Raw genomic sequence first — 131,883 nt, 5'->3', positions numbered from 1 at the left:
AGATCGGTCTAATCTCGGGATCCGCCTCAGCCGGTACCAATCCGATCCGAGATTACAACCATGGTTGGGATCGACCATAATCTGCCCTAACCCTAGATTACGTAAATAGATTGGGTGATTTGAATGGCCCAAAATTGCAATAAATCTCAACTGATTTTGATCTGAATCAACCACTTCGACGGATCATGATCCTCTATGATGCCCTACCCGTAGCGGCCTGTGCAGCCTAGATAGAGCGCCGCATGCAATGTCCTCCTTAGCCCTGCCCGAGTGCCTTGCCCGAACAGGGGTAAGGCTATCATTGCGCACAGCGCTCTACCTGGGCAACACAGGCCGCTACGGGCAAGGCGTCGTAGAAGCTCTGTCTGATTTGACTCGAATTTCTTTTTCTTTTTTTTTTGGTAATAATTTGATTCGAATTTATGGATCTATAGTATTTCAACTTTTCCTGACACTCTCTCTCTTCCGGACCTATCAACGAAGGATTGAGCTCCTCTCCCGCGACTGGGGAGGCCTCAATCCACACGCCACTGAATCGGGATGCGTGCGACAGTGTGGATCGGAGTCCTCCAGCGCACATCTCCATCAACGAATCATTACCCACCACCAAAAACAAAAACAAAAAAACCATTACCCACCACCACTGGTTAATGGTTCTTGGTTCTGATCTATACCACTAGCTCAGAGAACAACTTTCACTTTATATTTGTCTTTTCGTTGTCCCTTCAATCACTATCCAGAAGGGGCAGAGCGCCGCATGAAGGGGTTAGATCTGTCCCCACCCATCTCCATGTGGATAGCTGATCCAGATTCGAAGGGGCAAACTGTAGCCGTCAGCTCATCCTCATCTAGAAGACTAGAACGTGACTCTTACATATGTGGATGGCTTCAACCTCCTATCCCGCAATTTTGTCCTTGTCTCTCTATCACAAAGTCCATGGATGACTTCATGGAGGCTTACCAGATGAAACGCATGCCCTCAGGAGGTCAAAGGATCCCCTGTAGTGGTAGGTAACTCTTGTAGTTGGTACTAAAGTCCCATTAGGTAAACAGATAGATTAAATCGATCAAAAACAAAATAGAATGGGTAAAGATTGGTTGAAATCGGGTAGATCAGTCAGAGCCGATTCCAATCCAAATCGATCAATTCACTCGTTTTTTTAACCGTGGGACAATTGAAAGGTTCCAATTAATTTTCGCAAAGTGATCATAACGAGGATAAGTAAGGCAACTTGCAGTTTTCATTTTAATCTTTGAGCGAGGGATCATTGGTCGGCACAATCACGGTGATTGTCTAGCTTTTGGGGGCATATTGGACTCAAGATTGCGAGTTTGAAATAAGTAATAATGGTGGGTCATTGTCAATTTGTCACGCAAAACGATTCTATTGTATACTATTGAACAAAATTTTCTTCTATATTTTTGTTCAACTTAAAAAAAAATTATGTCTGCTCAATATTTATCGTTTTGACTTCTATAATTTGGTCAAAATTTATCTAACCTCGTTAAATATACTGTTTCGTTCCTGCTTAGTAGTTTGATGTGTAAGATGTCAATATGAGTGTGCAACGTTTAAACCCTTTTCCCCCTATATATTAACTTAAAAGTTCCCAAAAGGAATAGGGGATAACCCCACATACACCAATTCAGTTCCTTTGCGGTGCGCTGCTCATAGCGGCTTGAGCGGCGTAAACACAGCACCGTGCACAATGTCAGCCCGAGCACCTTACCCGAGTGGAGGTAAAGTGGTCATTGCATTACGTCCGCTCAGGCCACTATGGGCAGTGTGCCACAGAAGATCTGGATCCCACATAGACACATGCATGCAAACATTATTAGACAAAAGTATTCCTAATAGGGGAATGTCGACTGTCTTGTTCTAGTCATTGGAACAAACTCTTTCAATGGACTTGAAGCGTAGCCTCTACAAAGGATTGATTGCTGTTTTGGAAGGACAAGAAGCTTTGTCGTAGCTCATAACACCACTTAACTCAAATTAAACCTTGAAGAATAACCTAAACCGGAATTAATTACTTGATGGGAAAAGGGGTCCTTATCTGAAGATGGACCGGGTGTCTCGATGAAGAAAGAATCTCTTAATCTACAGGTTTTGGTGGTTGGAGGAGATTTTAGGAATACTGTCGCGGGCATTTCATGTTTTGTATGGTAGGTACAGATGGAATACTGACAAACCAATGGTTAGATTCTCTCACTCAGTGAAGAAAAATTTTATGTCAAAAAGATGAAGTGTAGCTAATTAGAATGAATTGGATGGGCATTCAAAGAATATAATAGTATGTATTGTATATGGAATTTGTGGTGGTTGGATGAGACTACAAAAATAGGATTTGCTCCTCTTCCGCGTGGCACGATGTGCAGCGCACATTGTGCTATTGCGGAGTCCTTGGTCCATACGCCAATACGTCGGGATGTGTGTTGGCCTGTGGATCGAGGCTCCCCAGCTACACGATGTGTGCCGAAAAGGAGTCGAATCCACAAAAATAATAAGAGGGCATTTCAAGCTTGGTATAATGAAGGGATAGAGAAAATAATGACACCCCAATTACTAGATTCTCCTCATCAAGGTGAAAAAAAAGCTTTTGCTACTTTTGCTTCAAAACATGGTTTAAAAAATCGGAATCAGATGGTTGAATTTGTTATGACTGATCTCGATTCCGAACATTTAAGAGCAGCTAGTTCTAGGTTTTTGGGACTTGGTCACCGGGTTTTATATTTAAAGGATTGATTCTAGGGTTTTTGGGACCAATTTTGATTGATCTAATCCGAATCATAATTTACAAAAAAAAAAAAAAAACCGGTGTGACCCCCATTCCGAGTTTAAAATCCTTGCCTCAAAAGATAGGATAGCGAATTAGAATGAGTTCAACAAAGGGTATTTATGTAAATACATGGAAATGTGAATGTCCTCTTTCTCCTCCCCTACTTAAACCTGATTTTGCAAGAAATAAAATCTAGTTTGTATCGAATTAAACATGTCCCAAATCCCAAGTTCATTAGGTTGTCAAATAAAAATAAAAATAAATAAAATACAAATAAAAGATTCATTAGACGACAAATAAAGAGGAGCGATTTTGAATCAGTTGTCGACAGAGCTGAATCGTTCATTGCACGCGTGGCCCATGTGCCGCACAGGCCGCTACGGACAGTTGCGCCGTTGACGATCTGATTGTTGGAAAATTCAGACTCCAGAAAAGCAATTTCCAGATTTCCGACATCTAATGATATTGGGACCAGTGTGTGAGTTTGGTCAACAATGGCGTGCGCACAGTAAAAAGTAAGCAGCCATTTGTGTGAAAATTAAGAAATGACACCCACTAAAGAAAACTGCGCCTAGTTGGAAGGGAAAGTAAAAAGTGAATGAATATACTTTTACCGTTTCCATAAACCTTCTTCTTTTTTTTTGGAAAAATAAATATTTTTAGGAGAAGCAGTTTTCTATATGGGAGCGTGGCCTATGCCAGTACTCCCTTGTGTTTATCTCTCTCTTCCTTAAAACAAGGGAGGCAGAGGCGTCTTTTCACATGGGAGAGGAGACAGATAGACTCATGGGAGTGCTAGCATAGGCCACACTACCGAACAAAGATCTTTTTCCTTTTTTTTTTTTAAAGAGAAAATGAAGAGGAAAGACGTTTTTTTATACAATGAAAAAGAACAAATTACATGCGCTCGTTGGTGTTAGAAAGAATAACAGAACACCCCTTAGTTTCACCATTTTCGTATAACCCCCTGATAGCTGACAGTATATAAATGTATAATGGACCAGACGACCCGCAAAGACGAGAGAAGTAGCTGACAGTGATTCAAAAAAAATCTTCCTTGAGGTGATAGTTACTTAAAAGACAGTTTTACCCTTTTATATCAGTGACTTAATTGAAGTACCATTTTATCCTTATTTATCATGTTCTTCAAACGAAAAATCCTTAATCAATTTAGGGTTTTACTACACACCAGTTCCAACGAAGGTTGCAGAAGACCAAATCATCTCCGGCGAACATTCCCTGGGCCAGCCACCCTCTGACGAAGTTTAGTCTCTCCGGCCACTACCCCTCTTTCTCTCTATTTATTTGTGAAGTTGTACGTCTACATACCATGCTGGTGGTGAAAGCAAATTATGGAACCTACCACATCCATGAGAATCTCAACAAGGTTAATGTGATTCATGATAACAATAGCAATTTCCCTAGAAGGTTTAGAAATAAACCCCAAGGCTTTTGGCTCTATTCCCCTAGGGAACGTTGAGGGTTGAGAAGAGAGTAAGGGACCAACGACTTTCCTCCCACATACTTAGCAGCAGTGCCCGAAATCCTCAAATGATGCTCATCAAAGCACATCTCACCAATAGTTGTTGGACCACCACAGTTGGGGTATGAGGCATTACTAATTAGGGCTTCTTTGTATCTCATGTCCTATGGTAGGAGCTTCTTGTTCTCGGTTCTCAGCTGTGTGTTCTCATTGCGTTCATGATGGGTTTGTTAGGAGAAAGAGAGATCAACAAGGAGTTTAAATTAGCAAAGGGAAGCTTATAACAAAAAAAAAGGATGTTTGCTTCACTTCAGTCTTGCCTAGCGATGATTTCTTTCTTCGCAGATTGCCGGAGAAGAGAGATGGAGGAAGATGACAATGGAAGGTTTTGGGGGAGATGGATTTTGGTTATGGGTTATGTCTCATAAGGGTAAAATGGTCAATGTCAAATATTGAAGGGTAATATGGTCATTTTTAAATGTTTAACTACACCTAACAGTTTCAACTTAACAGAAAAGGCTTATTTGTAAGCCCCACAATAGTCCAGGGGAGGTCCACCTAAATGGTGAAACTACGGGGGTTGTTCAATTATTGTTTCAAACACCATGGGGTGCATGTAATTTGCTCAAAGAAAAATTAAGGGAGAGGGTTGGGTATGTCGTCAGTTTTCATTAACCTAGTGGCATACATCAATTACAGGGTTAGACCGTTAGACACATGAGGAAGGGAGTTTTATTCAAAAGGGCAGGAAATAGGATGACACATGTTGGGCACCCTGGTGGTATCCCCAACTTTTTTAATAACTAAAGGTCTTACATGCCGAGAAAATAATAGAGAGTAACCCTGAAGAGAGAGGGAGAGACAAGAGGATAGGGCTAAAGCCCTAGGATCATGATCTTCTACGGCGCCCTGCCCATAGCGGCCTGTGTGACCCAGACAGAGCGCCACGTGCAATGTCTGTCTTACCCCTGCCCGAACACGGTAACACTTTTGTCATCTCATGTCAATCTACTTTTATATAAGAATCTGATTTTTCTTTTCTTTAGTGAAGAATTTGACTTATATATATTTGTCATTTCATGTCAATCTGCTTTTATATAATAATCTGATTTGTCATATCTTTAGTGAAGAATCTGATTTATATATATTTGTCATTTCATGTCAATCTGTTTTTATATAATAATCTGATTGTCATATCTTTAGTGAAGAATCTAATTTGTCATATTATCATGTCAATTTGTTATATATATTTGTTGTCAATCAGTTATATATAATTATCTGATTTGTTATATTTTAATATTACACATCTTCATGCAATTGTTGATAAGCCTTAAAAGTGAGGTCTTGTGAGTTTTCTTTTATATATATTTTTTATTTGCACATGTAAATGTGTTAAATACTAGTTCATAACATAGTAATAGTAATTTTTTCCACATATAACATATTTTCATTAGTATAAATATCATGCCACATATACAATTGAATAAAAAACAAACCAATTATCATTCTTGATAACGGATGCATAATGACAATCCCTTATCAACTCCAATTGTATTAGGAAAGGTTTTGTCAAAAAACCAATGCCCTCAAGAAGGATATGAAAAGTTAAATGTACCTTATACTCAGACAATAGGTAGTTTGATATACGCCATGCTGTGTACACGATCAGATTTGGTATATGCAGTCGGATTGGTAAGTAGATACCAAAGTAATCCGAGTTCTACCTATTGGGAAGCAGTGAACATGATTATGAAGTATATCAAAAGAACTAAACACTTGAAATTATGTTTTCAAGCGAAAAAACTTGAGGTCATTGGATACTCTGACGTTGACTTTGGAGGGGACAGAGATGACAGTATATCCACCTCTGATCATGCGTTTATATATGGGGGTGCAGTTGTTTCTTGGGGTAGCAAGAAATAAGGGTGTGTTGCTAGGCACATACAAGAAGCCGAATACATTGCTTGTAGTATGGCAAGTACTCATGCAGTTTAGATTAGACAATTCGTAATGGAATTAAGGTTGAATCTTGTAAATGGACCAGTAAAAATATTCTATGATAATCAAGTGGCAATAAGCTTGATACACAGTGGTGCAAATAACTCGAAGGGAAAACATATAGAAATTCAGTATCACTATATACGTGATATAGAAGAAAAATGTGAAATTAAAGTAATTTATATACATACGAGCGATATAATAGCCGATCCCCTCACAAAGGGAATTTGTGCGGAAGCTTACGTTAAGCATGTGAATTTAATGGGACTTAGAGTAATCTAAGTCTGGAATTTGAACTCAAATGTTCGAAATATATATGGGACTTAGAACAGTTTAAGTTTGGAAAAGGAACTGAATGTTCCCCGTCAGCAGAATGAATTTTTTTTTATTGTTCCTAGAAATGGGAATGGAAATAAAAAATTTATGATAGAAGTTCCTGGAGATGGGAATGTGAAGAATGGAAATATGAATTCGGCCAACATGGCCAACTGGGAGATGTTAGATGATGTGGCCACATTGCCTCAGCTTCATCCCTAAAGACCAGGTCAAGAGACCTCAACAGAATGGAGAGAAATATTAAGGGTGGACGATTCCATGATTGCGGAAAGAGCCATTGCTCTGTCCAACGGCTCTTGGACTCTTATAAGAAGGGTCTGTGAGTTGGAAAGAGAGAAAGATACTGAAAATACTGAAAGAGTGCAATCGTTAGTGGAGCCCCAAATCCACAAGAGTTCTTCTTCATCTTCAATCCTTCTTTTTTTTTTCTTTTTCCTCTATCCATTTGTAAGATCACAAGTTGCAGGGTCGAATCAAATACAAGCGTTTGGGCTAAGAAGAATTGTCAGAAAAGAAAAAGAATGTGAGATGATGTTTGATAGGCAAGGTGGCAAATCATTTTCCCTTATATTTATAGACAATATTCATGAGGCTACTTGGTGATAAAACTCCACCAAGCGCACGCCACCCCCGCGCCTAGACACAGGGGTGCGCAAATTGACCACCGCACCCCTAGTCATTTCTATCTTTCCAAGGGGTTTGACAATCATTACACACGCCCTTGTGTCTGAGCACAAGGGCAGCATGCACTGCGCGACGGGGTGGCATTCTTTCTCCCTATTTAAGAAAGGATGGTAGTTTAATTACCTTCAAGCTAGCTTTAAAGTGGTAATATTGAATGACAAAAAATGACCATGTCATTGTAACAGTTATTGCAGAAGCACCATGTGATATCTTCCATGCTCATTAATTTGGTGGGAGCGAGATGCAATTGTTCTCCATTTAGAAGGGATCATTATTGGATCACTTGTGGGTGAACCAGGTAGCTCAACCGTTTGTATCTGTAACCAAATCGGGTTTGTACCCTAGGCCCATACCCGCGCCCACTTAGGGCAGATGTGGGTCAAGAGGACCCAACTAGGGTTAGGGTTTGAGGAAAGGGGCCACATGGTGGTCCCCCCCCCCCTTTTGCTTATTTCTATATATAGATTGTGAGGAGGCTGCGTTAGAGATATAACTGCAGCCTCCCTAATCCCCACGTTCTCTCTCCCTCTCTCGTCCTGCTCTCTCCCTACAGTGTGTATGTGTGTGTGTTTCAAGAGGCTTCCATCATTGCCTAGGGACTTGGAGTGTAAACAATCGATTTCTATCGATTACCTATCGAGTGCAAGCCATGAGGGAGACGCTACGCTGTTCATGCGGCTGTCAATCAAGAATTATCTCGATCCTCTTCCGCTGTGTCGTGGATATCACGCTACGAAGGTAACAATTGATATCCCTTCTATGTTATTTTAAGAGTATCAAATGACTAAAAAAGAGCAATTGCACGATGAACAAAGAATCTTTTTATTCATGAGGTTTTGATATGTTAGGATGAAACTTTCCTAGAACAATGGAGAGGATAGTTTGGACACTCGTATATAGGGGTACAGCATCATAACATCTCAATGTTAGAATTCTTTCACCTATTGCGAAGAAAAACTTTTACCAAGAAAGGAAAAGATTCTTTGAGCCGTTGGGGTAGGATATGGTAGCATCCTCTGTGTTTATCTCTCTCCTTCTTAAATGAAATGACTTTATTGCCATTCGATGAGTGATGCCATTTTATTGCACCTCATTGATTCACTCTCTTAATTATATTGCTTGCTCAGAGAATCCTCTTCCAAAAAAATGAAATACAAATGAAGTACAAGAAGGAAATCTCTATATGTGGTTCACATAGGAAAAATGTTATTTATTACATCATGTGCTAAGTTTTATTTTATTTTATTTTATTTAGGGGGGGGCGTTCAAGGAAGCCTAGTTGATAAATTTCGTATTTTATGATGTCAGAATAAGTTTCCCACCTTAAGGGGGGTGGAGAATTGGAGAATTTTAATGAGGAGAGAGAATATGGAATCCACAAGTGGGGTGTGAGTGGGCCTGTATAAAAGAATTTTTATCTCCTACAATTCTGACACCCTCTAATCCCCCTACAATCCCTCACATGGGAGCTAAAATGACCATTTACCGATTGCCTGGACACACTTTTCAAGGCAGTGGGTAAGTGGTCATTTCACTCCCATGTGAGGGATTGTAGGGAATTGGAAGGTGTTAGAATTGTAGGTGATAATGATAGAATATGCACACTAACATCGTGACAATATTTTTCCTTTGTTTTTTGGATACTAAATAATTTGATATCCAAAAACACTAGTCAACAAACGCTGCAGCCAAGCGTCATTGAGACATTTTAATTCAGCTAACCATCAAGAGGCATTATAATTTGGGTCTGTCTAGGCGTCACTATGCCTAGTGAAATATAATACTTCACTATTTTCATTTGGCATTACATGAGTTAGTCCATGTGATAGAGGAGCCTATATACATCTCAACGACTAGATTTTAGACCACCGTAAGGAAGATAAGTTGCTCAAACTCTAACTCAAAGTTTTAGTAAAATTATCAAAATGTAATCGAATGGAGATGAATATAAAAATACAAAATAATATCTTTTGTAATTTTAGCTACTCGCTAAATTCATTTTAAGCTTGAATTGTACCAATGAGATGCTTGTGTGGTCCTCTATCACATGAACTAACCAATATATTACTGTTTGGTAAATAGTAAAACATTATATTTAACTAGGCATAATGATGGAAAGATAAATCTTTTTCTTTTTTATCACGCATATCATCCTAGTTCAAAACTGAAAACTGATTGGCTCATTCTTGTTTCAGGAGTAAACAAATTAAGGTATTTGCTTGCTCGTATTCCTTCACGTGAAAAGGTTTATGCCTTGTACTTGAATGATAAGGTTTATCCCCCAGGAATACAGGCCAACAGGGAAAAGGGGCGTTTTTAATTAATTCCCCTTAGTTTGATTTGATTCTCCATTGGAGATATAAATGGATTACAACCTGAATTAATTAATATAAAGAATAATATCACATCAAATATTAGTTTTACATAGAAGAATAAATTCCATGTCGGCTTGGAGATCTTACGCAATTTCCATATCACATGTGACATAATTCAATAGCACATGTGCTCATAAGTTTCCAAGTCTGTGATCGGGAGGAAATTCCAAAAAAAAGTTTAAAGTAGTTTGCTTTAACCGTAACTTCAAACGTGATAGATGTTAAGCCACTCTCAAAGAAGTTACAATTTTTTTTGGTAAATTCAAAGAAGTTACAATAAAGAATCCGTCCCCTTCGTTGTTTTCTTCTCTTTTTTAAAGTTTAATTACATTCCTAGTTTACCGATCTTTATCCGCTGCTGTAGCTGGAGCATTGCTGTGCACATTGTGCGATGCAGCAGCGATCATGTGTGTACAGTGGGGCCCGCTGTGCCCACATGGCCGCTGCTGCGCCGCACGATGCGCACAGCAGGGCTCCAGTTACAGCAGCAGATAAAAATTCCTAGTTTACCTACCTAGTACCTACTGCTTTGCTTAATGGAGTAAATTAATTAAGAAAATAAAATTAGTAAAGCCCCAATTAATTAAGAACTAGAAAAAGCAAACACACCTCTAATGTCTATATATAACAAACCATCCTCAACCTCTGACTCCCAGGAAACCATCAGTGAAAGCACATGATCACCACCTCTTATGTCTGCATCACTTCTTGGGTCACCAGTCCTCCCACACACCACCATCCACCGCAACTGCCACCGTAAGAACAAGAGCAAGAGCTACAACAACATGACCAAAATGTCCATAACAGACCCTCTCGGCTTCAATTCTGATCGAACCCAGCTCGTCGATCATCCTCTCTACAAGTACGTTAACTTCTCCACCGCTCGCGGTGGCGGAAAGGGTGGGGAAGAGGAGGAAGAAGATGATGATGATGAGGTGTGGTTGAAGGTGCGAGAAGAAGCCAAGTGGGATGTGGAGCAAGAACCCATCTTGTCGAACTATTACTTCACTACGATTCTAGCTCATGATTCCATGGAAAGTGCTCTAGCGACACACTTAGCCACAAAGTTGAGCAATTCCACCCTTCATTCAGACACCTTGGTTGGGGTCTTCTATGGCGTTTTGAAGGAAGACCCGGAGATCAGGAAGGCGATTCGGGCTGATCTTAGGGCGGCTAAGGAACGTGACCCGGCTTGTATCAGTTACGTACACTGCCTTCTCAATTTCAAGGGCTTTCAGGCTTGCCAAGCCCATAGGGTGGCCCATAAGTTGTGGTCTCAAGGCCGGACTGTGTTGGCCCTTTTAATTCAGAACCGGGTCTCTATGGTTTTCGCGGTGGATATCCACCCGGGTGCGAAGATCGGGTGGGGTATTTTGTTGGATCATGCGACCGGCATTGTGATTGGTGAGACCGCGGTGGTGGGGAACAATGTGTCGATCCTACATAATGTTACCTTAGGGGGCACAGGCAAGCAATCTGGAGATAGACACCCTAAGGTTGGGGATGGAGTGTTGGTGGGTGCAGGGACTCAAGTTTTGGGTAATGTTAGGATTTGTGAAGGGGCTAAGATCGGTGCCGGGTCGGTGGTGCTCAAAGAAGTGCCCGAAAGGTCTACGGCAGTCGGAAACCCGACGAGAATACTCGGCAAGAGGGAGAAGCCCTGTAGGATGAATGAGCTCCCTGGTGTCACCATGGGTCACACTTCTTTTCTATCTGACTGGTCTGATTATGTTATATAGGGACCAAGATCCTCTGAAGCACCGGCGGGTGTGTGGTGCACATCCTACGGCACAGCAGAGGCCACATGCCACACATGGCACACATGGCCTCTGTTGTGCCGCTGGATGTGTACCGCGCACCCGGCGGTACTGCAGAGGATTTTTATCCATTATATAGGGAAGGGGAGATTGGTGCCAAATAGTCTATATATATATGTCCTATATATTTTCTGTTGTTAATTTGGGTTGTAAATAATTAAGGAAAGGATTCAAGCTGTCCTTGAATTCATATAAGTATAGTTGGCTTGTTATAGTGTCTTGTTATTCAAGATCTCCCTGAATTCATATAAGTGTAGCTTGTTATAGTGTCTTGTTATAATGTCTGTTGGATCATGAGAATTTAACTCTAAAATTCTCACAAATTTCATATTAGTCTAATAAATGTGTGAAATTTTCACAAATTCATGTGTTTTGGAAAATCTCTGAATTTTGGGGGATTCAAATTGCAATAAAAGGGGAGGGTTTTCTAACAAAAAGCATAAAGGAGCATACCAAACAAAATATAATGGAAATCGTTTCAAACCTAAGAGGACAACGAGGTCATTTCATATAAAGAGAAGAGAGAGAGAGGGGAACATGCCTTCCAGGTGGCTTAGAGAACCTTCTTGCTGCAATGCAATACGAATTTACATGAATCAGGCGATACAAATGATAATGGGGAAATTTCCCATGATCAATAGGAATCGAGAGGTCCACCTAAAATTGTCTAAGATTATGTTTGGTTCATAGGGGTTTTGATGCATCCGACTCCTCTACTTTCGCCTGCCCGGTACTATCATGCGCCCCCCACACACAAGCACGGTGGAAAATACCGCTTTACCGCACTTGGGCAAGGGTAAGGTGGTACATTCCGCCTTGCTCATGTGTGGGTAGCTGATCTGGAATATGGATAAGTCTGACAATAGTCCTCAAAGTTTCAAAAAACGTGTATGAACCATTGAGTATTGACTGAAGCGAAAGTGCACTATCAGTAATATTGTATATTTGTAAAGGACTCCAACACACACATGGACATGCAGTAGCAAGTCTCTCTCGTCCAAGTCCGCATGCATCTTTCTCCATCTCTCCTCAACAATTACACTTCCAAGTATACATCACATTGAAATTTGAAATATGCATTTTTAGTTGGAAAGGACAACGTGTTATGTGACTAATGGGGTCTATTCTAGTGTATGAACCTGAGATTTGACCCATCTAGTATGGGATAAGGGTGTCAAAACCAAATCAAAACTCAAAATCGAACTGAATAAATTCAGTTTTGTTTTGGGTATGCTAGATGCGCATTTAATTCAATTCAATTTGATTACGGATTTATATCACAATCCATTGATTTGAACCGAAACCAAACCAAATACCACACTTAAATTCAAAACCCTATGTCTTTTTTTGGTAACAATCCAAAAAGGCAAAAACTGCAAAACTCGAAAACCCTATATCACTATTCGCTATATGACTACTATTTCCCTTTTCCCTGTACTATTTTATAATTTTATTTTTACTTCAACTCTTTGTCTCTTCAAGTCTACTCTGCAATCTGCAACGGTGCAACCTTCATATCTCCCAACCTGCAAGGCTGCTTGCAACGGCGCAACATAGGTTTTCTCTGACACACGATGCAATCTTCATATCTCCCAACCGGAAAGGCTGCCTGCGACGGTGCAACCGAATTAGACCCGTATTAGAACCGTATATGAGAACCGAATTAGACTCCTGGGGAGAAGAAGTGTCCTGGATGGTGCAACATTTCAAGGGGACATTCATGATAAGCAACATCAAGAAATTCAGTTTGATCACTGCTATCTATAGGCTCTGGTGGGGAGCACAACCGCAGGATCTTCCTACAACAACAGAAAGAACCAGCTTGCATTCTTCACCGGATTATCAACGACACTAGAGGACGGTTCTCGGATCTGCAAACTCAGGTGCTAGACAACGATGGAAATAGGAGTTTTTTTGCCCGCTGGAAGATCTAGATTTCATATCGTTTATCAGGTTGTGACTCCATATTCTTGGCCAAGACCACCTCATGGATGGGTTGTTGTCAACGGATAAGGGTGTCAAAACCTAGCTCGAACCGTTAAGACCAACCGACACCGACTAAAAAACCCAGATCAAATCGAATCGATTCTTATTGGATTGGTTTTAGACTGGGGTCTAACGAGACCGACTGAAAACCGAACAGCAATAGACCAACCGATAACAAACCGAAAACCGATAAAAAAAATTGATCGAGTATAAAGTAATGAATAATTGAATTGATTACAATATTGGTGAGCAAATTTATGGTTGTACGGGGCATTGTTACAAATCAATGAATATGAGGTTATGAAAATAGGGAAATTGATTTGTAACAATGCTTCTTCCATTGATCTCCTTTTTAAGTGTGGGGCTAATGAAATATTTAATGTAGTTGAAAAGAGAAAGAAAAGAAAATAGGCACAAACTAAACCCAACCCATTTAAGAAATCCGGTACTGAACCGAATCCAAACCGCTATCAACCTGTTATCATAAACCGAAATCGACATGAAACCAAACCGCACTGAAATCGAAACCAAAAAGGCCTTATTGGTTCGGTTTCGATTTCCCCTAAAGCCACACCGAAACTGAAAAAACTGGTCCAAATCCGAATCAAACCAATCGAGTGACACCCCTAGTCAACTGTGACGGGTCCATTCGAGGAACCTTGAGTGGGTATGGTGCCATTGGTTGGGATTCTACTGGGAATGTTATGTTTGCGTTGGCGGGGGTGACTGAAGATGATAACATTGTTCGGGTTAGGGGTGTAAATGAATAGTCAAAATCCGTTTCTGTATCCGTGTTCGTATCTGTTTAGCACTATTAGAATCTGTCCGAAAGCTAAACGGATGCGGATACGGATAGGCTATAACTACCCGAAAAACTATATTTACATGTAAACAGATAAAATATCCGATCCATATCCGTATCCGTATCCATTTAATATTATCCGAATCCATCCGAAAGCTAATCAGATACAGATACGGCTATAGCACTATCCGAGCCGAATCCAATCCGTTTACATCCCTAGTTCGGATTGACCTCCTAGCCATAAAGAAGGATCTTATGAAGTCCAAATCTTTGAACTTCCCTCGGGTTCAAGTGAGATCTGACTCCTTGGTAGCAGTACAGATGTAATGTGGGCATTTTCAAGTTCCATGGCACTCAATGGGCCTGGTCGATGATATTCTAGCTTTGAGAGGTGACTTCAGACTGCGCTTTCATATTCCATGTGCCAGAGATAAAGAATTGTGGGGATTTCTTGGGGATAAATATGTTCTCCAATTCTTTAATCTGATAATTCCTGGCAATACCACCTTCATTGCATGACATGTGGCACACAAAGATCATGTGGTGGAGATTGATTTGCTCCATTTCATTAAACTCAACCCCATTTGGCTTTCGGATCATCTCAACCCAAAGAGATTCCAAACCCAAAACGCAGAAAGTAGGAAGAAAGAAAATATCAGATCTTTCCCCTTGTGTTTTTGATATCGGGCTTCAAGGAAGGAGGGAAGGAAAAATATCAGATTTTTCTATTCTGTTCTAGGACCCTTTCCCGGTGGCAGGTAACCCTTTTCAAAGGGCTTGCACTCTGGCACTAGGTCGCCCATCCCAAGTAGCCAACCGCAAAGGACGGGTCAATAAAAGCACCAATGTAATTATTCGAAGAACTCACCCTCACAAACCAGTCTACAAGGGAAGGGAATCCAATATTATATATGTCCACATCTAATTCCTTATGGGACCGATATGGGACTATAGCACATAACATTTGGGTTTTTTTTCTTTTGTTTTTTCCATTTCTATTTCTGCGTTTTGGGTTTAGAATCTCATGAGGTTGAGAAGACCCGAAAGCCAAAAGGGATTGAGCTTTCATCGGGTTGAAATGGAGCAAATCAATCTCCAACACACGATCTTTGTATGCCACATGTCATGCAATAAAGATGATATTGCCAAGAATTGCCAGATTAAAGATTTGGAGAAGATCTTTATCCATGTACTAAGAGGCTAACAGCCTCCCGCGGGCTCTTTCCAAACTTGTACTGAACGATGCTAGTGGGAAGCGGCTCAGGACTTCAGGTTGTAAAGTTATTCTTTTATTCTCTTATTAATATAATTTTTTTTTTCTCAAAAAATAAAAAAACAAAATAAACGTGGAGAAAAAAGAGACAGAATATTTGACTGGGAGTGCTTATAAAGAAACGCGGAGAAGAGAGAGAATGTTGGATTGACACAGATTTCTTCCGAAAAATACTTAAAACAAAAAAAACAACATGGAGAAGAGAGAAAATATTGGAATGATAAGAATTTCTTGCCAAAAACAAGGAAATAAACGTGGAGAAAGAGAGAGTGAGAGGTTTAATTAGGTTTAATTTGCATGAATAACTCAGCGAATCTGAATTTTATGAATTATTCGTCCGAATCCGAATCCAAAATTTTATTTTGAATTATTCAGTTATTATAATACAAAAAAAAAAAATCAAAACCTTGTTTCTTTTTGTAAACCAAAAAAAAAAATTCAGATAGGAATTATTCAACGAATTAAATAACTAAACTTATGACTGCTTAACAAAAGATAAAAATTAATTATCCATGATGTAGTTTTTTGTTAGAAGTCCTTTTTTTTTTTTTTTTTGTAGAAATTCTTGATTAGAATTAAGGGTGTCAAATGATGCGGTTTCGGTTCGGTGCACATTTTGCAAGGTAGAAATCAAAACCACACCGAATAAGAATCACTCAAAATCAGAATCATTTTATATACGGTGCGATTTTAGCGGTTTCTATTCAGTTTTCGTTATCTGGTTTACATGTGATTTGTAATACCAGTTTCACATTTGTATCATTTAATTTTATTTTTCATATCCTTTATGAGAAATTATATTGTTTCATACACATCTACTCTAGGCAAAGTTCACTTAGACATGATAGTTGCAATGATAATTTTAAGTGATTGCTCAAGACCGCAAAGTACCGCAAGGAAAACCAATCTAAGGACATCACTAATCCATACCCCCACTTAATTCATTAACAAAGTCCACTACGACATGCTTGTACTAAATCCTTCCGTTCCTTCATGAATTTGAATTGGCACTCAAACTGAAATTCAAAAAAATATCAGGAAGGAGTCCTAATATTGTAGAGTGTTTAATCTTATTCTTAAACAGATAAGAATATTCCTAATCTCGATTTTCTACCCGGTTTCTATTCGGTTAACCGATGATTTTTCGGTTTTGAATTGCATTGAACCCGTAATAGAACCTATGAAATTAGAATCGCGTCGTTTTTATATGGCGTGGTTCAGTTCGATTGTAAACGGTCGGTTCCAGTTCCGACAATGGGTTTCGGTTCCATTTTGACACCCTTAGTTAGAACTTAGTAGTCTGTAGCGAAAAAAACATTATTTTTTTTTTTTTTTTGTTGATAGTTTAGAACCATAGAATCGTTAAGAACAAACATTTTGGCATACGTGACTTAATAAAATATCCATGATCAATTCAAAAGGTCTCAACTTTAATTTTAGGTTAAAAAAAAATGACTTAATGTTTTAATCACAATCATATAGTTAAGGTTTATCAAGAAAAAAATTATATAGTCAAGAACAACATGACATCCCAAAGTTTAACTTGAGATCTTTACAGGCAGATCCTATTGGTTATGGTTTTTAATCTTTGTTATGCCTTTTGATTAATGAAACAAATGTTATCTTAATTTTTGTATCATTTATACACTATGCCCATACTTTACCAAAAAATATATATATATACTATGCCCATATGATAATTGGTTGATAATGTTAAACATGTTCTACAAATATTAAAAATAACATCCCAATTATTTTTTATAAAATGAATAATTCTCAAATTCGAATTTTATTTTGTTCGCTTCTTTGACCGCTTTTTTGACTGAATTCTTGAATTAACAAAAAGAATTATTCCGAATAATTCTCTGTTCAAGTAATTCCTGAATCCGAATTTGCTAACTAGGTATTGGAGTGAGATATGCCTTAATTATCCCTTGTTTTATCTATGGTATACCTTTATTAACACAACCTTTACAACCCTTATTCAAGCAATATTCAAAATATTATTTGACTAAATTGAGTATTTTTTTTATTACCTAAATTGCGTCAAAGTTCATTATCATTTGATTCTAATCCAACGATTCACAGGTTGATTGTGTGGAACATACACTATCCATGCAATCAAGTGGAGTTCTTTTTCCCATCAAATAATTAGTATTTTTTTAGCCTAATAGGAGAATATATTTGTTTTTCTTTCAATCAGAGTAAAATCTTATCACTTGTACTAAAAACCTAAGCAAATATAGGGTTCTGGTAAATCAGTCCAAGAATCCTAGAAAAGGTCCTTAGATCTGAAAACTCATCAATCCTTGAGTTCCTGGGCATGAATTGATCGTATCGGATCGGTCAAAATTGGGAGCTATAATGGCCGATTTCAATCATTGTTCTAGTGCAAGATATCAGATTGTGTATCGATCACTTGCAAAACCGATACGATTTCAATACGGTATTGGAATGGATTGGTCGTATCGAACAAAATTACCCCTACATCTCCTTAAAAATGGATTTTCTGACCAATTTACCCTTTATCCGTACCATATCACCAATACAGTATCAGCACAGTATTGAAATCGCCTACATGCAAAACTGGTACGTATCGATCAATATGGGCGATCCAATACCGATACATAGAACCATGATTTCAATTCAAATAGGTCAATTTATTGATTCAATTTTCAATATTTGAAATTATAGAATTTTTTTTTTTATTTTGGTAAGTTGAAATTATAGAATTGGATTGGTCAAATCGATAGAGTCAATCAAAATGGGCGGTGATCGATCCTGATTTAGCACACTCAGAAATAATAAATTCTCAGGTTTTTAGGACCGGAATATTGGGTTTTCAGATAAAAGCTAATACAGATCGATGTTAAGGCTTTTAGGACTGATTCCTGAAAATGTTGCCGATTTTGAGTTTAAAGTACTTTTCTTTAACCGTAACTTTAAACGTGAGATTCTCCCAAAAAAAAACTTTAAACGTGGCATGTTACGTCACTCTCAAAGAAGTCACAATAGGAATCCGTCCCTTTCGTTCTTTTCGACTATTTTTTTAAAGTTTAATTACAGTCACACTTTACCTACTTACTGAGTTACTGCTTCGAAAAGAAAATAAAATTGGTAAAGCCCCAAAAACTTGAAAAAGCAAACACACCTCCCTCTTATGTCTATATAAGCAAACCATCCTCCTCAACCTCCACTCCCAGGAAACCACCGCAAGACCTTCAACAACATGACCAAAATGTCTCCTTGCGACGATAACGGCTTCGATTCTGATCGAACCCAGATCGTTGATCATCCTCTCTACAAGTACGTTTACTTCTCCACCGTCCACGGCGGCTGTGGCCACGGCGGAGAAGAAGAGGAAGAAGACGATGATGATGAGGTGTGGGTGAAGGTGCGAGAAGAAGCCCAGTGGGATGTGGAGCAAGAACCCATCTTGTCAAGCTATTACTTCAGTACAATTCTAGCCCATGATTCCATGGAAAGTGCTCTAGCGACACACTTAGCCACAAAGTTGAGCAATTCCACCCTTCATTCAGACACCTTGGTTGGGGTCTTCTATGGCGTCTTCAAAGAAGACCCGGAGATCAGGAAGGCGATTCGGGCTGATCTTAGGGCGGCTAAGGAACGTGACCCGGCTTGTATCAGTTACGTACACTGCCTTCTCAATTTCAAGGGCTTTCAGGCTTGCCAAGCCCATAGGGTTGCCCATAAGTTGTGGTCTCAAGGCCGGAATGTATTGGCCCTTTTAATTCAGAACCGGGTCTCTGTGGTTTTCGCGGTGGATATCCACCCGGGTGCGAAGATCGGGCAAGGCATTTTGTTGGATCATGCGACCGGTATTGTGATCGGTGAGACGGCGGTGGTGGGGAACAATGTGTCGATCCTACATAACGTTACCTTAGGGGGTACAGGCAAGCAATCTGGAGATAGACACCCTAAGATTGGGGATGGAGTGTTGGTTGGTGCAGGGACTCAAGTTTTGGGTAATGTTAGGGTTTGTGAAGGGGCTAAGATCGGTGCCGGGTCGGTGGTTCTCAAGGACATACCTGAAAGGAGTACCGCAGTCGGAAATCCGGCGAGAATACTTGGTGGGAGGGAGAAGCCCTTTAGGATGAATAAGCTCCCTGGTATCACCATGGATCACACTTCTTTTCTATCAGACTGGTCTGATTATGTTATATAGGGAAGAGGGGATTGGAGCCCAATAGTTAATTTGGGTTGTAAAGAATTAAGGAAAGGATTCAAGCTCTCCTTGAATTCATATAAGTATAGTTGGCTTGGTATAGTGTCTTGTTATAATGTCTGTTTGGATCATGAGAATTTTAAAATTTCATATTAGTCTAATAAATGTGTGAAATTTTCACAAATTCATGTGTTTTGGAAAATCTCTTGAATCTTTGAGAATTCAAATTGCAATAAAAGGAGAGGGTTCTCTAAACAAACAGCAAAAAGGAGCACACCAAAAAAATATAATGGAAATCGTTTCATACCTAAGAGGACAACAAGGTCATTTCATATAAAAAGAAAAGAGAGAAAGAGGGGAACATGCCTTCCCCTGGTGGCTAAGAGAACCTTCTCACTGCAATGAAATACCAATTTGCATAAAGCAGGCAATACAAATGGAGGATAATTGGAGCAATTTCCCAATTTGGATCCTTTACTGCCGAGCTGCCTGGTAGGAATCTACTGTCAAGACACAGCAAGACGGTAAATGACCACCTTACCCCCATTTGGGTAAGGCGCTCGGGCAAAGATAAGACGATCATTCCCCGTCTTACTGTGTCTTGACTGTAGGATCCTGCCGGGCAGCTCGGCACTAGAAGATCAGGGTCCAAAATTTCCCATGATCAATAGGATTCGAGAGGTACACCTAAAATTTTCTAAGATTTTGATTGGTTGACGGAGATTTTGATGGAGTGAGGAAGCCACAATATGGATAAGTCTGACAATAATCCTCTAAGTTTCAAAAAACGTGTATTGACCATTTGAAAGTAGCAACTCTCTCTCTTCAAAGTCCGCATGCATCAATCCCTTTCTCTATCTCTCCACAACAATCACACTTCCAGCAAGGATTCACATCCTCTACTTCCATCGATGAACTTTCATCCTACTTCCACGCATTCTGGTAGTGATACTTGTACTGATCACCATCCAACGGTTGTTAATCCAAAATTTCAAATTAAAGTGGAATGGGTTTTGAACCACATTAAACCCAAAAACAACCCCAACCGATCCAAACGACCCAAAATCAAACCCAACCCATTACACGCAAGTAATAAGGTTTCAAAACAATTTGAATCCCAAATTTCCCAAAATCTCGACTTTCTTCTTCCCTCGCTCTCTTCTTCCCCAAATCTGCCTGAACCACACCGAAAATGGGTGACATTGCAGCGTCCATCTGAGCCGTAGCAACCATCCTAGAGAAAAAGTGAAACCCTACAAAACCCTACTCTGCAACCATCGTTACCAAGAAGGAAACAATCGATTTCTGCAACAAAGTGGAAACCTCCGTAGATTTGAGCCCATCGAAAATGGGTGACGTTGCAACGTCGATCTAAGCCGCGGCAACCAGTGTGGAGAAAAAAAAAATTCCAAACCCAAACCCAACCCATTTCACTTTCCCCTACCTTCTTCATCCCTCGCTCTCTTCTTCCACCAATCTGCCGAAACCACACCATTGAAACCCTATCTCTAAACTCCATCAAGTTTTGCTCTCTTTGTGTCACTCGCTCTCAACCCTGTGTGTGGTTTGACACCATTCAGTTGGGTTTCTAAACCCTAAAGCTGCAGAGCAGAAAGCAAGAAAATAGAGCTTTCGTTCTCCTTTCTGTTGCTTCTTGTAGATGTAGCGGAGGAGGGTTGCTGTCGTGCACCCGAGGGAAAAGAAAGAAAATGGGAAAATGGGAGTCGCCACCTAGATATAGGGTCTAAGACCCATGAATGATCCCACTTCTTCGGAGAAGGGGTGCTAAACTAACTTCAATGACACAATGGATGGTCTGCCTCAGATTTCTGGGTAAGTGTCAAGTTACGGGCTGGGAAGGTATTAGGCACCCAGCAACCGTCTGGCCAACGACTGGTCTTCCTAGACCAAACTTTGTTGTGTACTGTTGTGTTATACATATTATGCACCTAATTAAACTAACTTTTTTGTGTTTTTGATTGACTTGATTGAAATTTATGAACCTAATTAGGTTAATTAAGATTAATGTTTTAATCATAATTATTATCACTAGGCTAGATGATTATGTACGTTATGCATCCTAGTTAAGCTAATTAATGAATTTTGCCTAAATTAGAAAACCTAACTCTATGGTCAAAAACATTGTTGACTATAAAAAAGAAAATCAAGTTTAATTATATCATGGAGAAGGACAATCATTGCTAAGCAAAACAGTTCATCGGCCAAAATAGCCAAAATTACGAAAATGCTACTAAAGGGCCAAAATATGTACAAAGGCATGAAATCATATTTAAATGCTGTAAATAAGCAAAACATGATTAAATAACATTAACATCATGAATTTTTATCATCAAGAGCACATGAAATGCTAAGAAATGTGGGGTGATAAAAATTACCAAAATGCCCCTGTTATGGCAAACATATAGAAAATGCATGATAATTCATGAAAATGCTAACTTATGCTTAAAACATGTTTATTAATGTTAAAACATGCGGCCAAAGTAGTAGGAGCCTTTCCGAGGTCCTAAACCAGGTTTGGTAGTAAAATGACCAAAATGCCCCTAAGGGCAAAATGGTAAAAGTGTCAAAAGACACTTAGAATCATTGTAGGCATCGAAAGTGATGTTAAACATCCTAAAATGACTGAACACACCAAATGATATTTCCAGAATGGTAGTTTAGGCCCACGTTTGGTAAATTACCAAAATACCCCTGGAGGGCGAAAATGACTTTTTATGCATATTTATCAAGCATGATGGTCATGTATGCATATGAAAACATCCTAAAACATTCTAAAACAGCATGTCATGCATAAAAACATTTTTTCTGATTTTTCCAGGATTTTTCATTATAATAAAAAAAATGACATTTATATCCCTAAATGGGGTGGAGAACACATATAAAAAAGATCAAACATGCATGACAGTGGATAATGATTCCATAAAATCAAGCATGATGAAATATGCATCCCATAATTTTTTTGTGATTTTTTATGCATTTATACTATTTTTAATATTTTTTGAAATGCTGAAAAAGAAGGGAAAACAAAGAAAAATACAAAATCCTCATCACATATCCGAATTGGATCAAACCAGAGCCCATTCCTACTAATCAAAACATGATCTTTAACATGGTCACAATAACTTTGTCCAAATACTCACCCACATGTTCAGATCTTACATAATCCGAAATTCTTCACAGGGGCAAAAATGTCACAAAAATCATGATTTGGAGCTTGAGAAAATTAATAAATATCAAACATAGTGGTAAACGTCATCCCCTTGAAGCGTGGAAGTGCTTGGGCTTAGCTTGAGTAACCTTGTTTGACCGTAAATAATCGCCGGAAACCTCCAAAAGCCGCCCTAAGTGTGGTTGCTCCGAATGGCAAGAGTGGTGAACAAGGGGTATTTACAGAATTTTATGTGAATAATGAGGCATAATCTATAAATGAGAAAACCATGGATTGAAAGAGGAGATTAAGGACTGCGTGAAGGTAGTTTTTCACTAATTTTTATGTGTCTTTAAACTCTCCAAAACACCTCCTAGGAGAAAATCTGTTCGAGGAAAGGTCTCAAAGACCCTTGGGCATTGATGGCAGGAAACAAAGGCAAGCTGACACACACGACTTGTGCGCACAGCAAGGGCGACTTGTGCGTCTGGGCTAGGCCTGCAGGGCGGTTGGGCGTAGGCCGGTGGCTGAGTCACGGTCGGTGCAGGCTTGACCTTGGCACACCCACGTGCGCATGGGCCCATGCCCATGTGGGGGTGGTGGCTGTTTTTTGGGTCGGTTCTAGTTGGCCCAAGTTGATTCGGGTCAACCCGGTTTGACCAGAATTTTTCCCTCTTTTTTTTTTTATATTTTTATTTTCAATAAAAATAAAGATTCCATTTTAAGGGTCCACATTCAAACATCAATATCTTTTGATCCGGATGGCCGATTTTGAGGCATCACCTATCAACGCGAAGATTGCAACATGTACTTTCCATCTGTATGGTTGATATAGCCAAATATTTCCAAAAAGTGGCACGGATACTGAGAAAAACACATAAATGGTGTTTCACGCCGATCAAGGTCCAAATGATATCGGAATTACATGAAATTTTAAGTGCAAGCACCATCTGACCAAATCAGGTCATCTATATAAATTTGGGTCACATCGGGTGGCTTGGATACCAAGAACCATGCTAGGGGCAAAATGGTCATTTTCACAAAAGTTATCCGACTTGGCCGAAACTTAGAAAGCTTAATATGACCAAATGAGGTCATCCAAAGTGTTTTGGGCTAAATCAGGTGGTCCAGATACCGAGAACCGTGCCAAGAGCAAAACGATCATTTTCACAAAGGTGTTGGATTTGGGTGAAACTTTACTTGTGGACTTAAAATGGTTAAATAAGGCTATTCTAGGGGTGTAGGCTCTACTTGGGACAATTTGATTACAAAAAGTGGGGTAGGGGTAATTTGGTAATTCTTTCCATTCAGTCACCATATGAGTTACGAACTTTACCATCATTGTCAAGACACACTTTCAAGGTGTCAAAATGTGGTGTCTACACTTCTTCCTTTTTCGCTCGCACTAGATTCGTCAAGAAGCTCTGCAGCTCCTTCAAAGCCACCAGTTAGATAATTCGGAATCAAATTCCATCGGCGAAGGGAAGGTGAAGAAATTGAACAATTCGTTTGAATCGTCGGCAGATCCCAGGGAGAATAATAATTCATCGATGAAGCCCCTCTGGAAACACATGTCAGAGGAATTGCTTTTAGCTGATATGGATCCCAACGTGGTTTCTAGTTTCAGACGGGCTATGTCATCTACGCAACTGGGTACGAATCAATCGAAGATATTGAGGCCGCTTGTGGGTTCGAGCTCTAGGGTTTCACCTTTATCCGATTATCGTAGTCGATTACCAGGAACAGAGGATAAGATTGTTGTGTATTTCACCAGTTTACGGGGAATTCAAAGGACTTACGAGGATTGTTGTGTTGTTCGTAATAATTTAGTGGATTCTGTGGATGAGAGAGATATTTCTATGGACTCAGCTTATAGGGGAGAGCTGCAGAATGTGCTGGGGTGGTGATTAGAAATTTTTCTTGGGTTTTCTTTTTCTATGTAAATTGCTTTCCAACAGGGCATTCTTATTCATCATCTACCTGAACATAATAAAGAAATAAATTGAATTTTTTGATCGGCTTTGTTACCATTATTGTGTAGATCTCTATGTGAAGTTTAAATTTCCAGTTCTGGAAGATAGAAATTGAAGTTCATTTTTCTGCTAATGCAATGTCACCTATTTCCGGTGGGTTCAGATCGACGGAGGTTTCCACTTTGTTGCAGAAACCGATTGCTTCCTTCTTGGCAACGATAGTTACAGAGCAATGGTTTTGTAGGCAGAAGGATGGATTGCAAAGTAGGGTTTCACTTTTTCCCCTTGATGGTTGTCGCGGCTCAGATGAATGCTGCAATGTCACCCATTTCCGGTGTGGTTCAAGCAGATTTGTGGAAGAAGAAGAAGAGAGCGAGGGAAGAACAAGGTCGAGACTTTGGGAAATTTGGGATTCAAATCGTTTTGAAACCCTTGCGTGTAATGGCCTAATGGGTTGGGTTTGATTTTGGGTCGTTTGGGTCGGTCGGGGTTATTTTTGGGTTTAATGTGGTTCAAAACCCATTCCATTTTAATTTGAAAATTTGAACTATCAACCATTGGATGGTTGTCAGTACAAGTGTCGCTCCTTGAATGCGTGGAAGTAGGATGGAAGTTCCATCGATGGAAGTAGAGGATGTGAATCCTCCAAGTAAACATCACATGGAAATTTGAAATGTGTTTTAGTTGGGAAAGAACGTGTTATGTGTCTTAATGGGATTCATTCTAATGTATGACCGTTAGATTGGATTAATTTAGTATGAAATAAGGGTGTTAAAACTAAACCGGAATCAAATATCAAACCCAAAATCGAGTCGAATCGAATAAACTCGATATGGTTTCGGGTCTGCTATATGCGTATTTAATTCGGTTCGATTGGTTATGTTTTTTTTTTTTTTTACTAACAATCCAAAACGGCAAAAGCTGCAAAACCAGAAAACCCTATAGCAATATTCACTATATTACTACATCTTTTCGTATTCCAGTATTTCCTTTTGTGTACTTTACTATTTTATAATTATACTTTTACTTCAACTCTTCATCTCTTCATCTCTTCAAGTCTATTCTGCAGTCAGCAACACGGTGCAATCTCCATATCTCCCAACCTGCAAGGTTGCCTGCAATGGTGCAACCTCCATCTTCTCTAATGCACGGTGCAACCTCCATATCTCCCAACCGGCAAGGCTACCTGCAACGGTGCAACCGAATTAGACCCGAATTGGAACCATATTTGAGAATCGAATTAGAACCGTAATCGAATTGAATAAGTTTGGATTCGGTTTCTAATTCAGGAACTGACTCGGTTCCTAGTTCGTTTTTGGATCACACCATCAAGGCATGGAACCGAACCAAATGATCAAAACTGAACCGATTGGCACCCTTAGTATGGGATAGGAAACAGGGCTTGATTTAATGCTTTCCATCAACTCTAGAGCTTTTGACGCATCCATCAAGTACCTAACAGAACGCCAGCTGGTCACACAATGATCGTCGCACCTTGATCATTTCCATCTTTCCAGGGGTGTGGCAATCACTACGCACGCCCCTATATCTGGGTGCAGGGGTGACGTACGATGCACTACCGAGTGGTGTTCTTTCCCCCTTTTTTTTTTAAATAGATTTTTCTTTTCTACTTTCGCTTTCCCTGTAATTATCAAATTGAGTCTTGTGATTATGACAAAACTAGTTAAATTTAGTTGTGAAGGATTGTCATGTGTAGAGAATGGGAATGTTATCAATGAAGAGAATGAAATACTATTTGAAGTAATTAAATTCTTGTACGTGATCGATCTGAAAAGAGAGAATTGAGGAAGAATCTTGAAATTCTCAAATATAATGATGGGGAAGGTAGCATTCCTCTTCTTTTTCTTTTTTTTTTTATCAAAAGTTCAAAACTAGCAAAGAAGAACGTAAACTAAAACCAGACATGAAGCATATATGCATGGTTGCTTCTCAATTCACCGTTCAACTTGGAGCTGGAATCAATGTGGAGAAAAGAGAGGTTCTGTCATGTTGTCTTACTATCAAATCAGTTTTCTATTGTTTCAATGATAACTATATATCAAGTTGGTCCGGAATTTGGAATCACCCATAATCCCACAAGCATATATGCATTCAGAATCTAAATAAAACCCCTCTCTTTCAATTTTCAACTTGCACAAATAGAAAAAATGTAAGATTTCCTCTTAGGTGAGCTAGTATAGTCTACGATTTGTTTCCAAAACTGATTTAGTAGTGTTGATTATAGGTTGAGTAAGCTAGATCTAATATGGTAAGTGATCGCTAGTGTGATATTAGATTATATTTAGCACACCTTAATGGTATGAATTATATAGCAATGTGTGGACCTAAAATATTATTCCTTTAATGGGAATGAAAATCCTTATTTCCTTTTGCTAGGTTGGTCTCTATCCTCACTCAATATATGGTTGACACTAACCCATTAAGTGTACAACAACAAGAAACCTAAAGTTGGGATTCAGATCCTCTACTGCCGAGCTACTCGGCAGGACCGTGCTGCCCAGACATGGTGAGGCACGCAATGACCGCCTTACCCCCACTCGGGGCAAGGCGCTTGGGCAGGGATAAGGCGGTCATTGCACGCCTCGTCGTGTCTAGGCAGCACGGTCCTGCCGGGCAGCTCGGCAGTAGAGGATCTGAATTGCTAAAGTTGAGTTAAGAAGAAGGTAGACCATTAATATTGATTGTGTTGTGTAGAGAGCGTATGAGAAGGGAATCAGAAGAGGGACTGTCCTTTAAGTACGCCATTATTATCTCCATATTCATCATTGTATGCTTATTGATCTACATGAAATATTTTCCGTAGTAATTTTTCTTTCAAAGAAATCTACTAAAATCAAGTTCCCATGGGCAGCTTCAGCTTCTTTAGCATGCAAAGAAATTCTTTTGGAAAATCTTTAATTTGTTATCTTCGTTAAAATTGTTAAAATGTTGGATGTTATAGAGGTATAGTCTTACGTCAATTATTTGGGATCTTGGATGTGTCTTAAGAGTAAAGATCGGTGACAAGTGAGAGAATGTTAGTTGTTTTATTAATTTTTTTATTTGTTTTTTAACTCCCCATTCCCCCTCTTTTTTCTCTCGGTTTCATTGTTGTGTTAGTCAATATGGAACCAGGTTCTGATCATCATTTCAAACCCAATAATTAAATTCTTCAATCTTAAAATAACTTTCCGTTTTGGGAGTATTTGAAGTTTAAGTAATGGGAATAGGTGGTGGTGGTGGCCTGATTGTTTTGACTACTTTTTAATCAATTATGCTCAAATCAATTAAGCACCATTGCTTTAGAGATTTGGAAATGGCAATTGCAGATTTCAAGATTTATATAGACCAAATAACCCTGCTAAGCTATGCTACGAGACAAAGATTCTAAAAGAGCCACCCACTTTTAACCCAGAATAAAGGTGTATTTGCATTGGTTCGATTTGCTATTTTTTTATAAGTATATTGAATGTTAATCTAAAGATTTAAGTTTAGATCTTTGATTAAGGCTGTAATTAGTGGAAGTAACACATGAGTTGAGAACAGAGAATGATAAAAAATTCTGGTTTCCGATGCTTCAATTATGCTCTATGTTTGTTGAGACATTGTTATTGATATTTTGATATGTTACATGATAATCTTATGAGATGTAATAGGGTATATTATATTGTGTTTATTTTAGTTGATAAAGTCATTTTGTATATGTTATTATTTTGTTTATTAGGTGGTGAATGTATGTTACATAGTGAATATATGTCCGCATTTTTGCTTATAGAGTGATCGTATTAAACACGTATCGTATTATTGCTATATGCGTTTTATTATGTCAGATTTTTGAAAAATATTATTACCATCTAGTCTGTTTAATTGTCGTACGTATCCGTTTCTGTTCAATTGCCGCTCCCGAACTTACTAACTAAGATTGTGACTGCCAAAAAATATATATTTCAATGTGTCTTTTCCTTTCAAAGACTAAAGCTCAAACCCTCTAATCAGTATCCATAAGAGGCAATATTTAAGCCGTAGCTTTCATCTAGAAGGCTAGAACCAAACTCGTATGTATGTGGATGGCTTCAACATCTTTTCTGTAATTCAGAGTTGTTTATTAGCCCCTACGTGCTTTATTTTGTGTTTTTTTATATGTATTTGCAGAGAATAGATTTTAGGTCTAGAATGCATTTTGAAATGAGTTAAGATCACATTCATGTACGAGAACGGTTCAAAATCATTCAGATGGAATCCATTCTATGGGACCCACATGGAGTGGATTCTATTTGAACGGTTGTGACCCCTTCTTGTACGTGAATGTGACCCAACTCAAATGAAATATGATTGTTCTTGTACGTTCACGAACATGAAGTCAAATGAAATGTGATTCTTCTTTATTTTCTTGCTTCAGTGGGATGAGAGATTGCAAGTGTGGGCTAATATGGCTTTTCACCCTTCCCCCTTCAATATCTTTCTCAATGACTCTTTAATTTGGTTCGAATGAGTTTGTTGAACTCATAAATACAGGAGCATGCAAAATTACTGTCTTACCCCAATGAAATAAAAAAAAATCACATCCATATATGTGGATGCATCTAGACATATGCTTTCATTGGCCCCTAAGTTGGTGTAAGGGCCACGCAATCAGACGGCGATCTCTTGCCCCATTGCATTAATAGACAAAACTGTTTCTGCTTAGGCAAGCAAATCCAAGCAGTATCTTAGACTGGGCAGGATACAATCTTTGACTGTCTTCCAGTCTTTTGAACAAAATTTGGCTATAGCTATTATATGCATTGCATTCCCTTTACTTGTCTTAGAAGGACAAGAACCCTTGTCACAGCTGACAACACTTAAACTGAAATTAAACCTTCAACAAGAACCTAAACTGCAAATATTACTTGTTGATGGAAAAGGTTCTTTATCCGAAGATGAGGTAGTGAATTAGAATGAGTTGGATAGGCATGGAAGGTTATTTATGTAATTATAAGGAGATGTGAGTGTCCCCCCCCCCCCCAAACTATTTCAAAAATCGGATTTGGATCGTAATTGGTTGTGATCAATCTTGATTCTAGATATTCTAGTCAGATCGATTTTAGGGTTTTTGGGACTGGATCGTTGGATTTTTCAGATATGAGAGACTGATTGTAGGGTTTCGGGATCGATTTTGACTGATTCAATTGCATACAGATCATAATCAAGACGGACCAATTCCAAGTTTAAAATCCTTGTTCCCCCAATTGAAACCGGAATTGCAAGAAAATCATAGTTAGGTAGTTTGTATCTATTAAACATTGACTGATCGGTTGCCTTCCAAATCCCAAGTCCATTAAGTGACAAATAAGCCAAGTATCCTTTACAAGCAAAAAAGAAGATGAGCCTCCTTTGCTATTCAAGTCAGAAAGGTATATTCCAGATTTCCGGAAAGCTAATGATAATGGGGCCCTGCGTGTGAGTTTGGGTCTTCAATGGTGTGCTCACAGTTATAACCACTTAGGTGTAAATCGATATGCACCCACCCTTCCATCTCCCTGTAAAATTGTACAAAAAGTCACCCTTCATAATCCCTAACAACTCCCTTTATTTGTGATTGAAATTAAAAGAAAAGTGAAAGTGAAAGTGAATGAAAGGTATTAAAATCCTCTGCAGTAGAAGGGTGGCGGTCACATCCGGTGGCACAACAGAGGCCATGTGTGCCACTTGACCTCTTCTGTGCTGTCGGATGTGCACTGCCGCCGATACCGCAGAGGATCCTGGTCCGAATGAAAGTTCTCTTATTCTTGGTGTAACTATTTTAATTTTGGGAAGGGGAATGTTAAGGGTATAGAATCAAGTTGAAATCGAATCGAATCGTTTACATTGGAATAGTGAAACCGTTTAATAAATGATTCAGTTCTGGTCTAAAAAAAGAGACTGTTTGATAAACAGTTGGAATTCGGTTTTAACCATTTTTGCTCTTTAAACCGATTAAGTTTTGATTAATATATTAAAGGCCAAAGATTTTATACATTGCCGTGCAAGCATGCATGATTGTGTCCCCTCTCACATGGAGTTGGAAAAGTTATAAACCCTCCATCGCTAGCTCAGTTGGTTGGAGGCATTGCAAGTTGAGTGCAATCCCCCTAGGAGGTCAAGGGATCGACTCTCCTGAATTGCATATTGTGCCAAAAAGGCACCCATCTCTCCCCTCCCCCCCCTCCCCCCTTTAGGAGTAGATTGTGGGCTTGTCTTAACTTCCCCCTTAGCTTGTAGTTGGCCTTTGGGCCCTTGAGTAGGATAGACCAGAAAAAAAAAAATTAAAGCCTTGAAATTCCCACCACTCACATGCACGACTTATACAGCCGCGTATGAAAACTGTCCCCTATATTAAATGAGGAAAAAAAGTTCTTTATGGAGGACACAGGGGCCACACCCAGACAATGGGTGGAGGGTGGAGGGGGGTCAAATGACTAATCCACCCCCATGAAAAGTGAAAATCCCACCACCGAGATACCAATGCACACTCTCATTAGCTGTCGCGCGTGTGGCCCCTACGGTCCCCACATAGAACTCTCTCCCATTAAATAAATAAAACTTTCTTGAATCTTCGACATCCACATGACCTCATCCCACATTGATGAAATTGTTTATGCTTTTCTAAAAGAAATCATTCAAAATTCAAAAATATGAAGTATGTTTATATCAAATAATTGTTGGAGAAAGAACACTAGACACAGCCGCGTGCAAAATGACCTGCGTACCTCCTAGAAAGGCGGAAAAGACTAGGGCTGTGCCGGTCATTTCACGAGCGGCTGTGTTTGGGCGCATACATACGCCATGCTGACCCCGAAAACAACCATCTTTTTTTAAACCCATTTTAAAAGAACTCGAAAAAAAATTCAAAAAGTGAAAAAGGAATTTTTTTAGTTCTAAAAAATTTAAAAGAAAAAAAATTAGATCGAGAGTAAATTTACATTAAATAATTGTTTATGAATTTTTTTTTTTGTGAGAGTGGGTTTTTGGGTGCGCAATTTTCTATGGAATTGTTTAGGAACTGTATATTCATTTAATAAATTGTTCGGTTTTGATTTAATATATGAAATCATTTAATAGATGGTTCAATTTTGGTTTCTACATTTGACACCATGAACCAAACTGAATTGCACCGTTTAACACCCTTAGGGATAGTTGCATGCTACATGGCCCCTGCACCAACGTGAGGCCAATCAAAGTGCGTGTAGGGCATAAAATAAAGATGGGATTTTTCATTTCACGGGGGCGGGATGGCCATTTCACCCAGCCTTTGTCTGGGCACATGCACCCCGTGACCTGGCAGACTTTTTTTTCTCTTTTATTTAAAAATAAAAAAATAAAAAAATTTAGGGGAAACGTTCTTTGTGAGTGTCAATTGGTCATCTAAACGGAAATTGAATCGTAATTGACCTGCAAAATGGTTTGCAAGATTTTGTGGAAAGAAAAGATACCATTAAAAATTTAGGCGTTCTTATGGAAAACATGCATCAATGCATTTGCAGGCCATTCAAATTTTGTGCAATGTAATGTTGTTAACTTTGATCTTTACCCATATTATGGATTGGCAAGCAGATTTGCCTTTTGTGTTACCATATGGTCTGCCTTTTAGTCCAGCCGGTGCTTTTCTATGAATTAATGGGGAAAATTTCGAGTCTAACTAGTAAAGAGAAGCAATAGTTTTTCTTTTTTGTGTTTTTTATGCATTCCATGCAATTGTGGTATGGGAGATTTAGAAAAGACAATCCCATCTAGGGGCTAGGGCTGCAACAAGGTTTAGTTGGGCCCGACTTTTTAAAACCCCAATCCAATCCTGAGTCTCTTTAGTTGGCCCAAGTCTAGTCGGACCCTGACTTAGGGCCTAGAAAATCCAACCCTGACCCGCCCTCAGGATTGGGTCGGGCTGATATGATTGGCCCTGATCATGGAGTGGGGGAAGAGAGAGATGCATGGACCGGATTGAATTGGGCTGGGTCAGGGAAAAAATTATCAATTTTACATAAAATAACACTATAGTAAAATATATTATCACTTATTATCTTCATGTATAATATATTATATAACAAAATATGTATGACATTTAAAATTTATAATATATAATATCAATATATGTTTTACTATATAACTTAAAATTAGGGTCAGGCTGGGCCAGGTTGGGCTGGGCTCAGCCCGAGGCCTCAACCCTAACCCGACCTGATCCTGACTCAGGGCCAGAAATTTCCAGACCTAACCCGCCCACAAGGCCATGTATCTCAGCTCAGGTCTTTTTCGGGCTTAGGGCGGGCCAAGACGAGTTTGGGCCGACATGACCAAACTTGCACCCATAATCCCATCTTTCACAACATGGATCTCCCTAATAAATAGGAATGTGAAGATGATTCTTTCTCTCATTTCAACATCTTTGAGTGCTTTAGCTAAGAAAATCTTGAAAAAAATTCTGTTGTGATCCTACTCAAGGAAGCTATCTAATTTTCATCGATGCTACATTCCCAACGAAATAGAAACCAATGGGCTTCAAATGACCAGCAATAGCTGATTTTGGTTGTGATGGATCATCTCTTCACCTCTTCTCGATATCAGCTATTGTGGTTGCTCTAGCAATTAGACTTGGACTAAGAATTTGTCGGGATGTCCACAGATAAGGCAAAAGATAGTCCCACATTACAGTCAGAGCGTAAAAATTCTCATTTGGCAAAGGATAATCCGGTTTGAGACATCAACACCGATGTAGAGTGTGAGACGGGATCTCAGGTTCCACATTTGCCTTTCGCATAGAGGGAGGAGATTGTTAGGTTGTCCGCCCATAAGGCAAAAGATGAATAAGTATGAATAGGTAATTTGGGCCCTTGTCCTTAACGCAGCATTAGATTCCAACTCATTCTTTCGAAAGCAAGCTATTATTCCAACCCGGTTCGAAATTTGGACCAACTCGGGAAATTTTGGTCTCGGAGCAGTAATTTCGTGTACACACAAAACCCGTGCTACACGCCAAAAATTTTGAATTCAGATGCCGCCAAAAAGCGCTATAGAGCCACGCCCGCAAGGACACCACACCACTGCACAGCTACATTTGAGCCTCCCTTTCTCAGAAACCTAGAGTTGCCTTCCCCCATTGGATTATCTAAATTTCTGTTTTAGCTTTCAACCTTGAACATGGCCTCTCTCAAGTCTTCCTCTCGGTATTCCTCATTGGATTCTCGATCTTCGGCTTCTTCTCCATCCTCATCTTCCGAGTTCAAAAAACCTGGCAAGAATCCCTCTTCTCTCAAGCGCCTGACCGGAAGGTCGCCTGATCCTATCTCGACTGCAGAGAATTCGTCTCGTGTGCTTGCCAAAACTAAATCTTCTGATATAGCTTCGACTAAGATCAAGAACGAACAGAATTTGAGTTCTTTGGTGAAGAAATTCATGGAGAAGAGATCAAAAATGAAGGCGGGAGCGGATCACAAAACGCTCGTTATACCTGCCGACTTTATAGCTGAGGATCTGAAGAAGACGGCAGCGAAAGGGTCAAAGTTTTCAGCTTTCCCCAAGAAATTGTTTCAAAAGGGTTCTTCTCCCGCAACGAGTCGAACTGAGACTAAGGCATTGACGGAGGTGAAGGCGAACACAAGGACGTTGGCGATGGTGCTTAGGAGTGAGAGAGAGCTCTTGAATCAGAACAAAGAGCACGAAACAGAAATCGGGGAGCTCAAGATGATGGTTGAGGAGAAAAATAGAGAGGTAATACTCCTTGTCCATACATTCGTCTATTCTCGTTGTCGACTGTTGTTATCCTCAGTAATCGATTTTAATTTATTTTATTGGTGTAAGAAATCGATCCATTTATTTGTCGAGTTGTGTATTTAGACTTTTCAATGCTTCATTCAATTGAATTATTTCACAGACCTATCAAATGCATTCTTCAATTATGCAACGAACGTTTTCAAATTTTGAATATCATTTTCAGTGATTCATTTTTTTCTCGTTTTGCTGAGCTATTTCTTGTTCTTTACCTGCAAAGGAAGATATCATCGTAAGAACATCAACTGCCACTTTTGACTGTTTATTTTTTCTCCATGCATTTTTCTCTGACATACTGGTTTCCCTAAAAAGTTTCATCTGCTATACATTTTATTGCTTAGAATTGCAAAGTATTCTTCTATTGAACTTTAACTAATGTGGTAGTGTTAAAGGATGCTCATAACAGAGTTCTTGTAATTATATTCTTTTAAAAATTCTTGATTACCATTTCCGTCAGATGCAATGCCAGTTGCCAACTACCCATGCACATAAAGCATTATTTAAATCTAGTCTTTTAAAATTACAAACTTTGTTTTTAAAATAAGATGCAACCAAGAAACTATAAATTAAGGTGAAAGTACACGCCTAGACATCCATTTCTGAGGTTCTGACATACAGCAACCGATACAGAACAGGTAAGATGAGGAAAACTTGTACTAACTGATGTGTAACTTGGAATCCCTTGGGTCAAATAACCTGAAATTCAATTCCCGTCCTCCAAGTGTTTAGTAGTAGCAAGTAAGCTAGTAAAGATTGATTTCTTGTTATAAGGGGTGTGATTGTTGGTCTTCTCAGATTTCAGAAAACAGCAATATGTGAATAACAGTGATGTACTAGGAGCCTCAAACTGGAATTATAGTCCCAGGTCTACATCAGAGTAGACCAGATTAGACTTAATGACAGAAAGAGATGAGAAGCAAAACTCGGAATCAGATGATCCTAACAGAAACAGAGCAGATTTTGAAACAAAAGGAAAGCATTGGATATGGAGCTTAGGACCATAAATTTTGACCTGTGTTGTAGCTCATTGATAAGGATTATTAAGAACAGAAAGGTAGAAGAAACAAAAGGAGAAACTTGCAGGAATCCACCCAATTCCTTTGAGAGATCCACTGCTGAAGGTAGAAGAAACCAAACAACAATTCTTATTCATCAGGAATCATATGCCTCAACAGCTTCAAGCATCCTCTATTTATAGAATGTGGTTTCAACCCACTACTTGAGTTACAGCCAATAACATTATAAATTTAGAAACAGAAACTACAAGCAAACTTAGAAAAATAGAAAATAGGAACCTTATAGTAACAAAATAGAAACTATGCTAAAGACTCAAAATAGAAACTAGGCTAGAGACTCAAAAAAGAAACTAGGGAAAAAAAAAGAAGGAAAGAAGATTATTGGCTGCTGGCTCTGGCTGTTGGAATCAGAGAATTGCTTCTAGAAGTAACCCCACAACTAGCCCTTATTCTTTCTCTGTCTAGCTTCTGCATCAGGAACTTAAACCATCCATCAGCTAAAACTACAGCACTATATAAATTATGAATTATAATTGAACTTAACCTTAAACTATCCATTAGTTGAAACTAAGCACTATTTTAAAACGCAAATAACCCAATCCTGAATAGCTCATCCAACTCATAAGTCCTTTCTCTCTTCTACCTCTTCTCCTCCACCATCTTTGTTCATCAAATCACCAATGTACAAACACTCAATTCCCCACCTCTGTCTGAGCCTTCTCTCCTCCATCATTTTCTGCTATGTTGCCACAATTTGGTCTCTCTCTCTCTCTCTCTCTGTCTGTCTCCTCCTTGTGAACGAACCACCATCCAAAAGTGTTTTACTTGCCACAATTCGAGTTCTCTGTCTCCTCTTCTCCTTCACTCCTTTCTCATTTTGTGTTCTGTACTCTTAATGCCATCATAGACTTAAGTCACTTTTCCAGGATATAACTGTCATTTGGCAAAAAGTCAAGGGGTACTGTCATCCTGATGGCAGTGAAAAAAGCATTAATTACCTGCTTCAATTTTCTTTAGAATATAACACCATTTTGTATTGTTATTATTGTCTTTTGGAATTTGTTCAATATTTGCTATTACTTTTGAGTATTTTTGTGTTATTTGTCAGAGTTGTGACCTGAGGTCCTTGTGCTTTATTTTCATTTCTATACTTCTTCAGGTCGAGAAGTTGAAAGACTTGTGTTTGAAACAAAGGGAAGAAATAAAATCCTTGAAAAGTGCAATTCTGTTCCCAGATATTATGAACTCTCAACTTCATGAGATTTTAGAGAAGCAGGGATCAGAATTTAAACAGGCAAGACAGGTCATTCCAACTCTCCAAAGGCAGGTGACTTCTCTTACAGGCCAGCTCCAGTCCCTTGCTGAGGGTCTTGCTGAGGTATCATCTAACTTCTTTGTGTTTTCTTCACAAGTTAACATACTGGCTGGGAACCTAATGTTCTTACATCAATAAATATTTTGAGACTTCTTCATGTTTATGGTTTGATGTGTTGGTTAGTTATTATTCTCTCGCCATATAATGCATAAGAATTTATATTCATTTGGAATTGCGTTTATGTGTATGGAGTAAGACTTTTTAGGAGTTAATCATAAGTGTTTGTGATTCAGTACTGGCAAGTTGTCACTTGCTAGCATCTGATCTTTTACCCTTTTGAACTCAGACTTCAGTTCAGGGAGAAATTTAAAGGGTTGTACCCAGTGCACAAGGCTCCCGCATTTCGCAGGGCCTGGGAGAGGTAGATTGTAGGCAGCCTTACCCTTCATGGAGAGGTTGATTCCCAATACAGGGAGAAATTTAGCAACTTGAAAATTGGCCTTTTGCTTTTTGAGAACATCAATATCAGCTGTAAGAGGCTGATACTGATTTAGTTCTTCCCACTTGCCTTTTTAATATTTACTAAGAGATTTATCACCTTGTTCCAATTTAAAAATAGTCTTCATAAATTTGGTACACACGAGAAATATTCTGGTCTTGACTAAAACTCTCATGAGCAACATCCCAAACCTCTTTGGCAGTTGGATAGAACATAAAGTTGACACTAATAGATTGTTCCATACTATTCCATAGCCAACACTAAGCAAATAATCATCCTTCATTCAGTCCAGATAAATTTACTAGGACAGGGGGATCAACCAAAATATGAAGTTTCTCCCTTGAACCTATATAAGTCTTCACAGCTCGTTCCCACAGTAAAAAGTTTGATGCATTCAATTTAATAGATGAAATCTGTACTGTATTGGCATCGCTAGGCAGTTTCCCCTCACAATTATTAGCCATCCTAATATTCCAACAAGAAGAAGAAAGTTCAGAAATTAGCCAATGTACTCGCTACAAAGTAAGAGCAAATACCTCGGATACCAATCAAGGTCCATAACTCATACTGCAAACAACAACCAGTCATAATCAACTTCACTGTTACTCAGTTACAGCAGCAAATACTCTTTAGAGATTAATCATAGCATTATCAACAGTTGAATCTCCAATCACAGACACCACCACACTTAGGCACAACACATATCCTTCCCTTCTATTGCTTATTTGATTTAGAAGGGAAGGTTACAATGCACATCACAGTGACATGCCCCACAAACACAGTCAATAACCATTAGGTTGCGGCACTCACAAGAGAGGAACAGGAAGGATAAATAAATTTCTGGTTCAGCAGAGGGGAACAATACGTGAACAATTACGTGCCCTGTATCAGCCCTCGGATACCATGTAGCAGATCTGAACATTGAATAGGGAGGAAACATGAAAAGAAAGAAAGAAAAGAGAACAGAAGTGTGATTCATTAGTAGGGAAAAATTTTCACCACCGATCTGGTCACTAGGTATTTGTTCAATTATAAAACTCTTAAGATGACAAGTATGCCCCTACTTAAGTGAGGGACTCATCCAGGATTTGTCATTTTATAATCCAATACATCTCATATGACATGAGTACATGACCACCTACTTAATTGGGTAATGATTTAGTAGTTCTCACCAATAATAAGGTTTTTAGTGCCCAAGGCAGATGCCATGTGAGTGGGCCATAGTTGTCACGGCGTGTAGGTGACCCAAGGCGTTGGAGAGAGTAAAAAATCAAGGCGATGGCGTCAACATCAAATGTTCATATCTCTCTTTATTTCATGGATAGATAGATAGTTTTAGATTCTAGATTTGAGACAGCTTGTTTTATGCCATGTGATAAAATGTACAGTTTGTTTGTACTGCCAAAGTATGAGAAATGCTTATTCGCATGATTATATATGGTTTTGGACTTCAGATACTTACAAGCAATTCAAGGTGTAATGACATTCATAGATTTTGCAGTTCCAATCTATAAGATAGAGTAGGAAATCACTAGGTTCCATGGAACTGTATGTTTTTAGTTTTAACCTCATGCGAATGTAGTCATCTTCAGGCTTAACTGAGAGTGACCTTAACCTTTTGATGATTAAACTATTCCAGCACTTAAAGATGTTTAAATCGGCGACACCAGATTTGCATTTTTCATTTTCTCCTTTTTCTTTGAAGTTATGAGAGTGAACTATTTTTAATGTATAAAAGTTAATATCTGCTTCATTTATCAAAGATGTGCTACATGGACAGGTTAAAGCAGATAAATATGCACTTCAAGCATGTTTTGAGCCACATGGCAACTCTCCAAAAACTCCCGCATACGATCAAGAGGCTGCTAATTCTTTGGTAAGTGTTCTCTTACTAAAGTAGGAAAACTAATATCATTACATATCTGTTTATTAGCACATGGTTGCTAAAGCAGGCTGTGTAGAAATAGAATAATAGTGATCTCCACAGTAGCAAAATCAAAGCTGGCTATTTACCCATAAGATTCTTGACTAATGGATGAGAATAGTTAACTGGGTCTGCAATTATGAACTTGACAGATAAAGATGCTGAGGCGTGCCAAATGTATTTCCCTTGTAGTCTAAAAGTCGAATGTACCTCCCTCTTTGTCTGTCTTGCTCGGTGTAGACGGTTACTGGAAATTACCATCCAGGATTTGACAGCCAAACATAGTCTGATTAGCATCTTGCAAAATCAGCTCAAGAGCTTGTCTGATAGGTTGACCCAACTCACAAGAAGGAAATAATAAAAATGGAGTACAGAAAAAAGAAAGAAAGCAAGAAACCCAAATACCATAGAAGATATGTACACCTCTGATCTAGAAGGGAATTTCCAGGTCCCAAGTCCCAATAACTAGAAACCATAGGAATCATAGATTATGAACCATCTCAGGTATGATGCATGCAATGCTACATAAAAAGCTAGAAAATAGTAAAAGAACGCTAAAAAATTAAGTACACGAGCAGTAAAGGCTCAAGAGATTTAATATACAATTTTGAAACTTTAAAAATAAACATACAAAACAACAACTCAGCCTCATCTCAACTAAATTGGGTTGGCTACATGGATCCTTACCCTCCAATCAGCTCTATTTGAGGTCGTACTTGATACAAGGCCTAAGCTATGCATGTCTTTCCTCATCACTTCTCCCAGAGTCATTCTAGGTCTGTCCCTGGCTCTTTTAGTTCATTCAATCTGAATCAAGTCACTCCCCTGTACTTGAGAATCTAAAGGCCTCTGTTGAATATGGCCATGCCACCTCAAATGATTTTCTCATAGTTTGTCATGTATCGGAGCTACTTCCAAATCAGCTCTAATTTGATCATGCCTTACTTCATCTTTCCTAGTTTTTCCACACATCCATCTCAACATTCTCAACTCAGCTATGCTGAGTTTATCTATATGATGCTTTTTAGCTGTCCAACATTTTGCATCATACATCATAGCCGGTCGTAAGATTGTCCTATGCAAAATTCTTTTGTTTTAAAGAAATACGTCGATCACATGTTACTTTTGATGCGTCTCTCCACTTCATCCATCCTATTTTAGTTCTCTGTGAAACATCATTCTCTATATCACCTTCTTTGTTTATGATTGAACCCAAATACCTAAAATAATCACTTTATGGAATCTCCCTCCCATGAATTTTCACCATCTCATTATCCTTCTTTGTGTAAATAAAGTTATACACCATTGCTCCATTTTCGTTCTACTTGTCTTAAAACCTTTTGATTCTAAGGTTGATCTCAATAACTTCAACTTGGCATCAATCCGTACTTTTGTTTCATCCACTAAAACAATATCATCAGCAAAAAGTATACACCAAGTAAATAAATAGCTTCTCTCATAATTTAATATGACTCATTAGTTTATGCCTCTAGAGTTAATGCGGCTCTAAATATCACCCTTATTTTTATAAATCGTAACCACCATGCTTCTCCTCCATTCATTTGACATTTTCCTTGTGCTTAATTTTATTAAACAGCTTGGTTAGCAAAGATTAAAATACAAATTCCTAAGCTCTTCCACACTTCTATTGGGACCCTATCTGGACCTGGTGCTTTGCCTACTTTCATCCTCCTTAAAGATTCTTTTGCTTCAAGCACCTTAATTTTTTGTATACATCTACGACATGTGGTATCTTGATGGGTAATGCAGCCTTCTGGGACATTATTATTCAACTTGTCTTCATTTAGTAAGTTGCATAGTTGTCACGGTGTCATGGCAATCCAAGTCGGTGGAGGGGTGTCTGATCGATATATCGACACGTCACCCGCCATGGCGATTATGTCAACCATGGCAGAATTGTAATTAAATCTAAAATTGAATGGCAAAGTTGAATGACAAACTAGTAGATAAATCAAGATTTATAAGAGCAATGGCAGAATTGTAATTAAATCCAAAGTTGACTGGCAAACTAGTAGATAAATCAAGATTTATAAGTGCAATGGCAGAATTGTAATTAATCTGAAGTTGTAAAGGAGTGGCAAAACTGTAATTTAATGGAGTTAAAGAGAAAACTGAATGGGTTAAACAGAATAGCAATAGAGAATATAAGGGGTTTTATATAAATAATATAAGTTGTCCTTACTTGCAATTTTAAAGACTTAATGTCTTCTTCAACCTTGCAATAACACGATAGAAAGAGAGGCAGAGAGGCCGTGAACTGGAGTAGTTCCAGTAGAGGAAACTCCTTATGAAGACGATTCTCCCTGCAATTTCTGAAACAAAATTGCAGCACCAAGGTCTGTCGATCCCAACGAGAAATAGCCCCAAAATTCTACTAGCAACCGAATGGTGGGATCTGAAATCAGATCTGGCGGATGTCTTAGTTGCAGGTTACTAAACCAAGGCTAAAATAGGAGATTTAGGGAAGCAGGGAGTGGGTCTAAGGTTGGGGAAGAAACAAAAAATTAAAGAAGAAATCGAAGAGGGAAAGAGAGGCAGGAAGAAGAAATTACCATCCTCTTTCAACCAATTTATCAGTAAAAATATTTTAAGACATCTCCTTTTAAGCTCCACTATCTTATCCTAGGGCAAATAAAGCTCACCTTTCTTATGATTCAGCGTAATGAGGCACATATCCTTGACCACTAATCTATGTTGTGTGGATAGGCTCTCCCCCAGTATAACTTTACAATCCTTACATGACAACCTATCAGACCTTTTATTAAAAAGAAATCTATTTGGCTACTATGACGCCCACTTTTAAAATAAACATATACCAACTATAAATTATCAAACGAAGATTAATTGCATGATAGTGAAACAGTGTTACACATAAATTAATGATAGAAAATTTAAGAAATTTAACATTGCAAATCTAATAGGTCGAGTTCTAAAAGTTGATGCTTGTACTGTGATCTGAGAAGCCACCAACCCAACTTGTGCCATGTTTGAAACACAATAAGGGGGGTTTCCATAATACGTTATAAGTGGTAATCTTAAGGAGTACATCTTTAGGTAAAAATTTGTCTTGACATACAAATGGCAATTTCTGTTCTAACCATCCAAAGGATGTCATGGATTGGACGGATAGGATCATCTGAATTGACCAAATCTTTCTGAATGTCCCCATCTTTCTGGTAGCGAGAAGTACTCAAATGGTAGTACAAATCCTGAATGTTCACCAATCATTAGTATACTGCATTAGTTGGGAGGATGACTTCTTCTCTTTCTGGTGTGAGTAGCATGATTTTGTTTTCATTTTCTCACAAGACTTAAGGTTTGTGCCCTTGAAGGTGGGTGAAGGGTCCTAGGAGGTCAAGGGATTGGATTTCCCCACCCCCCCCCCCCAAAAAAATAAAGTCGTCTTCCTTCTTCTCTTACTGCCTCCTCCCTCTTCTTGTAACACATACCCTCTGGTGAAATGTAGTGTAGGACCGATTTACATACAGGGGAAAAAAATTGAAAATTTTATTTTATAGATCTAATTGCTTTATGTCCTACCCAAGGTGCTGAGGTACCTTATAATTTTTTTATGATTATTCAGGAATTCAGTTCAGGGGATCCAGTAACTCCTGGTAGTCCGGATGATATGTTTCTCAAGGATTTGAATCCTTGTTTGACACCTTATTATGCCATGACAAAATCTAAGGTAACACACATCAACAATTTGCCGACTTCTAACCTTCTTTCAGTCTCCAAAATTTGTTACTCAAGTTTCTAGTTAATTTTTTTAGTCTTCTATTACCCTTTATAAATATGGAACTGAAACGATTTCTTTAGGAGTTTGAGATGATGGGTTATGATTCTCCAAATGAGGAACCGTTAGAAGCGTGGAATGATGACTACTTAGTTTCTCTTTCTCATGGGGGGAAACTGTCCAAGAGCTCTGAGTATTGCACAAGACCAAGTTTGGGGAATGCAGCTGCTCATGTTGCTCGCAGATCAGATGAGAATAAATGTGTTAATGGAAAGGTTATCTATCAAAAGCTTTTCTAAATGTGTAAGTTGCTATTGTCTCAAGTTTCACTCCAATTACCATTTCTTCTTCCTTTTTCTCCGCTTAGTTTGTTTATTTGGTTCTGTAGTGGTAATCTGTAATTCCATAGTTGAAAAGTACATTGGGAAAAATAATTTAAAGATCCTTCATTTCTGTGTAAATGAAAATAGATGTTTAATGTTGTATGATATGAATGGGATAAAGGTATTTGAATGAGCTCAACTATGTGCTGCCCGGTTAGGTAGCGCGGAGCCAGGGATCAGGTCAATTTGCTGTGGGATGTCCCTAGTAGGAACTAATCCATCTTCCTTTGGCTTAATGTCTTCAAACTCCTTCCAAGTTCTCCGATTCATCTAGGAACCAGTGTTGGGGGTATGCCATCTTTTGCCACCAACACATAGAATTGTCCTGTCCCTCAGCCTTCGAGTGGATGAAATACACATTTGTCACTTCTATTTCTCTTTTGGATGAGCAAAAGGAAATTCCTGTTCAGAATGCTTCAGGGTTACCTCACCAAAAGCATCCTAATGGAGTAATTGTTATAATCTACTCTTTGACTTTGTTCTGATTGGTTGAGACTCAGAATCGATCGATGAAAAATAGTTATCAGAAAGGTTGCTTAAGATCATCTGATTATGTGTTGTTGCTTGGTTGGGGCCTTAGATTTCTTGTGTTCCTATTTGTGCATTTGCTACATGGAAGCTATAGCTCTTGATATGAAATAAAGTAGGACCAACTGTGTAAATTGGGCCAAATGAGTTCATACTGTTTTTACGTTTGAAGTTTTGGGTTATCCATGTATTCACTGAAGATTCAGTTCAAATCTTATATTTTCTTCCCATGTGTATTCTTTTTGAACCAAACATCATGTAAATTCCTTAGGTGAGTTTTCGTAAAGTTATTCTATGTACACCACAAAGGGTTAACACAAGGTTAAAGGTTAACGAATTTACACTACATTCCAGAAAATATCAATTTCTGTGTGTTGCGAACATGTAGTTTTGTCAATGCAGTTGTCGCATACTTATATCATTTTATTTATATTCTGACCATCCAAACTTCTCGTGAGTTGTGGTTAACAACATGTCAAAAGAGAGTGTCCCAAAGCACATGGCTCCTGCTACTTCAGGGTCTGGGAGCAGCAAATGTACGCAACTTAACTGTTGTTCCAAGACTCGCCGACTTAACCATGGTTAACAACATGTCATTGACCATAAATGGACCTTCAATTAAAGAAGGATTTTACTGTGTGATCTTTGTCTATGCTTTCCTGGAAACCAGCGCCTTGGAAGCTAGAATAGACTGTTGCTTCAGTCATTGGATTTTTCTCAGAACAAACTCTACAGATAAACAAGTTGGCCATTTCTTTCAACCTCAATTTGATGTGGAACCAACTCATACAGTATGTTAACATTATGAGGTTGACAATTAATACTCGTTCTTGCATATACCTATGGGGGGGGGGGGGTAGTAGGAATATATTGGTCACTGTTGTATAAGATATGCAGCTTAAGTGCAGCACTGCTATGCTCTTGGAGCATTGAACAATGTCAGTCTTCAGACTTTACAGTCTGCAGTTAAAGGAATTTGATTGACATTTCGTGCTGAAAGTTTATTGAGGTAATAGTAAGATTGGTTGTTAGAACTTGGACATATCCTATTTTGGGGTAATCTTGGATGCTATAGTATTACTATAATGCAGTGGGATTCACTTATAGGAAATTTATGAAGGGAAGGCACCAAAGAAGAAGAGCAATTGTTCAGAATCCTCCAGGCATCTAACAAATATTTCATCTTCTAGAGTTAGGGACATCCATGTAGGATGTTTGCTTCAATTTGCTAGTTTCAGTATAGGACACAGAATATTACAGTGATCAATCTGTTTTGGATGATATAGGTGGCCTAATGAGTTACAAGGTACCAAGTAAGGGATAACTAGCACAGAAACAAGGAACAGGATCATCTCTAGTTGTGCATACAAAATTGATGCAACTTCTGAACCATAGGAGACCATTTATTACCTCCCCTCCCCTCCAACCAAACAATCCACACGTACATAGAACTCCATGGTTTATTTAGGTCTGAATAAACTATTGTGTTGGTCTTTTTTTTGGAACTTGAATATCTTTAGCTGTGATGTGATTGAAAATGGGTTTAGATAACTAGTTTGAAAAGCCTTATTTTTGAATTAATGATCACTTTTAAAGCCACTTGATATGAGGCATGGGATGAGGGTGACATCTCTCAGGCAAAGAAATACTTCTTCTGGTGATCTACATTCTTTGACCAGAGATTTGTGTAGTCATCAATTAGATTCTATATAACCAATTTACCATATACTTGGTCTCAGAGTACCGAAATAATCTTGTCCCTCTGGTTGTGATTCATAATCAGGTAGCAGAAATCAATGGTTCATCTCTGTGAGGTCTTGAGATGAACGATAGATCCTACCCTAATGTTCTTTAGACAGATTTTATGGTTCTGCCTATGCGGGGTCCTAAGAGGTGAATTTGGAGTTGGTTTTAACCCTTGACAAGTTGACATGTTGCGTAAAGTGGCCGCCCTCAAGACTCGAGCCCGACCATTTGCCTTTTCAAACGGAAGTCACCAATAATGTTTGAAACTTTGAATCATTCCACAATGATGGTTTAGCCGATAGAAAATTTCCAATTTTCAGACTCTAGCTTCGTTCTCCAACCTTCTTGTTGATGTGAACACTTGGGCCTTGTGACTCGACGTTGTCGGATCACTAAGGTTGACTTTCGTCCATGGGTCGATATCGTAATCAAATTCTCTTCTATCTTTTTAGTTGAGGGCCAATCTTTTGTTTGGCTTGAGGAAACCTTTGCACATCTCCATTACCTTTTGGGAGGCGTATGTCCTATAAAAATTGTCTACTTGAGACTGACCCTTGACCCATAAGTCCTAAACACAAGATTAGAATCGGGCTATCTGGAAGGAGGCCTTCTTCACCCTCCACCTAAGTTGTAGAAAAGGCCCAAAGCCAATCCCAAGGAACAATAAACTTCATAGGGTCTTTCTATCTAGATGTAGGTAGTTTGCATCTTCACATACATGTCTATTTCACAGAGCCTCCCTCTAGATGATGCCTAGATTGTTACGCCTTTTGAGTGGGTTAGAACTTACTTGACAAGGAATTTCGCCACCTTACTGCCGTTATAATTATATTTTGCATTGACCAGGGCTTCAGTTGTTGGCTTTCTTGTCAACAAGCCACCAACTTCGATGATCTTCCAACACTAAGCAAGCGTCAGTCCTATACATGGTAGTACAATTCATTGGAAACGTGTTTTTGGTAAATAATCCCCGTGCTTGGTCACTGTAAGCCCCTTTGTGAGGAGGCACCCCTTCTCTTGAGGTTATAGGGCTATTTTGTCGAGTACTTTAGAGAGAGTTGTCTCTTGCCCCTAGATATTCTCTACCTACCCACCTGTGTTGGTTTCAGGTACATTTATCATTTTGTTATTGGTTGTTCGAGCTTTTCCTAGGAGTATAGCATGGGTTGCTTCAGTGTCGTAGCACATGGTACTTGGAGTTTGGCTCGAGGCATTTTCTCTATCCCTTCTTCCCTTGAAAAAAGCAATGTCACCTTGCGTTGTTGAACTGATAACCATCTTTCAGATAATCTAATCTCTTCTATTCTTCAGAAACAAATATTAGGGGTGTCAAAAAAACCCGGCGAACCTGAGCCCGCCCAAACCCACCTTGAGCCCAGACAGGGTGGGCCGGGCCTGGGGATATGCAAGGGTTGGGCTGGGTTTGGTATTTGCTTGGCCCTGATAGGGTCGGACTGGGCCTATGTTGAGGCCTTGACCCTAACAGGGCCAGCCCGACCCTGTATTATGTAATATATATTGGGTAAAGTACACGTACCTCCCTAGAATGCATCCAATATTGCTCGTACCCCCCTAAGCGGCTCAATATTTCACGTACCACCCCTCAATATTCCACGTACCACTCCTGCTTTACACCCCAAATGCCATTTAAATCCATACTAGGTATTAAATGTTATAAAATGACCAAACTACCCTTTCTTCTATCTTTTCTAAAATTTGAAAAGACCAAATTGCCTTGACCTATTTGCTAAAATTTGAAAAGACTAAAATGCCCTCATCTTCCCCAAATCATCTTCTTTTACATACCCACCACCACCACCACCCCCACCCCCACCCCCCACCATTAACACCATCACCATCCCACCGTGAAGCCCCACCTCATGGTCTCTCCTCCCCTCCTCTACTTCCTCCATCATTCTCTCTTCCCTCCACTCTCTCTCTCTCTCTCTCTCTCTCTGCAACTGATTGAAGGCGACGAACAAGTGAAGAAAAATTCTGGTTTGTATCTGATAATCATCCGGTGATGGAAGATGGGTCAGGCCTTCTGTTAGATGAAAGTTGGTGTTGCTGAAGATCAATTAATTCGAGTTCTTTGTGTCGAAGGAGAAGAACCATTTTCTCATTTTCAACCAAACCCAGATTTCCTTAAGCTCACTGTTCCACATTTTAAGGTAAAATAAACTCAGAGAGCTTTATTTAAGTGACAAAGATGAGAATACTTGTTGTTTATTGCTTGTAATTTGGTGTTGCAGGGCAATCCTGAAATGGGATTGTTTCAGGCTCGTTGGTCCTTTGCAAACAAAATGAAAACCTGTTGACTCGCCTTCAAAACATTAATCTTTGTTTCCACTTTGAAGTAGAGCAGCAGGTTAATGGGGTTTTCCTAAATTTCATTGGCTTTAATGGGACTGCTAAGGTGTGGAGAATCAAAGCCCTTGAGGATTTGGGGGTTGGCTAGAAAGGACAACTGTAGAGGATATGGATATAGCTTTTCGTGCTCATCTCAATGGTTGGAAGTTTATCTTTCTTAATGATGTCAAGGTAATTAATTCGAGTTCTTCATCATCACCTACCTCTTCCCGATTCTTCCCTATCCACCTTCAATCCCTGTGTGTCAGCCCCACCTCTGGAATTAGCGAGAACGCCATTATTTTCAGAGGAATGGAGGCAACGCTGATGCGGTGAATGGTGGGTAGAGTCCACGGAAACCTCGGCGGACTGATGGCCAGCAGCGGCGGCGGCGCCAGCGCAGCTATTGTGGTAAGCGCACATCTCCCTGAAAAAGAGGTGCTTTGAATTGAGTAACTTCCTCAACTCCTCCTTCATCTTGAGGGAGAGATTTTCCATTGTGTCTAGTAAGCTTTGGTTCTCCACAACCTTACAAGCCGTTCTCTTTCCGAGATTTTCCATTGGGCCTTAGAATCATTAGAGAGGACTCAAGATTCTCGCACGGAAAAGGATAAGAGACAATAGGAAAATTAGGGTACGATGGAAATGGGAGGTGGGCGCGACCGCTGAGACTTGAGATGAGACAGTGCGCGAGAAATTTCTCTCTCTGAGTGATTCAGCCATCAATGGAGCTTAGCAATTATTTATTTCACTTTTCATTTTCGTCGCCTTCGATCAGTTGCAGAGAGAGAGAGAGAGATTGGAGGGAAGAGAGAATGATGGAGGAAGTGAGGGGTGAACAGAGAGAGAGGTGGTGGTACCTGCATATCCGTTCTCAAGCAGTGGTGGTGGTGGGTGACGGTGGTAGTGGTGGTAAAAGAAGATGATGATTTGGGGAAGATGAGGGAAATTTTAACAAATATGTCAGGGTAATTAGGTCTTTTTAAATTTTAGAAAAGATAGAAAAAAAGGTAGTTTGATCATTTTATAGCATTTAATACCTGGTGTGGACTTAAATAGCATTTGGGGTGTAAAACAGGGGTGGTACGTGAAATATTAAGCCGCTTAGGAGGGTACAGAAATATTGGGTGCCTTCTATGGGATACGTGTACTTTACCCATATATATTTATAAAGTATATAGGGAATATGTTTTGCAGCAACGGTCAAGGTTGCTTTATTGATAACAACTTCTTTATCAAAGATTTCACTTTTTATAGTTTGGGTTTTGTTTTTTTTAAGAAAGTGATTGGGCTTTGTTAGTATCAAAACTCAATGGGTCAAGATATTCAGGGTCAATCAGGGTTAGCTTGGGTCCTGACTCACCCTGCGCTTGTTGTCCATTGACTATGCCTTTGTTAGCCTGATCTTTGGTCCTGACTCACCCTTCGTGGAACCTTGCAGATGGAATATATATAACCTCAATGGTGAAACAAAGTTTTCAAAATAATTTGAGAGTGATTTATCATTATGTCATTATCAAAATATATCAGTTTTGTAAATTTTTTGAATACATATGTGAAATGATGATAGGATTTACCGTTATAGAAAAAAAAAAGAATCATATAAAGGGCAAAAAAAATAAAATCACAAATTATTTTACATTTGAAGGAGTGTCAAAAGAAATGCCCATTAAGTTTTAGGTTAAAGATACATAGTACTATTTTCCTCTCAACAAGGTTCATTATCATTTTTTCTCTCCTATTCTAACCATGTTGGACCCGAGGTAGATAATACCATTCTATATACTGCACAGTTTGAAAAATCAGAAAAATCCATTGGTCGAATTGGCCGATTTGGTTCGAAATCAGCCATGACCTACCCTGATTCTAGGTGTTATGGAGTGGTCAATTCTAGGGTTTCCGAAATCTGTGGGTTTTCAGATAAGAGGGACCGATTCTGATCCAGATTTGATCATCGAACTCGGCATGAACTGATTTGACCCTAATTCCAGGTTTAAAATCTTTGCCAGCCAGACTGCAGTTGGTGTGAAGTGTAGATCCCCCCGCACTCTGGTGTTGTTGGGTTGAGTCCGGATCTTCTCCTGGGCCAGGTGAGCAATTACTCTCCTGAAGTGAACGTTGTAAGAAAATAATTCAGCAGTGGCGTTTGGCTCTATGCAATCACCTTCTTTTCCTCTACTTGGGTTTAAACCTTTTGAATGTACCTATACAACAATGAAAGACAACAAAATTTACCCCTCTCCCCCCTTCAATGCCTCTACTTGGTTCAATCAACCCTTTTGATCTCTCTCTCTCTCTCTCTCTCCTTCAATGCCTCTACTTGGTTTATCCCTTTTGATAGTACCTATCAAGGTTTGTAATCTCGGTATCGAATCGTGTCGGATCGGGATCATTCAAATTTGGGCAAATAAGACACTTTTACCTCTAATCAATTTTTTAAAAATCTTTTTACCCTTGTCTGTACTGGTGGATTGGATTGGTATCAGGATCGATCTTGATCGATACCGACCTAGTCCAGCCAAAATCGACCGATCCTATTCGAGATTACGAATAACAATGAAAGACAACAAAAGTTACCCGTCTCTCTCCTCTTCAATGCCTCTAATTGGGTTTATCCCTTTTGAAAGTACCTATACTACAATGAAAGAACAAAATATACCATTTTCACCCTCTGTCTCCCCCCTCTTCAATGCCTTCACTTGGGTTTATACCTTTTGAAAGTACCAATATAACAATGAAAGTAACCGAAAATCCGAATCGTAATTGCTTTCATATCCGTTTAGGGACATCCATATTTGTTTGGAGATATCTGAAAAGAAAATCCAAATACTCCGATATAATTTCATCTGGAAAAATGTTCTGAATACTTAATAATAAAAAATTAAGTAAATAAAGATCTTGAGGGTTTTTGAAGATTCAACAGGTTCTAGAATATGAGGAAAAGAGAATCATGATCTAAGAGATATGGATTGAGAGTGAATTGTATCCGCTAAGGAAAGGAAGGTCCAGGTTATACAAGACAGAGATGTAAACGGATGGTCAAAAATTCAAATTTGATCTGTATCCAAATCCGTTTAGAGGTATCTGTATTCGGCTAGGAAATATCTGAATCTGTTCACATCCGATCCTTATCCAAGCCGAGTCCAATCCGTTTACATCCCTAAATGAAACACAACAAAATTTGCCCCTCTCTCCGTCTCAGCCAGCCAAGCAAGAATAAGACTATGAAAGACGACAGGCAAACTGGGTATATCGAGACGAAGGGAAACTGTTCAAGCAAAAGGAACAACCATTTCCAATTTAAGAGAGCAGTTAGGGTTTCATAATCACATTCTTCATGAGAAGGAAACAATACAAGATAGGGGAAACAAAACTGAACGTGGTCTCTATGTAGTGTTTTTCTATTTTCTTTTTATTTGGGGGTTTCTTATCTAACATTTCATATCTGTTTCCATTTTCTCGTACTTTCTTTGTGTTTGTTGTCTCCTTGTCTCAACTATTTTATTTTTTCCCTAAAATATTAAGGGGGAAGGTTAAGTAGAGCAAGAGAGTTTCAAAAAAAATGTCCCATTACATTTAGATTAATAGAGTTAGACTTAATTGGAAGGTTTTTAAATGTCTTTTTGTGCAAACGTCTTCGACTTCTTCTTGTTTGCACTTTTCCCATTGTTGCTGTTCCCTGTTATACAAACCCAACTGATCATGTAGTTTGAGTGGAGGATACACGCAATGAGGAATTAAGCAATTTGGATCCTCTGCTGCTGCCTGCCCATTGCGGCATGCAGTCTCACACAGGTAGATGCAAAATGACTGCCATACCCATTGCCTGAGCACCCTGCCTGGGTGGGGTCTGTGCCCAAAAAATTGAATTTTATCATTTATATGGTTCTGATCGATTTCAGTGTTTTAATGGATTCTACAAATCAAAATCAATACCAAACCAATAAGGAGTTTGATTGATCAATTTCGAAATGGTTGGTTAATTGGGTTGGTCCGATTTTGATACCCCTAGATTGATGGCATGTAAATTGGTAGGGTAATACTTATGTAGGCTCTTATCATGCCTACACCACTCCACCCAAAAAAAAAAAAAAAGATAAAAACCAACGGGGAAGTAGTTTTTTGTCCTGGAGTGTGATCTACACTAGCATTTCCGTTAGTCTATCTCTCTCCTCCTCAAAACAAAGGGTAAGAGGTGTCTCGGTAATGCTGGTAACGGATGCGTAAAATCAGAAGAGTAAATTGCACAAACACAAAATGTGCAAATGCGGACAAAACAATAAAATAAAAAATAAAAAAAATAAAAGGGTTTTTGTCAAATGCCCCCCTCAAAATACCCATTTGTCCAAATGCATCCTTACAACTTTACAATTTACATGTGCCCCTCTACTTTCAAAACATTGTAACACTTTAGTCCAGGCCGTTAGTCTAGGATGTTAGACGTTAGTTTCAGGGAATCTAATGATCAAAATGCCCTTATGAAAAAAATTCACCAAAATTAAAGAGTAAAATGACCAAATTGGCCTCATCTTCTCAAATCATTTAGGATTTGAAACTGAAAATCAAACCTAAACCATTTGGGGAAGATGAACCCTAAAATCAATGGATTAGGGTTTGATTTTCAGTTGATTTTAGCAAATGAAAATAAAATCTTCATTTGAAGGGCATGTGCCCGGATCTTGCTACAATAGCGAATCTTGATTTAAGAGATGTTCCTATTGATCCCCACTATATATGCACCTTGTGGTAATGTCCTAGAATCAGTCTCTCATATTCTATTGACATGTCCTTTTGCGCGATCAATATGGCTAGGCGGCAGCTTATCTTATAAAGCTCTAGAGGGTACCATAGTCACTCTGCATGACTGGATTGATAGATGGAGGGCTTTTGTTTTGCAAGGAACGAAAGCTAGCAAAGAGCTAATGTCTCTTTGTTCTTTCATATGTGGGCATCTCTGGCTTGCGTGGAATGACTCTCTTTGAGAGACACATATGGTCACCATTGGATATTATTCAGTCAGGGGAAAGGTATTTTCGAGAATATTATCAAACTAATTCTGCTCAGCCAAATTTTTTCAAAGTAAATTGTGATGCAAGTTTACCTCCTGATTCGATGAAATGAGGAATTAGCTATACCTGTCGTGATCAACACGGTTGACCGCGGTTTGCTATCTTTGAACCAACCCTCTTCTCGGTTGCTATGGTGGGTGAAGTTAGGGTGTCAATTTAGGACCAGAACCGGAAACCAGAACCAATTCGGACCAACAGGAACTGAAACCGGACCACCCAATAGCTTATTGGGATGGATCTAGTCCTAGTGATATACTATTGGTCCGGACCGGTTCTAGTCTGGGTCTCCCAACGATCCTAGAACCGATAGCCCATTAAGGACCTAGTAGTACTAGAACCGTTGGAACCTAATGATATGTAAACAAATCGAATGGGAAATTAGAAATCCGAAACGGTAAATGGCTTTAAAACCTAACATATCAATAGCATTTACAATGCTTGGGACTTTTATGTGGTGTTCTTTTGTTGCTCTTAAGTCATCGGTATATGAGTTGAGTTTGAAATGGAAATCATGAACTCTTAAAACTGTGTCCTTACGTATATATGCATCAATGTCTTTTCTTTGGGCTCTACACGACTATAACTATGTATGATGAAGCTCCCGTTTTCCTAAAGAAACTCTCATGTCCTTGTTTTGGGCTCAATATTATTTGGAGCCCATTAGGAACGGGAACCGAACCATCCATTAGGTAACGGTCATGGGTCACAGATTTGGATCTGATAAACTTGTTGGTCCAATTATGGTCTTGACACCTTAGAGGCGGAATCGCTAAGGATTTGGACCGATAGCTCAGAACCGGACCAATTGACAACCCTAGGTGAAGTCATGGCGATTCACTCAGCTTTACTAGAGGCTATATCTGAAGATTCCCATCATTTTTAGATGGAAACTAACAAGGACATGACCGCATACTTGCAACACGGAATCTCATTGGCTCATCTAATTGTCAAAAACATCTTAGAAGATATTCTTCATTTACAATCCTCTTTAGAATCTTGTAACTTTCGATTTGTTCCAAGGGAATTTAACAGTGCAGCTCACTCCTTGGCAAAGAAGGCCATGTCCGTAACGTGTATGATAATTTGACCTAATTCCAATTTATGGATTCAAGGTCAGTGTATTGCATCCATGAAACATATCAACCTCAATAAATTTACATTTACCACACAAAAAAAAAGTTATCTCCTCCGAAGACATTGAAATGAAATTGATATTTTAAATGTTATTTATAATTCGGACATTGAAGGTGAAAACCCATGGTGATTAGGGGACACATAGAAGTTGAAAAAGGAAAAGGTATGAACAAAGAAATGGAAATCTTTACCATAATCAGATAATCAAAAGATGAAACTTTGTCTCATTAAAATGAATGTAAGTGAGAGAAGAAAAAAAATCATATATTCTAGTGATTGTACTATTATATAGATTAAACAAAAAGTGATTAGTTCCTCCTAAGAACCCTAATGGAGAATGGAACATAAAAGTAACTTCCTTTACCACTCCACCGACTTGTTCTCTTTATTATTTATTTTATCAAGGAAAGCATACCTTGATCATTATAAGTTACACTTAACTTTCTGATCACTGAACTAACCTTTTTACTAGTTCATGGGAATCAGGACCTAACTTTCTGGTTACTGAACTGCCTTTTCAGTTCTTCTTGGTCCACACAGTTCATACTAATTAACCAATAGCTACCCTCCCCCCCCTTCTCTCTCTCTCTCTCTCTGTTTATGAGGGGATTTTTTTATTTTTTTGGGAATTCTGTATTATCTTCTTCTCTGCAGAAAGGTAATGTCAGGAAGCATGGATTGGCAGAACATATATGGTGTATACTAATGGAAGTTACCCATTTACTTTTATGTGTGGAGACTTAAGTAGTACGTACGTAAAAGAGCTATAAGTAATGCAACAAGAAGAAGCTAAAAAGTACAAAGAGTGGTGGTGGTGAGGTGAATTGATGAGAAAGGGAAAAATGTGAGTGAGTGAGTGAATATATAATTGAGAAGTTCACGGTTCCCCTTGTTGTCTTCCTATTATCAAATTCTTATGCATTGGAATCCTTAACAGTGCATCTCTAGTGTGTCCAACAAACAAGTCCACACAGACAAAACAACCAATCCTGACATCCTTTCCATTTCCACACTCCACACTCCTCTCCCCCCCCCCCCCCCCTCTCTCTCTCTCTCTCTCTCTCTCTCTCTCTCATGGGGGATCCAGCGACTGGATGCTGGACTGGGCACGTACTGGACTCCCTGGAGAGGAACTCAATCCCTCTTATGGGTGTCAATTTGGTAGGTTTGGACTGGTTTTGTTTCAATTTCATGAGTTTTAGTGTGAGAATGAATGAGCTCAAAACATGATCCAATAAGGGCGCACTAGTTTTGGTTTCAGTTTCTTCGCTTATTGGTTTTCTATCGGTTTGGTATCAGTTTGGGTTCGATTTCTCATGTAAAATATATTCATAAGTTGTTGGGGGTATGGTGTCTTGTATTTCGCCGTTTGGTTTGTGGGTTAATTCCAAAGGGCAGTTAAGAGGCCGCATAGGATTTCACTATAAATATGTAGCGAAGATTCTTCTCTGTAACAAAAACTGAGAGAGGTGTGAGGAAGAGCAGTTGTAACCCTATTCTCCATTGATAGTGAAACAGATCTCATCTCACTGCAGACGTAGGCAATCTCTTGCGAACTATTTAAATCCTTATGTTTATTGTGTGATTGTTGTTTGCGATTTTCATTTTTTTTTTGCATCGTGTTAAGATTCGTTTGCAATAATAAGTATGGAAAAAATTGTTTTTTTAAAATTAATTTTGGGCTGATAACGATTTCTTATTGGGTTATATTGGTTTGAGTTCGGTCTTGGTCTGGTTTTTTAAGACCAGTTTAGTGTTTATGATCCGATTTGGGTTCAATGTCGCAAAACCCCAATCTGAAATATGATCCAATAAATTCATATCGGTTTCGATTTGGACCGATTTCGTCGGTTTAAGCCAGCCTTTAACACCCCTAAACTCTCTCTCTCTCTCTCTCTCTCTCTCTCTCTCTCTCTCTCTCTCTCAGTGAGAGTGTGTGTGTGGAAAGAAGGTAGGGTTTGAGGGTGTTAATAGATTGATGAAATAGGTAGAGATAGATATATAGAATCTAAAGAAGAGAGAGCCTTGTAGATGTAAGGTCAATTTCAGACCCCAGTTTTGGACCTAAAAGAATGTCAGTTCATTGAAGAAGGCGGCTTTTGGTGTCTCAACTGGACGATCGAGGAGATGAGCCAATGGGTCCCCCAATTCCTGCGGTCCTGCCTGGCCATGAACCTTATATATTAAGTCTCTTCTCTCTTATCTCTCTCCCTTGGCTTTTGTCACTAACATAAGATACAGTAACCTTCCTTTTTCTTTTTGTCATTTGTCAACGATGCCAAGCACAACAGTTTAAGTGCTATTATTATTTGTTAGCATTTATAGTTCAATGACTCCTCCCTCCCACCAATTTTGGCATAAAAGAAAGAAAAAAAAAATCCATTGGATTTTGTTAGGGTTTTACAGGTATCACCAATTTTGATATGATACTGATACGGACCAGACCATATTAGATTTGAATTGGCCAAAAATGTAAAGAAAAAAACATTTTTGATTGATACCACCAATACGTATCGATTAGGTATCGATACCGATCACAGTTGATATCGATATGAATTGTCTGATGCCGATCTTATATTGATACCTAAAACTGTGGTTTTTATTCAAATAGAATTAGCTAAGTGATAAAATAAAATTATAAATAATCTAGAAGGTGTTGAAGGGTCCAATAAAAAACGTTAAGACATTAGCTCGAGAGAGAGATTCTCAAGTGTATAAAGGCACCAAGGACATGAATCAATCGATGTGACAATTTAAGCCCGTAAATCTCAACATCTCAACAGGAGATACATACCAATCCAATACAAATATAAGGGCAGTCATTTGAATTGATTTCGGTTTTTTAGTTTGGTTTTACTTCGATTTAGGATACAATATGTACAAATCAAAACCAAATAGATTTAAAAAATTAAAACCAAAGCCAAACCGATTCGATAGTTCTTATTCGTACTCAAGTTAATTCGGTTCCTATAAGTTTTGATATCTCGGTTCAATCTATTTGGTAAGCATTCTCAGTTCTTATACTTTTTCTTTTTTTCCCGAGTTTGATCTTATCGGTTTTGATTTGGTTCAAGTTGATGATTGTAACCTTAAAATCGAAATTGAATCAAACTAAAAATTTCATTTTCCAAAACAAACCTATTTTTGGGTTAAGTTCACTTTTAAATGGCCAATTTCGGTTCCGATTCTAAATTGATACCCGTATAAACAAATAGCTGAAAAAAATGCAATGACATACATGGAATATTATAGGTTAAATTTGAGTCTGTACAACACATCACCAGTTTAAAATATTTTCTAGATATCCAATGGTCAAAATTACCATATCACCATTGCACATGACACAAGCATGGAGAGTAGATAATTCTCTATTTTTTGCAAAGTATAGAAATCCATTTGCTAATAAATAATTAATCCATCACATGCTTCATTGTTGTGAATTGTAATTGCAAGGTCAAAATAAGGAATGGTCAAACATTAAACACAAATAATCAAATCAAAAGACGAAAGCATTGGTCGGTGGTCATTATAAATAGAGATTAGGGTTTAGACTTCCACTCCCCTGTGCTTCAGTCTGTCTTAATTATCAACTATAAAATAACACTTAAGAGTTTAATAATACTAGATTACTATGCTTGGACTAGCTGTCTCTGCTACTTAAAAGCGATTTGGGTTGACAAATTTCGGTCAATACAAGAGGAAAGGATACCTTTGCAGTCTTGCTCGTACCTGCTAGTAAAACCATATATTTTTCATGAATGATTTAATATCACTACATCTAAAATACAAATCAATTTTTTAATTTTCTTTTGAGGAAGAATCTCTTGCATACCGATGATGTGGGCATTTGGCTAGTCATAGAACTCTCACCTCACTGAAAACACTTCTTTCCCTTGGTGATTTGATGGTATTGATGGGCATGGTTAAGGGGTTGAGGTTCCCCTTGACCGTGGATGTGGGAAAATTCAATCCAACACTTTATACCCTTTTTTTTTTCATATTTTTTTAGTATTTAATTATATTTGTTATATATTCATACAAAAAAAGATCCTCAGAGAGCCATACTGAAGATTCTTTTTCATATCTTCTCACATAATGAAGCATGAGGTCCACACTGATGTTCTCTCTCCACCCATAAAAAATGGATCCCTACTAAACAAATCTATCGTCTGTCCTCTCATTGATGTAGTTTTCACCCTGGCATTGTGTGAAACCTCTAACTACATTCATATTAAAATCCTGAACATGTATGATCATATGAAAATATTTATAGAATAATCAATTTAATTTCCTTATAGGCTTTCAAGTTTCAGCTATAGGGTTTCATTTTCTTAGGCTGATAGACACCCCAATTGATTTACATTGTTATTGGGATGTAATTTAAAATGAAAAAATAAAATTCCATCAAAAGAAGAATCTATTATGGGTGGGCAAAATGACCACTCTTCCTCCCTAAATGGTAAATTCATGCGTGGGTGTAGACTGCGGCACTGCACTGCACTGCACTGTGGCACAAAAAGCATCAACCCATCTATTATATATGTCAAAGTTTGCATCATCAATAAATTCGTACTAAATTATATAAAAAAAAAAATTTCAATAATATTTGTCTTTAATTTTCAAAATGACCAATTCACCAAAAAACGTGGACTACCAACTACCTACCAAACCAAACAAAAAATGGACGGAAATAACCACCTAAGGAATTTCTTCACAATCTATAAATCTTTCTTCATCGTCATAATGACGATGAGAATAAAAAAAAAAGAACAAGAAAATAGAGCAGAAACAACAAACAATAAATTCAATCTCTGCTTAACCCGAGACAAGAAGAGCAAGAGAGTGAGAGATAGAGAGAGAGAGAGAGAGAGAGAGAGAGAGAAGCAAGCAAGCATTGGTTCCATCCATCCAGGTCTCACTCTTGGAACGTTTTCTTTTTGGCCCTTTCTCCTCTTCTCTCGATACCCACAAAACTCTTTGGACTTTGGACGCTGGACGCTGGACTCTCTCCCTCTCTCTCTCCCCCTCTCTCCCTGTGTAGTCACAAGTCAAATCCCTCAGCCATTACCCTACAAACACTAACCTCTCTCTCTCTCTCCCAATCTACTTCAAAGCCCAAAGCTTAAAGGCGAAAACTAAAGGAAATGGTGGTAGTAGTAGGAACAAGGTGATCGAGGAATACATTCAAGTAAGTAATGGCGGAAGAGAGAGAAACGAAGGCTCAGGTGAAGGTGATGAAGTTCTGCATAAACGACCACCGAGACATACTGGTTGAGATACTAAAGCGGCTGGACGGCCGTTCTCTTGGGGTGGCTGCTTGTGTCTGCCGCCTGTGGAACTCCTTCACTCGTCACGACTGGCTCTGGGAGAACATTTGCTTCCGCTACGTGTCACCTCCACCTTACGACGTCAGACCCGTGGTGTTAGCCCTCGGTGGGTATCGCCGCCTCTACATGGTTTGTCTCCGCCCACTCCTCACTCGCCTCTCCTCCTCCTCCTCTAGGTTGAGTCTGGGCGGCGGCGGAGGCGGTGGTGGTGACGGTAGGGTGTGGACAAGGGACGAGGTTCAGCTCTCACTTTCTCTCTTCTCTATCGATTACTATGAGAGGTTGGTCTTGGGCAGTACTATTGAAGGCGAGGCTTCTTCTTCTTCTTCTTCCACGTCAGCTTCCTCTCTTATGTTCCTCTGTAAAGCGGTGAACGTGTGATGCTTCTCTTCTCTCCCCATTCCATTCATGGAAATAGGAAGAAGCGAAGGGTTTCATTCTTTAATGGTGTACAAGGCTGTATATCCATATATACATAATATCTATCTATAGAGGAAGCCAATAATGGAATAAAAGCAAGTACTGTACTTCCTTCCTTCCTTCATGCCTTCAATTATCCTCTTCCATGGCGCCTTCCCTTCCATATGCCAAAATTTACAAGCACAGAAATTAGTTCTTTATTTTTTTTTTTTTTTGCTTTTTCTACTTCCAATTCCTCTCAAAAGTCCAAACCTTATCCTGTCTTCTTTTTTTTATTTTTTTTTTATTTTTTTTTATTTTATTTTATTTTGATGTATTTGAGGTTTATTTATTTATTTATTTCTTTCTTTATCCCCGCATATGACCGTTGTGCCCCCACGAAAAGCTGGAAATCCCTAAGGATAAGGCAGTCATTTTACATGACTCTGTCGTCTATGGGCGCAAAAATCACGCACCACACGTAATCAAGTAGAGTTCTCCTTCCCTTAGTATATATGCTCTTTGTGTTTCTGTGTGTGTCCTGCCTATGGCTAACTCAGAGAACCTATGTATGTGTCTTCCCTGTGGCTGCTCATTGAACCTATGTTTGGGGGATCCAACTCCTCTCCAGCGTACATGTGTGCCACACAGCGCGCAACGCACATTGTGCGGCTGGGGAGCCCCAATCCACACGTCAACATACATCCCGACGTGCTAGGATGTGGATCGGGGACTCCCTAACCGCATGATGTGCGCTGCACAACGTACTGCGTGGGAGGCAGGCTACACGTAGCCTGGCAGATATCTTTTTCCCATAATACTATAATAGACTCTCTCTCCTCTACTCCCTACTACTACACGATTTTACTGATCAAGACATGGGGTTGTGACAACATGGTTAAACTACAACAGATCACTCGGTAGTTCAAACTTTTAGGCGGAAGAGCCAACTAGCTAATATATGCAAACACCCAAAGTCCCAAACTTAACAATTGATCTTATGAGAGGAAAGTGTTTACAAATATATATTATTGGTGAAGCCAGATCTCCTCAGTTATAATCCAAAAAGTGTTGTTGTTACTTCGGCAGGCTGTTTCGCCTTCGAAACGCACCATAAGGACTAAAAGTGCATACATCAAGGACAGAGGCGCTAACTCCTGAGAAGCTCATTGAGACCTTTGATTTGATATGTATTTCGCCCTATTTTGATTCATGACCAGACTAGACTGGATGGGCCTCTGGGGGCAATTTATATTTTCATGGATTAGGGTTTCTCTATATTGTATCTTTATATAGTGGTTGTCTCTTTGAGAGATGCATGTGAAGTTGTGAGAGAGGTTTAGTATTTTTTTCACAGAAATAGTGGATCTGGGACTATTGTTTTGTCGTAAATGTAAAAGCCTACCTTATTGAGGGTAAACCACATAAAATATTTATCTTGTGTGTGTGTGATTTCTCTTCCCCTTTGTTTTCGTCTGCCAAATCGTTATTCTGCTGCATTGTTTTGTAACAATGTATTAGAAAATGAATTTTTCTCACTCAGTATCTATGTGGGATTAACAAACGGTTAATCAATATGAACCCTAGAGAGTTAGAGAGTTCTAGGGCACTGTAGGTGTAAGCCTTTTTTGTGTCCTCTCTCAGGGCTACAATTACCATTCAAAACAAAATAGGAGGGGTTAAAGCAGAAAACTACCCTATATGTGTTGTACACATAGATGGTTCATGAAAGACTGCCCCACCTGAGAATAGAAAATTGTTGTGGAAGTTGACCCAGTAAACCTATTGCAGCGATGGATCTCCAGTGGATGAGAGGTACAATCACAGCTCTTCCTTTCCCGAGCTTGTGTCTGTGTGTATTGCATGAGTTTGTGACTAATGTGCTCTAGCATGTTTGAAACTCGGATATGTTGGGAACGCCAGAAATTGATACAAAAGAAAACAATGTATGGTCAAATGTTCACTGCGCCGGGATGCAGGATACTCCCATACACATGGAGTGGGCGAAATGACCATCCCATGTGTTTGGGCGCCGCCTGCACTCTCAAGCACAGAACAATCGCCCAATATATATAGAATAAAACAAAAGAGAAAAATTCTCCGCCCAAGAGTGTGCCTCCTGCGCTAACACAAGGACCAATGGGAGTGTACATGAAGGCATCAAAGAAATGGGATTTTCACCTTTCATTGAGGGTGGGCGATCATTTTGCTCCATTATGTGTCTGAGTGCAGGAACTATGCTCCTATGGATCTGGTTCCTCTCCAACTACTTGAGTGTCCAACTCCTCTCCAATCACCCATCCCTGTGGATCTGGTTCCTCTCCAACTACTTGGGTGTCCAACTCCTCTCCTACCACCCAATACTTAGGGATGCGTGTCCAAATCATCGCCACCATTGGATGGATGGTTGGAGTTGGAGAATATCTTTTTCTTGCTCCCGCAAACAGAGTTCCTGTTCCCCTTAGACTTTGTTGGATGCCAAGAAAGAATAGAAAAGAAAAAATTGAATTTGATAAGTGACATAGACATAAATCAATCATTACATCATCATGATTTCCATTTCATGGCATTTGTTCTTTTCCTGACATCCAAACATAACCTTAAAAAAGAGTACTGATGAGTTTATGTATTCCTTTTTCAAATTTAACGGAAAAATCAAGAAGTATATAAAAAATAAATGCAAAAAAAAAAACCATAATCAGGCAAAAATAATGATACGATTATGTGTCTCTTTTCTTTTTCAGTCTCCTCCCCACCCCCCCCCCCCCCCTCCCCTCCCCTTTTTCTTGCATTCCAAAGATAGCCAGAAGGACGAAGAACTCAAAATCTAAAATGCAATACAAATGGATCAGAAGTTGCAATTCTTCACAACTAACAAAATTTACAAAAAACTTGTTCTTGTTTAAGTCCAAGAATGGGAAACACAATTAGATTCAGCGAACATTTTATTTTATTAAATAGGAAAGTAGGAAACCAAACTGCTACTGTCTCAACTTTCTCTTCTTAACATACCAACTATCCTACTTTCCTAGGTTAGTGTTACTACCACACACAGCATATCTCCATGTTCCGCGAAACTTCCTCCTTCGCAGCCTCAGGCCATCCCACCACTTGTAGCGGTCCTAATAATCTGAAACAGGGCTGTCGACCAAGAAACCACAAAATGTGAAACACAACTTGGACATAGAACCTGATGCTTGCGCATCAAATTATAACATAATATACCAAATACTTTGTAATGTGAGATTAAGGTGCCTGAAACAGTTCCCTGAAACTGTCACCTACAAAAAGTTCACAGTACATTTTAGGTGCAACTACATAATCTCATATTATGCTATCATACATCAATTCCAAGTTCCAAGTACAACAGCTTGGTCATTTGGGCAGCCAAGCTTTACCAAGAATTACAATCATCATTCAGCTTTGTCCTATGAAAATGTATCTCACACGCCCACACGCACGCATTCGCACACACCCACACCCACACACATGCACACACACACACACACACACAAGAGAAAGGTTCAGAATGGCCAGAAATGCAATCTGGAAACAGCAAATAATTATGTTTCAAAACAAGCACAATGAATCAATAGAGATCTAACAAGAAATATAAAATAAAGGGAGCCCCTAGTACCCACAACACTAAGGATATGATTGGTATGCATTCCCATTCTGAGAATGTAGAATAAGCATTCTTAACTAAAAATGAGAACATTGTTTAGATAAATCTTTGGTTAACGCATTCTTGATTTTAGATAGAGATAGTCCCCCTCCCTCTTTTTTTCGGGCATTTCATCAAACAACTCATGGGCCAATGTTGCGAGGCTGATGGTCAGCAAAAAACTCTGAGAATTTCTACTAACACTCTCCCCCAAATGCACCGGTCTCCCTCTAAGAGGATAAATTAGGAAAAGAAGTGGGCAGGATGGAAAGGGAACAATCAAAATCTCAATTGCAAGATCATGCTTATATGAGGTAGGGACGTAGGGTACAACACCGCAGGAACTTGGACCCATCGTTTGTTCAACTACCTGCATATCAAGGGAGAATGGGGGAAAACTGTAACTTTAGAGGGACCTTTGCAAATCCAGTCGTTTCTTCCCTTATTCCCAAAATCTGAAGAAAAAATTCAGTGAATCATCGCAGCTTGGAGTGTACTGCTTACCTGTATCAATGTCAAAACACATGAGAGAAATTTTTTTTTTTTTTTTTTTTTGTTGGATTTTGTGGTTAGTGTGTATTGAAGACACTTCAGAGCCCTAAGAATGCCATTTCACATGAAATGCAGAATTAAATCAAATATTGAAGGTGGGAAAAGGAACAGAGGAAGGACGAGAGAACTTGGAGATAGGTGGGGGGAGATTCAGAGAGTGAACTTCCACCTTTGAATTTGCATAGAAGAAAGGTTGATTATGGTGAATTGTAGACAAGAGAACGGCCACAGCTATCAGCGATCATCTCTGTACTGATCCAGGAAATTGACAAAATAAATAACATCAAAAAGTAAAAAAAAAAAACCTAAGCTCAATCACTGCATTCAAGGTTCCACGACTAACAAAACTGATCGCCTCTTTAATCAGATATAGCAGAATATATTTGGAAAGCGGGAAAAAAAAAAAAAACGAGGCAATATCTTCTGCACTAGCTGTAATGTTTGTGCAGAAAAAAAAATACACTTTCTAAATGCTATGGCAACTACTCTCTCTATAACTGTATGCAGTAGAGAAATTCTCACCCAGAAACTCAAATCGACGAATTTTTTCCTCTAAAAAAAGATGTCTTCTTTGCTTCCTCGTACTCTGCCTCAGTTCGAGAGGGGTGACTGGAAAGTCAAACTGCAGAATGAGCACATGGAATGGGAAAAAAAATTCACATTCCAGAATAGGCTGCATTCTTGGCTGCATTCCAAAAATTTGAGAATGAAATGTTTACCAAACAGTTTTTACAATCCAGAGCATGTTCTTGATCAGAACACATTCCAAGAATGCGTACCAAACACACCCTAAGATTAGTTAAGAAATAGCACTAATTGCCCACAGGCAGACACCAACTCAATATAGATACTGCCATTTATAAGAAACTGGTATAAAAGAAATGGGCACCTGGTGTTTATATGAAATCTCAGACCACACACCATTTGATTCCTACTTTGTAATTTTGCAACATGCAGTGATCAAACAAAGGGCATGTAACATAAGCTATAGATCAGAATTGAATTGTTAAAGGATTTAAGGAGTGGGAGGAAAGAGCATACATGATCCAACGACCACAAAAACAAAAAACCCAAGCAAAATTGGCCCGACCGGGTAGTCATTTCCTTTCTTTACTGAGGTTTCAGGAACTGATCCCCTCTTTGTGATATTTTTCTGAAACTTCGCAACTTTCCTATCTGCAAGGCGCCTTGAGGTAGTCTGTAAAAAAGCAATGCATCATGAGTACAAATTACTATGACGTCAACTATCAAGGATGGAACAGTTGATCAAATGCACTACAGTGGCTAGCTTAAGAAACTACTGCATTCAATGCTGAATCAACAGACATCTACTGAGCATGGTAGTACCAAAGACAAAATAGGTAACAAAGCACATTTACACTATTATTTTCAAAGGAGGTAAATTTATTGGATTTGTTCTGGCCATACTAACAATACCTTTCACATATATGTCTGAATACCGCTTTGGTTGTGCAAACTTACAGAATTCTCCAAACTGAGATAAAGCATTCAAATTCACCAAACTAGAAAAAGAAAAGAAATATGCCAGTACCCTAACATTAACTTAAGCCCCCAAAAAAAAAAAAATTCTCCCAAAGCAACTCAAGGTTTTCATGAGATCTTCAAAAGTCACAGTTGTAGCAGTGCAGAGGGTACTTCCAACTTTGTTTCTAATATTCTCTAGATATAAAAAATTTCTGAACCATTTATAAGTGCACGCCAGCTTGTTTGGCAAAGGTTTCCAAGAGTAGAGTCTTTTTTTAACACATTTCAGGATAAATTAATAATACTGGCTACAAACTGAAAACTTGCAACTTATTTAAAGAAAAAAAAAAAACAATGTTTGGAGAAGCACTTGTGGCCTACCCTGTGGTTGCTTTTCAGTTTTCGCATTGGGCCTGATGTATGGAGGCTCATGCCTCATTCCATCACCCTCTTCATAGATTGGCCTTACAATGAGCTTCAAGGGGTTACAGTTAATTTGTTGTCTTGGAAGGTGTTGAACCAACACAAATTCTACTGTAACCACTAGTCTATAATTGAGTTTTAATGGGACAAGTTGGTAAGGATTGAACCAACACAAAAAATTTAGAACAAAGAGTAACCAAGTTTCATGAAAAGATGAGGTCAAGTATGAGAAGAAGAAGAAAGGATACTGGAAATTCACATTGCCTTGCATCCGTTCTATCCTAATCACCTCCTTCTAATCCCCCAAAGGGTGGAATAAAAAGGAAATTGAAAATCATTATTAGCTCGATATGCATTTTGATGAGAAAGATAGGAGCACCCAATAGAAAAACCTCAGCTGGGAACTGAAAATGAAGAAACAAACAATTCGAAGATGAAAGTAACAGAAATCCCATGAGCATCCACATTCCTCTTATCCATGCTAATATTCTCCATCCCAGTATGAGAAACAATCTACCTAGTTCCCGCAAGAGAGGGGAAAGAGCGCCAGAGGCGAAAGAGCAATCAATAGATATGAGGAAGCCCAGTGATTTGTGCATATGGAAGAAGAGATATTTAAACGAGAAAATTGGAGATAAAGGTCACTTTTTATAGAATAAGACATCATAACAGAAACCAACAAAGCAAAAAACCCTAATCTATGAGACCACTGGGGAGAAGGGATGGATCAAAACAAGATAATGAACCCAGGAGACCAAATCCACAAAGGTATAAACAATCCACAAAAAAGAGGTTATCATCAACTCATGGGGATCGAAATCAAAGGAAACGCATTGGGGGACAATAGATATTGAAAATTCTTACCATTTTCTTCGTTTTTCTTTGTCGCGGATTAGGAGCAGTAGGTGAGCTCGAAGTTATCAACCGGAAGAAGAAACCTGCTGCTCTGCAACTGCAATTCAACAACTTAAATATGAACTCCGAGGAGGAGGAGGAGGAAACAAGGAAGAGACGATCAACGTTTTCGGCGTTTCGAGAATTGTTGCAGTTTTTGCGTTACATATCTATATCACCCTGTATCAGATTTAATCTTGACTATACAGAGCGTTGATTTGGTCCACTCTGAATTTTTTTTTTTTTTCCTTGTTTTTGGCGAGATATATTTTCAACGGCATAAAGTTAAATCTTTTTTTTCAACAAAAGTTCCGAAAATTTTGCCAGAAGACATAGAAGATTCATTTTTACCTTAAAATGGACTAAAATTTCCACCAGGAGGACGGTTCACCCATCATCTTGGGGTTCATAAATCCTTATAGGATTTTGCTTGTTCCCAAAATACCCTCGTGACACCCCTCTCATCTTCTCTCACCCCACGATGAATGGGATCTCATCCATCGTGGGTGGAGGAAAACTCGATCTAATAAAGAAATAAAAGCTAATGGAGGATTGTTTTCCTTCCAACTGTTATATACAACTATAAACCTTCGAAGCTTAGTACATGGTTATAAATATCGTAATTAGGAACTTGAGATTTGTATAGTTTTCGACCAATATGATACTGGTCTCGACTAATATGATACTGATCTTAAGACATTAGTCATATTAGATTGTATCAAACTTTAGCCCCCAATATTTGTTCCATCGATACAGGATTGGGCAGGTATTGATATCTACCACTATGGATAGGCCCAAGTTTCAGTTACATATAGAAGTCTTTTAGGTGGTACTGTGGGTTGAAACTTCTTATATACAATTGTAAGAAGGGCAAAAGGTTATCTGAGCCAAGGAAAAGTACAATTCCCTGTATAAAACCGTTTTGTCACATCTTATTCGTTTTGTCAAATCTTATTGGTGTGCTACATTATGTTGCTTGCTCAAATAATCCTCTCCCTTTTAATAAGAAAGAGGTACAACCTTGCAGCTTCTTGGATTGATGTTGCAAATTCGGAGTATGATTTAAGAGCCCACAATACACATTGCTCCTCTTCCTTATATATAAAACAAAAATAAAGTATTTTGCTCCCTACAATATAGGGGTGACTATTCTTAGCCTCGCCTAGCTGGCCCACCCTATCCAGGGCTAGTCCTTGGCATGAATATTAAGCCTGCACGGTATTATATAGAAAATATGTAGTACAAATATGAAGTATATATATTATGGAAAAAGGTTGGGCGCAACGCAAGGGTGCCCAACATGTGTCAGCCTCTCTCCTCCCCCTTTTGGAAAAGACCCCCTTGCCTTCTTATGTCTAGCCCTATAATTGATGTATGTCGCTAATTTACAAAAAACTGACGGCATGCCCAACCCTCTCCCATATATTATATTATATATGAAAGTGTGAATGACACCTCCTTAGATGTACTTAGAACTTGACATTGTCTTTTAATTGTCCCATGTTTTATTCTCAAAAAGGGTTTAAGATACATGTATAAAAAAATTTTCAAAAATAAATTGAATGTGACATATCATTATGGCATTACCAAAAGGTGTCATTGTCATGCATATTTTTCGAGTATGCGTATGAAATGAGACTATTACCTTCATAGAAAAAAACTATGTCATACCAAAAAGGCTAAAAAGTAAAGTTACAAGTTATATGACAACTGAAGAGGTGTCAATAAGAAAACCTCATTACATTATGGATATATGATATATTATATGGATGCAACTTATTGTCACTAAAGTGATGGACTAAGAAAATATGGCTTGCACCCCGCGGTGGGGTTTGGTGTGTGCGTTTGACCAAAAATGATATATTAAGAAGTTGTGACCACCTTTTTATTGCCTCTTGTCTTATTTCCAAGGTGTCAATTTCGAAGAAAAATGAAGCAAAGGGAAGGGAAATGATAAAATAAAAACTAAAATGACAAATTTTGCAATCTAACCGTAATAATTGGGTTAACTAACTACAAAAGATTACAAATTTGGTACAATTTTCTTTACTTTGCAACCGTATCTTTTGAACTTGAAAAGGAAAATAAAGATTACATCTAAAAGTATAGTTAACAACTGTGATAGAATTTTAGTACGTTACAGATCATGGTTACAAAAGTAATTTTTTTTTTCAAATGAATTTCATTTTCCTTTTTTCTTTTGAGGAAAGATTTTCATGGACAGCTGCATAAGACAAGGGTTACAATGCATCAAATTGGGGGGGGGGGGGGGTGGTCATTTCGATCCCCTATTATAAGAGGGGGAACACGACCAAGGGTGCACAACCGTGCACAAAATTTTTGGCATTTTTCTTTTTTACTTGCATCTAGGTTGAACTTCTTATTATCTTAAAAGACAATCCCATTCCCATTTTTTTCCAATCTTTGGTCAAAGCATCATGGGTTTTAGAACCACGGAATAGTCTCACATCGCTTGAGGATATGTTATGGAATGCACATATATGTTGTGGCCTCCTTATCTGGCATGATGCATTTTAAAATCGTGCGGGCTTCGATCTAAAACAGACAATATCGTATTATCTGTGAGATCGGATACGTGGTACTTCATTGGTATCAGAGTTAGGGATGGACCGTAGTGGAAGCATGGGTATGAAAACCACGAAACAGTCCCACATCGCCTGGGGATGTGCCATGGAATGCAAAAATATGTCGTGGCCTCCTTACTTGGCATAACGCATTTTAAACCGTGCAGGTTTCGATTCAAAGTGAACAATATAGTGCCATCTATGGGGCCGGGTACCTAACACTAAAGGATTGTCGTATGAAGATGAAGACATTTTATGGCCTTCCGAATGTACCAATATATGAAGGTGCAAGATCTTCAACTTCACCCATCTCATTAGGGCTTTAAGGCTCCACTTGCCTTTGTTATTATTAACCCCTTCTTCCATTGTAGTTAGGTTGAGTCTACTTGAAGCAAAAAATTGTGATATTGGAAGAGGGCATAGATTACGGTCTTATGTTCTTTCATTGCAAAAAGAGGGTTTTGTGTTGTTTTCCTCCGATGTGGGTCATTCACATAGTTCAAGGATTTGAGATTGGATTGACTTAATGGTTGTAGCCGATCTCAATTCTAGTTGATCCGATTCAATGATTTTAGTGTTTTTTTTTATATCGATATTACTGGTTTGAAAGTTTGATTTTGGAGAAAGTTTTCCCTTACCCAAGGAGTAGAGTCCACACACTCATCTAAGGTCATTATTACTTTGTCCTATTATAAAAATTTGGTAATGCTCTCCCTACTGTTCCCGATATTCATTGCAAAACACACAAACCACGGTAAGGATTTTAATAGTCTATTGTAGCCTGCCACCGTTATTGATTTTAGTTGATGGTGCGCAATGCTCACACCGCATTAAAGGGTCTGATCCAAGATAGAAATAGAATTTGACAAATGGGGAAAATCCCTTCAGTCGTGTTTGGTTGGAAGAGAAAGGAAGGAAAATGATAACATAAAGACTAAAATGGAAAATTTTACAATCTTACTGGCAATGATCGGGGTTAACTAACTCCATAATACTCTAAATTTAGTAAAATTGTTCTTTATTTTGTAACCAAATCCTTTGAATTTGAAAAGAAAAATAAAGATTAAATGTAAAAGGTAAAATAACCAAATGTGATAAGAATTTTAAGTTACAGGTCATGATTACAATTTTTTATTTTTTTTCAAATCAATTTCATTTCCCTTAATTTTCCTTTTAGGAAGGTTTTCATGCACGGTCGCATAAGGCAGGGAGTTGTGATACATCAACTGTGGGAGGGTTTGATCATTCAACCATCTATTGCAAGATGGGGAATACGATTGTGCACGAAACTTTTGGCTTTTTCTTTTTACTTGCAACCAGGTTGAACCTTCTTATCTCTTAAGATAACCTCATTCCCATTTTCTCCCAATCTTTGCTTAAAGCACCATGGGTTGTTTTATGAATATGAGGTCATTTATTAGCCTTTCCAAATGTGCCAATATATGAAGGTGCAAGATCTTCAACGAAGAATCTCAATATAGGGTGTGTATCTTCAAGTATCCAGTACAGTAAAGAAGAATCTTAGAGAGATCAAGATGGCAGTATAGTGGTACATAAGTTTCTCTCCTCCTCGTGAGTGAATCACCATGATCATGGGTAGTCATCTAGACGACAAAGACGAAAAATGATGATGGAGATGAAGACGAAAATAACGAAGTTAAGTGCTTTCTATCAAGGATGATAAAGCACATCAGCCAGAGGTGAAGGATTTGCTGAGTTGATGAAGTCCACCAGGACCTTACAATCTGACTAAACAATGAGATCATCTAGACCATCAGCAATTGCTTGAAAAAGACCCTCCCTAATAGCCAATGATTCTCCTTGAATAGCTGAGACCGTAGAAATCCACTGGTAAAAGGGGTGAAAAGGAAATGCAATATCCAAAGGACAAAGTGATTTTTCTAAATGGTTTGGAAGAAGACAACCTGTAATTCCTGCCATTTCATGATAGTCCAAATTATGAGATCCACCCTCCATGTTGCTTAAATAAAGGATAACCTAAACAAGATTGATTGAATTCATCTAGAATGACCATGGTTTAAGTTCATGGTATTGGTTCCAGGATCGGTCACCCTGGAAATCGATATGGGTTTGGATAAAGATCAGTGTATCGGCCGGCATTGGAAGTTTTTTTATGGAAAGTTTTGAGTAAGGATTTGAGTACTAAGGTGAGAATTCCGGAATTTTAAAGCATATTAATTGTGACGTGTGAAAAAAAGAATTGGCATATTGATACTTTGTATTTGTATCGTATCAACGCTTACGTTAGTAAACTTGTGTCAATAACCACAAGTACCATTTTCAGTGTTTTTTTTTGTGAAAGTAATTCACAGATTGTGTTTAAAATGTAAAAAATAAACTGCTTGCAAAAAATCAGACTTAAAAAACCTTGTTTTGAGATCCAAACCTTGGTTTCCTCATCAATGGAAAAAAAATCCCTACTTTCAACCATGTTTCAACCGAAACCTACCAAAATTTGGTTTTGGGCAGGTCAAAACTCGAGTTTCTTTTCCTTGGCTGAGACACAATTGTTGGGCTCCAACACAGCAGCAACCGGAATACCCCTATTGTCCCTAATGATAAACCTAATTCCTCCTTTGTGCACGTCCCTCAATTACACCATAATATATCAACTTAGGTATGCGAGTCTATTTTCATGTGTAGTTGAATTGGTTAAACATTCTAACCAAAAAAAGGGTTGAACATTAAACGGATCCAATTTCACTTGTATAATAATAAATGGAAAATCTTGTATTCAAGGAAGATGGGGGAAAAAATCCATAATCTTACTTTTTTCCTTTATAGAACAACACCTTTTTTCATCCATCGAAGGTAAATCCTACCATTTCACATGTCTAATCAAAAAATATGTAATTTTTAATAATGATATAATATTCTACCCAAAAATAATAATAATGATACAATGCCAAATTATTTTCAAACTATTTTCCACATCCTTTCTTACCCCTACATTAAATAATTTTTTTAAATAAAAATAGAGGCATAAAACAAAGTTACTTCTCACTCCCACCATTTTGGTGACAACCAACCGTAACCAATAATAAATGTGTGTTAGTCTTTCACTTCTAGCGACACCAACACGCACACGTCATGAGTCGTGAAAGTCGGATCAGCTCCATCAGCTCCATGTATGTGAAGGTTTCACCATTCTAGCTTAAGATCCATTGCATGTAGAACCAAGCTAAGCAAATCCAACCAAATTGCAGCCTCACGATTACCTCGCTTTTCCCTCTACTATTGCTCATATGTCATTTAAAACAGCCTTCTTAAGGTCAAAATATAAATCTGATTTGATTACTTACTCTTGCAGGTCTGGAGAGTCGGAGCAATCAGATCACATGTTAACCGAATAATTTCTACAAATATGAAAGCTACACAGTAGCAAAGGAATGGATTACATCCTTGAAGCAAATAATTACATCTTATGCACCCAGATGATGTGTATAATCTAGATTCACCATTATGTATACATGCAGATCCCTGTATAGTATCTAAAAAAAAATTTGATCATCGAGGGTTGAAAGATAAAAAAAGGGAAAGAGAATATAATGTTAGGGCGTGGTATATACATGAGAAGCAAAAAAGACATCTACAAGCATACATGCACACGATCACTTCCTCTCTCAAAACTGGATCCTCTACCTCCACACAATGGGAAGGCATGGATATTATAGTAACGGATCACACCGTACAACTGAACGGCTTTCTAGAGAATGCACGGGCTAAGACCATGTGGTGAAACCACCAACTTGAACAGCAATTGGAGGCAACAAAAAATTCTCACCAGTTGTGCAGTTCAGCAGTAATGCTTTTCACCAGAGGATGGTATGCTGTGTGTATATGCCTCACTGCTTTCTCTGAACCAGGTTCGCCTAGCCACTCCTCATATAAGCTCTTTATCAGGGGATTTTCAAAAGGATTGGCAATCAAAATCTGTGAATTTCATAGATTCCACAACAATTTAGTTACAGGCATTCAGGTCATATACAGATCTTAGAATAGATGTATGCATGTGCACATGCAGGTGTCAAGAAAATCATAGATGCATGACTTAGTGAATGAAAAAAACATCTGCAGAGACCAATTACACAGAGCATGATAAAATATATTCAGGCAGGCCATATCCTAATGGAACATGTATGGATGACAAATTCATTTAATAGTGCAAGGAGAATATTTTCTTTTTTTAATTGATGTGCAAAGAATAATCTGATGGACTTGTTTGACAGTATCCTCAACTGATCCTTCCCCTCAACATTGTACGAGGACTTTCACTTCTTGGATGCCCAACCATAAAACCCGCCAGAGAAGAGGGGGAGAACAAAGTAGTTTTATAGGACTTTTAAGGTCCAGATGTGTAGAAAACTTGAAATTGACGAGGTAAAGCATAAGGGAGCATAATAATCCAAACATAGGCCTCGTAGAAATGCCAACTCTTTATTGATTTCCAACCTATGACGCGCATTGACACCTACAGAGGGCAGAGTGCCTGTGTCAGGCAAGTCCCAGACCCTGGTGTGATGCTTTTGGATTTCTTCATTGCTCCTATAAATTTTTTTCTTGTCCCACACTTGCATGACAAAACTAAAACCAAGCATGCCCAACATTACCATAAACAAAGAATGACAATAAGGAAAGGAGAAGAAAACCCCCCACAAAGACGAGGAAAAACATCAAACAAAACCAGCTTTTCACCACCTTCAAGTAACTAGATGCCCCTTTAAGCACTAAACCTTCCTTTCCCAACTCAATAAGCTTCAACACAAAATGGAAATTAATCCCTGCTGACACCACCTGTGACAACCGAGCAAACACTCAACTTAATTCCTAATGCTCCCCCACTCCCCAACTCCCCCCACCGCTGCTGAAAAAAAAAAAAAAAGAATACCAATGCTAAGCAAGATGAAGAAAGAAGCAGAGAAAACAAAGAGAGCAAAATAGGAAAGCCAAAATGGATATCAGTCCAGAGATTTTCCCTTGCAACCCATCTCTTTCACTGGCCACTGATGGCAAATTCTTGTTCAGTCAAGAGATTTTCCCTTGCAACCCGTCTCTTTCAGTGGCCACTCAGATGGCAAATTCTTTTAAGACCCCACCCCCATTGCAGAGCAAGGAGTAGGATTTAAGTGTGCTTTGATTGCATTTGACCGCCTTCCACCCTCATACTAATGAAGTACTGAATTTGATAGACTCAAAGCAGTAGCCAAACAAGACCTTTTAATCAAAGAATAATTCAGTTAAGGGGTAATCCTAGTAAATCTAGGAGAAGGGTAGTTAGGTAATTATTCGGAAAACAAGAATAGGAAAAGTAGAGGAATCAATGGATACTGAAATCAGATGTAAAATAATGACTAAACACAGGTTTGAAATCAGTATATCAATGGAGGAAACAAACAGTAACAGATAGGGGTATAATAGTAATTCCTCAAGTCAAAACAAATTTAGAAATTAGGTTAAGATCAGACATTCAATTCTGTATCAGCCTTGGACAATAAGAATAAAAGCAAAAGGCAGAAATCCAGAATCGACTCAGGTGAAAACCAGTGAGTTAATGGAGAAAAGAGTAATTTAGGAAATCACAAATAACTGACAATCGGCTCCGCAGAACATTCTGAAATTTGGATCGAGTTCCTCAATTAGGGTTCTTGAAGTTGGATCAAAATATGAGCATGTTCAGATAGTTGGATCTCCTATCTCTAATTCAAGCAAAAACACCTCGTATATGATCTTCTAGAAGCATAGGTTATAACTGCCAAAAATTCTCAGAAACAGAACACACTTGTTAATGGCAGTGAGTAGAGAAGAAGAAGAGTAAAATCCAGTAGCACAATAGTAGCAACAGAACATGAATATAAGGATGATCCACCCGCATTTCTCACCGCAAGCTGTAAATGGATCAAACACCAACCAACCTTGATCAGACACGAGATTTTCAAACATGAAGAGGCAAGCAAAAGCTGCAATTTCTTTGCTAAATTTGTATACTATTTTGACCTCCCTAACAAACTTACATAGAACCAGAAGACTCAAAAACAGACTCCTACACTAAAAAGGAAAATCCTAACTCAATCCTTAACTAATAAGGTAACCTAAATTGGCGAGGAAAATGAGATAATAAAGAGAACAGATTCAAAACAAGATTGGACTTTAGAATCCTAATCTAGGCCAACTAAAACACATAATAACAATTACTTGCAACTTAAATTGAACCACAAGGTACCAGTTCAATTGAACTAATCCAAAACAACTTAAAAATAAACTAAGCCCTAACAAAGGAAATCCCGTATGCAATCTTCCTACCCATGCTTTAGGCCCATAAAAGTAGTCTATTACATTAAAAACCCAATGGACCAAAAGCTTAACATGAATAGAACCCAGCCCTAGAGTTATCCTAATAAAACAAGCCCATTTCGGTGATGAATCTGCATCACATACCCAACCATCGATGTGGACCTATCGAAACAGAGTACTTTCTTTATGTTGTAATTTTTCTGTTATTAATATTAAATTCAACCAAGCCATATCCCAACTAACTGAGGTCAGCTCAATGAGTCCATTTAATTTTAAGTTAGTATAAGAATGTGATTACGAATCCTTTTTAAGTCAGTTCAGCAAATTTATTGTATACATCTCCCCATCAATTGGACATGTTTGGAGCAAAGAGTTCTGAGTTTTTTCAAGAGTTTTGGAGCTGTTGAGCTGTGCATATGGGATTAGTATCCCAGATCTGATTTCTTCCTTTTTATTCTAATCTGTACTCTTATCAGTTGCAATCTTACCCTCTTCTCTTCTACTATTCTTTTACTTCTTCTTACCTCTTATTTCTCTTGCTTCCACACCAAGTGGAGCCTGTTTCTGGTTAAACTTTCAGATGTGATCATCTTCCTTATTCTAGTTCTGTTTCATCCAATATTTGTCCCTACTCTATCCTATTGATTCTACATAGATACTGGTATAATTGTAGTTCTTGTTTCGGGAATTTTCATATAAACCTGAACTGCATTACTTTCATTTGTGGATTGTCAATCCCAAGTATCCACTGGTTAAGAACGATTGAAGGAAAAACTTTGCAAGGGTCCACCATGCAATTGTCTCTCTTCTATAAAGATGGTCCATTGTGTAACTTTTCTGTAGTATCAAGGAAGGGTTACTTATTTGGCTTCTTATCTTTTCTCAACTTAATTTCATAAATTTAGAGCAAGGCGCACACACATACGAAGTCCACAATACATGCCCCCCTCTATATGTTGGCTAATATAGATAATACTATTTATAGGAAATACAGGCAACAAATTCAAAAGGAACTGCAAACAGTTTAGTTAATGGCTTGGACACTTCAACAAAACAACAATGATCGAGAAAATCATCCAAATTTGCAAAGAAGACTTACATTTTCCATGTATACTTTTTCTAACGACTGAATTAAATCCTTGGCAGATTGGCCAGCCCTTGGTTTGATTTGACCTCCACCATTCAAACAACCTGTAAAACAAAGTAAATGACAATTATACCAATGCCCAACCTACTGCTTCAGGCAGGAGGACCGACAACTCCTCCTTAAATTCACTAACAATTCATACGAAACACAAATGCAGAAAAAAAAAAAGAAGGGGGAGGGGGAGCATACCAGACGGACATGCCATGACCTCCAAAAAGTGATAATCACACTTCCCAATTTTAATTTTTCTCACAATATTTTGCAGGTTCCGGAAGCCATAACAAAGTGCAAATTTCAGCACTGTTTTCCCTTCCACCTGCATTGGCGTAAATGGTTTAATATGTTAGATACACTTAAGCATCACACACAAATGCTGCCACAAGCTTTGCATGGTGTCAATTCCTTAGATAATAAGCAGTGAATGTGAAGCAGTATCTAAGCACTAATAGCAATGCCAAGAGAGGAAGAATAGCTTGTGATATTCAGGAATTTCAGAATTCCTAGTTTCCCTACGAATCACTGGCTCACTGCTAATCCTATTTCTAATCTACTTTGGAGTTCCATTTGAGTAGCGTTCTGATTTTTAGTTTCTTTCCTATTTTGACTATGTTTATCTGTACCTAGTTCAGGCTGGATTAGGATTCTATAAGTTCATTCTTGTTTGGTTTGGTTCTCTTTATTCTGTCAAGTCCTAGAATTATTAGGAATTTAAGTCCATAGTACATCCTATGTTTCGTTTTTGGGTCATTTTTTGAGTTAAGTCTAGTCATTTATTGGTCAGTTATGTAACCAGTTTGATTACTAGTAGGTTTAGGCTACTTCTAGTCATGTTAGGAGTCATATTTTGAGTGTCCATATATTTATGTAGGCAGCCATTAAGGCACACCAGTTTGATGAATAAAATTTCACTTTTTGTCCCTATGTTCTGTGTGATTCAGAATAGCTTCTGTGAGATGCGTAGAAACCCTTGGTGAGACGCTAAGGCAGGATGGTGGGATTCCAATCTAGTTCCAAGTGAGATGCTTGGTTCATATCAACCTTTCTGTCTAACATTCTTCCTCAATCTATCTATCATCAAATCAGGTAAGGAACCTCATAATTCTGTTCTGTTCCTGGTATATATATTCAGTTTTCATTCATATTCTATCATGGGATTCTCTGTTTCATAGCGAGACAGTGGGTACATCTCAAATTTCAATTCTGCCTTCAATTTCAGCAACCGGATTGCACTCCAAGCATGGTTCTTAATCATGGGTTCAAGCCCACCCGAGAAAAAACCATAGGTCGAATTGGGATCAGTTCAGGTTTCGATTCATTTCGATGGTTTTCGACCATGGGTATAAAATCACTCAAGTCGAGCGAAACCTGACTGTTTCAACTGGTTTCGACAGAGAACTCAAGGTGCCGCAAGTTTCGACACAGGGGAGGAGGTTTTTGCCAAAAACGCATTTTGTGCCCAAATCACTTCATTGATCAACACTCTTTTGCATTCTCATACGCATTCAACTCTTCTACACCTTCGATTTGTTGATTAGAGCTTGAAGATAAATTTTTTTTACCCCAAATCAAATTTTTGGAAGAATTAGTATATAGACATGGCAGTTTTGTTTCAGTTTTTTATATATTAGATAGAATGGGCCGATCTAAGACTTCACGGAATCGGATTATAATTGTAGTTTTCCTAACCTAATGAATGTTTGATTGTTTTAATTGCATACTTACATTTCCGGTAGCTAAATTATATGTAGTCGATGTTTATAATAGGGGCCAGGGCTAGTGTACAGCAACATTCAGCGTACACTAGCAAACTTGAGTCCAAACCACAAGTACTATTTTGGTGGTTTTTTTGTGAAACTAATTCATGGATAGGTGTAAATGGTAAAAATAGCCAGCACAAAAAAAAAATTCAGGTAAAAAAAATCATTTTTTGGGGTTCCAAACCTAGGTTCCAAATTTAGCCCCAAAAAAATCCCAGGTATCTCAGTTTCGGGCAGGGTTGAAACCAGCCTCAAAACCGAAACTAAGAACCTCGACTCCAAGTATACCCACGGTTCATTTTTTTTATACTGTTATTGCTTGGGTTAAATCCAATTGTTTCACTTGCTGGAATCTTTAGACTATGCCCTTGTTTTGAGAGAGCTTACTGTTTTGTTTCAGATTTAATCTCTGGTTCTAATCTATTAACATTTCTAGGTACTTGCTGCTGTTGCCTAATCTGGTTACATTCTAACTGTTTTGAGATCAATCCACCTTCACTGATATCAGCTGATGCAGTGTAAGGCCAGTCCAAACAAGGCCCCTTAATGGACCACATGGGTTTGGTTATAGGCAGCCCAAACCAAGGCTTATTCTGGCCATCAATTTGACTCCTAGACAATCCCACACTTGAGCCCATATATGGGTTATTATTAAACCCACTGATCCAGCTTTATTGGCCCTCAAAATAGCCATCAACCAGCAATATTTGAAGTGGATTTACCAGCTTTCATGGGGCCCAGCCAGGCAGTTGTGTGGAGTTTATGCTGGAGAGATTGTGGGAGGATTCTATGAAGATATTCTGACAGTTATGTGGGCCCCAGGGAGGCGATGCTGAGATTTTCAAGATCTATATCTAGTTTCTATTTTGATATTTCTTTGTAATTGCTAAGAAGATGTTAGTTAGGTAGTCTCGATTTTCAGATTCTCTTTTTAGAAAGTAGTTCTTTCATCGTAATAGCAATCTAGGAGTTTCTTTGGCTGTCCAGCTCCCCACGAATGGAGAGTCTTACTTTGTAATTGTTTACTTAATAATAATTATTTGCTTTATTTAATAAATAGAAGAAAAGGACACCTCTATGGGTTTTGGATGTTGAAAGAATGGGCTTTGCCTTGTGCACTGAGTAAGTCAGTTGCTGTTGGAGACGGTGTATGGTGAAAGGCCCTTCCCTATCCCTCCTCCTCCTCCTTCCTATCTTTTCTTTTGTTTTCAATAGTAATTCTGATTCAGTAAAGTCCAGCAGCCATTCTTCATTACTGTGGCTCACACCAGGTAACAACAGTGCTGATTGATTGTCATTTAACTGATTATTATTGCTCTTCAATCCACTAATCTGTTCTGAAATTTATACAGCCTGTTTAGGGCATACGATAGGGTTTTTCTGATAGCAACATGTTTTGACCTTTAGTCTTTAATTCCAGAAAACCGATTGACTTGAGGTTTTGATATGTTATTCTTCCCCTAGTCTGTTTCCTTCGATCCAGATCTGAAGACCATCAGATTGCTGGATTTTAGGTTATAATAAATTTCCTTTACTTTCTAATTTCTGTTACCCTACTTTCTAATTTCTGTTTCAGCTTTATTTCTCCCCATCCCCCCATTGGATGAACCTGAATTTCTCAGCATTAATTCAGCCTAGCAAGACCCTCCTCCTACTATAATATCAGCCCCATCCATTGGTTTGGTTTTGACTTATTAACTCGTCGATATCCTGTCCATACATTCTGTTGTTTTGGTTACTGCGATTCTGGAATTCTGTAGGTTTGTTAGTGTTGACCAGTTTCAGCCTATCATCCTACATCAGTTCTCAGTTTTAGAGAGTTATCTTCAAGTGGGACTCTTTTGTAACTTGGAAACTGAACGTTTGATGGGTTTCAATAACTGTTCTTTAGTTCTGCTAATAGAATAGAAAGTAATCCATTGCATCTTGAAGTGCATCTGATATCCTGATCTTGGTTTATTGAACTTCTTTGATTCTAGCCATTAACTCTTCCCTGTAGTTCTAGTTTATTACTGTGCTTCTGATACTAAACCTTTAGGCTTCTAGAAACCCATCAGAATGTCTAAACATAAATTAGTGAGTTTCTCCAGGATAAGCTACACGACCTGGGATCTCATAAACAGCAGACCACTGGAATCCTTTTGAAGTAGAACATTAAGCGACCATAAAAGTTAGATGACAAGATACATTCTTACTTTCTTAGAATAGCAATTCTGGAATTCTATTCCGGTCATTATTCCAGAATTGCAAAATTGGGTCCAACTGAGGCATGTCCCTCAGAACCATAGAATTAACCTTCAGCCGAATTCTGACTCATGAGAATTTGGGGTGTAATTCTCTAACTATTTTATTTATTTACTGTTATTCAGTGTAATTCTGGAAGCAACCCACCAGAATCCACCCAAATTGTTCCTCCAAACACCATATGTTCTGAGAAATATTTACCATAAAAAAAGAGAGGGAAAACGGAGTCTTTGTCTAAAGAAAAAAAAATGTGGGCTCACCCATGATCGCTAATTAGCACCATTAAGCCATTGGTGGATTAGAGTTTTCAATTCATGCAAACAGGTCAATACAATGTCCCAATCTAGAAAGAAAGGAAATGATAACTTACTTCTAGATTCACTTCTCGAAAATCTGAATTGCGCACTGTTTTGAAGTCAAGAGGACCTTCAATTTCTTTTTGAAAGAGCACTTTAGCAGCATGGCGAAAAATTGTTTCTGCATATCCACCAGAGCTTCCATTGACCCCATAAATATGTCCTCCTTCATCAACATTTGTTAGTCTGCATGTATCATTTCAGTACAGCATATTAGTGAGGACTGAATTCAAGACACATGAAGAGAACTATAATAGGATGATGAATTTCTTACAGTCTGTCTAGAGGAAGCTCTTCCAAGGCCTTGAAATCCACAGATTTTAACTGCAGCAGTAAATAAACGGAACCATTCAATACCATGCTAAGATAACATACCATGACAGTGGCTATATAACAAAAAATATTGAAATTTACCTGTATCAATTCCAAAACCTCTCCAGTTGTCAAAACTGAATCTACCTCTGTAATCCTCAGGCCTGCATCGTCAGGGCCAGCTTCTCCTTGAGGCTCCACTGAAAAAACAAAATCATCCCTAGCAGCTTCAAGCTTCTTATCATAACATGGCATCACAGTCACATGGTAGACATTGTCCGGCCTATCAAACATGAAAGGATTTGAGTTATTGAAGAATATAAAACTCAATTCAACTCAACTAAGCTTCATCCAAACTAAATGGGGGCTATCAAATGATATCAAGAGAGAATATAAAAGCACCCATTCAACACAATGCTAAGCTGTCTGTATCAAGTTTTGGCTTAGCTCACACACAATATCTGATGACAGAATATAAAGAGCCACAAGCAACCACCGGGGAGTGGGGGAGTGAGGAATTCCTAAAGGAAAGCCATTCATACAGAAGCAGGGAAAGAGATGGATAACAGCATTTACTCGAGGATCACAGAAACATATTGCATCAGGAGTTCACCACATCATATGCACTGGTGATATAGTGCAACTTTGATTCCAATGAATTGTCATTCATGCAATAGTTGAAAAATTAATTGTTAAAAAGAATAAACTCCAATAGATTTATCAGTCAGTTGAATTACCTGTTTGAACGATTCTTGTGCAATATATCTAAAAATAAAGGAGGATGAACAGACATCCAACAAACATGTCTGAAGAATAATAGTCCGAAGAATAATAGTCCAATAACTGTCTAGATACTATGTTATATGACATTATAACCATTTTCTTTCTTTAAATAAATAAGATGTTACTGGAGCTACAACTGGCCCAAGGACATAAGAGTTTGGACTCTGAAACATATTACAACCAAATCATTAAACTGAATTGAAGGGAGTGATCACCTGTTTCAGCATAGTCCGCCAGATATTCTTTTGGAATAAATTCCCCAGAGATAGATTGTTACATCCCTATAGTTTTTCGATAGAATACATAAAAGTTTCTTGAAAATAAACTTCTGTTGATGATTGCTTATGGAAATACCACGTCCTTTACTGCCATTGTGCAATAGCCTAACATTGTTCATAAAATCCTAGAATTCCTCTAATTCCAGATGGGTCTATATTTTCACTAGTTGGTATGCCATCTCATAAAGATGGTTGCACTGGGGAACTGTCAGAGTAATGGTGGAAGAATCTTCCATCTCATGGCATTAACACAAATATCAGGTAGGGCCACATTCAGATAAGAATAAGCTGGTCTCTGAAATATCAAAAGAAAGTTTGGCAAACTACAGGAGGAGTAATTGAAAGATAAGAAATCAGCAAGTACAGCTCAAGTTTAGTTATTCGAAGAACGCTAGAACACACATAGAAGGCATCTCAAGCGCAGAGGTCACTTCTTCAAAAGCGGCTACCAAAGGGCTAGAAGCCCATATCAAACTTCACATACACGATATTTCTACTTAAAAATTTCAAGTAAATAAAATCTAATTAAAAATCCCAATATACAGGTTTTTTCTTCTTTTTTCCATGAATACTAATATATACCTTCAAAACTAAACAACGTACATGCGATATTTTCAAGAACACTATATAACTGAAGAATCTCTAGTTCGATGCCCCAACAATTAAACAATTGAGGAATCCATGGCCCTCTCAGTGTCTTCTTTTTCTTGGCCACTTCTTGAAGTCCTGCACCTCTAGAAAACTAATATCCTTTTGGCTTGAATGATTGTCATTTGATAGTCATATTATTACAGAGAATGCAATCTCAAGAAGGAATAATGCAGTCCCAGTTACAAAATTGCTCTTATTTTGATGTCTATGTGGTATGGGCTTTTAACTATAATGGACTGTATTATAAAGCCCAAAATTTAAGGTTTAACGAGTGTACAAGAATTAATATTTTAATTTAGTATTCTAGTGAGTGAGGCCCTCTTCTAGATTTGTCCTTCGGTAATAGTCTTGAGGGCTAAGTAATTTAATCTAGAAAGCTTTACTGTCTCTGATCTCTTTGCTAGGAAGTTTCTATTTTTTATTTAGTCCTAGAGTTTTCTTTCTTTCTTTCTAGGTAGGTTTTTTCTTTCCCGTATCCCTGTTTTCTAAATAAATGGAACCCCTTCCCTACTATTGAGATGAATTTAGGAAATAGAGTTTTATTTACAAAAGTGTGTGTGTGTGGAACTCTCAGCTACTTGTATTTTCGCTCGTTATTTCTCTCTCTCTCCCTAGTGGGCAAGCCTTGGCACAACGGTTAAGCTGTGCTATTGCCCCCTCCCTACATAGGAGTGGCTGTTGTTAGGGACTGGCGAGGTTGCAGAAAGAGGTGGGTGGGGTTGCAGGGGCGGAAAGTTGCAGAGGGAGAGGAGGAAGAAGTAGGGTTACGACAACACAGAGCAGAGGAGGTGGGGTTGGGTGGGGTGGGGCTGGGCTTGGCAGGGGCGGGTTACAAGGCTGGGCGGAAAAGCAAGGGGTGGGGTGGGGATGCGCGGCAGGGCGGACGTTGGGGGAGAAACAGAGGGGGTTGGTGATCATGTAGAGAAGAGGATGGTGGGGCTGGGCAGCGGTGGTAAAAGTAAAGGTAATGGTGGCGATGATGGTGCTGCTGACAGTTTATAATTAGAAACATGAAATATAGGTACCACAAATACAATTACTCAAATGTTGGGTACCCCAAGTGTCATTTACCCAAATATAAAATAAGGACTGGACAAATTAGATTTATTTTAGGAGTAGCTCCAACACATGATAAGTCGCGAGAAAGCTGTTTGAAGTGGCATGGACATTTGCAAGAAGGCCTTTGAATGGTCCAATACGGAGGGGTGATTTGATTCAGGTTGAAAGGGCAAAAAAAGCCAGGAGGCCTAAAATAACACTAGGAAAAGTGAGGAAAGACAAGCATAGTTTAGAACTAGTACCAAGTAAGCCTTTGGATAAAGCTGATTGGAGAAAAGGATTCATGTAACCGGCCCCATTTAGTTGGGATAAGGTCGAGTTGAGTTGAGTTTCTTTTCAGGCTATTCTTTGTACCCGTATCTTTTAAAAGTAAGTTTTTCTTTCACTTTCATTAAATTAGTGGAAAAGATAAAAGAATCCCTGTTAAGTGATTCTAAGCTTCAAAATGATGTTGATATCCCTAGGAAGGACATTCCATAGTATATTACACTTTTATCCAGCAAAACTGAAGAGCTTAGTTGATGCAGGACAAGACTACCTTCAAAACGAAGGATGGTCTCTATGAATGGTTGGTTATGATGCACCTGGCACATTTATGAGGATTATGAAACAGGTGCTTAGACCATTCAATGGTAAATTTCTGGTGGTTTACTTTGATGACATTCTCATTCATAGTAAATCACAGGCTGAACACTTAGATCACTTGCGACAAGTATTTCAAGCATCAACAAGAAAAGCTCTATGCTAACTTAAAGAAGTGTACCTTCATGAGTGATCAAGTCATATTCCTAGGATTCATTGTTTCAAAAGCAGGAGTGTCTGCTGATCTTGAAAAGGTTAAAGCCATTGTAGAGTGGCCTGAACCAAAAAGCATTCATGATGTGCGAAGATTTCATGGCTTAGCTACCTTCTATAAGAGGTTCATTTACCAATTCAGCACAATCATGGCCCCAATCACTGACTGCATTAAACAGAAAGAATTTGATGCTTGGTCTTTTGGTGCTTGGAGCACCTTTTCTCTCTCTTCCTCTTTTCTTCTCTTCTTCTCTTCTTCTACCTTCATCTTCTCCTTTCCTCCTCCTTTACTTTTCCTGATCCCCCATTATCTGGTATCAAAGCCCAAACCTGGGTGAATCTCTCTCTCTCTCGGATTCTTCTCCCTTCAGTCTCTCTTCCCTCTTATCTTTCTTCTTCTATCTAAGTTCTCTTATCTTGTTCCTTTCCCTGTTCTAGAAACCCCAAGCCAGAACTCCAAAATATTCATATACAACTACCTTATCCTCTTTACCATAACATCCATTGAACCCCTTTAACGACACGATTGCAATAACCAATCGTTCCATATTATTCCATCTTATCCCAAGTTGGAATGACGAACAACACCGGAGATGCTGCAACAGTAATGGTGTATGACTTCGACATTCCACTCAACAATATTGAGAGGGCGTGCTGTTTCAAGATTTCATCTCCTTTACTCGTGACCAGAGCTTTTGAACGGCATGGATGTGCAGCAGATGGACTAGTTTCCCGAGTTTATCCAAACTCGAGGTCGAGTTTTTTGTAAAGCAAGGGAGAGTTGATGCAGGACATTTGGGGGCTGCTCCTACTAGCCCTAGCCCAGGCCCAATTAGATACTCCAAGGGATACCATCTCAGGCCCAAGCCCTACCAGCCCTGCATTTAGTTTTTATTTCAGTTATTGCTGTAGAGGTAGTTATTAGAGGACAGTTATTGCTGTAGAAGTCGTTGTTAGGGAGTTATTTTCTGTAATTTTTTTGATTTTGAGTTTTTAAAAGACTGTATTTTGAGAAGGAATGGGGAACAGAATTGAATAATGGAAAGAATGAATTGAATTTCTGGCAGTGTGCGTGTGCACTCTCCTCCCCCCCCCCCTTCCTTTTTCTTCTTCTTCTCACGGCTTCTTCTCTTTTCCCCCTGCATTTCTGATTTTCCCTCTCTTCTTCTTATTCTTCTTCTACTGCTTCTTCTTCTCACGGTTTTTCCTCTTCCCCCTGCAATTCTGATTTTCTTCCTGGATTCTCTTTCTTCCTTACCCCTTCCCTCATTATTAGTATTATTTTTTTCCCCTTTTCAAACCTAAAGTATTTACAACCTCAACCTACTTCAAAGTGAAGAGGGGCTACATAGAGTAATTGTGATAGGGAATCTCATAGCTACAATTGTAACATTAAAAAATAAGTTAATGAGAACCTCAGAATACAAAGCCTCCAAACCAATTTCCACTCCAGCTGGAAAACCATTTCTAATCATAAAATCTTTTAGGGTAAATTACACGTCACCCCCTGGTTTTCAATCAAAACTCAGATCACCCCCTGGTTTAGACCCCAATATGAAAAATTAGTCCCTAACGTTAGTTTTATGCTGTTAAGTGATGATGTCAGCCAATTAAATAACTTTAAATCCCTAAACTACCCTTGACCAGTGTTGATTTACTATTTTACCCTTGTAATTAAAAAACCCCAAATTCATCCTCTTCCTCACACCACTCTCTTCCTCCCATGACCTGCAACTCAATCTCAAGCAGAAGAGTCGCCGGAGAGAAGAAAGAGAAGAAATTGTGACAGAGACATCGCCGTTGCAGCAATGGTGGTTGTGATTTGGCAGCCGCGGTGATGGAAGCTTCCCAAATGGTAGAGGCGACGAAGACATCAGAAATTGTGACGGAGACATCGCGTTGTCAAGTTCCTTACATCTATGGCTCAATTGGGTTGTGCACAGCTTCTGCTGGATCAAGGTTAGGTGTTTGCTCATGTCCTACCGGGTTTCGCAGCATCAATCAAGATAGCAGACAAGGTTGCTTGCCATCAAATCAATCTCATTCCTTGGCTTCTCCTTGTAATTCTAATTCATCAAGAAATGGCACCGGTGGTGCTCAATCGAATTCATCGACAACAGTATTGTACACAAGTCTAGGTGCCGGCTTGAACTACTTCGAAAATATTTTCTCAGATCCAATTAAGTATGTGAATTTTTCTTACTGCCAACATCTCTGCTCAAACTGTACTTGTTGGGGATTTTTCTATTCCAATTCCTCTGGTTCTTGTTTTCTGCTTGAAAATCAAATGGGCTCCTTATTCATACCCCAAACTAGAAGTGATTATTCATCTGGATACATTAAGGTGATGGTTAGATCATCTTTGATGGGCACAGATGGGAATACATCTGGAAACCAGAGCTCAAAAGCTTTTCCAATGGTTGCTCTGGAGGTTCCTCATGTAGGCGGAGATGGGTAACCAGAACCTTCTATGTCTGCATCTTTGGTCGGCTCTCGAATCGTTCCGGGAAACACCATCGATTGCAGGTGCCACCACCACAAGAGCTACAACAGCAAAACCGTAATACTGTCCGCCTGCGCTGACAACTCCTGCTACGATTCTGATCGAACCCAGGTAGTCGATCATCTTCTCTTCAATTACGTTCACTTCTCTAGACCCAATTTCCCCAATATAGATTCAACGATTGTGACGATTTTGAAAACCCTAAATCCCTATCTCATCCTAACCCTCTCATCACGGATTGCTCAGCTCTAGGGCATTTTATTTGTTCCTCTCCCCCTCCCCTGGTTTTGAAACTCTATGTAATGCGATCAAAGTTTGCCGAGAAGGAATTCCGGTTTGAAGTGATTTGTTAATGTTCCCAGCGGCGGTGGTGGTGCTGCCAGCGGAGTTGCAGGAAAGGGTGGGGTATTTTAGGTAGAAGATGAAGGAAGGGTAGTATTGTAAATTTAATTTTAATGTTTTAGTACAAGGGTAAAATAGTCCTTTCATACCAATAACTAACAGCAGACTAACACCGTTACTGTAGAGGGGGTGATTTGAATTTTTTCAAAAACCAGGGGGTGATCTGAGTTTCGATTGAAAACCAGGGGGTGACGTGTAATTTACCCAAATTAATATGAAATTATAGTACATGGAGCAGGGAGATGGAAGATAAAGACCTAACTTGAAACCCATTTTTTTGCAAATGTGATGTTTAATGGTAGCCCCAATTGCTTGTTGGGGGCTCTTCACGGAGGAAATATAGGGCAGAATATAAGATCCAAGTGTTTTTTCAGCATAACAGACCCAACCTGAAAGCAAAAATTATCACTACATCAGAGCATCTCATGACACAAATCAGATATAATCTAAATTCAAATCACTTGGCAACTGTCCAGTTATATAAGTTTAATATATAAATTTGATATTTGAAACTGTACAAAATTCTGAGGCATATCTTTTGCTCATAGTACAAAAGCAGTTGAGAAGAACTTGAAGAACTTTCTTTTCTTGGATAAGCAAAGCACTAGGACTATGATTATTGAGATGACAATCACACACAACTAAGAAATCATTCCAGGCTCTAGCCCATATCTCAATTGGCTGACGCACTTTAGCACAACACCATGTCACATACACAAGACATTAAAAAGTAGTCTCGGTAAAACATCAGAGGAAAATGAAGACTTACGTCCAGGTTCCAACTGTGATTTTCTAGGTCCTTTCACATTTCCACTCACATTGAGTGAAGTGTCTGCGGAATTACTTTCAACTGTGATTCTCTAGGTCCCTTCACATTCCCACTCACATTGAAGTGAAATGTTTGTGGAACAGGCATTGCACAGAAATGCATATAATTAATTAAATTAGTTTTACAATCTGCATAATACACCATATGCTAACAATAAGAATTCTTCCCAATAGCATAGCAGCTCCATTCCCATTTTTACACCTTCGCTTACTCTTAAGTATGTGTTTCGAGCATGTTTTGAAGTATTGTGATCGTATTGGGTGGATCACCCGATCTGGATCGGGATCGGCGGTCACCAATACGAGTTTTGGGCCGAGTAACAAAAATAACACAAGAATTGGACAGATCAGGTGTGGATTGCTTGGGTCGTTGGATCAGCCGATACAGAGCCCTGCAGATTTCCAGCAAGTAAAAACACAAAGAACAAATTAAGGTTACATTTTTAATCATTTTATCCCCAAGTCTAAGATGTTGGAGAATGAATTGAGTGGGGCCTTCCCCTTTTCTATTCCGCCAGAGGAGGATAAGATCTTTGCATCCGACCCACACACATATTCTCTGCAACTCAAAAATCTGAAAGTAAAAAACCATCGGAAACCATCTCTCACAATAACTTTCTTTTTTTCCAACTCGCCTCTTAGTAGAGACTATTTGGTTACCGCAATTTCATGGGCTGCATCAGTTTTTTGCTACCCATGAGAGCTTTGTGACTATGGCTGCCAAAAGATCTATGAGCGAGTCAAGGTCAAGCTCTCTCTCTCTCTCACACACAAACAAAAGCTGCTTCTTCTAGGCATCACTTCGCGCCTTCCCCCGGCTACGGTGAGTTAAGAGTTACTAAACGAGAACCACCACATTGGCACATGCGTAATTCACATAAAAATGATCTATCTGAACCATAACAGTTCACACGTAGCATGACCCATGGCACTGCACTCAGCCTCTGCACTCGAACGGGCAACCCCTTAAGTACTAAAGGCTGCTTCTTACTTCTCCATGAAATGGGATTACCGGATACCAAAGTGGATGATTGACTCATTCCATAATACAAATAATCGCAGGAAATCCTTTGATAACTTCATTCTTATGGGGACTAATTCCAATCTGTGAACTTTTACGCAGCAACTTGTTAGTTCAATAAGCCAAGATAGGAATGCTTTCTCCCAGCTTAGTTTTTTTTATTTAATACATCGAGAAGTTCCTCGCGATACACAACCTCCCTCCCGGTGGGACAACCGGTAGTACGATTCAAGGGAATTGGACATTCCTGGAACGCATATACCAAAAACTACAGTACCAAGGGAACCTAACCACAGTAGAGGCTCCTCTCTCCCTTCTTTAGCAAGGTTCGAAAACTCGGGTCTCGGAGCCATCTCGGCCCAGCAAAAAACCGAGTTGGGCCGAGATCTCAGCAAGTTTGTGCAACTTTTTTGTCCGACTCAGAAGCCCATCTCGGTGGGTTTTAGACCTCTTTTGGGTCTAAAAATCGGTATATAGCCTATTTTAGGCCATTTAAACACAATGGCATTATTAGATTTTGCAAAAACAAAGTCCAAATAGGAGTTTCAATTAGTGAGAAAGCAGGACAGACACAGGACAAACAGTCTTATTTATGCCTAATATATTTTCATTCAAAGCAATTTTGACAGCATTCGCGCACACCGAATTAAGTTTGACCGGTAAATAACTCCTTCAATATAAATCAGATTAAAGCAATCTTGGACTTGTTGGAAAGCTTTCAAAACATAGCTTTCCAACAAGTCCAAGATTGCTAAAATCTAATTTATATTGAAAGAGCTATGTACCGGTCAAACTTAATTCGATGTGCACGCATGCTGTCAAAATCGCTCTGAATGAAAATAATTTTTTGGACATCAAAACAAATGAATATTTTACCGCACTTTTGGTTTTTAGCAATGTTTTACCATAATAAGATTTATGGAATTTTTAGATTTGAGAAAAACCCCATCATTAGAAAGTTGAAAATTACACCTATCGCCGAAAATCCAGTTTTTGTTCTTGAACTGGGGGGTTGACTTTTTTTCCTTTTGAAATTTTATTTTTTAACTATTTTTATTGGATTTAAATGGGGGGTATTTGCTTATTTATGAATAATATCTTAAGTAAATGAAATACAAAAGCATTTACTTAATTGATATTAGGCATAAATAAGTGTTTGTCTTCTCTGCCTTGGTTCCTGGCATAGATAGGTGTCTGTATACCAAGAATTTCCAACAAGATCTTGAGATCTGGCACTCATATAAAGGACCTAGATGGGCACTTTCCTATGTCAAACCGAGATCGATCTCGGAGAGATATTGACATTTTAAGTTTAGTAGGCCATCTCGACTCGGGAAATTGGAAAACCGAGATCTCGCGAGATTTCGGACTATGTTCTTTAGTAGCAGTGTTCACTACTGCTGCTATTGTAGATGGGCCTAAATTATGGGTAGGAGGCATGAATATGGGATTTACTTTATCGGATAGTTTGAGTTATTTTAAGTAATTGTTATTTACTTGGTTGTTAAAGATAAGATAGTGTCTTGTCTAATTGAAACTCCTACTACTATATTGGATTAGAGGTTTAATCTAGCACAATACGTATTCTATGTATCTTGTTAGCTAAGATAGAGTTTTATTCTTATGGGGACACTAATATTCCAGCTTTAGTGGAATAGTGTTTCCTATGTTCACTCTATTTTCCTTTCCTATTGTAAGTACATATTTAGTTTCTATTTAAAGGATGCAAGGCCTTAGAGCCCGCCACAGTTTTGATTATTGAATAAGATTGACTTTGCCTTCTTCGAATTCTGTGAGATTCAGAATAGTGTTGTGAGATGCTAAGGTAGGATTGGTGGGATTCCAATCTAGTTCCAGGTGAGATGCTTGGTCCATATCATCCTCCTACTTTTCCATTATTCGTCATTTTGCTCACCATCAAATCAGGTATTATTTTGATTTCTACTATGTTATTGTGCATACCCTACTTGCTAGAATTTCATATTTACCATCGTTTTTATCTAAGATTTCAAATCAAACTTCAGATTCAACAATCATTAGTATTCTAAACACACCCACGGTTTCAAAATTTGATCCTGTTGCTGTTTTCGTAGAGTCCTACTTCAAGTTGGATTCCTAGTCTTACTCTTTATTAATCTCATATTAATACCTTTATATTATTGCTAAAATCTGTTGGTGTTCTGATGCACTTTTGATTACTGTTTTGAGCCCATTAAGACCTGCCATCAGTAGACAATTCAAAAATTCTGTTTTATAGAATCCTAACCCTAATAGGATATCATTATTACTACATATCAAACCATCGGATAATGTAGATGCCAGTTCAACTAAGAACCCACACTACAGCAGGATCAATGTACTGATATTCACAGTCCTTCATGTAACAATTGAATACCCATTCTAGTGGTTGATTCAGTCTTTTGAATGGTTTTCAGTAGATCAGTAACTATCAGGGCAGGACTCTTACTGAAAATGATTGGAATAGAAGATTTTTTAAAAAAATAGGAGGATAATTAGGATTGAGCCTCTCACCCATAGGCATCTCACTGCATCTCACAGCCATTTGAGTCAGAAAAGGCTCAAGCCAATATTTCATTAATCAAATTCGTGTACAAGGCTGTCGGCCCTTACAAACTTATATGGAAGACTCAAAACACTAAAAAGGAAAGCCTTAACCCAATCTTTAAATAATAAGATAACATAAATTGACTAGAAAACTAAAATAAGGAAAGAAGCTGACTCAAACATGACTCTAGCTAAACTAATGAAGTAAATCTCGGTTTCCTACTTTCTACCCATATTTTAGGCTCATTAAATTGGCCAATTACAAAGTAAACCTATGGGATCAAAAGCCCAACACCAACATAACCCAACCCAAAGCTTATTTTCAATAAAATAAACCCGATAGGTGACTTTTCGGCATCATCGGATCAGACTCATATTTTAAGAAGTTGTTCCCCTCTACAAATCAGACATTCGACTAAGGTTTCCCTTCAATCTGAATTGCTAATCATCAGATATTTCATTTCTTCTAGATCTGGTCTTTTTCTCTTTTACTGCAATTCTGGTTATCAACTGAGTTTCTAAACCTAATCCCATAGGCTTCTAGAAACCCATCATTGTATCTCTCTGATCTTTTTCACGGATCTCTGTAAATTGATGTTCAAAAGATGTATTTGAATGAATATGAATCCCTTTTCCCTTTCCTTAAACAATTTTTGGTGAATTTTTCAAAATTTTTATTGACTGATACAAGATTATGTTGAATTGTTGGTCCAATCGGATCGGGATCACTGATGATTGATCTGATCTGCAATCCCGAGTTTTAAAACCTTGGTTTCCAGAATACAATTATGTTCTCAGTGATTTTAAACTTTAAAGTTCTCTCTCTAAAAAGGAATTCATGTCAGTAGCATATCAACGATGTAAAAGTTTGCTTGGTGGTTCATTTTCTTAAACCATCCATTTCTCAACTCTGAAGTATTCAAACTTTTACGTAACATTTTGAAAGTCTAGCAGTGCTTTTGCACTACCAAATCTATGCCCAGATAATGGAGGATGGAGGATGCTTCAGCCATCAAGTTGACAGACGTATTCAAAAAAAATTTAGCCAAAACGCTTCAGCTGGGATCCTGAGAAATCGCTACTATGATTATCAACAGAATCGACTGGGGAAAGAGGATAAACGTAGCCAACCACATGTAGTTTAGATAAGATTTAATGGGTTGAAAATATGGTTCCCACATTACAGCATCAGTTACACTTCTGACAATCATTCTTGACCATCAGTTAAATGAAGCTAATTGGATCAGCTGAGACATGAATTACAAGTTTCAATAAGTCCACACTGCAGCTGATGTCAAATGTAGCTTCCACTTCAAGGACACAATTCTTCCTAACATTTGATGTGATATTTCGCTAATCTTGTCTAAGAGTGACATAATCTAATCAGAACATTTAAGTTTTATCCAATCTAGTTGGTGGGGGCACAGACTAACTGATCAAAATGGTAGCAGGTAGGAGATACCTGGACACGCCGAAGAAATCATTGGGAGGGATGAATTTTGTCCTTCAACATCAGTTAAATGATGATATCTGAACCTTGTAATAAATTCATTACAAGCTTCAACAAGTGCTAAATCTCTACTGCAGCTTGTATCAAATATAGCCTTTACACCCAATGACTTGAAGAAGGTTGTGAGTTTTCCAAAAACCTGAAAATAAGAAAAGAACAGGTGTTTTCAGAAGCACACATTTATGATGATCCACAGATATCCCCCCCCCCTCACAAAGAAAGATGTACAATGCAAGGTAAAATGACCAGAAATTTGAATGTGTTCTTTTCCATGAAAGCAAAGAAAACAATTAGATGTAAGCTGTCACACATTATCTTACCTGAGAAGGAGAAAGACCAAAATGAACAGCTAAAGAAGCCCTTGATTGTGGAGACAGAGAAACAAGAACAGCCTTCCCAGATTCTAGATTAGAAAGGAACTCCTCCAAACTTTGCTTCTCAAGCATAACTGTCTCCGCGGATGTTATGCAGCCACTGTGTTACAGAAGAAAATTACTTTTCAGCCTTAAAATTAGAGGAATATGGTTACAAGCTATATTTAAAGATAAGGGCCTTAAATTTTTTATAAAAAAATGAATGAACTGTGAACCGGTCAGTTAAGAAAAACAGAATAGAGTTGAGGTCATAAAGACAGTAAACATTCTGATTCGCAGTTTCTATTACACTGTTCTCCAGCCCTTTTTCCCTCCCCTTCCCCAATCTGTCTCACTATGAGTTATACTATCTATAACTCCATAAGGTTTAGCAAAGGTTGCCAAGCAGAATGTAAATGTACGAAAAAAATCATTAAGCACCTAAGGGGAGCTTACAATCAAGTCTTTCCTCTTCTTTTTTTTTTTAATGGATGTCCTCCTATTGTGCCTTCCCTTCAATTGGGCAACCCTATTCCTCCAAGGGTAGATGGTTTCATTGGTTCCGCTCCTAGACAAGACACTCACATGGTATAACCTGCAAACAAGGGTTTTCAGCTAACCAAACAGGTTGCCCTCGTATTGAATCTAATACGGAAACTACTCTTCATTGGTTTTCTATTAACAGCCCACATTAGATACGTGATTGTATTTTATCAGGCTTTTTGGAGTGCAGAAGGAGATATTTATCCAATGGCCAAGTGGAATCTTCACTGAGAAGAATTATCTTGTGGACAATGGTTCCTTTTGCAATTTGTTGGAGTATTTGGAAGGAAATTAAACAACCTACAAGGGAAACCAGATAGCTTTGAGAGGGATGTGCAACTTAGTGGGGTTGCTAATAACGGCCAAAACTAGAAAGGAATGCTCAGCATTTCTGCTGGTTGGGGATATGGTTTCCCAGCCCTGATATTGTCATAATGCTTTTGATTAACCTTTATCCCATACTTCAATCTTCTCATATTGCCAGTACTAATACATCACTTTTGTCTCCAGATAAAAAAGCATAAACAAATGCGGTGCATTTTCCCAACTCTGTATTTCAAATACTTGTCAAGGACAAAAATAGCTGAGTAGGTGTAAGTTTTAATTCTTGGCATATATGAGTAGTTCAATATTATGGACAGAGAACTACAACTTTTGTACATTGATTTCGATACCAATCTACAAAACTACGCTACAGAGTGCAACAGTTATATTCTGTTGAAAGGAGAAAAAGAAAATATCTATGAAATCATTTACCTGCATGCTAAGCAATCCTTCAATGAAATTTTAACTGGATCTGTTTGGGATGATTTGATTGGAAGAGCAACCTTCTCTTGGTTCTGTATAATAAGTTAGAGCCAAACAACTGAAGATAGTTAACAACAATTATAGAGGAGAGTGATGGATTTGCAGGACTACTTTCCTTTGCAATCGGTTCAGCATTGAGCGAAAAACTTAGAACAAACTGGAAATATGTGAATACTTCCATTTTTTATTGTAAAACGATGATTAATTAAGGGTAATGGCATATCCCAATGAGTTCGTATCAGCTATGGAACCATATCAAACAGCAGAACATCAAACAACAACAACAACAAACTCAGCTTTATCCCAACTTAATGGGGTCGGCTACATGGATCCAAACAAAACAAGGTAAGAAAAAATAATGAAGAGATGTGAAAAGAGGGAAGAGAAAAAAAATGAAACATGACAAGTGAGAAAATGGAAAATAAAGGAAAAATGAAAGATGAAAGCAAGAGGAAAAGGCATAGCCTTGCAAGTCAGGAGAATCTCAACTAAATGGGATCTACTACATGGATCCTTGCCCTCCAATAGGCTCTATCCGAGGTCATACTTTGTACAAGACCTAGGCTATGCATGTCCTTCCTCACGACTTCTCCTATGGTCATTTTAGGTCTGCCCCTAGCTCTTTTGGCTACTTTAATCGGAATCATATCACTTCTCCTTACTAGGGTGGCCTCCGTTGGACATGACCATACCACCTTAAACAACTCTCTCATAGCTTGTCATTGATCGGGGCAATCCTCAAGTCAGCTCTAATATGTTCATTCCTTACTTTATACTTCCTAGTTTTTTCGCACATCTATCTGAACATCCTAATCTCTGCTGGACAAAGTTTCTCAATAAGATACTTCCTAACTGCCCAACATTCCGCCCCATAGATCATTTATAGCAGGTCGTACAATAATCCTATAAAATTTACCTTTAAGCTTTTAGGCAATACGTTGGTCGCACAGCACTCTGACGCACCTCTCTACTTCATCCATCCCACTTTCATTCTGTGTGAAACATCTTCCTCTATGTTACCTTCTTTATTTAAGATTGACCCCAAATATTTAAAATAGTTGCTTTGCAATATCTCTCTTTCCGCAACTTGCACCATGTTGGTATCATATTTAACATATTTACAGCAGAACATCAAATGTTCACTGAATTGTACATACAACCTCAACTCTCAGAATTAACCCAAAAATAACTCAAAACACTTAATCAGATAAACAAAAACAAATAACTCGGTATCATGTCAGTCTAATTCCTCCCTGTAATTTTCCAGGACTGAAAGAATGATAAACCGAATTAGAACAGTTACCTCTGTTTTATCCTGCTTCGTCGTAGTGTTTGCCTTAAGACCCTTAAGAGAAACAATGCAAGCTTGCGATGGTGCGATAAAGTCATTGAGATCTCCAATCCTTAGAGTTGGCGAGAATTTCTCCGACATTATAACTTTCAAAAAAAATTAAAAAATCTAATACGATAAATAAAAAGGGAAAGGAGGGAAAATTGGATAAATCAGAACTCAAAATCAACAAAACTAGGCAATATGATTGATTGGACAATTTTAGGGTTTCGAAAAGCAGGAGAAGAAAAGGAAAAATTGGATTAGAAGTGGTAAGTTCCGTGTTGGTTCTGTTAGTCTCTTTGAACTGTAATATTTCTTGGATTCCGACAAGAGTAGAGAGAGAGAGAGTCGGTTAATTGAATGCGGTAGTTTTAAAGGTTTTCGTTTTTATATATAGGAATGGGATCGGTGTGGGAATGTAGAAGAAGGAGAAACAAAAAGATGGACTTCTGGGGCTGGGAAGGAAGCTGATAGCGTTAATTTTTCACTTCGCCCGTGCAGTGCACGTGTCGACCACAAGAGTCAAATGGGCCCACAGCCCCAAAATGGGTATCAATTGGTTCGATTTATTACCAAAAACAAAATTTTGGTTCGATTTCAGTTCGGTTCATGAATCATGATACAAGTAGAAATCAAAATCGAATTATTTTTTTAAGGATCGATGTTGTCTCTGTGGTAGCGTGGCTTCTACATGAATGTGGGGCAACAAAAGTGCGTGCATTGACATCATGGGGGGTGGGATTTTTGCTTTTTCTAGGGGTGACGAGGTGATCATTTCACCCTACTCTGTTAGGGCATGGGCAGTACATTCCCCCATAAAAAACTTTCTTTATTTTCGTAATCTTTAAGATCAAAATCAAAATCGAATCGGTTTTATTCAATTTCATATGGTTCATATATGGTCTTGATTCTTGATAACTTAGTTTAAGAGAAAATAACCTACTGAAACAAATAAAATTAGGAATCAAATCTAAGTATTTTTCAACCTCTTTTTGCACGAGTCAACAAAGAATTTGGATTGGATACTTGTCAAATTCTATATTTAAATACAATCATATACTTTATCATTTATTTTCGCACATTTTCTTGATATTCCAAGCATTGACATGCACCCTCTTGGTAGTCTTGGATTATGAAAGTTTTAATTTGCTACTTGACTAACTTTAATTGAACTAATTAGACTTGCATTCTTGCATTCATGTGAATAAGGAACCTTTAGGTTTACCTACCTCTTATAAAAAAGTCAACTCCCATTAGACTTGTTATCCAATACAAATAGGTGGTCCAACTGTAGATACGCTATGGATGGGCTCGTCCATAAAGGCTATTCCCAAAACAAAAACAACGATGAATTATTGTTGTTACAAAGGTTTGCTGTTTTTCCAAACGTCAAAAGGCATCTATTATGTCACGTAAACAAATGGTATGTCCATTCCAATCATTGGATAGAAACGACATGTTTTAGGTTAGCCATGTATCAAATTTCAGAATCAAATCCAAGCAAATACCTTCTTTCGTATTCGCACACATCCCATATATGCCCAAGGGTGTGTACCAATACTCTAGACATTACTTAAACCCTCTCAACTCTGAGTGGGAACAGACGACCGAGATTTAAAAAATGTAAAAATGTAGCTCGGATTTATCTTGTGAGTTTCGGAAACATCACCTTCCAATATTAAGTGAACCCACATAAGCGGAGGTCCTGAATCAACTCTTCTCCACCCCTTATGGCCACCCATAGAAGGTCCCATGGTTCTCATGGGCCTTGAGCTTTCCTCATTCGTAAGGGTTGCAAGGACTTACATGGGAGTATGCCTACTTGGGGATAGAAATGTACTTCCCTTCCCATCTTTTGTGATTCCATTGTAGATGCATGAATCAGTTGCAATTAAAACCCTCAAAAAAAGAAAATATTAAAAAAAAAAAAAAACTATATACATTAATAAGAGTTCAATGCACTTAATTCAAAATGAATTGAACCAAATCTTAACAAGTAAGATTAATCTAAATAAAAAACAAGTAAGATTAAAATATTCAAATTTCCCTAAGCAAAATAATTTTCATATACTTAATTCTTCTTATTTGGAAATTTATGGTTTATAAATAAAATTTGGTATCAAGATGTTATACTGATTATCGCCATTTTTGTGAGGAAGATGTAATTATATGCAATGCCAAATTGATATAACTTGAGAATAACTTCTACAATCCAATGCATTGAAACATTTTTTTCCCATAAATGTCATAAAATAAGAGCCAATAACATCTTTTATATTACTGTAATTTTTTTCAAGCTATATCGTTTGACTCAATTACTTTTTCATTTTTTTTTTCCGTTAAAGTTGGCTCATTCACCTTCATATGTGAAATAAACGAGCAAATCTTTCTAAGGGGTATATGTTATCTTGGTTTAAACTATTTAAGTCCTTTCTACAAAGGATCAACTAAAGCATGTATTGTTCTAGAACTATATCCTTGACGTATCAAAAAACCATAAGATTTATATATATGGCAAGTTTAATGCTTTCTCTACTCGTCACAATTCGCATCATTTGATGTATTGTTTTAAACAATAACAAACACCTCACCCAAAAAATAAATAAAGGTATTGTTTTTTTTTTTTTTTTTGTTCCAAACATAAAGAAAATGTTGTCACTTGAGGGCAAGTGAGAAGATCAAAAGCCTCCCACCACAGACATAATTTATGTTCCATTTGACTCTATTTGCTTGCAAGGGGAATTAAAAGGAAGGGAAGAGGAGTTTTTCAAATTTAAAAAGGAAGTTTTTGTAATCATTATCTAATATAATTGTACAAACTGCTTAATTTCTTACTATATTTAGTAATGCTATTTTTTAGAATAATTTTACTTTTTAAATTAAAGGGATTTGGTCTTTTGGATGCAATGTAAAGTGAAATTTAATAACTAAATAAGAAATAATTTGGGATTAATGACATAAACATGTAGGATAATAATTACAAATACTTATTTTTCAGGTTTGAAAATTTCACCTCCCTTCCCTTTATTTTCCCATGCAACCAAATGGAGTCTTTGTTTCTATGTAAAAAATTATATACAAGGAAATATTATGCAAGTCTTTTTCATAAGAATTTTTCTTGCATGTAATTTTTCCCAAAAAAGAAGTGAACCCTAAAGTGGAATTGGTTCAAAACTGCGAGCTAAATTGCCAAGTAGTGAAAATATTGGTTTAATTAAGAACTGCAAGGTATTGTACTTCCAAGGAAGGATTAATTAGGAGTCAAGAAAATTTTAAGTTTATGAAAGAAAACTTTAAAAGGATTGTTTACCCATGAAAACAATTCAGAAGGATTAATGATTGAACTTCTTAAGTTGTAAAATAGAATGAGATCACATTGGGTTACCAATCTACTTTATTTATAGGCAGAAAATACCCACGTGGCCGATTAAACAGGCAGTTCAAAGTGAAGAACATTCTACGTTCAAAAAATGCTTCTGTTAAAGTACCTTTCAAACATGTTTCTTTTTCTGATTTAGAAACACTTCTTAAGTCTTGTTACCAAACTTGTTTCATTCCTACAAAAATTTTCCTTGAAAATGGAAATAAGAAAAACCACTTCTAACTCATAAATACTTATGTGAAACAAAAGTATTACCAGACGTGACATTAATTGTTGATTGCAAAACACTCCCAAAATAAAATTGTTTTTGATGAGTGACTCAAAATGTTGGAAATTTGAATCAAGCTTGACCTAAGATTCATATTTGATATTTCCATATGACTGGCTTAGAAGCAATAAGGAATGAAAATACTTTTTATAACAATTAATGAATACTTTAGAGAGGGGATCCAAAATGAATTAAGAGTGTGTCAAAATAATATATTTAAGACAAGGACGACATATATTAAGAGGTATGTCATGTATTTTAAGTACATAAGAGTCCATGTTGCACACATAGGTGAGTGCACGGTTCTTCCCCTTAACAAGTAACTATTTTATATACTATATAGTGGCTTGGATCAATATCATCGATTCATATCAGCATTAAACTCACATTCCTTCCAATTGATAGTCAATTAGCAATTTATATATTTCTCTCTTTTACGGTTAATGAGAACATCTTTGGAAATGGATAATGATGTTGAGCCCTAAGCTGAAGTATATATTATTGAGAGGAAGATTACTTATTAAGGGTAAGGATGATTACATTACTCTGTTTGCGACATTAATGGAGTGTGGGAGAGGATCAAAATATTTTGTTAGAACATTACTAGAGTTGAGAATGTTGAGAATAGTTTTACATCAATTAAAATTGGGAGATTAGATACAGATAACATTGGATCAATCCCACCTAACAACTTAAGCTTTTGAATTGAACATTTCAATAAAGACAACAAACGACAAACTAGGAAGACAATAAGACAGATGAGGACAAGATTTGTATAATCTTTTTATTTGTAGCCTTCAGTATACTTGTCATCAAAGAGTTGGCAATTTTGTGGATTTATCATGATCCAAGTCTTGGTCATAAAAAAATATTTTGATTCAAGTCTCTCATATCAACATTTCATCATCTGCCAACTTTTGATTAATCTCATGGTCAAGTTTTTATGACGACAATTTGATCTTAAACAGTTGATGTGACTCAGGCAAAATAATTAGACAATCAAAAATTAAAAATTAAGTTAAAATATTACCAACGCCCTTATTTAGAAAAGAATCTTCTTAATAGACATACCTAAATTTTCCATGTGAAAAAGTGGTGTGGCAAATTTGACCATATCAATCTCTTAGGAATAGTCTAGGTAGGTCACGTGTTAAATTTCAGCCTCAAATTTAATCATTTAGCTCCATATGATGTATTATCTTTCCACTATGTCCTATGCACCCTCTTGTAGTCCAGATTTTTCAAATACTTATTTAGCCACTTGGTATACTCAAATTGGTTTGAAATTTGGCATGTTATCAGATCTATACCAATTTCAATTCAATCTGGCCCACCACATTACAGATCCAAATGACCATTAAGAAAAAAAAAAAAAAAAAAAAAATTCTCAATATCTATGTAGAAAAACCACATCTGAAAATTAAAATGATATTGCTGCTTTATATTGCAGAAAGGAATGCAATGCTGATAAATTAGTATTTTCTAAGCGCTCAGATTTGGGTACTCCTATCCAAGTCACAATTTAGCCATTTTTTAATATAAGGGACAATTTTATTCACACGGCCTCGTCAAGAGATGAGCTCATCTTAATGGTCATGTTGTAATGATAGGTATGGGTTTGGATATCAAGACCTAATTCAATTAAATGTCATCCCATATCAATGACATGCATCCTTGTATTTTTCAGCTGTCCATGTTTGCTCGCCCGCCATCTTCTTAGATTTTCAAAGCTTTGTTTTATCACTTGACAATATACATTTATGCTGAAATTTGACATGTAGATAGGAGACCTTTGGTTTACTTAATTGCAAAATTTGAGTCTCATCCAATCACCCATACAAATAGATTTTTTGAACTGTTCAGATAAACTTTTCCAAACAGGCATCTAGAAAACGAATGTTTATCCTCTCAATTTGCCTGCCCGTACTTGACGTCAAGTACATCTAATAGAGGGAGGTGGACCCCATCTCAAGCAGTGTATTCGGGCAGGGGGTAGGATAGTCATTTCCGCCTCCTCTGTTAGATGTACTTGACGTCAAGTACGGACAGACAAATTGAGAGGATAAAGATCCTCTAGAAAACCTTCGCCTTAACATGAACCACCAATGTTTAGTCTGATCCAAATGAACATGATCCGATAGAATTGGATCAGAACCAGTTGGATTTGATTATCTGAATCCCAGTTCAAAAAGTAGAGCGGGTTTGGTATTAGAGCAGATCGGAAATCAGCCACTCTATCCAGAGTCAACCTCATTGTATGCTGGACACATGGCATATTTGGCAATTATTTTTTAATAAAAAGGAAAAAAGAACAATGCTCGGTTACGAGTTACGAGTTACGACCAGACACTTGAGGTTGGCGAAATAGCCACCCTGCCCCTCATGTTGGATGTCTGGGCATATGCTCCCATTGCGCAATGGCCACACGACCAAGCAACATCCTTTATCCCTAAAAAGAAAATAATTATGAAGGCTCTGGGAGAACTGATGGATAGGAAGACGCATCCGGAGATCCGGATCCTCTCCAACCACTCATTCAAGGAGGACTTGGATGCGCATCCCAAGACCTCCCAACACCTGCGGATGTGTGTCCAAGTCTTCCACGTCGTCGGATAGGTGGTTAGAGATGAGTTGGAGTTGAAGAGGATCTTATGCGAGGACCAAGGAGCCATAGCCAGAGAGAAGGGAAGTTGGAGCAAGGAGAGGGAAAGCCGGCGAGGGAGAGTCGCAGTTAGGGAGCAATGATGTGGCAGCTACAGAGTAGAACTGAATGAAGACCACGGTCCGCTTATGGTATCTGTTGAGGCTCTTGCCAAAACCCAACTCCACCAGCAGTAACCCAAAGCTGCCCGTTGAGCTTCTCCATGTAAGGGCAAAGCTGACTTCCACCTTTAGAAACCCCCCCGCCCCTTCTCCCCACACCACCTTCTTCAGCGGTACCAGCAGTAGGAACCATGGCAATTTTAATGATGATGATCTTCTTACCTTTCTTGGCGTCGGCTTTCTTGCTGGTCCCCCTGCAATATCTAAATCTAAGATTATTATACATAGGACTCGGAGAAACAAGGAAATGTGTGAATTCTCAGGCCACACAATCATAATTACCATCTGAAAGGCAAATACGGGGCCGCTCAAGAATCAAAAGGAAATTTGATGAAAGCCAATGGGGCAATTGCCCAAAGCAGAGAGCAATTGATGACCAGGAGGAACCTCTAATTTCCCTATGGAAAGTGAGTGGAAGCACCAAGGGGACTTCACCAACTCACCATTTAGGGAAGATTCAACCCATCAGCTGCTATCCACAAGGCAAACTAACTGTACAAACAGGCCACAATCATTCATTGAAGTCTAAGGCTGCGTCTGGTATGTATTCTCTGAATAGATTCTAGGTTTAGAACGCATTCTAAAGCAAGAAAATAAAGAAGATCAGATTTCATAATGCGTGCTAGACCCAGAATCTATTCCGAGAATGCATACCAAACACAGCCTAATCATCTTAAGTTAGTGCTTTCTCTATCCAGTAGGTGTACGAATCGCCACTTGAACAAGACAAAATGCAAAAGCAACATCGCCTGAATGACCATCATGGGCATATAAACAGTACAAGTAGATGTATATCCATTTTTGTTTTGGGAACAGATGTCAGTGAAATGGGTTCACAGGCCCATAAAGAAAAGGAGTATTCTATGTCACACTGTGCAAACAAGCAGACTATAACATTAATAATACAAAGTTAAACTCTTACACAAAGTAATAGTGTTGCTCAAGGAACTGCACCAAGAGAGTGGTGGTCAATTGGTTGGCCTTCTGTCGTTGATGGCACGTTGTACACATTCTTAAGCAGGTCCTGGAACTTGCAAAGCATCAACATCTGTGAAGGGTCACTACTTCCACCATTACTCTGTGATGCCCGAGAACTCTCCTGAAGCTTCATCTTTTCAAACAGATATTTCTTTTCAGCCTCGGCCTCATGCAAACGTTGTTTCAGATACCTGCTAGCGTACTCCTCTGCCTTCTCCGATTTTGCCAGGGCAATCCTTTGAAGTCTCTCTGCCTCTCGCCTTGCCTCACTGGCCTTAAGCTGAAACATATCAGCCTCAGCCTGCTTCAGCCTCACTATACTTTCCAGCTCATCAATCTGCTGCTTCTTATGCTGCCTCTCCATCTTTAGCTCCGCCACTTCCCCAGTCTTATCCTCAAGTTCCCGATCACATGCCTCAAGAGCCAGACGGGCCTTTTTGAACATCCGAAACTTCTCCTCTGCCACAATTTCCATCTTTCTTATGGTTTCCTGAACCACTTCCGCAATTCGGTTACATGCATCTTGTGGAGCTACCTGACGTCCCCCCTCAGATTCAGGATTCTTTGTTGGGTCAACCTCAAGTTCTGCATGAGGATGAAAGTAAAACTCATAGAAGTCCAAAGCAAGAAAGCAAAGAAACCTTACTCTAAACTATTCAGTGGCGAAGAACTAAATATTAATTTTGGGCACAATGCAGAATAAAACTTGATGGGTTTCCAATACAAAACTAGCTTTACAATTACTTACCAACCCCCCCCCCCCCCAACAAAAAAATATATAAATAAATTTGCAATTACACCCGAACAGGACACTCAAATTGGAAAATCAGGAAAATACCGTATCAATACAATAAAGAAGATCAGTGACTCATACAGGTTCTAAATCATTTCAATAGGGGTGACAACAGGATGGTTCAAATTCTGGGGAGGTTGTGAGCAGCCCAACCTAAAACTAATCCAAGATTTACAGCAGGTTGACATTAGTCAACGATGCTTAGGCTATGTTTGGTTGTTGGGGAAGACTGGATAGCTAAAAGAAGCAAACAGAAATCTGACACCTTCCCCTTGCTACAACAGTTAATGAGGGTAATTTGAATGGCGTGGAAAGAATCCTTTCAAAGTCAGAGTTCCTGCTGGGAACCCCAAAATAAAACCAACACATAATGGTCACTGCTCAGACTTGAAGGATTTACTAAGGAACATTCACAGCACCCTCATCATCTGCATTCTGCTCAACAGTCAACTCCTATCTATGAGTCTCAATGCCACAGGATCACCGAATGTAAGAAAGTAGTACTTCTTGGAAAGGGGTACTGATTTCATGTGCAAATCAAAGGTCACTGTTTCATGGTTCCGTTCAAAAAGCTTTGTGATTTGGGAATTTGGGCTCACAGTAGCTTACTAGGCTATCTACTGATAGTCCAAAAGGTTGCGAAGAGGAAAAGATTTCAGGGTAGAATCCATTGGGTGTGTTGGAGAAGGAAAAGTACAAGGGATGGAGGGATTTCAAAGAGTTGGAACAAAGAGGAGAGATAGGTAGACCAAGATTTTCTGCAACTAACAAAGTGAGGGCAGCAAGGGCAATGCAAGAGCTTGATGAAGAGATCAAGACAAAAGGAGACAGGTTAAGCCAGAGATCCTTAATCTCTCTCAACCACGGCTTCATGTCTTGCTGTCTCTGACCTCTTCAGTGAATGCTGGTTCTCCTGCTCCTCCCAAGCTGGCTAGGAGCATTCGGTTGTTGGTGCAGTAATCAACCCCATCGAACAAAAAGATCCAGACAGCAAGCTTCAATAAATACATGGTGGCTTCGTTCTTCTATTCTTACTCTCACCTGTTCTCTGACAACACCAGCTGCACAGTCACAAGCAACTCCACCGAGTACAATGGGAGAGATGATATTGAAAGATATCATGCCTACACTGCAGCACACACCTGTGATTGTGACAATGCATCTCAGGCATTTGCCATTGAAAAGGAAGACATGTTTTTATTGATTTTTTTTTTTTGGAACAAAACACTACCATGATTTATTACTCAAAACGTCCCTGGAAAAATTCCAGAGAGGAACAGCCGCACAGGAAGCACATGTTTTTATTGATTTACTCCTTTCTCTTGGAGCATATTTGATTTCAATTCTGTTCTCAATTTTGTGCGAGAATTGCAGTTGTCATGGCGCCTAGGCGGACCAAGGCGGTCGAGGGGGCAAACATTAAGGCAACACCAGCAAGACACCTAGGCATCGCCAATCCAGATAAAGCCGCCTGGACGCCTAGGTGTGCCTAGGTGACGCTTTGATGACTATGGCGAGAATTGGAATCGACACCACTGGCAGTCATGTTTGGTTCCCAATCTAGATGCTAATTCTGAGAAATAGGCCAGAATTGAGAATTGAGCTGAAGGCCGATTCTCCAATTCTAGGGTTGCCCACAATTGATACTCATCTCGAATTTTCGCTTGGGATGTCGAGTGAGACAGAAATGAGGGAAGGGCTTGACCACTGCCTGACATGGTTAGATCGCCCGCCTCATACAACTAGCAGAGCACCCAGCTGAAAAAGTACAGCACGCTACGGCAAAAAGCTGTTGCTGATAGGGGCTAAACCTACCATCCCTAGTGACTCATCACACTCGAATCAGTTCACCATTCTACCTCATTCTCGACAACGAAGGCTTCTAAAATCATGGCAACCGTCATGTCACTGGACTCCTCTTCTTCCCTCGGTAATGCACCTGGGGAGACCTCTTCTTTGTCAGAGCCACATCTCGTCAGAAGGCTCATTTCGAGTTGTGGGTCATAGGGCGGGCTTTAGATGGGCAGTGCAGTCTGGGGCACAACCAAGTAAGTGGAAGCAAGAATGCATGAACCACGGAAGAGGAGAAAGGTGTGAAGAAGACCTGTCCTTGAATGGCAGAATTGCAATTCTGGCAAATCCTGTGCTAAATTCTAGTAAGCACAAGCTTGAAGTCAATGTAAGTGTGGTACTTGGTCATTAAACACTCAAAATTAAATTTCATAAGAGAAGGGAATTAATCAAAGGCAGAAGAATGGGGAAGGTCAAGTCACACTTTGCAATGAGACATCCATGAAAGGGTTCGACAGTGTGATCATCTTCTCAGGTAATGGTCGGCATTCCTTCTCTTCCTTTCTCTGGATCTAGGGCAAGTCCATTCCTTGAGGCCTGTGGTTTTCTCCGCCATTAACTGAGAATGGGATAGTTATGTATGGACTTTAGATATTCCCTTTTTTTTTAACGAAAGTTTCTATTCAATGTCGTGAGATTTCAACTTGGGGTCTCCTGGGTTCTTTCTTCCTCAATTTATAATATCTGATCTTGATCTTGAATCTTTGAGAGTTATTATGATTTTATCTAATTGTTGAACTTTTATTTTCTTTTGGTATTTTTGATTGAGTTTTTTTGGTTCCGACAAATGATTAGAATAAAACCTGCAATCTGATCAAGAGCATCCCATTATTGATCAGAGAATTTGATCAATCCCAGTCATGGCAATTTACTAGTCATTCGACAAGAGTTCCAACCCTGTCCAACGGCTGAATATCTATATCAGTGGTCATTTATATCTATTTTTTTAAGATTAAAAAGGGGGGGGGGATGAGATACCATCGGACATTAATTAAATTGCATATTTGCAGAATCAGTGGTAGACAAAAAATATATGCAATTATAGGAGTCCAAATTGGAAGGTGCAAAATGTGCATCCAAACACAATTCTCCAATTCAGCAAATTGGTAGAATTGAGAATTAGAATTGAAACCAAATGTACCCTTAAAATAACTTTCAATGGGCCAAGTGGCCCACAAAAATGTCCCAACCAGGGAAAATGTTTATTTCTCTCATTTAACTATCCCCAAATATATTTGAGGTCCCACAGCATGCTTTATTATAACACTCTTCCCCATCAATCAAACACAGACATCCTTAGGGAAAAGAGGCAGGTTCAATAATACTGGGGGTGGGGAGCCTGGAAAGTTGGAGGTCAGGTCAATAATTGTCCACCCTACGTGAAGAGTCTTGTTGAGCAGGCCATAAAAGATAAGTGTAAAAGTATCTTATCTCATTTGACCATCTTAAATGTTGATGTTCAAACTGAATTTTTTTTTTGCTTAAGCAGAACATTGAACTAAAATGGAATCCCCAAAAATGACAAAGCAAAAGGACAAAACTTAACTGAGGAACAGAAATTGGCAGATAAATCCTAAAGGAGACATCTGGTTACAACAATAGTCAATCCAGTGTTCAAAAGAATTTTGCATAATAGACCAGGGTAAATACTACTACGAGATATTTTTCAACACAACAAAAAATTTTCTACAAAATAATTTCAACAAAGACCTGGGAGATCAGATTCAGAGGCCAATAAAACCCATTAAAGACCAATTTAAAAATAAGAAAAAAGCATCCCAGTCATAACAAGAAAAAATTGGTCTGAATCAAGGCATGTATCATGGTTTAATTTACAACTATACAACGGATCAAAAGTTAAAAAAGTAGTAGGATCGGTCCATTTTAGCCACGAGCAATTTATTTAGTTTCAGCCATATAATTTCCTTTTGATGGATCTTCTCATAACAACCTCTCAACCTCAACAAGACCATTCCAATGACAGCACACACTTATCCCCAATATTCAACTGAAAAACAATCCTACTTGACATACTATAATCAAATGATCACCATCCATATCCCCTCATCATCATCATCACATCCTCTACTGCGGATCAGGTCTTTACTTGGTGGCTGGATCAATTATTATAAATCCAATCTATTATATTTTCTTCTCTACAAATAATTCTAAATATCAACTTCAGCATCTATCCATATTCTCAAGTTCATGATGGGTGCCACCTACAAATCATATCCTTAACACAACATATGTACCGTATGTAACAATAGCCCAAATATATAAAGATGCTTAAGAGAAGGAAACAGGGGATGGAAGCACAGACTATTTAAAATGGTGTTTCTGACCAGTCACAGACAAGGTAACCAAATTAACAGATATTCATTACCACCAAAAGAATTGCTTTAAAGAAACAAATATGAGTCTTTCCATAAGAACGAACAATCCATTTAACAAAATTCAAGGAACACACGAGAACTCATCAGCATATATGTCCCTGTGAGATAAAGATAATAATTCTAACTGAGAGGAGGGAGTAGCTAATTAGGTCATTGTACAAACGGAGATATTCAACTCCTTTAATAACAAAATAGCATTTAAGAATTCAAGAAATAGCTCCCAGATCTCCAGGAAAATTATTTAATTAGGTGATAAATTTCAGATTACTAACATGAGTGAATGAGCTAAGGCAAACAAGTGGAAAATTTTTAAAAAGCAGTCAAGAGAAATTACAAACCTTGAAAAAATAGCAACATTACTTTGGAGGTTGTTGACTCTAGAACTCCACCTTTCATTTTCTCTCTGAGATCTTCACACTTCCTGAAAAGCTTCCTTCCTTTGTGATCCTCACTTCCCCGGAAAATCCTACTAACATAATCAAGTTCCCTCATCAAAGCTTCACGATCCCAGCCTGGCGCACAATGTTGGAAAATATCTTTGACCCACCCCAACAGCTCAGATGTCCTATTGCAAGCTTGGCATTTGAAAAGCATCTCAGCAAGGTCTGTACCACTATTAACATAAGGGCCCATACCAATTTGCCCATCACGAATTGCACAATCTGTGTGAGTCCAATGAGAACACAAATCGCAACCAATCCAACGACATGTGTTCACCTCAAAATCAAACTTGTTGCAAATAACACACATGCAAAGATTGCAGAAACCATTTCTATTTGTGCATATTTCACAGGTACAAGCATCTGCAGGAAGCTGACTTTGACATGCAATGTTTCTGCATCTCTTGTACGCGAAAACCTCAATGAGAGAAGTCTGTGACAGACTGATGTTTGGATGCAGAAATGCCTGAATTCCTGTGTTTATCGCAACAAGGATTTCCAGCTGTACTCGATGTGCTCTGATTAGAGTCTTTGTCGTCAAATCAGTCCTACTCTGGACAAGCTTTTGCAGAAACAAAAACTCCTCCCTGTGCTGAGAACCCCCATTTCCCTCAAGGATACCACGAAGCTCGCTCTTAAGCTCCTCTAGAAGCTCATCAGGCAAAAGAAGCATTTTATTAGAGATGGTCTCAACTCTTTCTCTAACAATATCACGAAGAGACATCTTGTCTGAACTAGAGACACGGCAAATGACTGACTGCCCAGGGCAATCATTCTCTCCTTCTTTCTCTTTCTCCAGCTTTTTCCCCATGATAGTATTAGAGGCAGGCCAGGTTTCACGTGAACTAGCGCTCTCTGATGGGGACTCCCGGACCTGCTCTGAATTTGAACCGGGTTCTTGAAGATCAGGGGATCCACAGGTGTCCAATGACACTAGAGATAGGGATGTCCGTAACCCTCCAGATTGTGGTTGCCGACGTGGAGGTAGCATTTTTGAAGGAGGCTGGTGCTGGAATTCGGCACCAGAAGATGTTCCCATCAATCACACGTCCCACTTAAATCAGTAACTGCAGCAGGAGTTCACCACTCGATCATTTAATTCTGCTTCATAGATGTCAAACGCTGCTTATTCCTTCAAAGTTCAAAAAGAATGCATATTGTGATAAACAGGTTAATTTCTTGATGGAAGGAAAATAGCAGAAAATAAGCACAAATAGTTTAAACGGCCAACTCCAGAAGATGCAAATCAACCGGGAGGGGAGAGGGGGAGGAAAAGAGGAGTAAAAAAGACATTCCAATTCTCAAAAGAACACAAAACAAAGTTCAACCCAGCTCTATTTAGTCTTTTAACCACAAACCACAGACATGAAAGAAGCAAAGAAGCATACTCACAACATACATAAAATGAGATCTTCATACACCAGCTCCAAAAAAATTATTACAAATCGCAAACACCCACTCCGAATTCTACAGAAAAATATTTCACAAAACCTAAACCAGAAACAGTAGGCATCAAAATTATATGTATTTTAGAACAACAACCAATGACTGAAATGTTTTACCAATAAAATTGGAACCCTAGAAGAGAATTTATATCTAAAAAGTAGACAAAGAAACAATATTTCTCGCTCTATAAACCGGATCACTCACCGCGAATTTTCAGCAAACACTGCCGCACTGATCGATCGAAGTAGACATATTACAAGCAAAAAAACTGAAATTAAACTCTACTGAAGCGAAATAGAGGGGAAATCAAGATTTTTAGGTTCTCCGTTCACACGTTCAGACGCGAGGATATCTCCAACCCCTTTAAACCCTAGTCCACCTCCTCTCAATACACGATCTCACACGACTGAAGAAAGCAGAGCGAAGAATGTGTGTAAATTCAACTCTTAGGTTCTATACGAAGGAGAAAAAGATTAGAATGCTGTCACGGCCGGTCGCTTACGGAATTGACCAGTTTACCCACAACAAGTGTTCTTCTTGACTTCTTCACCGCGTGCTGAGATCTGACCACGCTGTTTTGTTGTCTTAAGGCTTAAGCTGTGGGAGTCAATTTCTCACGAGTTAGAGTTGGGAGATCCATATCAGATCGAATTGGACCGTTGACCTAAACATTTGCCCAAATAATGTTTAGGTTGTAGAAGTTAATCCAACGTTTTTCAAAGGGAAATTCAGGAAACATCCCCTGGGTCAAAACTTGAATCATCCCCTAAAATTTGAAAATACTCAAGATCATCCCCTTTACACTAACGGAGTTAGTCTGCTGTTAATTATTGATGCAAAAAGACTGTTTTACCTTTGTACTAAATCATTAGAATTAAATTTACAATATTACCCTTTCCTTCATCTTCAACCTAATTTCATCCTCTTCCTCACACCTATAAGTTCGTCGGAGAGTCGCCTGAGAGAAGGAAAAAAAACAAAAAAACCAAGAGAGCGGCCTCCATTGGAAAATTTTGGGGTTTTGATTTAGTCGAAAACGGTATATGGCCGGAGGATCATCCATCAAGAAAACCCTAAATCTCATATTTTTCAAAAGCCCAAGAAGCAAGAACTGCAGCTTCCCCAATCCACTTCAAATCCCATGATGCATGTTATACCCGCACCCCGGGAGTATAATTAATTATTAATTCTTCCCCGTGACGTGTAGTTATCACCGCCACGTATGCTTGGTGAGTTGTTCTCACCGGTGGTCAAACTCGCTATATTGACCATGAGTGCAGGTTGCTGTGGAAACTAGTCGGGACCACGGAGGTTGCACCTTGACATGTCGGGGTAAGTAGTTGACCAAATTTTGTTGTGTGCTTCTTGCCTCTCAAAGCCCTCGAGTGTGGTCCAAAGGCCCGACCTCTTATGGTGGGAACCACCTTCCTACTCGCATCGGAGGCAAGGTTACTTGGGTCGCTCCCCGCCCGCATCCAATGCCGACAAGGACCCTTGTGGGTGAGACCCTATGGCTAAGGTACTATTGGTGCCCTGTCATGTTTGACCCTACCCTTACCCCTTTTTATTAACTTGACCTTATGTGGGCCTTGGGGCCCAAATTAGGATTTTAAAGCTTGTGTAGGGATGAATGGTTGTTTGACCCTATCCAAACAGGACCCTAGCCTACACTTATGAGGCCTTATCCAAATAGGCCAATAAAAGTGATTTTCTATATGAGAGAGAGGGGTAAGACTATTCCTTAGTCTTTCTTTTTCTTTTCTTTCCTAACCTAATCGTGAAAAGGAGGAGAGCTTTGAAGAGAGGAGGCGGCAAGGAGGAGAAGAAGGAGAAGGAAGGGAAGAAGAAGAAGGAAACTGGCCTGGGTTTGGAGCTTTAAAGAGGGCACATCGTGTGTACCTCAAACCAGGTAAGCCAAGTGCCCTTTTCCCCATTTTTCTCTCTTCCCTTGCTCGTTTGAGCTTGGGTGGTTCGTTGGTTGCACCCCAAGATGGGGATTTCTTTTGGAAACCCAAAGGGTTAGCTCGAGTCATGTGTAGTTTCCCTTGTAGGATGCTTTCCTATTTTCATTACAATCCTATAAAGACCTCTATTTTGACCTCTTCTTGAATCTATTTGATTCTAAAGCTTCAACCACCAAAGAAAATCCCAAATCTGGATTTTTGAGCTTTTGATCCTTTAAACCCCCTTAAATCTTTGAATGTTGGGTGTTTCTAAGACCCAAATAGACTCCAAGACACCCCTCCCTTGTCCCTTGAGGCTTAGAGAACCAAATGGGACAACCCCGGGCTTTTAAAGACCTTGAAATCACACTTGGGTTGCATCGGAGGCAAGGCTGCGTGAGTCCGATGTTTGCCTCCGATGTGTCCCGAGCTGCAGGAAGGTCGGAGGCAAGACTGCGTGAGTCCGATGTTTGCCTCCGATGTGGCCTACGCTGCGCAGGAAGGTCGGAGGCAAGGTCGAGGCAAGCCTGCTGAGTCCGACGTTGCCTCCGATGCGCTTTTAAGGCTTATAACTTATGTAAACGTGGGGTTTCTCTATGAGGCCTCCCCTACACTCTCTCACACTCTTATTCACTTCCATAGGCGCCAACATATGTGTAATGGAGTGATTTTGAGCGGGAATCGTTGCGCTTATACAAATTCCATTTGAAGTAATTGGTGAGTGGGTTTGGGTGATTGTTTGAGCTTGTTTACTATTGCTTATTCATGCATTTATGAATTATATTGTGACATTATCATTCAAGCATGATTGCATATTTGCATTTATTCTTATTCGATGATGATGATTTGGATGATATGGATTTGTGTTGGGTTACGGTCGGGAAGTATCTGCACGGAACCCCGTGTACGTGGAATTGTATATTGCATCTCATTCTTGCTGTATGCGCCGTGTTGTCTTGGTACCGGGTGTTAGATGGAATGGGACGTTGGCACACCGGATGTACCTCTCAACACGATAGGATTCATGTAGTATATCTGTGGTTAGGATCGATTCCTATGCTACGACCCTTACCAACGAGGGGTTTAGGTGTTGGGTAGCGAGCACTGCTTGCTGTGGAGAGTTAGAGAGGCCAGGCCGGGGGTAGTAATGGTTATCGGTGCGCCTGCGGGTGGTGATGACTACGACCATGCGGGCTCCATAGTAATAATTGAGGTTGCATTGTGGTGAGAATGGAAGGATCCATAATGTCTTCTCGAGTTATTGCAGTGCATATACCCATTGACTTAGCATTGTGTGTTAGGTGGTAAATGAATTAATAATAGCATGCACCATGGACTATTTGTGATTGTGTGATTGTGCATCCCCTTTTCTCTCTCACTAGCTCGGTGGAGCTAACCCCGTGTACACATTCTTTTTAGATTTGGATGTAGATGATCTTGTGGAGCCGGAGACCGTGGATCGAGGATCATGGCGATGGTTGCCCATGATGATTGTGCCTACGGGCTATCATTACTTGGGATCGTTCCGTTTTATTATTTTTGAGCATTGTGTTTTGTATAAACTTTTATGTTTTACCTTTTGGTAGCTACTTGATGGTCATAGGAATTTTGTAACTATGTTACTTATTATCATTAGCCAATGAACATCTTATAGTTATTTCTTTTACGCTTTCACAAACTCTGACCTATCTTGGAATGTAATATTCCTTTGTCTTTCGCACTCGATATTATTGTATTGTAATATTGGTTTATGATATGAGTTGGCCTTTGCATGAGATCCTGGCGGTGAGGTGGGATGACGCGTGTCACCCCAATCATACCCTGATATTGTATTTTATCCCTTGTCGGGATACGGGTGTGACAATGCAAGCCGTCGCAAACCAACCTGTATCAGTTGCCATTGAAGCAAGCGGTAATGCATTCCAGTTCTATTCAGAGGTACGTATATAATTTATTTCCATCTAAAACAAAAAGAGAAAACCGAGGATCTGAAATTTTGTTTTCGTTCTCAATTAAATAGTGTGATATAGTTCCTACCAATCCAAAATTAGTATTTAATTAATATGTAATATAAAAATTAAAAAGGTTCGAAACTGAAATAACTCTGCAAATGTGATGATTGATGATGAACACAGGGGGTATTCACTGGAGTCACTGGGCCTTGCAGAACAGAGCTGGATCATGGGGTGGCAATTGTTGGGTATGGAACAACTGTTGATGGGACTAAGTACTGGATTGTGAGGAACTCATGGGGAGCTGAATGGGGAGAGCAAGGTTACATTAGAATGCAGTGTGACGTCTCAACCAAAGAGGGACTGTGTGGCATAGCCATGGAAGCTTTTTATCCCATCAAAAACTCTTCTGAACAAGTTCTAAAGGACGAACTCTAAGAAGTGAGGATTGAGTGTATCATCTCAAAATTGTAGAGTTATTTCAGGCCATTCTTGGCGTTTCCTTGAGGCAGAACCCTAAGGGTTTCATTTGTCTTTCTGTTGATTTGGGGAAGAAGAGAGAATATTCCCCTCTGATTCCCCTCATCCTTATAAACTTAAAATAATTTGGGGTTTTTAGATCCAAGGGTAAAAAGTAACTTCACATTAACCAAAGGGTAGTTTAGGGTTTTCAAAAAAATTAACTAGCTAACTTCGTCACTTAACTAACGGTAGGGTCTAATTTGAGTATAGGGCTCTAATGCAGAGGGTGATCTGAGTATTTTCAAATTTCAGGGGGTGATCCGAGTTTCGACCCATTTTCAGGGGGTGTTTCATAAATTTCCCATTTTTAATATAAGGTGTTATTTTTTAATATCACAAGATAAATCTATGTAAATTCATCTTCATTTTTCTTAGTTTTCTTAACTTGAATTATTTTTTTTCGCACTTAAAGTTGGGAGAGAATAGATAGATGTTCAAAAAAACAACAGACCTTTGTGATAATAATAATAATAATAATAATTTGTCTTTCATTAATTTGTTCTACCAATCTGTTTTACTTGGATTTGGACTATGATATATTGCAGTGTTCAATTATTAATAATTATTATTATTGCGATGGAAGGTTTAGGGTAGCGTCATCGTTGGCGAATGGAAGATAACATCACCAGTGGAGGAATCATTGTTTTTGTTTTATGAAAAGAAAATTTATGAAAAAACTAGGAATAGTAGAAGTTAACAATTTTTAGTTTGCAATATCCTTGGGAAATATGTTGTGGATTAGAGGGTAATTCCAAACCCTATTATGTACAAGATCTTCAACCTTATTAATGGTACAGTGTGAAGGGATAGTGACTGGAATGCGAAAAATTATCTAGTTTGAGAATCCATGGATTTTTTGAAATGTTAACAAAATTTCCTTTCCCAATCTTCCAACATACCATTTTCCTTAAATTAGGGAGGATGGACTGGAGGCTATTCCACACCCAAGAGCCTCTGGTCCAACAAAAGAAGAATGGTTCAAGAGTGAGGTGGCTGGGAAATATTTAGCTTTCAGGGTTTTGACCCACAAACTGTTGGGTTTAGAAAGTAGTCGCCAACCAAGCTTTAATAACAATGATTTATTATGTATGTAGGACTTACGTAGATCCATTCCCCCTGCATATTTGGGGGGGGTGCATGTAGACGACCAATGAATAAAAGTCAATCCTTTCCTAATACTTGTTTTCCCTCTCCAAAATGCAGTATGGATAGAGTCTATTTTATTACAGATTGGTTTTGGATAGGAGAACCATGACATTAAATAGGTAGGAATGGAATTTATGATTAATTTGATGAGAATGGTATGGCCAGCTTGTGATAGTAAATTGCATTTCCAGTCAGTCGATTTTTAATTCAGTGAATGAGATAATTGAGAGTCTGGGATTTGGACCCCTTTGAAGGAAATAGATGAGCCAAGATATTTTGTCTCGGAGTTCATTTCTTTCATTCTAAAAGTTTGAATGATAGGATCTCTAATGGATGTAGTGGGTATTGGCAATAAAGAAGATGTTACTCTTTGAAAAATTGATATGTTGACTAGAGAGGTCTTCAAAGAGTGAGTATCTACAAAAGAGAAGGGTATCATCTGCAAAATGTGGATGAGAGATTTCTTTAGCATCTCATGCTCCTTTGATACCCTTGAAAAGGTTGAGATCTTTCTAGACCTGTAAAAGACGAGACAGATATCCTTGGTGGATGCCCCGAGATGGATCGAAAAAATTAAAACAACTTCCTTGATTTTTAATGGAGAAAGTGCATGCAAAGAGAGTACATATCATATCGTACTAGTAGTTATTAAAACCAAGGAATTCAAAGATAACACAGATGAAACCCCATTCCAGCTTATCATAGGTCTTGGACATGTCAATTTTGATTGCAACAAAGTACGTCTTTCTAATTTTCTTTTTATGAGATAATAAAAATTTTCATTAGCAATAATGATATTATCATAAATCTGTCTATCTTTTACAAATGTTGATAGATAAGGGGATTTGAATCTGTTGAGAACATGTTTCAATCTATTTCCAAGTAATTTAGAAATATGATCTTGAAAAGCAACTATGCATTCACTTAAAAGCTAATATACTAGTAACTGACGGCTTAGATCACACAAACTCTATTACTCAACTTCTCCCAAGTTAAAAGGACTGATCCAAAAGTGACTCAAAGTAGGAGTCTACACTCTACACAATGTCATTTTCATAAAACCACCGATGCACGCCCATACATGAATGGGGATACAGTCCTCCCATAACTGAAACTAGTTATACTAGGGATCCACCCTGCCTAGTGATCAGTCAGGAATGAGTTGCCCAAGCTTACAACTTGGTCCCTACTCACGACACTATATTTCCTTGGTAAATGACCATTTTTCTTGTAGTGAAAAGAGATTAAGCACTCTGTTGGAATTCTCCGAATAATCCTCAGAGGGAGAAAAACATTCCTAGAAGATTTGTGAAGTATTTGAATCTACAAGGATCATTAGAGTAGAGATAAAGTAGGTCAGGTTAGGTACTTAGTTTCTTTTTCTTTTTAATCATCGGTAGACTCCAGGTAGAGATGAAAGATAGCACAGGCGATTAAAGAATCGTTGAGCACAGAAGATGTCATGGTAAGAAGAATAGAAGATCACAGGAACTTGGATTTATTTTACAAATATGGCCATGGTATACGATAATAAGACTCTTCATATGAAATTCACATGAAATTGTCTCGAATTCCTCAGTAGTGCGCCCATGAATCACACATCCGGCTGACTCAGCATCTCAAGGAAGACACAAAAAGCCCAGAACGATACCGTTTAGAAGAGTCACAGCAAATGATGGGGTAACAACCAAGGCTGAAGAGTCAAATGGTTGTCTACAGAATATTTTGGAAAGCCGACCAAGAAGTAGAAAAAGAACTCAAAAAAAGAAAAAAGGAGAACGTTCTTTGTGCCGCAGCCAGCGCAAGCTGCGCCCAGGCACATGGGTCTGCCACTAGGGGGGCAGGGTGGTCATTGCGCCTATCCCCATGAGCCTGGGCGCAGCCTGTGCTGCAGCACAGAGAACAGCACCCCCAAAGAAAAATAGAACAATGGGTCTTTCATTATAAGAAAGATTTCGCTTTTCATTCTTCCGATATCGTTCCACTACAAACTCTCAACCGACACCTAGGGGAGCTTTAAGTAAAAATATAACTACTCTACTGGCTTGCTGCGGCTTTTCTGTACTTCACAAATATACTAAAAGGGGAGAGATGTGAAAAAAAAATAAAGTGGGGCATATCACGTTCTGGCTCATTTCTGTCCACCAGCCTCCGTAGGCTCCACCACCTCTGCTTCTACAGTCTCTAGGTTTACTGTACTTTCGGGATTTCCGGGCTGGCTAACCGTCTGATGAACCTCAGCCGCAAGAGCTCCCCATTTGCCTGAGATTGCCATTCTCATCATCTCATATATCTTCCCACCCAGCTGAGCTGGATTCTCCGGCTGCACCAAGACATGGGTGAAGTTGGAAAAAATGGATCAAAGAATGAGAGCCATAGTCTACATAAACAAAACATTCAATAAAAGTAAAAGTAGGGGTGGGACTGGAAAATTATCTCCTCCAGTTTGCTGACCGGCCTAGTTCCCCAGTTCCTCTAATAGGGGGATGGTAGACCCCACCCGGGCAGAGTGTTTGGGCATGGGTAGAGAGGTCATTTCAGCCCCCCTTTTGTTAGAGGAACTGGGGAACTGAGCCGGGCAGCCAACTGGAGGTGATAAAGATCCGGGTGGGAGTGGACTAGTTAGTGCCTTAGTGGGGTGATGTTTTAGGCGTTAGCTACATATCCAAAAACACATTCAATTGGGAGGAAAGGAAGCAGCTTTGGGCTGCTTCATCCCTGATCTTCAAAAGAAAAAAATTATGGCTAGACCCTGAAAACACAATGAAAATCTAAATATGGGATAATAGAATACTCACAGTAAAGCCACTGGAAACCAGAGCAGCATCATACAGAAGATCAATAGTTCTCAGTGCATCTTCTTGATCTGGGCAATTCCTGCTTGCAGCCTGCATCACAAAGACAAATTTATAAAATATTATTCAGGACAGATGGCCTCATCAAAACAGGGAAAGTAACAAAAGCTTTGTCGGCTCATCCTACATTCAAGTCCTTGATGATTGGGTGGTCTGGGTTGATCTCAAACACCCTCCTTCCTCTCATATAATCCAAGCTAGATGTGTCTCCAACTGTCTGTGCCTTCATCAGCCTGAAAATTTTAACAGATTCCTTGGATCAGAAAACATCCTATAATTCATGCAACAGATTGCTGATTTTAAGCAGGGACAGTCACCTCTCCATGTTGGCTGACCAACCGAACTTCCCAGACACAAGAACACAGGGTGAGGTGCTCAGACGGTTAGAAATTTGGACACTAGCAACTTTGTCTCCCAAACGTTTCTTTATCCAATCACAAGTTGGGCCAAACTCCTGCTTCATTGCCTTCTCCTTTTCCTCATCTTTGTCACCTGCCAAAACATTTCCCAAAGGAAAAAAGATGTTAAGAGTAGAATTTATAGGAAAAGGAGACCATCAGATTCCTCATTCTGTATTTGAAGGTGGTATACAGTGAAGTCAGGACATCCTACTTCTAAAACTATACTTTGAGAAATGAATCATAAAACAATACTTTGAGAAATGAATCAACAGAAAACTGATGGATTGCTCCCGTTTACATACATCCTACTCTTCCTAACAACACAAAAAGCTGGTGTGTTGGTTATTTTTGAGGCATCCACCTAAATGAGTATTTCTAGTCCAAGTATTATGGTAGGCCTGACTATCATCAAGGGCCAAAAAATGAATGGTATATGAAGAAGCCTCTTCCCCTCCAGCCATACAAATGTCAGAATTGTACCTCAAAAAAAAGAAAAAAATGTACTTTTTGTACTAACCCAAATCCAAGTCTTCCTTGCTGATGTCCACAAAATCCTTCTCCTTGTATGATTTCAAGTTTTGGATTGCAACCTCATCAATGGGATCAATTAAGTATAGAACCTACAACAGAGTAAGAAAGAACTTCTGTAAACAGTTGAGACTACATAAAACTGAACTGAAATGTATATCTTCTTGTCATAAACTATCCAAATAAAGATAAGGATGTACTTCATAATCCTTCTCTAGAAGTTTCTCCAGGAATGGCGTGTTCTTTGCACTGGTCAAACTGTCCGATGCAATGTAGTAAATACCCTTTTGCTCAGGTTTCATGTTCTCAACATACTCATCTAAGCTGATCACTTCTTCCTCACTCTGAGAAGAGGGGAACCGAAGCAGCGGAGCAAGACGCTTATGGTTTTCACGATCTTCAATGCATCCCAGTTTTAGGTTCTTTCCAAAGTTATCCCAAAACTTCTCATAGTCCTAAAGTAAAACAATTAAAGTCAATAAATACAAAGATATAATAGAGAACAGAAAAGAACCAATTCCAAGTAGAAATTAGTAGAAGACTTACTTCTCTGTTCTCGCTCATAGCTATGCCCAAGATCATATCAAAAGCTTTCCTAACTAATCGCTTCCTCATGATCCGTACCTAACATGATAAAAAACAAGAAATGTTACGACAATTCCATTAAAAAAATGAAAAGAAATAGAGTAGAACAAATCCTCCAATGAAACAATGGTCATTTTCCAGGAGGGAATCTAAAGGATTTGAGTGAATCCACTTACAATACGACTTTCTTGAAGAATCTCACGTGAGACATTGAGCGGAAGGTCATTTGAGTCCACAACACCTTTCACAAAGCTCAGGTATCTCGGGAACTAGTGAAGCAAAGGCAAGAGATCAGTGATCTAAAATTTAAAAGTTGTCTAAGACAATTTATTTAGTAAAAGTAAGGTGAGGAATAATAAATAAACAAACAAACCAATAGGAATCATTTAGCCTTTTGTTCCTTAAAACAGAAAATAATAAATTTTTTCTTACCAGTTCCCCATCAAAGTCATCTGAAATGAAAACCCTTTTAACATGGAGTCTTATGTTCTTGGTCTTGGGATTAATAAAATCTTCCCTTCCCATGGGAGTGATTGCCGGAACATAAAGTATGGACCTGAACTCTACTTCACCCTGTAGAGGACAGCATTCATTAGCTATAAACAAAAAAAGCAAATGAAGAACAATAGAGGTCTGCTACGCACTGCTAAGATGCCATTAAAATTAACAGGAGTCCATTTTGTAACCCTTTTTTTAAACCCAAGGAGAAAGGACAAGGGATGTCAATTTTTTCCAAAAACCACAGAACTTGGATGATGTGGTACCCAATATATTCACATAAATTAGAGCTCTCACACCTCCACGTTGTTTTCGGGAAACATTTAAATGGGAAGAATAAAGAATCACAACTCATATCCAATCATAAAGTTAAGCAGTTGCCCATTTCCTCTAATTTTCAAAGAGATCTAGCATCTACAGAAACATCTAAAAAGGATCTTCACCATATAGTTTTATATTTACCTCAGTTGTGAAGTGTGAAGATGCTAAAGGATCCAAGTATTCATTGAATGTCTTCTTGTAAAACTCGTTGTATTCTTCGGTAGTAACTTCCTTAGGGTTGCGAAGCTGCAGATCATGCAATAAAGAACTCCGAGTTTATTTGCAATAATAATACTATAATAGATTTCCAATGTTTAATGAAGATTTCAAACAGACAGAAAAAGAAATAGCAGTTTTACCCATATAGGTTGTGTTTCATTGGTGAGTTCCCAGTCCCAGTATCTCTCTACTACCGTCTTTGTCTTCTTCTTCCTCTGTCCCAACAAAATCAAACAAAGAATTCTTAGTTAAAAAATCCCAACATTGAAAAGGAAACAAACAGGCTACCACAGCTAGAAAGATCATGAAAAGACATTAAGTACCTCAGCTTCAACATCATCGCCCTCCTTCTTTGCTTCGGCTGGATCCTCTTCAACCTCAACCTGTACAAAGACATTTCCAATATTAGGAAGACTAAAATATAAATCACTAGGGACATGAACAGAAATAAAATTTTAGAAGGAAGAAGAAATTTGTAAAATATATAGGGATCAATTGACTAAGCCATTCATGGCTATTTCAAACAAAACAGTCTATTGGAGAAAGGTTAAGCAAGTAGTCAAACCTCTTTAGTAAATCCCTTCTCTTGCCAAGTGTATATTGGGAATGACACAAACTGTGAATAGTTCTTCAGAAGCTTTTGAATCCTTTCTGGGTGTGCAAAACCTTTTTCATCATGCTGAAAACAGGCAAGGGGGGAAGAGAAACATTGAGATCAGTATGGTGTATCAAGCTATATCATCTAGCAACATTTTAAGGAAAGAACTTTGCTTAACTAACCTTTAGAAATAAGGTAAGGCGGGTTCCTCTAGGAATGAGCTTTTCTGGGTCCGTCTCTTCTCGGACAGTATAGGAGCTAGCATTAGCCTCTGCTTCCCATACATATTGCTTATCAGATCTTGGGCTCTTTGTTGAAACAACCACCTATCAATAGCAAAAGCAGATCATTAACAGATGAGTACATACAATATGGTAAGATTCGATAGACTCAAAAATAAATGGAGAGCCATACTAGAAAATTACACTTCTAGACAGGTTCAAGACATACCCGATCAGCAACCAGAAAAGCTGAATAAAATCCCACACCAAATTGCCCTATTAAATTGTTGTCAGCACCAGAATCCTTGCTGTCCTGTCCATGAATCAAGTTCATTTAATTACATAACAATGCTTTGCATTAGTAAGTACTGTAAAGGACAATAATGGTTGCAAGAACAGCAAACCTTTAATGCCTTAAAGAATTTCGCTGTTCCACTTTGTGCAATTGTTCCAAGACAGTCAACAAGTTCTGGCCGTGTCATACCAATGCCAGAGTCACTGCATATTGTAAGGATACTCAGCATATAGATAATTGAAATATAATGTTGTCAGCTATAACTCTGTTACTACAACACTTACGTAATAGTGATAATCCCATTGTCTTTGTCTGACTGGACACGGATATCAAGCTCCACGCCATCCTTTAAAAGCTCGGACTCCGTAACACTCAAAAACCGTAGCTTGTCCAGAGCATCACTTGCATTGCTGTATGTAAAATGACAATCAGCAAATGTTTGCACATCATGAATATATATGTATATAACAATCATTTGCTCATTTTTCTATTCCTGTCCCCTGTACCAAACAGTTATGAAGGCAAGGCTTGAAGATAATAAATAGGAAGTTATGAAGGCAAGGCTTGAAGATAATAAATAGGACATCACTGCTAAGGAGATTTAAAGGACAGAAGGAATGAAAAGTAAAGAGGGACCCCTATCCTGATCAGTGTTATTCAACAATGGCCCAACAAACTACCTACGAACAGAAACCCAGTCCGAGTTATGGTAGACATGCACCAGATACAAGATTCTCCTCTTCCTATGCCTTTAAATTATATTCTGGTTTTCTCCACTTACAAAGAGTTCCTAACATCAACATGGAAGAGTCATTTAAATTGCACGAGTACCACAACAAACAAAAAAATTCATCCCACTTGTTGGGAATTGTGAGCAGGGTTTTAGTAATCGGTATCGGTTTCAGCCGATACTGATACAATACCAATCTGTATCAGTCTTGATCGGACGTTATACCCCTAAATTTCAATAAAATTCAGTTTTATTTACATTTTTTTCACTTGGTCAGTACCCCTGGATCAGTATCGAAACGGTCAGGAATCAGTATCGGCCTTACCAATACCGATCCGAAATCAATTCCTTGAACCATGATTGGGAGACAGGGAACCAAGAAGACGTTATCCTAGTGAAGAAACTACAAAGAGAGAAGTTTTTTTGGAAACAAAGGGGGAAATGATTAAATGAAGCTACAGCCTACAGGGAATATTAAGAATTAAACATAAAAATTAGCTAAAAATCCCAAAGCATGCTGAGGAGAACTGAAGTGATAAACCAGATCTTGACATACAAGAGATCTCCCAAACAATCGTCAATGTCAATTTGGTTGAACTCGGTGGTGCCGTAGCTGGTTATGGATTTCTCAGGTCTTAATATTGCATTATATGGTTACAAGAAAATCAACTCATATCACCAATGGACAAGGATCCTATATTTATCAGGAATACAAGGTTTATCCAAAGCCACAGATTTTTCTGTGAACTAGTTGGGTGGGAGAAACTCTGGGTCCTCAAATTAATCTACCTGTGGCTAGTAGTCCATCTGAAGCGTGATTTCAAGTATCAGCCACATTACTATTGATGGGACAGCAGATCAACCAAACACTGGTAATGATGTGCTTTTGCCTTCAACAGACTCTTCATCTAGATTTTCAAAACCATATTGATCTGGATCAACATATACAGCGAATGATCTGGATTTGGATACCAAATTTTAAAACCTGATGAAGAAGACAAAAACCCCTTCTGCATCTGACGTGTTCTGAGGAATTGGAAATGGAAGTTAAAAATAGATATATAGACTGCTTCATCTTCAATTGGACTCAACTCAACTCAGCCTTACGGGGTTAGCCACATGGATCCTTTACCTCCAATCAGCACTGTTCAAAGCCATACTTATTACAAGGCCTAAGTTATGCATGTCTTTCCTCATCTCCCAAGTCATTTTAGGCCTACCCCTGGCTCATTTAGCCCCTTCAATCCTGAATGAAATCACTCCTCAATACTACTGGAGCATCCAAAGGCCTCGTTACACATGTCCATGCCACCTCAAACAACTTTCTCGCAACTTATCATGTATCGAAGCAACTCCTAAAATAGCTCTAATTTGTTCATTCCTTATTTTATCCTCTCTAGTTTGACCACTCATCCATCTCAGCTACACTAAGTTTATGTATATGTTGTTTCTTTACTTCCTAACATTGAATTCCATACATCATTGCCGGTCGTATGACTGTACTATAAAATCTTTCTTTTAGTTTTAAAAGACTTTGTAGAATCACAGAACACTCCGGACACACATCTCCACTCCATCCATCCTATTTTAATTCTTTGTGCAACATCATCCTCTATTTCTCATTATTTACTTAAGACTGAGTCCAAATACCTAAAATATTTACTTTGTGGTATCTCCCTATCATCAATTTTCACCACATCATTATCAATCCTGTTGATACTAAGTTACACACCATATACTATGTTTTTGTTCAACTTATCTTAAATTAAAACCATTTTATTCCAAGGTTGATCTCCATACTTTCCACTTGAAATTGTTCTACTTCATCTTCAATTGGACTCTATCCAAAAAAAAAAATGGTTGGAGAATATGGGGAGAAAGCTTTGCCCAGTTTGATTTACTACTCATTCTTTCAAAACTACCTAGAAGTGGTTAATGCTAAGTAGAAATGGTAAGCAAGAATGCCAAATAGATGATAGAGCATGGACCAATAGATTTATTACTCATTTATGTTAGTGATACTGCAGTTAATGCAACATGAAACATCTTTTGGCCGGGCAAAGCATGGAGTCTGGCAAAAAATGACAACAGCATCATTCACAAATCTTGGAGTGCAGAAAGTTTGTCCAGATTTCTTTCCAATTTGAGCATGTGCAGTGGGTCAATTTTATTTCCTTTTTTCCACAAATTTCTAACAGTAATATTTACTTGATACGAGAAAGAGAAGACAAAAGCACAAAGAAGGGGGGGGGGGGAATCAACTACATTATGGAATATGACCAAATAAGCATAGGCTCCCTTGCAGCTCCAATCTTTGCTAAATCATCGGTCAAGGAGTTACTAGTCTAGCTATCCAACAGAGGATCAAGTAAATGGTTGCTGAACCATGTGCCAACTATTTTTTATAAGCACCTCCATGCTCATAGTGGTATCAAAGCCAGATAGTCGTTGCACTCGGGAGTCATGGGTGACTCACCCAACCGATACCATGAACAGAAAAGAATAAAGGCATTCAAGTACACTTACCCCACCCAGTTTATTTATACAAAACATCTTTCAGATAACTCTTCCCACCAGTAGATTTGACCATGTGAGCAACCTAGCTGACTTGCGTACCTGCAGATGTAATCACTGCCCCTGCTAAAAACCTAGGATAGTGCTCTTAATTGTTTCACATAATCTATTGGTGATGTTAGGGAAAAATAACATAACAAGCTCCAATGGGGTAACTCAGCAGTTTCTGGGGATGGTCCTATTACCAAGGGGGTATCCACCTCTATTACTGTTCATCAAAAATGGAAGGAGAGGAACAGCCATGCCGTACGGATGAATTTCTGCTCCTGGATTTTACATTTCTAAGATACTTAGCTCATTATCTTCAGAGCTCTTGTGCCTGGCATTCATGTTGAGGAATCAAGAATCAACAACTTTTCTCAACATGGAAATTATCTGCAATGCTTTGCCGCAGTCTTCCTAGAGGTGCAGAATGCAGAGGCATCCACAAATTCTAGTGCACATACCTATTAAAGAAACCAGGCCAGCATTGTAATCCATCCCCCGTGAGGCATAGGTAAGACACAGGAAGATTTGTTGAACTAAAGTCTGGTTCCATTACTGAAAGTGGATAGAGCAGCATGCTTTTTGGCATCCTATTCACTGACAAAAATGACATTGCTTCATACCCTTAGAATTTACTTTGTGATGTTATCCATACTCTGTATAATAATGCTACAGGCTGTAGATTTTACAGATAGAAGTATTTTATACACACATGTATACAGCACTCACAGCAGGTGGTCACCGCCAATCTCTGTTCTAAATATGTATTTGTCTGCATATGCATAGTCATACTGAATGATAACAATAAGAACATTAGAGAACAGCACCTAAAACTAAACAAGATAAGAACTTTAGTTTAAACCAAAAGTTAGTTGCAAATAACATATGCCAGGATTCTGGAGAGCTAGCCATGCTACTACAATTTGGAAAATTGCATAGCCTAAATCTCAAGAATACAACATAATGACAGGTAAGTGCTAACTAAAGCAACAAACTACTCCTCCCCATGGGCCCCACTCCTTTACTTTGAATGAAGTATACTTAAGAAAGACCTACTTCTGCCCTGATTCCCAATGCAATGCAGCATGGTGAGGAAAGAATGATCCCCACAGAGGATCCTCCTTATCTGTTTAGAAAAAGCTGTCAATTTTTCAAGGTAATGACTTAAATGCTCTTCAATTTCAACAAAACAGGCACCTAGTAAAGTTCAGACAGACATTTCACATGTCATTGTTACCAAGACAACATTCAACAGTTTAAATGCTCTTCAATGTCATGTCATGAACTCAACAGAACAGAGTATTGTCCTTTCACCATTTGATGTCTATTTATCAAAATTAGAGGGCACTAAACCTGATAGTCATTCTTGTATTCTATCATTGCTCACCAACTAGTATGGATTTCTACCCAGCAATCAGTAATGTTTCAAGTTATTTATCTTCACATGAAAAATAGCCTGCTTCCAACCGTGAAGAAAAAGATACCTCTCGGGGAACATTTCTCAGGCAATACTTCTTAAATGTAAAGAGCAAGGGGAAGTAGGAGTGCACTGAGAGAGAAACAAACCTAATGAGCTCCCGAAGGAAAACCTCTTTGTTGCTATATAAGCTGTGTACAATTAGGTCCATCAGACGGCTAACCTATCACCAAAAAGCAGTTGACAGATTTTAGGCCAAGAAAACTAAAATAAGGAAAACAAAAACTGATGATACACTTCATCTCCATGATGATTACCTCAGCTTGATATTCGTATTTCTCAGCTGGTGGATCTGATGCAGAAGCTGTTGCTGTTGACTCAGTTCGGATTCCCAGAAATAGTCCATTGCTCAGATTAAAATTATTTGAACTGGTAATGTAATGTCTCCCTGAAGTTAATGCAGAATACCATTTCCTTGGGGACTGGGAAAACTTGGAATTACCATCATTAGACTGTAGAAGAGTAAGAAAAATGTAAGGGAGTAAACAAAATTGACTCTCAATTGTAGCATCAAGAAATATGAATAAAGGTAAACTAGCTTCTCAAGGACATCAATTTCAAGGGAACAGAGTTTCAGCTAAAGCAGCTCTTAGGCAATGTGGCAGAGTCCGATGGGCCCATATGTAGTGGGTACATTGACCCTGTCATCATTGTACTGTGCATCTATTTTCAAACCAATCTCATTTATGAACATTTCACTCTATAATGCTTTAAAAACTTACATCTTGTTTGGTATGAGATGCATAGAACAATTGTTTTGGGGGAAAGAACAAGGAAGAAGACCTTGCATATAGTGGCTATATGGTAGTATGGTACTCTCAAATTTGACATATGATCTACACAGGTCAATCCATCTATCCAACCATAAAATGACCAAATGAGTACTGCAGATGGTGAAAGAAGCTGCTTCAGTTATGCTTTCCTGTTATGATGGACACCTAGATCTGTCACATGGCAGATCAGTTGTGGCCGAAATTGTATGGACAGGTAGACACTAAGGTCCCTGCTCACATGGCAAGTATCAGCATGATTGAAGCCGGACGCATGGCACAAAAAAAAAAAACATAGAAAAATCCAGGAATACCAAGACAGTGCACAGGCTTACAAGGGGCTGCATGGACATGAAAGGAAGGGTATGCCATTAGATGGAAGGGAAAATGATCGAATTTGAGGCTGAAATTTGACAGACCATTTACTAGACATCAAACGGTTCCATGTGGCAAAACAGATGCACGACCCACCCATCAATTTTGTCCGCAGGTTGCCGATCACAAAAAATTTCACAATTCTTATGTAACTCCAAAAAAAAAAAAAAAAAAAAAAAAAATCACAGATACAAAATTAAGGCCCAGAGTGGACATGCCTGAAGTTATTAAATACCTAACGCACACCACAAAGAAGGAGGGGGGGGGGAGAGGATAAATAGAACACAACACTTAAAATACTACAATAGCATTAAAAAAAATACATGCAATCTTATAAATTAAGCCATTATTTAAGAAGCTGCCTTCATTTATCAGGGTTACAGCATCCAGGTGCATTATAACCAATAAGATTTGAAAGGTCTAGCCTGAGGCAAACTTTACCCTACAAGAAGCACGCGATGGTAAAGAGTCCCGGTAGATTAACCCGGTAATGTAAGAGGATTGGGGGAGGAACACTTGCATTTTTTTAATTTATTTGTTACGATGTAGTATATATATATATATAAGAACTACAGTTGTTTTACTCAATCATGAGACCTAGATAGTCCTTGCATAACCACAAACTGGGGAAATGAAAAAAATAAACATTTTTTTGATTCTGTCTTAACTTCGAAACTGTTAGACAGGAAACATACGGACATCATATAGATCCAAAAACCGAAATATGTTTCCAACTTATCAAAAAGAAAACGTCAAACTATTTTAGAGGAATGTCACAAGAAAAAGATTTATTCCAATACTAGGATATTAGAGAGGAAGTATTGATTAACAGTGAAGTTCGTCAGCACTCAAATTTAGCAAATTCATTATGGACAGAAGTGAACTGGAAAAAAAAAGGTAGCTCAAGTAAAATCCAATCCAAACATGAATTCTACGGCGATGAGCACCGATTAGGAATTCGAGAATTTACCGACTCGTGTAAGGAATTCGAACATGAAATCGGAGCGGCTACATTCCTGTGCCGTGCGCCATCGCTACGCAGAATGGAAGAGACGGAACGCCTTGTTAGCCTGTGCATTTTAGCTCACCAGCCAATACGCGATGCACCTGCAGTAGCTGAGCAGAAACAGTTGTGCTTTCAAAGGAGCGGCTGGTTAGGGTTTTAGTAGGGCTTTAGAATGGAGAGAGAGTCCAACTGTGGAAGTTTCTGGAGTTCGACGATCCTTTTAAAAAAAAAAAGGGTAAATTACAGTGCCACCCCTTGAGGTTTGTATAAATTACAGCACGACCCCCTGTGTTTCCAAATTATACAACTACACCCCCTCAGCTGACGGTAAGTGGATGGTGTTAACTTATACATTTTATATATCAACTTTGCCCTCATCTAATATGTTATTTAAACTTAGTGGAAATTCCATCTTTGCCCTGATGTAAGATTATAACCCAAACCCTTTTACCGTTTTCTCCCCCAAATGTGAAGTTGCCTCTATCGCTGGCCTGCAAATCCATCGCTGACCTGCAACTGCAACTCCATCACTGACCTGCAAATCCAAATGTGAAGTTGCCTCCATCCCCATTGGTGAACTACAACTCCATCGTACAGGTATACATCTATTTCTCTCTCTCTTCTATTCTCCCTCTATGCTTGCTCTCTCCGATTTTTTTTCGTTTCTCTCAATCATTTGCTATTAACCCTAAAAAAATCTGTTCCAAAACACGCAGGTCAGAACTCAGAACTACAGAAATAAACTTCTCCTCTCAATCATCTCTAGTTATCTAGTTAGTTAATAATTTTCTTCCAGCTAGCTCTAATAAATTAAGGGGTTTAATTGATTTGAGGTTGCAAGGCTGCAAGGTGTGGAAAGAGTTGCAGACTCAGATGGATTAACTACCTAAGACTAGAGATGAAAAGGGGTTCTTTTTCTGAACAAGAAGAAAGAACCATCACTGATGTTCATAGAATTTTAGGCAACAGGTTTGTTTGTGTCATCAAATTCTTTAAAATCCCAACCTGATACATCCAAGATTCGTCGGACTAATCAGCAGCTGCCACGCGTCACAGAGCGACCCGCTCCAGAACCAAGGAGAACCAACCGGGGGTCCTACCCGGGGGCCGCCAGCACCCAGGCGCGGCCTCACCCAGGTGCGGCCTCTTACTCAGGCGCGGCCTGCACCCAGGCACGGCCTCTCACCCAGGCGCGGCATCGTGGACACAGACGTGATGTACATGGACACCGGGGCCACTCGTATATGACCCAATC

General features: G+C 38.7%; 8 protein-coding genes and 2 long non-coding RNA genes across 14 annotated transcripts; 6 read left to right on the top strand and 4 right to left on the bottom strand.

Annotated features, from left to right (window-relative positions):
* The first annotated feature begins 10,450 nt into the window (after window positions 1-10,450).
* Window positions 10,451-11,398, top strand: LOC122643669 (serine acetyltransferase 1, chloroplastic-like). The gene has a single exon (XM_043837269.1). The coding sequence runs from the start codon at window positions 10,451-10,453 to the stop codon at window positions 11,393-11,395; it is 945 nt and encodes a 314-aa protein (XP_043693204.1). The 3' UTR covers window positions 11,396-11,398.
* Window positions 11,399-18,772: 7,374 nt separating this feature from the next.
* LOC122643668 (serine acetyltransferase 1, chloroplastic-like) lies at window positions 18,773-19,721 on the top strand. Its single transcript, XM_043837268.1, has 2 exons — window positions 18,773-18,853; window positions 18,896-19,721. Exons 1-2 carry the CDS (start codon window positions 18,773-18,775, stop codon window positions 19,718-19,720), a joined length of 906 nt encoding a protein of 301 aa, XP_043693203.1. The 3' UTR covers window position 19,721.
* Window positions 19,722-33,990: 14,269 nt separating this feature from the next.
* On the top strand, window positions 33,991-43,635 carry LOC122643936. The gene is made up of 5 exons (XM_043837511.1): window positions 33,991-34,582; window positions 36,818-37,036; window positions 39,253-39,348; window positions 43,001-43,105; window positions 43,237-43,635. The coding sequence occupies exons 1-5, from the start codon at window positions 34,013-34,015 to the stop codon at window positions 43,450-43,452; spliced, it is 1,206 nt and encodes a 401-aa protein (XP_043693446.1). The 5' UTR covers window positions 33,991-34,012; the 3' UTR covers window positions 43,453-43,635.
* Window positions 43,636-49,924: 6,289 nt separating this feature from the next.
* LOC122642689 (stress-associated endoplasmic reticulum protein 2-like) lies at window positions 49,925-67,117 on the bottom strand. Of its 2 annotated transcripts, XR_006330080.1 has the most exons (4): window positions 67,077-67,117; window positions 65,346-65,502; window positions 63,031-63,229; window positions 49,925-49,937 (listed from the first exon to the last, which is right to left on the bottom strand). XR_006330080.1 is itself a non-coding variant. In XM_043836246.1 (3 exons), the coding sequence occupies exons 1-3, from the start codon at window positions 67,077-67,079 to the stop codon at window positions 63,183-63,185; spliced, it is 207 nt and encodes a 68-aa protein (XP_043692181.1). In that variant the 5' UTR covers window positions 67,080-67,117; the 3' UTR covers window positions 62,889-63,182. The 2 variants fall into 2 exon arrangements, 1 of the variants encoding a protein (XP_043692181.1); XM_043836246.1 differs by lacking the exon at window positions 49,925-49,937 and having other exon boundaries at window positions 62,889-63,229.
* On the top strand, window positions 53,205-75,381 carry LOC122642690. The gene is made up of 3 exons (XR_006330081.1): window positions 53,205-53,238; window positions 55,845-55,846; window positions 75,158-75,381. It is a non-coding gene; the product is annotated as an uncharacterized LOC122642690 (long non-coding RNA).
* On the top strand, window positions 59,464-60,118 carry LOC122642688 (F-box protein SNE). The gene has a single exon (XM_043836245.1). The coding sequence runs from the start codon at window positions 59,558-59,560 to the stop codon at window positions 60,068-60,070; it is 513 nt and encodes a 170-aa protein (XP_043692180.1). The 5' UTR covers window positions 59,464-59,557; the 3' UTR covers window positions 60,071-60,118.
* LOC122642687 (protein NAR1-like) lies at window positions 73,078-97,425 on the bottom strand. 2 transcript variants are annotated; one of them, XM_043836244.1, is made up of 12 exons: window positions 97,401-97,425; window positions 97,221-97,354; window positions 95,867-95,949; window positions 94,535-94,688; window positions 94,167-94,353; window positions 88,553-88,679; window positions 81,922-82,102; window positions 81,782-81,831; window positions 81,522-81,693; window positions 77,340-77,466; window positions 77,103-77,194; window positions 73,078-73,645 (listed from the first exon to the last, which is right to left on the bottom strand). In XM_043836244.1, the coding sequence occupies exons 2-12, from the start codon at window positions 97,347-97,349 to the stop codon at window positions 73,493-73,495; spliced, it is 1,455 nt and encodes a 484-aa protein (XP_043692179.1). In that variant the 5' UTR covers window positions 97,350-97,354; window positions 97,401-97,425; the 3' UTR covers window positions 73,078-73,492. The 2 variants fall into 2 exon arrangements, with proteins under 2 accessions (XP_043692179.1, XP_043692178.1); XM_043836243.1 differs by lacking the exon at window positions 97,401-97,425 and having other exon boundaries at window positions 97,221-97,390.
* A 2,979-nt stretch (window positions 97,426-100,404) lies between these two features.
* On the top strand, window positions 100,405-115,970 carry LOC122642400. The gene is made up of 3 exons (XR_006330039.1): window positions 100,405-100,416; window positions 102,924-102,925; window positions 115,799-115,970. It is a non-coding gene; the product is annotated as an uncharacterized LOC122642400 (long non-coding RNA).
* Window positions 104,489-112,160, bottom strand: LOC122642399 (OBERON-like protein). Of its 2 annotated transcripts, none has more exons than XM_043835850.1 (3): window positions 111,823-112,160; window positions 110,080-111,292; window positions 104,489-105,286 (listed from the first exon to the last, which is right to left on the bottom strand). In XM_043835850.1, the coding sequence occupies exons 2-3, from the start codon at window positions 111,218-111,220 to the stop codon at window positions 104,664-104,666; spliced, it is 1,764 nt and encodes a 587-aa protein (XP_043691785.1). In that variant the 5' UTR covers window positions 111,221-111,292; window positions 111,823-112,160; the 3' UTR covers window positions 104,489-104,663. The 2 variants fall into 2 exon arrangements, with proteins under 2 accessions (XP_043691785.1, XP_043691784.1); XM_043835849.1 differs by having other exon boundaries at window positions 110,080-111,313; window positions 111,832-112,160.
* A 3,137-nt stretch (window positions 115,971-119,107) lies between the features above and the next one.
* On the bottom strand, window positions 119,108-130,832 carry LOC122642183 (heat shock protein 90-6, mitochondrial). 2 transcript variants are annotated; one of them, XM_043835611.1, is made up of 20 exons: window positions 130,593-130,832; window positions 128,735-128,929; window positions 128,567-128,640; window positions 123,996-124,121; window positions 123,821-123,914; window positions 123,646-123,729; window positions 123,378-123,521; window positions 123,163-123,276; window positions 122,921-122,980; window positions 122,738-122,815; window positions 122,520-122,624; window positions 121,992-122,132; window positions 121,736-121,828; window positions 121,521-121,598; window positions 121,175-121,429; window positions 120,964-121,066; window positions 120,363-120,537; window positions 120,173-120,278; window positions 119,989-120,078; window positions 119,108-119,513 (listed from the first exon to the last, which is right to left on the bottom strand). In XM_043835611.1, exons 1-20 carry the CDS (start codon window positions 130,698-130,700, stop codon window positions 119,322-119,324), a joined length of 2,415 nt encoding a protein of 804 aa, XP_043691546.1. In that variant the 5' UTR covers window positions 130,701-130,832; the 3' UTR covers window positions 119,108-119,321. The 2 variants fall into 2 exon arrangements, with proteins under 2 accessions (XP_043691546.1, XP_043691547.1); XM_043835612.1 differs by having other exon boundaries at window positions 122,738-122,812.
* Between the last annotated feature and the right edge of the window lie 1,051 nt (window positions 130,833-131,883).

The sequence above is a fragment of the Telopea speciosissima genome, chromosome 10, assembly GCF_018873765.1.
Source record: "Telopea speciosissima isolate NSW1024214 ecotype Mountain lineage chromosome 10, Tspe_v1, whole genome shotgun sequence".
NCBI classification, from domain to species: domain Eukaryota; kingdom Viridiplantae; phylum Streptophyta; class Magnoliopsida; order Proteales; family Proteaceae; genus Telopea; species Telopea speciosissima.
The sequence above is the reverse complement of the archived record's forward strand: the minus strand, read 5'-3'. Positions and strand labels throughout refer to the sequence as shown.

What these genes read in the sequence shown, in the direction of transcription:
- LOC122643669 (XM_043837269.1), top strand. Translation starts at nt 10,451, where the DNA reads ATGTCCATAACAGACCCTCTCGGCTTCAATTCTGATCGAACCCAGCTC.
- LOC122643668 (XM_043837268.1), top strand. Translation starts at nt 18,773, where the DNA reads ATGTCTCCTTGCGACGATAACGGCTTCGATTCTGATCGAACCCAGATC. An exon ending in TCTACAAGTACGTTTACTTC is followed by an intron (nt 18,854 to 18,895) that starts TCCACCGTCCAC and finishes GGAGAAGAAGAG; the next exon opens with GAAGAAGACGATGATGATGA.
- LOC122643936 (XM_043837511.1), top strand. Translation starts at nt 34,013, where the DNA reads ATGGCCTCTCTCAAGTCTTCCTCTCGGTATTCCTCATTGGATTCTCGA. An exon ending in AAGAGGCTGCTAATTCTTTG is followed by an intron (nt 39,349 to 43,000) that starts GTAAGTGTTCTC and finishes ATGATTATTCAG; the next exon opens with GAATTCAGTTCAGGGGATCC. An exon ending in ATGCCATGACAAAATCTAAG is followed by an intron (nt 43,106 to 43,236) that starts GTAACACACATC and finishes CGATTTCTTTAG; the next exon opens with GAGTTTGAGATGATGGGTTA.
- LOC122642688 (XM_043836245.1), top strand. Translation starts at nt 59,558, where the DNA reads ATGGCGGAAGAGAGAGAAACGAAGGCTCAGGTGAAGGTGATGAAGTTC.
- LOC122642689 (XM_043836246.1), bottom strand. An exon ending in TTTTGTGGTCGTTGGATCAT is followed by an intron (nt 63,230 to 65,345) that starts GTATGCTCTTTC and finishes CTTGGTCGACAG; the next exon opens with CCCTGTTTCAGATTATTAGG.
- LOC122642687 (XM_043836244.1), bottom strand. Translation starts at nt 97,349, where the DNA reads ATGTCGGAGAAATTCTCGCCAACTCTAAGGATTGGAGATCTCAATGAC. An exon ending in CGAAGCAGGATAAAACAGAG is followed by an intron (nt 95,950 to 97,220) that starts GTAACTGTTCTA and finishes CTTATTATACAG; the next exon opens with AACCAAGAGAAGGTTGCTCT. An exon ending in TTCGAGAAGTGAATCTAGAA is followed by an intron (nt 77,467 to 81,521) that starts GTAAGTTATCAT and finishes ACGCCAATGCAG; the next exon opens with GTGGAAGGGAAAACAGTGCT.
- LOC122642399 (XM_043835850.1), bottom strand. Translation starts at nt 111,220, where the DNA reads ATGGGAACATCTTCTGGTGCCGAATTCCAGCACCAGCCTCCTTCAAAA. An exon ending in AATGTTGCTATTTTTTCAAG is followed by an intron (nt 105,287 to 110,079) that starts GTTTGTAATTTC and finishes ATCCTCATGCAG; the next exon opens with AACTTGAGGTTGACCCAACA.
- LOC122642183 (XM_043835611.1), bottom strand. Translation starts at nt 130,700, where the DNA reads ATGCACAGGCTAACAAGGCGTTCCGTCTCTTCCATTCTGCGTAGCGAT. An exon ending in CTTTTCTGGTTGCTGATCGG is followed by an intron (nt 123,522 to 123,645) that starts GTATGTCTTGAA and finishes TGCTATTGATAG; the next exon opens with GTGGTTGTTTCAACAAAGAG. An exon ending in ATGAAACACAACCTATATGG is followed by an intron (nt 122,625 to 122,737) that starts GTAAAACTGCTA and finishes CATGATCTGCAG; the next exon opens with CTTCGCAACCCTAAGGAAGT.